At 48.2% G+C, this 122,033-nt stretch overlaps 3 protein-coding genes across 6 annotated transcripts; all 3 read right to left on the bottom strand.

The window, feature by feature from the left end:
• Positions 1 to 11,441: 11,441 nt before the first annotated feature.
• Positions 11,442 to 72,935, bottom strand: CLOCK (clock circadian regulator). Of its 4 annotated transcripts, none has more exons than XM_009899276.2 (23): positions 72,833 to 72,935; positions 67,703 to 67,794; positions 51,248 to 51,365; positions 49,403 to 49,493; positions 46,400 to 46,459; positions 43,713 to 43,861; positions 39,417 to 39,508; positions 36,701 to 36,790; positions 35,109 to 35,229; positions 34,087 to 34,200; positions 30,761 to 30,879; positions 26,826 to 26,908; positions 26,469 to 26,575; positions 25,714 to 25,861; positions 25,075 to 25,150; positions 23,754 to 23,895; positions 23,264 to 23,364; positions 21,210 to 21,299; positions 19,458 to 19,616; positions 17,758 to 17,967; positions 15,647 to 15,855; positions 14,512 to 14,791; positions 11,442 to 11,901 (listed from the first exon to the last, which is right to left on the bottom strand). In XM_009899276.2, exons 4-23 carry the CDS (start codon positions 49,447 to 49,449, stop codon positions 11,719 to 11,721), a joined length of 2,580 nt encoding a protein of 859 aa, XP_009897578.2. In that variant the 5' UTR covers positions 49,450 to 49,493; positions 51,248 to 51,365; positions 67,703 to 67,794; positions 72,833 to 72,935; the 3' UTR covers positions 11,442 to 11,718. The 4 variants fall into 4 exon arrangements, with proteins under 4 accessions (XP_009897578.2, XP_009897579.2, XP_054019350.1 ...); XM_009899277.2 differs by having other exon boundaries at positions 19,458 to 19,604; XM_054163375.1 differs by lacking the exon at positions 21,210 to 21,299 and having other exon boundaries at positions 19,458 to 19,604.
• Positions 72,936 to 88,781: 15,846 nt separating this feature from the next.
• On the bottom strand, positions 88,782 to 101,800 carry PDCL2 (phosducin like 2). Its single transcript, XM_054173420.1, has 7 exons — positions 101,768 to 101,800; positions 99,452 to 99,637; positions 97,652 to 97,772; positions 94,400 to 94,490; positions 92,545 to 92,688; positions 90,177 to 90,385; positions 88,782 to 88,945 (listed from the first exon to the last, which is right to left on the bottom strand). The coding sequence occupies exons 1-7, from the start codon at positions 101,798 to 101,800 to the stop codon at positions 88,782 to 88,784; spliced, it is 948 nt and encodes a 315-aa protein (XP_054029395.1).
• Positions 101,801 to 102,841: 1,041 nt separating this feature from the next.
• NMU (neuromedin U) lies at positions 102,842 to 120,649 on the bottom strand. The gene is made up of 9 exons (XM_054163662.1): positions 120,505 to 120,649; positions 116,326 to 116,384; positions 110,841 to 110,903; positions 110,696 to 110,755; positions 110,152 to 110,181; positions 109,998 to 110,048; positions 108,245 to 108,319; positions 103,857 to 103,910; positions 102,842 to 102,921 (listed from the first exon to the last, which is right to left on the bottom strand). Exons 1-9 carry the CDS (start codon positions 120,647 to 120,649, stop codon positions 102,886 to 102,888), a joined length of 573 nt encoding a protein of 190 aa, XP_054019637.1. The 3' UTR covers positions 102,842 to 102,885.
• Between the last annotated feature and the right edge of the window lie 1,384 nt (positions 120,650 to 122,033).

The following is a 122,033-nucleotide window of genomic DNA, read 5'->3' as shown; positions in this document are numbered from 1 at the left end:
TACACTCAGCTGCTCAAGGCCTCATCCAGCCTGGCCTGAAACACCCCCAGGCAGGAGGCAGCCACAGCCTTCCTGGGCAGCCTGGGCCAGAGTCTCACCAGCCTCCTACTGAAAGAACTGATAGCTTGGGGAGGGAGCTGGTTGGTTCATTAGCCAACCACACTCTAATGAGTGTGTCATTAGCACTAAGCACAGGTGCTCTTCCCCTTTCAAGAGGAGGCAGGCATGGGGCGTGCCTTGCGTTCTGGTTTGGGAAAGGGACACGGCGGTTTGATTGCCACCGTGCTGTGCCATTCCTTGCTCTCCTGTAGCTGGAGAGTGTGAAAGGCAGCAGGGAGTGCTCAGGTGGGGAAGGGAAGGCTCTGCAGCTCCTGGCAGCTGCAACACGGGGAAGGGGCAGCTGCCTGCCACAGGTTCCACTCCCATCCTGCAGCTGCTTTCAGTCACTGCCAAAGGAACCTCCAAAGCAGCACCTAAAGCAGGAAGGTGCATTGCTGAGTGCAGCCTTCAGCAGGAGGGTGGTGGAACACTGCAGCAGGTTGAGGCCTCCTCCCTGGAGATATTTATTCAAGGTGAGGCTCCACAGCTGAGGATGTCCCTGCTGGCTGCAGGGAGTCAGACTGGATGGCCTTTGGAGGTCCCTTCGGGCCTGGACTATTCTGTGTGCACACAGCAGAGCTTTAGAGGTGCAGATGCCTGCAGCTGCTCAGTTCCAGGCAACAGAACCCAACTGGAGATGATGGCCAGGCGGCCTGGGATGAAAAGCCTCTCACACCAGCTGTTGGAAATGAGAGAAGCTGCTGCTTCTTGTGGGTGAGGGTGCCTGTTCCCAAGCCACAGCTGAAGCCTGGCTCAAGGCACTGCCTGTGGCAAAGTGCAGTAAGAGACAGCTAAGGGAACCTCTAATCTTCTGGCCTGCCAGGACAAAGTTTCCAAAGGAAACCTATTGACCCAAAGTCCAGCTCTAGCTTACAGGCAAGCCTGCTCTGTCTCAGGTGATACTCAGGGCTGGGGCTTGGCTTTGCATGGCCCTTGACCAGTCTCTGGACACCCTTATGAGAAGTCTCTTTTCAGCCTTCTGCAGGATGCCTTCAGGTACAGCTCCAGGCTGTAGTTATGGCTCCAGGCTTTTTCACAGCATCACAGAAGGGTCTGGAAGGGACCTCCAAAGCTCGTCCAGCCTCACCTTGAATATCTCCAGGGATTGAGCCTCAGCCACCTCCCTGGGCAACCTGTTCCAGTGTTCCACCACCCTCATGGTGCAGAACTTGTTCCTCACATCCAATCTCAATCTGCTCTGCTCTAGTTTGAATCCATTGCCCCTGGTCCTGTGCCTGCAGGCCTTTGCAAACCCATAAAATAACCTCCAGCTCTGTGGCACGTCCTGTAGCTGTGCCTGTCCTCTGGATCAGTTAAATCCACTTCCCAACTGAAAACAGAATACAGAATTAACCAGGTTGGAAAAGACCTTTGAGACCATCAACTCTGACCTATTCCCCAGCCCCATCTAATCAACTAAACCATGGCACCAAGTCCCTCATCCAGCCTCCTTTTAAACACTGCCAGGGTTGGTGACTCCACCACCTCCCTGGGCAGCGCATTCCCATGGCCAATCTCTCTTGCTGGGAAGAATTTCTTCACAGAGCTGCCAGAGGGGCTGGCAGTGGTGAGAGACAGTGTGCTGTGAAGGCTGCTGGTAGGCCTGGGGCAGCTTTTGCTGCTGTGTCAGCCTGGAGCAGCTGCAGGCTGGCATTTCTAGCACTGCTGCCTGAGACTCGGAGCTGCAGCTAACCTTTGGCTTGCTGACCTTACAGGGTAAGCACGGGGGGCTGTGTGTGTGATGGTGGTGTTTCTAGGCTTGCAGAGCGGCAAAGTGCCACTGAGCAGCACTGCCTCAGGTGTGGCAGCAGCTGAACTTCCAGCTCCTCTTCTTGATAAGTCTAAGGGAAAAAAAAGGTTTTGATAATGCCAAAGTTCAGCTCGAAGCAAGCTGCTAACCCTTGCTTGCTGCCTGCTGTTCTGTTCCCAGGGCTGGGTGGTGACTGGCAGCACTGCCACAGCTAGTGATGGTTTGTGTGATGGACCACAGAGGAGCTGTGGCTGATGCTCAGCTTGCACAAGTGTTGGTTGGCTGCCAGGAGCCTCGCAGGGGCAGCTGTGGTGCCATGACAGAAGGACAAGGGCTGCAGCCTGCAGAACTGGCTGGGCAGCTTCAGCATCATCTCCAGCTTAGTTCCTGGATTTCTTTTCCTTCCCACCTGTGCTTGACCATTCAATTAACTTCAGCTTGTTGTTGACAGTTGATCAGTTCATAAAAGAGCAGGGAGAAATGCTCAGACCACCCAGACAGCTTCCAAGTTCTCACACAAGCTCTTCACAGCAAGGGCTGCATGCTCCCAGGAGTTGTGCTCTCAACTAAAGGTAAGCCTCTGCTTCCTCTCTCTGTGGCCCAGCTGGCACTTCAGCCACCACTTAAAACCAGTGTTTGACAAGTCAGCAGCAGCAGGAAAACCCAGGGAGGGGAGGTGGAAGAAGGGAAGAAGGGTGAGGGAAAGGCTGTGCTTGATAAACTCTCCTGTGTGCACCCAAACACTGCAGTGCTGCTCCATCTGGAGAACAGGGACTGGACACAGGAGATATGGAATCCTACAACAGCTCAGGTTGGAAGAGCTCAGAGCTCATCTCCTCCAACCTCCCCACCATGCCCAGGGACACCTCTCAACTAGACTCAGATGCTCAAGGCCTCATCCAGCCTGGCCTGAAACACCCCCAGGCAGGAGGCAGCCACAGAGCTGCCCTGGGCAGCCTGGGCCAGAGTCTCCCCAGCATCCTACTGAAGAACTTCTTCCTCAGCTCCACTCTAACCCTGCTCTGCCTCAGCTTCAAACCATTCCCCCTTGGCCTGTCTCCAGACACCCTGATGAGAAGTCCCTCTGCAGCCTTTCTGCAGGATCCCTTCAGGTCCTGGCAGGCAGCTCTGAGGTCCCCCCAGAGTCTTCTCTTCTCCAGGCTGAACACCCCCAGCTCCCTCAGGCTGTGCTCACAGCAGAGCTGCTCCAGCCCTTGGATCATCTCTGTGGCCCTCCCCTGGACTCATTCCAGCAGCTCTGTGTCCTTCTGCTGCTGGGGACACTGGAGCTGGCCCTAAGCAGATGTTTCTCTGCACAGCAGCAGTTCCAGGCTGTGCACACCTAAGAGGGGCTGCAGGAGTACACTGCAGGGCAGTGATGGGAATACACAAACCAGGGGGCTCTGGGCCTTTGGAGCAGTCATAGCATCAGTCAGGGTTGGAAGGGACCACAAGGATCAGCTAGTTCCAACCCCCCTGCCATGGGCAGGGACAGCCCACACTAGATCAGGCTGGCCAGAGCCTCATCCAGCCTGGCCTTAAACACCTCCAGGGATGGGGCCCCAAACACCTCCCTGGACAACCCATTCCAGGGCTTCACCACTCTCATGGGGAAGAACTTCCTCCTCACCTCCAGCCTGAATCTCCCCACCTCCAGCTTCATTCCATTCCCCCTAGTCCTGAGAGCCTGAGAAGTCCCTCCCCAGCCTTCTTGTAGCCCCCTTCAGACACTGGAAGGCCACAATTAGGTCACCTCTGAGCCTTCTCCAGACTGAACAGCCCCAACTCCTTCAGTCTGTCCTCATAGCAGAGCAGCTCCAGCCCTCTGCTCATCCTCATGGCCCTTCTCTGGACACCTTCCAGCACCTCCAGATCCCTCTTGTAATAGGGGCTCCAGAACTGGAGGCAGTACTCCAGGTGGGGTCTTACCAGAGCCGAGTAGAGGGGGAGAATCACCTCCCTTGCCCTGCTGGCCACACTTCTCTTGATGCAGCCCAGGATCTGATTGGCTTTCCAGGCTGCAAGTGCACACTGAGAGCTCCTGTTGAGCTTCTCCTCCACCAGCACCCCCAAGTCTCTCTCCTCAGGGCTGCTTTCCAGCCTGGATTTGTGCCTGGGATTGCCTCGACCCAGATGCAGGACCCTGCACTTGGTCTTGCTGAACCTCCTGAGGTTGGCTTGTGCCCACCTCTCCAGCCTGTCCAGGTCCCTCTGGATGGCATCCCTTCCCTCCAGCCTGTCTGCTGCACCACACAGCTTGGTGTCATCAGCAAACCTGCTGAGGCTGCACTCAATGCCACTGTCCATGGCACCCACAAAGATGTTGAACAAGCCTGGTCCCAGCACTGATCCCTGAGGGACTCTGCTTGTCCCTGGCCTCCCCTGGGACATGGACCCATGGACAGCCACTCTTTGGGTGTGGCCATCAAGCCAGTTCTGTATCCATCTAGTGGTCACCCATCAAACCCCTGTGTCACCAGCCTGGAGACCAGGCCGTGGTGCGGGACAGTGTCGAAGGCTTTGCTCAGGGCCAGGTGAACGACAGCAGTTGCTTGCCCCTCAGCTATGAATGTTGTCAGTTGATGCATAAAGAGAGAGCAAAGACAAGGAAAGGAAAATACAGCATTGTTTTTTACTGAAGTCTCACAAGTCATTGGCAGGGGAGGGAAGAGAAAATCGACACCAAGCAACTCATCAGGAGTGGGTTCTGGGGTTGGGGGTGGGGAGAGAGCCTTGACACAGTGTTGGGAAGGGTCAGAGGCTTCACGGTGGAACCTGGAGCAAAACTGACATCAAGCAGCTCGGGGAGGGAAAGAGAAAACCGAACCAAAACCAAACCTAAACCAACTTCCAGACCCTGAGAAGCTACCACCCATAAAGTAAAATAAAAAAAAAGCAAAAACTTTTCAATGAGTTACATTTATTCAGTTAAAAAAATTGACAGTTAGTAATGGTCACATGAACACCAGGGAGGTGGCTCCACAGCTCCTGACCTCCACACGAGCGGCACTAAAGGGCTCCTCCTGCCTCTCCCTTGGATACAAATCTAAATGCCAGATAAAAAAAGGAAAAAAGAAATACAAAAGAAAAGTGAAGCCCAAGACACTGTGAAACCAACACTGCTTGAAAAACCTCCAGCTGATACTCCGAAAGGAATCATTTCGTTGTTGTTTTAAACCTTTCTGGCTGGAAAAGAAAAGGTTAGAAAGAGACAACTTCCTGACCGCTCCCCCAGCAGTGAGAGCTTGAGAAGCCCCCGCCCAGAAGTGCCCGGAACAGAATTGCCATCGATTGATTGTCTGTTGGTGCAGCATCTCTCAGCCTCGGCTGGGGGAAAGGGGCTGGGGAGAGGGGAGGAGCCCCAGATTAGGCCACACAGCGAATTTTGTTCAGACACAGTGTTTCGCGTTCCCCCTTCCCTCCCCACCACCTCCCCCGTTTAGGTACGGCCTCCGAGCGTTATCATGCCGGCAAGAATTCATGCAGATGGCAACAGCGCGGAGCAAGAGGTTGAAAAGTAAAAACAACAATAAAACAAAATCCAATCAGCTGCTAAACAAAAACAACCAAACCCCAGAGCCAAGGAATGTAGTGTTCAGAACCAGGACACGGGGGGGGAAACCCACAGAGCAAACCAACCAGCAACCAGCCAGGGGCTGGCCGCACGAGTGACACGCAGGCAGACGCTCTCTCACCCACTAGCAGTTACTGAAATAGGGCTCTTCTGCACCCAAATCCGCTTCATTCTCGCCAACTTTTGTGGTTTGGCATGATTGTTTGTTTTTTTTTTAATTATTATTTCTTTTTAAAAAATTATTTCTATTTTTAAAAAATGTCTCTTTTCTTTAATTTTTTAAAAAAATTATTTCCTTTTGAATTATTTCCTTTCTTATTTCCTTTTTTAGATCATTTCCTTTTTTAGATTGTTTCCTTTCTTATTTCCTTTTTTTATTTCCTTTTTAAAGTTATATTTTTAAAATTCTTTCCTTTTAAAATTATTTCCTTTTAAAAACTATTTATTTTTAAAATTATTTCTTTTTTAAATTATTTCCTTTTAAAATTATTTCCTTTTTTAATTATTTCCTTTTAAAAATTATTTCCTTTTTTATTTCCTTTTTAAAATTATTTCTTTTTATTTCCTTTTTAAATTATTTCCTTTTAAAAATTATTTCTTTTTTTATTTCCTTTTTAAATTTTCTTTCTTAAAATTATTTTTTTAATTTAAAAACAATTTTCTAAAATTCTTTTTTACATTTTTTTTACATCATTTCTTCTTTTCACGTTATTTCTTCTTTTTACATCTTTTTTTTTTCATAATTTCTTTTTTCTTGCCACATTTCTTTTTTTATTATCACTATTACTTCTTTTTTCTTATTTTTTCTTTTTAATTTATTTTTTATTTTTTCTTATTATTTCTCATTTCTTTTTTATTTCTTATTTCTTTCTTATTTCTTTTTGTTCTTATTATTTCTCATTTCTTTTTTATTATTTCTCATTCCTTTCTTATTATTTCTCATTTCTTTCTTATTATTTCTCATTTCCTTTTTATTATTTCTCATTTCCTTTTTATTATTTCTCATTTCTTTTTTCTTCTTCCTTATTTATGTTTTATTATTTCTTATTTCTTTTTTCTTTTTTATTATTCCTTTTTTTTAATCACTTCTTTTTATTCATTTATCTATTGATTTAGTTTTTTTCCACCAGGGATAAGTACAAAAATAAAAGGCTGCTTATTAAAACTAGTCTCTCTCTTTTTTTTCCCTTTTAACCAAAATAACCGATTTTCCCCAGCCCCCTCCGACTGTACATCTCGCTTGGAGAATTGCTTTCAAACGCAGCAACTTCTGAAACCTGACAGCGTTTGGCAGCCCCTGACGCCAGGGCAGCCGACAGCAGGGAACAATACCTGGGGTAAATCTCTCTTGAATCCACTTCAAGCGTTTGCAAAAGGCCACATCTTTAAACCTCCACAACGATCTCCACCCAGATCAGAACCCTAAGGGACACTTGGGATTCAGCGAGCAGGCAAAGCAGCCCCGGGATGATTCTCTCTCATAGGCAAAGGTGCAGCTTAAAAGGTCTCCTTGAAGGAAGCCATCGGCATTGAGGCCCTTCCCCTGGCCACACAAAACACGAAGCCGTCTGCTTGAGGAAGCCTTTTTAATCCGGCACTCTGCAGCCTCCAAGGATCACCACAGCCAAGAAACATTTTCCAGAAATGTCTCCCTTGAGAGTTTTCTGCCTGTTTGTCCTCCCTGCCCCCTGCCCTTCCCCTCCCCCCTCCCCCCCCCCCCCCCCCCCCCCCCCCTTTGGAACAGTTTCACTGACTACAGAAATAGAGCATTTGTCAAAGAGTCTTTGCAGTAAAGTGCTTGTTGGTTCTCACAAAAATAACAATAAAAGAGAAAGTGCTACTGGAATCTGAATTTCTTTTTTTTTTTTCCCTCCTGTGAAGCCCTGCCTGCTAGAGCTTGCTTTCAGTCCTGTTTACATAAAGCTGAACTTAAACCTAGCTCCTCTAAGGATCCTGGCTTGCTACGTTTTGGTGTTTGGCAGTGGGCAAGCGGCCCACAGGGTGGTGGTGACGCTGGAACCGTAGTGCAGAAGGTGATGAAATGGAAGGCATATGGAGAGCTCCTACTAGAATCCTTTCCTATTTATATACAAATATAATATATATATTAAATATCATATAAAAATAGCTATATTCTTTTTCTCTGAAGTTATCCTAGAAGCCTTTCTTCAGATCCTCACCCACCGCAGGCAGGCAGCGTCTGTCTCCTAGGCTCCGTGCAGCCCTGCTGCCTTCTCCACCCTGTCCTGCACCACCGAGCTGCAATCCTCTCCTCCACAGGCTCCTTCCCCCCTGCCAGCTGCTCTCCCACAGCCTGCAGCATCACAGCACTCCTTGCCACGCTGTCTCTCAGCGTGTAGCACGTCTGGGACTGGGGGAACTGAACAGGGCAGAAGCAAAAGGCTGGTTGAGGAAGAGGGAGCAGCCTGCTCCTCCTCCCACGGAACAGCCAGGAGGGTTCAGCAGCAGGGAAAGCTGCAGCCCCCTCCCATACCCGCTCTGGAGTCACTAGCTGTGAACCAAGGCATCTGCAGGCTTGCAGACACGCTGCGCTCAAAGCTCTACCTGCTGGCTGCTCTCGGTGGCAGGAACCTCCCTACGTTTTTCCAGTTTCTTGGAATGTGCCCAGCTCCTGCACCTGCTCTCACCTGCTGGGAGTTCTGTGATCACAGGAGCTCTCTCTTCAGGTTACAAAAAGCTCCTTGATCAAAGCATTCCTCTCTGCAGCTGTCTTTCAGCAGCTATTTGCTATATTGGTAGCATCTACCTGGGGTCTCACCCAGTTGAGCCTTCTAACCCACAGCCCTATAGCAGCAGCAGCACAGCAGAGCAGCTGGCAAGGGGGAGGTGGGAAGAGAGGGTTCAACGAAGCTTTGTAAGAAAGCTGCATCATGAAGTGGCTGGCATCTCTACTTTCTGTCAGTCTAACAGCTTCATAAACCTGCCTTCCCCACAGCCAGTAGTTCTAACAGCACTATTAAAGCTCTCCCAGGTTTCTTTCTTTCTTAGTGCTAAATTATTCTGGTAATTGGTTAAAAAAAACCCAACCAAGCAAAAAAAACCCACAACAAAAATAATGATTTAAGCTCTCTTCCATTAAGCAAAAATCCTGACAGCACAGCCCTCCACTCAGTGCAGCTTCATTCAGGAGCAGGGGCGTGGGCAGGGCAGCAGGGCAAGGCAGGACCTCTGCACACAGAGCTTACAGAAGCAGGTCTCTGACAATTCTTGCAGCCCAGAGAGTGGTAGAAACCCCTTTGGAGGGGAAGCCTCCCTTGCTAAGTTTGGTATTGGCACCTGTTCCTCGCTCCAGGTTGCTGGAGGCTTCTTGCAGCAGAAAGCAACCTGCTTCTCTTTGGTACTGAGTTTCTCACCACTTTCCTTCCTCACCTGCTGCTGTGCTTTTTGGTGCCGAGCTCCTGCTCTGTAAGCGGGGTCCAGCAAAGCCCTGAGGGCAGGACAGGTGGGCAGGCAAAGGCCAGCCTCAAAACCTCACCTGGCTTCACTGGGCACCACCTTCCTGGGGTTTGGTTCATCCAGCAATACAATCAAACTGCTTCAGAGCACAACAGAGTCCATCACCACTGGGATACATTCATTCAGCATCTCCCCACTGTTCAAGATTAATCCAGCTTCCTCTCCCTAGTACTAGAGTTGAACTGGTTTGTAAGGATCAGGCTGATCAGCATTTACTCATTTTCCTCTTTAGTTCTGGTTGCCACAAACTAGTACCATGAAACCCTACTCCACGTTTACTCCTAACAGCACATCCCTACCTGTTGGAACTTTTGATTTTCTTTGCAAAGTGAAGTTGCCTTCTGAAGTCTTAGTTCAGTGATCTCTCTCTGAAATCAACAGCCTGGTAGTGTTCCATGCAATCATGATCTCCCCCAAAATACACTTCAAAAATGCTATGAAAATGACTTAAAACAAAAGAAAGACCCCAAACCCAACAACCCACCCCCCCAAGCTTAGGATTCCTCCTCCCTCCTGCAAAAGCAGGTCTTAGACTTTTAGATTTCTCTTTCTGCTGTTGTTTTGCTTTTTGATCTAAGAGTTTTTACCTTCAAGGTCTGAGATTTTAGAGACTCCTCCGTTTCTGGCTAGTGTTTGAGGAAGAGCACCACTCCAAAATGCTCCTGGCCTCAGCTCAGGCTCACAGGATGTCAGGGGTTGGAAGGGACCTCCAGAGATCATCCAGTCCAACCCCCTGCCAGAGCAGCACCATAGAATCCAGCACAGGTCACACAGGAACACATCCAGATGGGGCTGGAAAGGCTCCAGAGAAGGAGACTCCACAACCTCACTGGGCAGCCTGCTCCAGGGCTCTGGGACCCTCCAGGGGAAGAAGTTCCTCCTCCTGTTGAGGTGGAACCTCCTGTGCTGCAGCTTCCACCCCCTGCTCAGACCATCATTAAAAGCAACACAAGACAGAAAAGATTTCTGAAGGAGCTACAGAGGTTGAGCTGACAATGGACTAAGACTTCAAAACTGGAAAATGGTCACAGATTCAAGACATCCTAACTCCAGAGGCTCAACATTATCACCTGAATCAGAATCAAGGCACTGCGGGTTTGCTTTTGCTTTGTTGTTGTTGTTGTTCAAAACGACCCTGAATGAGCTCTGACTAATTAGACTTCCTTTGTTTGAAGGAGAATTAAAAAGGTTCCAACACATTGGTTTTTGTTTTTAAAACAAGTTAACAATTCTCCCCACGGAGAAAAGTGGTTTTAAAAAGTGCCCCCCCCCAAAAAAGGTTATTTCGATGTAAATATAGATTATTTTTTTCTTCTTTTTGTTTTTTTTCCTATTTTTTTTCCTCTCTTTTTTTTTTTTTGTGTGTGTGCAAATTATTCCTAGAACTGAAACATCCTGGAAAAATTCCTATTATTTATATGTATTTCTTTTGTTGCTATTTTTTTTTCCTGTCTGTTTTGTTTGTGTTGTTGTTGTTTTGCTTTATATACCATTTACATAAATATTTCTGACTATGAACTATATCAAAAGATAGCTTTGGAGGGGGAGGGGGAAGGGGGGAGGGGGAAGGAAATTCTGAGCCACCCACGAGAAAAGCAGTGCAAAAAAAAAAAATAAATCTCTTATTCATTCTTCTTCTCTTAATTTTTTTTTTTCCCTCTCTTTCTACTGACAAAAAAATTGAATCAATTCTGAAATGATGGAGGAGGATGAGGATGAGGATGATGAAGATAAATCTGAATGTCCTGAACCCTCGGATGCACAATCGAAAAAGAGCTTCGAGCAATCAATTTACAGGTTGGACTCGATGATCCTCGAGGTCTCTTCCAACCTTAGTGACACCGTGATAATTTAAACCTCAAGAAGTTCAAAGTGACTTTTTTGACACCAGGAGAAAAACCTCACCGGACAAACCCGAAGGAGAGGACTTCTGCCCGCGGCGGGCTGAGGGCGAGACCACGACGATGCAGTCCTGATGTAAACAAAGCAAGGGAACAAAAGGGGCAGGAACAGAGGAAGAAGAACATCAGTCTGAGCATGGGGTGAGAACTGAGGGGAAACAAGAGGCAAGCCTACAAGGAACAGATTTTGACGTTGGGGTTTCTGTGGGGGGTTTTTTTTCCCCCCCTCTTTTTCATGCATCATATAAAATGTTTTGCTCTTTCTCCCCTCTCTCTCGCAATCTCTCTCTCTCTCTTTTTGTTGTTGTTTTCTGCAGACATATACACAATATTTTACAGCATCTGTACAACAGAGAACTGGATTTCACACAACAGCTTCAAAATATTTACTGTCCCAGAATCATCTGAAAGGAAAAAAACCAAAAACAAAACAAAACCCCAAAAAGCAAACCAAAATTAGATTTGTTTTGGACTCTATTCCTGGCTATTTTTTTTCCCCCTGCTAATTCAAACAATTGGCTCTGTGTCCATTTTGTTGTTGTTGTTAACACTTTGAAAATGTAGAGGATTGATAAAAATGCCAAATATTTGCAGCACCCCTTCTCCTTTCAGTCACATTTTGAGATTTTTGGGGTTTTTTTTCACCTGGACAGGAAAAAAAAATCAAATCAAATCAAAGCTAGCAGGTGGCAGCAAATCCTTTAGAACACAGCACATGGGGCACCTCTCAGCCTTGGCTGCGTCCCCATCGTCACCTTGTGGCTTTTCTGAACAGATCCCAGCAGTTAGAAGCAGATCTCAGCGCCGTGGTGTTAGAAAGCCTTGGGACTGCTACCTCTGCAGCCTCAGTGCAACTTGGTAGTGAGTGGAGCAGCCCCCTCCTGGTAGTTTGCTTCACAGAGAGGCAGAGCCCCAGGCTATTGTGGCTGGACTTTGGAAGGATCACTCATCTTATCAGTTCTGTGTCGGGAAAGTTGCTGTTGCTGCTGCTGAGACTGGTGCTGCTGGTGGTGGGACTGAGTAAAAGTGCTTTGTTGTAGTGGGAAAGCAGCAGAGAGGATGAGCTGAGCTGACTGATTTCCATGAAGTAACCTGGATGTCTAAAACATGGAAACAGAAAAAGGTCATAGAATCACAGAGTGGTTTGGGTTGGAAGGGACCTCCAAAGCTCATCCAGTCCAAGCCCCCTGCACTCAGCAGGGACATCCTCCACTAGGGTCAGGTTGCCCAGAGCCCTGTCCAGCCTCACCTTCAGTATCTCCAGGGAAGGAGCCTCAACCACCTCCCCAGGCAACCTGCTGCAGTGTTCTACTACCCCCATGGCAAAGAACCTCTTCCAAACATCCAATCCAAATGCACTCTTCCCCAATTTCCAACCCCTGCCCCTCATCCCATCACTACAGGCCCCTGTAAACAGCCCTCATCATCCTCTCCTGCTGCACTGAGAAACACAGCCCTGAGCTATCCAAGAGGGTTCAATCCCAACAACCAACTGATAGGGTCACTTGAGCTGAGCAAACCATGCAAAGATCAGTTCATCCTACTGAAGTTAATTAGAGCATCTGACCAATTACTAAAGCAGCTGTAATTTGCCCTCATCATTTCCTGTGTAACAGGTAGGACCCCATGGCAATGTGTCTCCACTGCAAGCCACAAGAGCCTAGGAACCTGTCTGAACAAGTGCAGGAGGCTGTCACTGCATCCAGGGAAAAGCAGTGCACGACCTGGCACAGGTCACATCCATCCCCCACAGCCAAACTCAGCAGTCAGACAAACTGCCACATCTGCAGGCCAGACAACAGCCCCTTTGCAGGAGATTTATTGCTACTGGAACTACTGCTCAGCATTAGTAACAATCTTCTTAGAACCAAAGGATGGTGGTTGCTGAAGGAAAGCAACCAAGGATGGGTGCAAATGCACCTGGGCAACTCAACCCTTCAACATCCTGCAGCAGAAAGCAAACCACAGTGACTGCTGCACCTGCAGCATCAGACTGCCAGAAGTCTCAGCCAGCAGAGGCAGGCAAAGGACTTCCCTCTTTTTTTAACAAGCATTTCACAGGATCCATCTGGCTGGAAGAGACCTCCAAGATCATCCAGTCACAGTATCACAGTATAACCAAGGTTGGAAGAGACCCCAAGGATCAAGTCCAACCTGTCCCAACAGACCCCACAACTAGACCATGGCACCAAGCGCCACGTCCAATCTCCCCTTGAACACCTCCAGGGACGGTGACTCCACCACCAGTCCAACCTTCACCCTAGCACTGAAGGGTCAGCACTAAACCATGCCCCTGGTTTGATGCCTCACATCAAATTCGAACACTTTGAGAGCACCAAGCTTTTGCCTAGAGAGGAATCCTAGGTCAGCAACAGACCTTTGGGGATGTCCATCTTGCACAGGTCTCCTGTTGGACCAGAGTGGAGTCCCAATGGCACAAACTTTGACATTCACAAAGAGATACAGATGTTAGCACCCTGCTAAACAGCTCTGCTAGGACAGTACTGGTCTCAGGCATTCCAACCTGTGCTCTGCTTTGATGCAGTTCAAGAGGCTCCCACTCCAGGAGCGTGTGCTGAAATCCCAGCCACCTGCAGCTCCCTCTGTGCAGCTCAGCCAGCCTCTGCCACCTGCTGCACCACTGAAATTGCCTTTGTTTTTTTATTTTAAATTCTGTTCAACATGTCAATATTTTCTGTCAGGGAGCAGTGAAAGAAAATTTTTCTCAGCCCTGAAGAGATCTGCAACCATTCCTTGTGCGTACAAATGTAGGTCAAGCCTCTGAGTAGTTCCTCCCACACACAGCATCCCCAAACCAGGGGGAGCAGGAGGCCACAGAGAAGAAGAAATCCTTGCAAAATAAAGATCCTGAATTATGGATTCTCTCCAAGAGTTATGAAAAAGCCAAATCAATTGGCATTCCCAGCTGAAGAAGGTTCAGGATGTGCACAAACCCCATGCAGCCACTTGGACTTTAGCTGCCTTTGGAGAAAGCTATTTCAGAGGCCAAACAGAGATTTTTTTTTCCCCTTAACCCATGACTTCTTGGAGGCACTTCCTCTTTGGTGTCCTTCCCTACCACCAGCTCCCTCACCAGCATCACCTGCTGGCTGAGCTGTACGCCACTAATTAATTGGAATCAACGAATGGCAACAGATTTCCCCATCAATTCTTCCTCTCTACCTTCTGCTGCTTGTCTTTCTGAGGTTCCCTATCTGAAACCTCCTTGGTTTTCACCTTCCTTCTCTTGTGATCCACTCTCTCCTCTTTCTTCACCAAAGCAAGGGTCTCCTTACAAGGTCACTTGCTGCCCAACCTGCCCTGCAGCCTGGACAGATGTTCAAGCCTCATGTTACAGGGACATGGCTTGCTTTGGGCTGTAGGTGTTCTCCAGACCAACCAATTCTGTTTGAAGGCCAAGAAAACACCAGCTGTTCCACAGGAAAACAGCTGCTGCTTCAGCCCATGCTCAGTCCAGAGCAGCACTCCAAAGGGAAGAACACAGGAAATGGGACAAACCATGAAGTGAAACTGCAGGAAGGTCTACACCTCTCCTTCAATGGCTACAGGACAAACTTATCTCATGCATCAGACTTGTTCCTAGGCCACTCTAGGCCACACTGAAGCTGTTTTCAGACAAAGCCCCTCCAGGATAAGTTAGCAATGCTCCAAACACCTGGACTTCAAAACTGTAGAGAATGCTGCATTACCTGTAGGAACTGCTGGGGGTGCTGGGTCAGCTGTGGCTGAGCTGGTTGCTGAACTGTGGTGAGCTGCTGCTGATGGTCTTGCTGACTTTGCTGCTGCTGCTGCTGCTGCTGCTGCTGCTGTTGTGTTATTGACAAAGTCTGTGGCTGCTGCTGTTGGGCAGCAAAGGTGGGGTAAGCTGTCACCACCTGTCCCATGAACATGGTACTGGGCACCATCACTGCTCCACATGCCACTGGGGCTGTCACCAGCTTGGTTACAAGTTGCTGACCTTGAGAAAATCTGCCAACAGAAAGAGGCATTTGGAGTCACTTCAGGGGAATAAAAAATCCTAACTCAAGCATTGGCTGCACCTGAGAAATGCACATTTTTAGGCTCACTCTTTGCCTTAACCAGATGGGTTTTGACAGACCTGTGGGACAGGTTCTTTTGGGCACAGGATCACAGGCTCACAGGATGTCAGGGATTGGAAGAGACCCAAAGAGATCATTGAGTCCAAACCCCTCTTGTCAGAGCAGGAGCATAGAATCCAGCACAGGTCACACAGGAACACATCCAGATGGGGCTGGAAAGGCTCCAGAGAAGGAGAGTCCACAACCTCTCTGGGCAGCCTGCTCCAGGGCTCTGGGACCCTACAGCAAAGAAGTTCCTCCTTGTGTTGAGGTGGAAGCTCCTGTGCTGCAGCTTACATCCATTGCCCCTTGTCCTGCCACAGGGAGCAAGTGAGCAGAGCCTGTCCCCTCCCTCCTGACCCCCAGCACTCAGATACTGATAGACATTGATCAGATCCCTCTCAGTCTTCTCTTTTCCAGACTGAACACCCCCAGGTCCCTCAGCCTCTCCTCACCAGGCAGTGCTCCAGTCCCCTCATCATCCTCATAGGCCTCCACTGGACCTGCTCCAGCAGATCCCTGTCCCTCTTGAACTGGGGAGCCCAGAACTGGATGCAATATTCCAGGTGAGGTCTCAGCAAGGCAGAGCAGAGGAGGAGGAGAAGCAGCACAGTTGAGTTCAACAGCTGTAGCCCCAGCCAGTTAAAATAACCAACTACACCAGTCTGGAGTGCTGCTTTTGTGCTTGCTGCTGCAGTGTAAGCAGGCCAGCAGAGCGAGCCAGCGCTGGCCTGGGCACACTCACCTGATCTGTCTGTCCTGTGTGAAGGTGGTCACTGCAGCAGTGCTCTGGTTGTTGTTCTGTGGTAAGCTGGAAGGAACCTGGACCACATTTCCTGTTGCTGGCTGGGAGATCACCATAGTGTTATAGAGAGGTGCTGAGACTGTGTTCTGCGACGGCGAGGCCAGGGAAGCCTGCGCATTGTGCCCGCTCAGCACGTTCTGTTGGTTATGCTGGGAAGGAAAACAAGAGCTGATGAGCTGATGCTTTGAAAAATCACCAGGTGCTACAGCTCTCCTCACTGCCATCACTCACTGCTGCCAGCATTTCCCTATTGCTAATGAATTGCTACTGTGAAGCACAGAGGTATTTCTAGAGACAGATTTTGGAGGTGGAAGGAACTGGGGACGACTAAGAGCAGGCACCAGCACTAGTCAGGGCTTGTCCTGCTGGCAGGCAGCTCTATGGAAAAAGGCCTTAGAGTCCTGGTGGACAGCAAGTTCTGCAAGGGACAGCAATGTGCCCTTGTGCACAAGAGGGCTAATGGCACCCTGGGTGCATCAAAACCAGCCTGTCCAGCAGGGCAGGGGAGCTTCTCCTACCCCTCTGCTCTGCCCTGCTGAGTACACCTGCAATGCTGTGTCCAGTCTGGGGCTCCCCAGCCCAAGAGAGACAGAGACCTGCTGGAGAGTGTCCAACAGAGAGCTACAAGGACGGCTGGGGGATTGGAACATTTCTGCTGTGAAGAAAGGCTGAGAGCCCTGGGGCTGTTTAGTGTGGAGAAGAGAAGGCTGAGAGGCATCTGATCAATGTCTGTCAATAGCTGAGGGCTGGGGGTCAGGATGAAGTTGTCAGGCTCTTTTTGGTGGTGCCCAGTGATAGGACAAGGAACGATGGGTGCAAGCTGGGACACAGGAGGTTCCACCTCAACAGGAGGAGACACTTCTGTATGGTGAGGGTGGCAGAGCCCTGGAGCAGGCTGCCCAGAGAGGTTGTGGAGTCTCCTTCTCTGGAGCCTTTCCAAAACCACCTGGATGTGTTCCTGTGTGACCTGCCCTGGGTGACCCTGCTCTGGCAGGGGGGTTGGACTGGATGATCTCTGGAGGTCCCTTCCAACCCCAAACATTCTGTGACTCTTTGTGACTAGTCCCCAGATACCTGAAAAATCTCTTAATTAACCTCTTCTCCTGTTCAGGTTACTTTTTCTTTTCAGCTACTTGCACACAGTTTGCTCCAGCTCTTATTTTCCACTCCTTCAATACCTCTAACAGCAGGCTAAGACTGAGATGTGCACATCATGCCAAACAATTTATTACTTGAAAGCTTGGAACCAGCTTACTGCTGAGACAGTAACACTGTCCACCACTAGTCTGCCTCTTCACAAATCACAAAAACAAAGTATGGAATTTGGATAAGGTACAGAGGGTGATCTCTGGAGGTCCCTTCCACCCCCTAGCATTCTGTGATTCTGTGGCCACAGAGACTGGAGGTGTAAGGAGCCTCCACACACCAAATGGTCAAACCCACTAGAAGCTGAAAAGACCTCTGTAGAGAAACATGTGACAGAGGACTTTGAACTCCTGTATGACTGAGAAGATAAAAGTGAATAGCTGCTCAGTGTGCTTCCAGCAATATAAAGTGGGTGGCAGGTTTAAAACACAAACATAATGATGTTTTTCTACACCCCTGTGATACTGGCAGACCAGGAGATTCCTCTAGGGCAAAAGGAAATGGCCTCACGTTGCAGCAGGGGAGGTTCAGGTTGGAGATCAGAAGAAACTTGCTCCCTGAAAGGGCTCTCAACCACTGGTATGGGCTGCCCAGGAGGTGGTTGAATTCCTATCCCTGGAGGTGTTTAGAAGATGCAGAGATGTGGTGCTGAGGGCTATGGCTTAGCACCAGCCTTGGCAGAGCTGGAGAATGGTTGGACTCGATGATCTTCTATATCTTTCCCAACCAAAATGATTCTAAGAGCCTGTGATCATATTGGACAGAAAGCAGAGCTGCAGAACTCACTAGGAGGCATTGTGGATTTCAGAAGCTGGGGAGGGGGATGCCAGGGAAGCCACTGCTGTGTTTCACTCTAGCTTTGAGCACTATCTTCTATCCAGCAAAACCAGTAGCACAAATGTTACCTGTGTTGTAGTACTCTGCAGAGGCTGCTGCTGCTGTATCATGTGTGGAGTACTTATATGGCCTGTGCTCATCCCACTTTGAGCCTGATTAGTCTGAACAACTTGACCTTGCATGTTTATTGGTGTTAACTGCTGAACATTTGAAGAATTTCCAGAAGCAAGCTGTACAGAGCCAAAGTTGAGTCCAGAAGCTGACTGCTGCAAGAACATCTTTGAAAAGAAAATGTAAAACATCCCCAAGTTATCATTGAAGAAGCCTTTGTTAATTGTTCAAGAGGGTTTTACAGAAGCTGAACTTCATCACTTTAACTCAAGGTAAGATAAACTTCCATCTGAAGTTACTGGAGGTGCTGTGGGCACTGAGAGCAAAATGCCCAACTGCCACACAGGGTCAGGGCTCAGAGACCCTACTGTAACTAATAAGCCAAGGATCAGAATCCTGATTTCCAGAGCCCTAAACATTAAGGTTGAATATTTGTTCTTAACAAAACCAGAAGACTATTCAGAGACTGACTTGTAGTGTAGTAATGTAGTCTAGAGCCACCTAAGGAAAATGCATTTGAGATCAGATTTCTGTTTGTAGGCTCCCTAGCAGTGAAACTAATTCAAATGAAGAAAAACTCAGAACTAACAGACTCTGGCTTAGCACCAAGAACATCACCTTCCTTGGCCAGCAAGCAACCACAATGAGCACCTTGAACTTTCCAGCACCACTGCAACAAACTGAAGTCAGCACAAAACCACTTCAGGCTTTACAACAAGTTAGGCCCAAGGCAGGTGAATGAGGCAGGATGTGCAACACTTAGATATTTCCCCTGTCTTCCAGAGACCTGAACAAGGTCCCTCCACAGTGCAGGGGAAAAGAGCTGTGAATCTCTCCTTTGGAGGCATCTCCAAGGCAGTCTGCTGCTGGCAGGCTCACGGTAGATGTGCTAATCAACACTGAAAATAGCACATGCCAGAAACTCCTACTCCTCAGCAGCATTTAAGCAACACACTCAGTACTTCCCAGGAAGTATTGTTTTCCCCCTACTCTTTATTCACAATCCATACTGAAAACATTTGGATTGTTTCCTTTCAGCTGCATTTTCATTTTGGCTGGGGATTTTTGTTTGCTTTTGTTGTTGTTTTTTAACCAGAAAACTTCAACAGAGTCATTCCTTTATTGCAAAGAATGCTGGAAATGATCAAACCAGACTGCTTAAAAGCACAGAAATCAGGTAGTCAGTTGTTAGGCTGAGTAATGCATCCTCTAGCCTTGTCCTTCTGGCTCAGCAACTGCTTCGGCAGACCATGCCAAGCAGAACCACTTCACCAGGAGGGTGGTGCTGGAGGAGCACAGCCTGACAGGACAGGGCAAGACACAAAAGGTGTGAATTTGACACCCTTGAGCTACAAGAGGAAATGAATCTTTATCTTGCAGACTTTGGGTTAGTATTTCAATAGCTGCAAACTCTGCAAGATGTTAACAACCACTGCATCCTTCTGCAACCAGGTGTAGGCATAGGCTGGGCTTGAGTTGCTCAGCGTGGGAGAGAGACCTGGCAGTGCCCCAGCACACCTTCCGAAGCTGCAGGTGCTGTGGATTTCAGGCACACAGCTGATGGAGCAGGGAGGATCACCTTGCAGAATTAAGTTCCCAGGTCTCCTTTTAGACAAATTCTCTACAGATCAAACCTGTCAGGGTGACACCAACCCACCTGGAGTCCTTGACCATGGACAATTTGGAGCTGCTCTTGAATCTTGCGCAGCTCCTCCTGCTGCCGATGGATGTTTGCCTCTATCATGCGTGTCCTCTGCTCCAGCTGGTCCTTCAGGTGCTGCATGGCTCCTAGCTGAGCTGAAAACTGAAACACAGGCTGTAGTGCAATGAAGAAATTAAAAGCTGGGCAAAAATCATGGCATTTCCTTTAGAGGCAGTAAATAACCCTCCTCCACAGTAGGCACGAAAAGGAAATCAAGGGCCGCTTTTTGAGCCGCTTGCAACCACCACCCCAGGACCAATTCATTAGTGTGAAAATGTCACAGAATCAACATTTAATTGATGCATCAGAGCTGGTGAAATGAAAACAATACACAAGAAAATTAAATCCACAGCAAAAGCAGCTGACTGCTGTCCAAATCACCAAGCCTCTATGGAAAGCCTTGGTAATTCACATGGTACTGCGGATGGCAAAGCTCCCCGAGGTTAAAAGCCACAACTGCACCACTTAACAAAAATCATTCACTCAGAGCTAAACCATCAGCAGGTAACTTGGGAATAGCCCCAGGCACACACTGTTGGAGGCTGGACCCCCAGAGAAACTGCTTGTCTCTTCTGTTCTCCTCTAGGACAGGTTGGGGGCTGAGCTGCTAGAGAGCAGCTCTGGGGAAAAAGGACCTGGGGGTCCTGGTGGACAACAGGATGGCCATGAAGCAGCAATGTGCCCTTGTGGCCAAGAAGGCCAATGGCATCCTAGGGGGGACTAGAAGGGCTGGGGTGAGTAGGTCAAGAGAGGTTCTCATTCCCCTCTACTCTGCCCTGGTGAGGCTGCATCTAGAATACTGTGTCCAGATCTGGACCCCTCAGCTCAAGAAGGACCTCAGGGAACTGCTTGAGACAGTCCATCCCAGAGGCACAGAGCTGCTGCAGGCAGTGGAACATCTCCCTGTGAGCACAGGCTGAGGGACCTGGGGCTTGGAGCAGAGGAGCCTGAGGGCTGCCCTCAGTGCTGGGGATAAAGATGTGCAGGGCTGGAGCCAGGCTCTGCTCAGGGATGGCCAAGCACAGCACAAGGGGCACTGGGGGCAAGCTGGAGCAGAGGAGGTGCCAGGGGAACAGAAGGGAAAACTTTGTCCCTGTGAGGGTGGCAGAGTCCTGGAGCAGGCTGCCCAGAGAAGTTGTGGAATCTCCTGCCCTGGAGCCTTTCCAACCCCACTTGGTGTGTTCTGTGTGACCTGCCCTGGGTGATGCTGCTCTGGCAGGGGACTTGGACTGGGTGATCTCTGGAGGTCCCTTCCAACCCCTAACATCCTGTGATGCTACGATCTGCCGGGGGCCACAAGTCAGTACAAGTCTTTGATACTTGTATCCTATCTACAGGGCACAGATCCTGGGCTGGCCCTACCCCCGTGATTTACAGCCTGAGCTGCCCTGTGTTACAAGCATGTGTGTGGAAAGTTACCAGCAGAGCTGACGAATTGTTCAATTCATGTCCTAAAATATTTTACCTTAAACTGTGTTCCTGCCTGTGCTTCTAATGGCCATGGCTGAAAACTACATCCACACAAACAGCAGGAAGGAAAAAAAATCAAGAAAAAGAGTCAAACTGGGGAATTGGTTCATGGCAAGAGAACAAGGTTAAAGGTGACTTTGGCACCAAAGAACTCAGTTTCCAAAAAGAGAAGTTAACCTTCTCTTCAGAAGAAGACTGTTCAAAAAATAACAAACAATAAACCAACTTAATCCATACCTGGGACATGCCAGACTGGAGCTGAAGAGCTGCAGGCTGAGACATTGCTGGCTGTGCTACTGGCTGTCCAAGAGACTGGGAGCTTAGAGACTAGGATTGAAAAGAATGAAAAAGGTTCCATAAGTGTTAAGAGAATGAAATTCACACTTGACAGAGAATCACAGAATCACCACAGAATTGTTAGGGTTGGAAGGGACCTCAAGGATCAGCCAGTTCCAACCCCCCTGCCATGGGCAAGGACACCTCACACTACAGCAGGTTGCTCACAGCCACATCCAGCCTGGCTGCAAAAACCTCCAGGCATGAGGCTGCCACCACCTCCCTGGGCAACCTGTGCCAGTCTCTCACCACCCTCATGGGGAACAACTTCTTCCTAGCATCCAATCTCAATCTACCCATTTCTGGTTTTGCTCCATCTCCCCCAGTCCTCTCACTCCCTGACACCCTCAAAAGTCCCTCCCCAGCTTTCATGTAGCCCCCTGCAGATACTGGAAGGCCACAATCAGGTCTCCTTGGAACCTTCTCTTCTCCAGACTGAACAGCCCCAATTCCCTCAGTCTGTCCTCATAGCAGAGCAGCTCCAGCCCTCTGCTCATCCTCGTGGCCCTTCTCTGGACACCTTCCAGCACCTCCTGATCCTTCCTGGAACAGAGGCTCCAGAACTGGACACAGAGCTCAGCTGTGGTCTCAGCAGAGTGGAGCAGAGGGGGAGAATCACCTCCCTGGCCCTGCTGGCCACACTTCTCTTGCTGCAGCCCAGGCTCTGCTTGGCTCTCTGGGCTGCAAGTGCTCACTGCTGGCTCCTGTTGAGCTTCTCATCCACTAGCACCCCAAGGTGCTTTTCTTCAGGGCTGCTCTCAAGCCAGTCCCTGCCCAGCCTATATCAGTGCCTGGGATTGCCCCAACCCAGGTCCAGGACCTTGCCCTTGGTCTTGTTGAACCTCATGAGGCTGTACATGAAGTAGCTCTTTACAATATGTGTCAGTTCCAAAGTTCATATGCTGAAAGTAAACTTTTCTTGGCATTTCTAATCTGAAATATTAGAGAATTGAGAACACAAGAGCTGTTGATGATGTAGATGTCTGTATACAGAGAAAGCTTTTTATCCTCTCTTGTTAGTTGTCAATGTGTTAGTTCAGCTGGAGCACCAAGCATGACATTGCCTCATGTTCTCGAGACATCAGAAGCTGGATGGAAGTATTGACTACAAAACATGGCTATATAAATATTCATTTATAGGAATTCTCTGCAGGGTCACACAGAGCACTCTGTTGCCTATTGTTTTGTGTGTGTATCATTGGTTATATTCATCTAGATATTGAACAGAGTCACAGAAAGAAGCTGTGGGAGTGAAAGGAGACTCGTAGAGAATCTTGCAAACCCTGATGCCAAAACACCCCAAAAGTTCTGTGTTTAATTATTGTGTTCCTTTAAAATGTAGCACACTGATGATACACTGCTGACAGTCACATATTTATAGACTCCTAGAATGGCTGAGGTTGGAAGGGAGCTCAGAGCTCATCTCCTCCAACCTCCCCACTATGCCCAGGGACACCTCTCAACTACACTCAGCTGCTCAAGGCCTCATCCAGCCTGGCCTGAAACACCCCCAGGCAGGAGGCAGCCACAGCCTTCCTGGGCAGCCTGGGCCGGAGTCTCACCACCCTCCTACTGAACAACTTCTTCCTCAGCTCCACTCTAACCCTGCTCTGCCTCAGCTTCAAACCATTCCCCCTTGGCCTGTCTCCAGATACCCTGATGAGAAGTCCCTCTGCAGCCTTCTCGCAGGATCCCTTCAGATATGGAAGGCAGCAGCAAGGTCCCCCCAGGGTCTTGTCCATGCTGAACACCCCCAGCTCCCTCAGCCTGTTTTCATGGCAGAGGTGCTCCAGCCCTTGGATCATCTTTGTGGCTCTCCTCTAGACATGCTCCAGCAGTTCTATGAAACTGATTCCAAGTGAAAATGTTCAGAGTTTAAACCAGGTGTTTTCAGAATAACCAAACCAAAGGTGAGTTACACTGATCAGTACAGATTTGCTCCCTGAAGAGTTTACCTGGCTGCTCAGAGATGATCTTCTTTGTGCAGTCTTTTCATGACCAGATAAGCTTTGCCTTGGAGGAGTGCTAGTGTCCACTGTCATTTTAGTTGGTGTTGCTGACAATGTTCAGAGTAGCAATAGAGAGAGAGATGTTAACAGTAATCTCACTTCTGCAATGCAAGACTCAAATCACAGCAAGTTTTGCAGGGGAAAAAGAGAAATGAATCACCAAACCCCCAGAACCCCTCAAGACCTGGTCTCTTTTCCCCTGATTATCCAACAACCATGCAACCTGATGGACTGAACCAGCTATTGCACGTCCAGAAGCCACTACACAACCTCTGAAAATCTGAGTGGTCAGCAGAGCTGAACCCTCCAAAAGGAGCTTTTCATTTGCACATTTTTCATCTCATAATGATTACCTGTGAGCTATGCATTTAATTCACAGTAAGCAGAGAAAGCCTTCCCTAGGCAGAAAGTTGTATTTGCAACAGTGAGTGCTTACATGAATGATCTGAAACTGCAGTATGTGAAGATTTTCTTGAACTCCTGGAGGAAGCAGAAGGTGTGGGGCTGGTATCAAACCTTTCCAGTGCTTCTTTGAGACTCACTGTGTTGATGTGGTTGTCAGACCCAGAGTCCTGACTCTGAAGAGACACACAAACAACAATTATTTTACCGGTCCATTTCTGTTAGCAAATATCCAAGACCATGCTGTGTGTAACCAACCCCTTCCACAGGTGCCTGTGCAGCAGCAGTGGCCTGGTTTGAGATGTCTAAGCTCAGTCTCTCTTTGTGGCTTTTATCCTTGGAAAAGCAACCAACGCCAAGCTACGGAAGCCTAGAAACCAAAACCCAGGCAGACACAAGCTGAGTGCTGAGCTGACCACCTTCTCTAGCAACTCGAGTCCCTCTGAACACCAGTGTACTCAGTGAATTGCTTATTCTTTTGAGAAAGGATGACTGAATTCCACTGGCAGGAGCAGTGTCAGATGAAACTTGCTGCAGTCCCAAAGGAAAACGTCTCGGCACTGCCAAGGGAGCGGACGTCAGCGCATCTGCACCAGCTGGCTTATCTCACTGAGGTTTCCAAGGACATCACTTCAAAGCCAACTCTGTGCTTCTAAGAAATGGGATGGAGTGACAAAATGGAAGAGCTCCTGCTTTCCTCTTGTGGATTCTTTTCAGCCATCTTTGTGTGCTGGCCTTGGCTTTTCACCTCGTGGGTGCTACCAGTAAGGAAGAACATTCATTTCTCAATCACAACTCTGCAGGAATTAGATCTGAGTGAGGACCTGGGGGTGTTGTCATGTTATAACCACAGGAACTCATGAGAAAGGAGGCTAAGTGCTCAGGGCAGAATACAGTTGAACACCCTTCTTAGGCTTCTTCGAGCATTCTAAATAGCCATGTTATTTACAGATCAAAAATAATTACTTTATCTCTAACAGGACAAATCACTGCTTGCTGCTGCACAGATTCCCAGAATGGTTTAGGTTGGAAGAGACCTTGAAGATCAGAGTTCCAACCCCCCTGCCATTGGCCGGGACAGCTTCCACTAAACCAGGTTGCTCAAGGCCTCACCCAGCCTGGCCTTGAACACCTCCAGGGATGAGGCTTCCACCACCTCCCTGGGCAACCTGTGCCAGCCTCTCACCACCCTCCCTGGAAAAAATTTTATTCTAATATCCAGTCTAAATCTGCCCTCCTCAAACTTAAAGCCATTCCCTCTCATCTTACCACTACAAGCTCTTGTAAAAAGTCCCCAATTTGCTTACATGTTTTTAGCGTGAAAGAAAGAAGTAAAATGTATGCAAGACACTCACTTTATCTGCTGTTATCTCTGGAAGAGACTCCTCAATACCAAGCTCTCGTCGTCTTTCTGCTCTGACTTCTGCATAACTAGAAGAACAAACCAGGTATGACCACTGGGATGATTTAAAACACGTCTCAAAAAGCAAACTCCACAGGGCTACCTTGCTTATAAATGATCTCAAGACACTTTAAACTGCCATGATTTCTCTCTGCAGCCAAAGCAGATCTCATAGCATCACAGAATTGTTAGGGTTGGAAGGGACCTCAAGGATCAGCCCGTTCCAACCCCCCTGTCATGGCCAGGGACACCTCACACTACAGCAGGTTGCTCACAGCCACATCCAGCCTGGCTGCAAAAACCTCCAGGCATGAGGCTGCCACCACCTCCCTGGGCAACCTGTGCCAGTCTCTCACCACCCTCATGGGGAACAACTTCTTCCTCACATCCAATCTGAATCTACCCATTTCTAGTTTTGTTCCATCTCTCTAGTCCTATCACTCCCTGACACCCTCAGAAGTCCCTCCCCAGCTTTTTTGTAGCCCCCTGCAGATACTGGAAGGCCACAATAAGGTCTCCAGGGAGCCTTCTCTTCTCCAGTCTGAACACACCACTAGAATTTCTTTAATCCAGACGTTAAAGCACAACTCACCTGACAACAGTGTGCGTACAGACAATAAACTCTGGCCTGGAATTCCACTGGTGATAGGTGATATAGTAATGAGTTTGCAGCCAAATCCACTGCTGTCCCTTTGTGAGGAATCTGTAGTAACATGATTTCCCTTTCCCATATTGCATTACTATAAAAGTGAAGAATAAAGTTTACTGTCTTTCCAGCCTGGAGACATTCCAATGACATGACAAACATTACTGCCCAGCCTGACACAGCTGCCAAGCAGGTCAGCACTATGCCAGTGACTAAGAACATTTAAAATGGTAGCTTTCTGCAAGAATAAAATATTCACACTGTGGTTTTCATATTTATTTTGGTGTTGTTTTTTTCTTTTTAAACACTGTGAAAAACTGCTGTGCAAACAAACTAAATGCAGCTTTGTGAAGAAAAGCCTAGGTGAAGGGGAAGCTGATTCCAGGACGTGTTTAAACCCTTTTCCACATTTGTTAAGCACCATAAGAGTCTTTAAAATGCTATGGGAAGTGCTGGGGAAGCATTAGTCACTGTTGTGTGCACTGGAATTCATGATAATGTAAACTCTTAAATCAGAAGAGAAAGTTAAGCCTGGTTTTTAGTTCTGTATCAAAGGAACAGAGATGAGGATCAAATAAAGGGATTCAAAGAGGCCTCACTTAAGCCTAGTGCTTCACTACAGCAGTTTACAACTTAACAGGCTTTAAACCAAACATCTGTAAAGCAAACTGGGTTCATCTTATCAATTCAGCAGTACTCACAGTGCTCATGACATTTTGCCAGATTATCTAGATCATCCACATGATAATAATCATAGCCTGATGTTCCCAACACTTCAAATGGAAGATAACCTATTATCGGAGGGGCCCTAATTGATACAAAAAGCAATGTCAGTTTCTTTTCACACACACACACACACAGAGACACAAAAAAAAGCTCAAAACAGAACAATTTACTTAAGACATCTTTTCTTGTTTACAGTATGTGCTCTGAAAAAAAACCTTAAAAACTTAAACCCAACACAAGCTATGAGTAGTCAATGCTGATTAGTGAACTAAATATTATAGCCACCACTGTGATTCAGCTACTATTGCTGCTATACATAGAAGGAATTGCACCTGTGATCCAAGAATAGGAACTTCCATTCTAAGCTATGTCTAGATGTGAACTCTTCATTGGGTTCTTCAACAGTGCACATTTCCTAAAAAGTAAAAAAATAAAAAGCTCTCTCAAAACTGCTCTATTCTACAGCATCAGCTCTTTCGAAATGCAGACTTACCTAAGGTCAGCAGAGAACTCCACAACACTTAGAGCATGTTATTTTTGTTTTAGACCATTTTGCTTGTTTAGAGGCATGGCACTGAGGTAGAATCCAATCTCAGCTGTGTCAGGCTGACACTGGGTTGATTTAAACAGGGCAAGCCTGGTGTGAGATTGGACTCAGGCTCAGTACCCACACACGCAGCAGCACAGCAGAAATCAGCAGTTCCTGCAGTTATGCTTTTAAGGGGTAACAAGCAAAAGAAGAGATGAAACACTCCCACCAGACACTCTGATTACAGTGGATGCTTATAATGGCTAAAAACCAACATTAGCAAGATGGTCACAATATCTGGACTCTTCCTTTCAGTGACTAGAGAGTATTCTAAATCACTTTGGCTTGAGGGCACAGACATGTACCAATAACACAACTACTCTCAGGCTCAGAACTCAGGAACAGCAAATGACTGCACTGCCACTGTGACAACAAAGCCTCAAGGTATTCTCCACATCATTTTACATGTACTCTGCTCAGACAGAGGTGCAAGCAGTGCATGTCAGTCAGTCTCTGCTGTCCCCTTTCCAGAGAGGTAAAGATGCCCCACCAAGTATTGTGCCTCACACTGAGAGGAGCTAACTGAGCTCCTACCACAGCCAAGCACCTCAAGTTGTTTGCTCATTTGCAAACTCCTCTGGCACTGCCTTACAAGGAGAAAGGTGGGATGATAACATGCATGCACACATACAAACACAACCCTCCAAGAACTACAGTAAAACTAGAGATGTTTGTTTTGGAGACCTGTACACATTTGTCACACTTGTAGGAGCTTGCAGCAGCATCCCTGTTGCCAAGATCTCTTGCAACAACAGTTTCCTAAGGACTACAGCCCAGAAGCCACTGGTGAGCTGACTTCATGCTCATGACAGATGTAGACAGACAGGAACACTGCTGCTCTGCAACCATCTGAACTAAAATAGGCCTGTGGGAAAACACAGTAGAAGACTGAGTGTTGTTCCTACAAAGGGATCACCTTCCTTTGCACTCTTTTCAGGTTATACTAAGTTTAAGTGGAGTTTCATGAGTTCAAGTGGACATTTTGCACTTCTTTAAATAGCTATTTCCATTTTTCCTTTCTGTGCAAGAAAGAAGTGAACAGATCTAGGCAAGACTTTTTTTTTTTTCCCCTCACCTTCATCAGTGTAAAAACTAAAGACAATGACTGAACAGGGAGTTGCATGCTGGAGGTAATGAACAAAATCACTTCCAGTTAGCAAGACTGAACCTTTAAAAGTGAAACCCAGAGCTCATCTAACTTTCCTAAGATTACAGCATTAAACACAGCACCACTCATAGCAAAGTAAAAGAAATGACAGAGCAAGTGCATGCCCTTGAGCTATACTTCTGATTTGTCATTTCTTTTAACCTAATTATTTTGGCACAATTCAAAACAAAAGTGAAAAACATAACTGAAGTGCAGGCAGTAAAATTAAACTGCAGTTTACAGTTAACAGGCAGTTAAAACATCATTGTTAGTGAGGAGCTGGCAGCAGGTTAGTATCTGATGACTCAATGCATTTCTAGTCATGATTTGCAGATATTCCACTGTAAAACACCCCTGGGCAGAAGCTATCTTGTTCACCAGTTGAAGCTGTCAACAAGGCATCAAGGAAAGAAAAGGGCTTTCATTTGTCACAACAAGTATTCTGGTAGAAGCCTTTTGGCTGGATTAATCATGCCTTAATCTTCATCTTGAGAGGATTCAGTTATTTACCAGCCAAAGCACATGACAAATGCTTTCCAGAATGTGGAGAGCCAAATCTCCTCACTAAGGAGGCAAGTTTGGGGCACACTTGGTTACAAAAGTGGTGGGGTCACATGTAGCAAATAAAAGCATGAACTTGCAGAGGTTATTCTCATGAACACTGTGGCTTTATGTATATCCTTAAGAAATTATATTCCAGATAAAAAATCCTGACCTGCACACCATCTGAAATAACAAGTGGCAGCTGAGCAGGCAGTTTGTACCTAAATCAGGCAATCCAGCACTAAAAACCACAGCTCACTACTGGCTCCATCACACATCTGTTAGTAAAGTTACTGGGATGGTAAAGCTCCTACAGTAGAGTCTGCTCACTGCTAGCCTCAATAATAACAGAGTGGCTCAACAGAGTACACACAAGTACTGTCAGGGTAAAAGTCTTCACTCCAATGTTAGTCTTCTCCCCAAGAAGGTATTTCCCAGATGAAGAGCACCCTTGAGGAGGATATTAAAATGGTTGCAACGTGAAAGCTTCCTTGGGCACTAGGGGTTCAGAAACTCAGGAGGAGGAATGAAACTTAGTGCAGAGTATGATCTATAAAGCTTTTCCCCTCAGGACACTGAGAGACATGAAAGATCATGAATGATTTTTCCTCAGCTTCCATGTGTCCTGTTCCAGAAGTAGCAAAACCAGAAGTTTTCCTGCAGTACATCCTGAACTGGCAGACTTCAAAAGACAAAAATATTTACAAATCCTGCCAGGCTGGGGTCCCCCCCTCAAGTACTTTATGGAGCAAAACCCACACATTTAACTTCTCTACCCACTGCAGCCCTACCAGGAAGGACAGTGTTTAGACCCACATAGCAAGGAAGCTGTCAGATGAAAGATTTCCATGGCTTCAAGAAAAACAAACAACAAACTTTCTCTGGCTTGCTGTCTGGAGAGATCCACTTCCTATTCAGCCTGACAGGACTGAGGTTTGCATGATTTCTCCACTCCCTACTATGCTTTCAAAGTGCAAAGTATATAAACCATGTCTTCAGAGGCTACCACCACCAACCTTCACCTTAAGACACCAGTGCCTTCAAACTGCAGGCAAGCTATTAAATGTTTGAAGAGTTGTGCATGACAGACAGCAGCTTAACTGTGTGCCACAGCTATTTCGTGGCATTTCTCTACAGCTGCACTGCAAGGACAAATGCTACATAGCAGACTGTCCTGTACCTAGATTAAAAGATTTGTGTAAGACATGTAACCTGAATCCAAATCACAGACTATCCTGTACTGTATTTGTTTGGACTTTGGTGAGGAACAGGATTACCCTCAGCAAATCACAAGTTTCATACACATCCAATTCTGAACTTGGAAAGCTATCTGCATTCTACAGTTTGCTGGTGAAGCAAAATCTGCCCTCCAAACAGCCAAGTTATTGAACAACAGTAGTGGAACAAAAGAGTTCTGTTACCTCAAATGCAACTCTCTGTGGCTGACAGGTAATCCATTAAGCCCTACCAGGTTTGCTTCTGTGTCGAACTACAGCAAGACCACCACCAACAGAAAATTCATATCTAAGTTTCAGATAAAATTACAAATCCAGGTTTGCTTCTGCATCAAACTACAGCAAGCATCAAACTACAGCAAGCATCAAACTACAGCAAGACCAACAACAACATAAAATTCACATCCAAGTTTCAAGTAAGATTATTAATCTCTGCAGGGGCAGTGGAATCTCGACGTTACCTTTCATTTGGTTTAAGTTCAGCTTGCTAAATTGGATTCCTATGGGCTTCTAGTTTTGTCTTGCATACTACTATTGAAAATGACCACTTAGAAATGGCATTCACAAGACTTCATTGGATGCTTTGCATAACACTTAACCTCATTGTGTGTGAGGAAACACAGGCCCTGTCAGTTTCACATACGGACATTCCTTATGATTTCCATCAGTGACATCTGAAATACGTGCATTCTTTCTGAGGTGGTTCTCTTAGTACATCTAAAGCGCTACAAAAGTGGTTTCATTTGTACATACCTTGATAAATTGAGGTGTAGCTAATCTAACTGTGGCTACAAAGCAAACTTTGTCTTCATATGCAGGCCGGTGCGATCGCTGAATAGTTCCTTCGAAACCATTGTGCGCTGAGCTGGGAACTGAGGGACGACAGAGAAGAGGAACAGAGGTTGTGCAGCAGTCAAGGGAAAGCAGCCATCAAGTCACATTCTCAAAGAACTGAAGTTACACTCAGTGTGCTGTTTTCTGCCAAAGCAGTTTCAAGAAACTAGTAACAATTCTAACCCTTCTTGGGAACTACTGACAGGGAGCAGAACACACCTGCTTCATTTTGTACTCCCTCTGCTCTGCTCTGCCCTGCAGACACCACACCTGCAATTCTGTGTCCAGTTTGGGGCTCCCCAACCCAAGAGACACAGAGACCTGCTGGAGAGAGTCCAACAGAGAGCTACATGGATGGCTGGGGGACTGGAACATCGGTGCTGTGAATAAAGACTGAGAGCCCTAGGTCAGTTCAGTCTGGAGAGGAGAAGGCTGAGAGGGGATCTGATCAATGTCTATCAATCTCTGAGGGGTGGGTGTTAAGAGATAGAAAGGTGCCAGGCTCTTTTTGGTGGTGCCCAGTGATAGGACAAAGAACAAGAGGTTCAAGCTGGAACACAGGAGGTTCCACCTTAACATGAGGGGACACTTCTGTATGGTGAGGGTGTTGAAGCCCTGGAGCAGGCTGCCCAGAGAGATTGTGGAGTCTCCTTCTCTGGAGACCTTCAAAACCTGCCTGGATGCATTCCTGTGCAGCCTGCCCTGGGTGATCCTGCTCTGGCAGGCAGGTTGGACTAGATGATCTCTAACATTCTGTGATTCTGTATCAGATTTGGTAACTTTGTCTTTTGAACTCTAGGGTAAGCATTTCTGTTCCAGGCTTCCATCGCATTCAAACACAAGAAGGAGACAGAGTAACTGAGCCATCAAAGGCACAACAATTTCATACATGAAGGAACCAGAACACTGAGCTGAGAACAAATTCCACTTGCTGAACCAGAGATGGATGGAATCACAAGAAGGCAAAGAATGGACTAAACCTCAAAACAGATTGACCTTGCCTTTAATTTCCAGCGGCTATCAATTTAGTTTATCTTTACTAAGTTCTAATGATTGTGACTCCAAAATGCTTTCAGCTTCTTCCAAGCCTGTCTAGGTTTAGTTCAGCTCTGGATTCAAACTTCTACTGAAGTTTTTTCATGCAATTTAGGCTTTCACCAGAAAAAAACCCATGTCATTTCCTTCCTCTTTATCTTATCCCTTTTCTTTGCTCTCCAGATTTTATCTAGCCCTGTAAGTTAGCTGTAAATTTCTGGTTGCTTTCACTGCTCTGATCTGAACTCTGTCCAATTTGCTTCACTCACAACAAAGAGTGTCAAACACTCTGGATGAGGACACAAGGGTGCTATCAAGTGCAGTGGGATTATTTCACGTGGTTTAGACTCTCTTTTCACAGCCTGGTGATTGCTCATGGTGACTTGGCCATGCTCAGTTTACATTCCACAGTAGTTCCTTTTTCCAAGGACTGCTATCTAGCAGGCTCTAGCTTTTCCTGCTGTTCATACAGTTTATCATTCCTAAGTGCAGTAACTTGAATTTGTTGTTAGTCAGTTGGTCTGGGTTTCATTCCCCAGAACAATTTCTTTCCTAAATTTGGGGGTGAATTTTTGTCCTCTTTTAAGTGTCCTTGCATCATTTCAAGCCTGCAAACCACCTTTTGTCATTTGCAACATTAATGAAAATGCTGATCAAATCCAGAAATAGTCCATTAAAACTAATTTTGACAGTGACCACTGCTAACTGCTCCAAGCAGTTTCTGCAGCAACTCTCCAGCAAATGCTTTCTTTACAGAACCACAGAAACATTCAGACCCTGGGGAGTCTGCCAAACAGAGAGGGACCTGGGGGTGCTGATTGACAGCTGCTTAAACATGAGCCATCAGTGTGCCCAGGTGGCCAAGAAGGCCAACAGCATCCTGGCCTGCATTAGGAATAGTATGGCCAGCAGGAGCAGGGAGGTCATTCTGCCCCTGTACTCTGCATTGGTTAGGCCACACCTTGAGTCCTGTGTCCAGTTCTGGGCCCCTCAGTTTAGGAAGGACATTGAGACACTTGAAGGTGTCTAGAGAAGGGAAACAAGGCTGGGGAGAGGCCTTGAGCACAGCCCTGTGAGGAGAGGCTGAGTGAGCTGGGGTTGTTTAGCCTGGAGAAAAGGAGGCTCGGGGGAGACCTCATTGCTCTCTACAACTACCTGACAGGTGGTTGTAGACAGGAAGGTGTTGGTCTCTTCTCTCTAGCAACCAGCACCAGAACAAGAGGACACAGTCTCAAGCTGTGCCAGAGGAGGTTTAGGCTGGATGTTAGGAAGAAATTCTTCACAGAGAGAGATATTTGCCATTGGGATGTGCTGCCCAGGGAGGTGGTAGAATCACCATCCCTGGAGATCTTCAAGAAAAGTTGATTGGATAGGGCTGGGTGATAGGTTGGACTGGATGACCAATCCCTGCCTATTTTGTGTGAAGAATACACTGCATCACATAAACAAAACCAGGCTTGTTTACAAGATACTGCTTTTGATAAGATTTTTGTGGGTGATCTTCATGAAGGTCTACTACCAAGTACACTGCACACCCCTGGCTGAACAAATGAAGATGCCTCTCAAGGAAACAGCACGGGCAGGTTAGAGAGAGCAACAATATTACTACAGAACTTACAAAAATGAATGGAAGGAAGAAGGAAGTCACTGTGTAAAACAGTGTTAGTCCAGCCACTCATCTGAGTGCTAACTCCTGTCAGTGAAAGTACAGAATTGAAATGGGGAGGGTGGGTAAACCACCCTTTACTTCCCAGCTCAGAACTGCAGGCACTCAGGGCCACTGATCTTCAAGTTAGTTCTTCAGCTGCCTAAGTATGGATTATGTTTAACTAAGTCCAGGCATTATTCTAAAGCATTGTCTTAAATGTCTCTACATTAAAAAAAGAAATTTTACAAGATACTAGTTTCCTTCAACTGAAAGCATGAAACATACTGTCTGCATTTTGTGCTCAAAACACACAGACCTGGAAGACATGATAAGCAGGTTTTCTTCTTTTCATTAAAAGAATTAGGTAGTGTAGAAGTGATAGAGCTGCTTCAGGCTCAAGCCACAGAGCTGCTTCAGGCTCAAGCCACAGAGCTGCTTCAGGCTGTCCTTTTGAAACCCCTGGTTTTAGTTCATCATTAAGTTTTGCATAATGTTCCCAGGCCTGCTGAGCTGTGAAGCAGCCCAAGTATTCCAGCTCTAACAAATCACTGGAATTACTTACCACTATTCAAACACTTGAAATTTCCTATAAACTTTACATATTCATATGTAGGTTGCTCTTTTGGATCTATTGTTCCTCGGAGCATATGGCAACAGAATTCTAGTTGATTTTTTGCTGAGGAAAGAATAAACAAATTAATAGGGCTACATGCTTGATGAAGTGCACAGCCAACATGGAAAGGAAAGCAGGTGTAATTCAGCTGCGTATTTATCACGATACTCTTAAGTGTCGTGATTACAAATGGCCATAGCCTTTAACTAGCATGACATGAACTAAACTGAAGGAGATCTCTTCAGAGTATGTGCATGAATGGCCTGAATGCTAATGACATAGAAACCGTCCCTCCCCCCCCCCTAAAAAAAACCCACACCCACAGAGCTACTTTAACAAAGCAGCTGCCCCAGACTTCACTTCACTCAAGCATGCACTTCCAAAACCCACCAGGCTGCTATGTTTTCATTCTTGCCAACTGCTGCAACTGTCTAAGCAGAAGCTGTGTAAACAAGATGAACATTTCTAATATATGGGGAAGCCACAGAGTGAAATGCAATGCAATGCTGAAAAGGAGTCAAAGCCTTTTCTGCTTCTCACACCACTCCACCAGCAAGTAGGCTGGGGGTGCAGAAGCAGCTGAGAGGAGCCACAGCCAGGCCAATTAGCCTGAAGGATATCCCACACCATAAGACATTATGCTCAGCAATAAAAACTGGGGAAAGGAGGAAGGGGGAGATGTTTGTGCTTATGGAATTTGTTTCCCCAGGTAACCATTGCACATGATGGAGCCCTGCACTCCTGGCAATGGCTGAACACCTGCCTGCCGATAGGAATCAGCAGATTAATTCCTTATTTTGCTTGCCTTGTGCACACAGCTTTTGCCTTAGTTTTTAAACTGTCTCTATCTCAATCCACAAATTTTCTCACTTTCACCTTTCTGAGTCCTTTCCCATCCCAGTGAGGAGAATGAGTAGGCAGCTGTGTGGGGCTGAGCTGCCTGCCAGGGCTAACCCACAGCAACTACTTACATTTTAAGTATTCTGGTGTCAACGAATCACTTTCCAGCAGATGAGAAGACAGTATTTTATAAATTTCTGAATGTTCCCCCTCTGGGATAAAATTAAATACACTCTGATCCACAAGATCAGACTGAAAGAAAAGACACAAAACCAAGATTGAATAAGCATGAAGCTAATGCAAGATGCGCAACCTCACAAAGCCTACTATTTTAATGCAAAACGATGCCACGGTTGACAAGAACATGACTGACTCAAAGCCACCTTCTGAAACACACAAGTGTTTTACAAGGAAGGCAAAAAACAACTCATTTTGAGGTCTCAATTTTGATGCTGCAAGCCATTTCATGATAGCTACCATGAGCACAGCAGATACATGTACACCCTGAAGTACAATAGAGCTGGTGATAACCTCGCTGGGATGCCAAGGAAAGGGGCATTTGAATTAGCAAGTGCAGGTCGTTGTTGTTGTCCTGGGGCAGTGTAACCTGTTGGTGGCAACCAATACACTGAAGTGATACCCTGGAACAAAAGGCAGCCCCAGCCCTGGAGGTTATGATGTTAGCAATAACTATACTCAACTGCAGCTGGCTTTATAAATACATTTTATAATCAGCTCTGGAACTAAGCTCACAAAACTGGGAGCCACAGAGATGAATGCAATGAAACTGAACAACTGATTACAGGCATAAATGCATTTGATTTAGCATTCAGAAAAGGTAGGTCATGGACCATTATGTTTAGAACATATAAATCCCACCTAAAAGCAAAGAACAAAAACGTGCCCCTGAGAGCTTGGTCATTCCTGGGGTTTCAGCAAAATAAATCACAGTTTACCTGCATGGCTTTCAAAACTCCCAAACTGCTCTCAGGCAAAACTTAGGGGAACTTATGCTGTGCAGAATAATTTTCTGACTAGGCCACTCTAAGCTTGACAAAACATCTTTATCACAGTAAGACAAACAGCCTTCAACAAGAACTTGTCCTTCTCTTCTACAAAAGAACTCACTCTCTGGCTCCTGCTGTTTGGATTTCCAAGCAGTGCTTTGCCTCGTTTCAGAATGACATTATGCAAAGGTAACTTTAAAACCCAGAATGTTAATGTTACCACTGAGCAATGCCACCAAAATTAATGATGAATGGTTCTGACAAACCCCAAAGCACACACCCGGATTACAAAGCAGAACCAGCATTTCTGCAAAGAGTTCTTGGCCAAGAAAGGAGTAAATAAGTAGTTTTGAGAATTTCCAGGGCTAGAGCTCTTCAGCAATACTCTTATGACTCCTGTAGAGGCTGTGACAGGCATGAACTCTAAAGGGGCTCCTGCAGGTAGCTGCAGTTATGCTGAAGAGAAATTGATGCTGGTCTGGCACTTCGTAATCCTGGCCCAATACAGTGCCAACTGCATTCTGTATCTCCAAAGGAAATGTTTAATATAGGAGACAGAGCAGCAGGAAGGAGTTGTGTTGAAGGAAAACCAGAAGCATTAGGCCAAAGCATCTCTCTGTTCTGTACTGCAAAAAGGCCTATTGATTAATCAGTACTGATAGCACAACAGCAGCCACGGACAAACTGGTATGGTACTGAAAGCAACTGGTACTTACTGGCAAATGTTCAAGTAAGGGAGTTATACTCTCAGACACATATATTATATTTCCATCTGTCATAATTGCTAAAAAAAAACCATCAAGAGCCTGAAATTAAACATAATGGGCAGTTAAATAAAAAGAAACAAAGCAGATTAAATCTGTTAAGCTATTTTCAACATGGAAAATAATTCTGATCAATTTTACAGTAGTTTATCATGAGAAATGAAAATACCTTTCACTACTAGATTTTTTTTGTCTTGTTTTTACATGATGATCATAATTCCCATACTGATCTGTTCTTAAAGCATCTGTAGTTTCAGAAGCAAGCCCATACACAGCTAGGTGCTATTTGCCCATCTCCCACTCTGCCTCCCTCTTATTTTTAATTCCATCATTTTAAACATCAGAAAAAGGAGCTAAAGAAGAAAGGGGAGGTGGAAAAAAACTACATGAGATAGGAAGAGATGTGGTGAAATGAATGAATTTCAGTATTTAAGATCTCAACATTCTCAATCTCAATAAAAGAAACTTTGAGCAAGGTCTTATTGAGCCTTGGAAACTGTGAGATGCAGTTCTGCCTGCCTCATCTTCGACTGATTGCCACTGAACACAACATGGATGTCTTTTAGCTCAATGCTACCAAACATAAAAGCATGACAGAGCTGTGGTTGGAAATAGGAAATCTGAAAGCTCACATCTCTGAAATTGTTTCTGACATTTAATTTCTGCTATTAATTTCCAATATTTAACTTGTAATCTTTTCCATCTAGCTTCACAGTCGCTAGTTGTGGCCATGCATTTTGCAAGAGGACTTGAGAAACAGCAAACAAGAGCCACAAACAACCACTTCACTAACTTCTGGGGGGGGAAATAAAAAGATAATTCATCAGAGGATTAAAAAGAAATAAATACATAAATTACACCTGTGCCTTAAAGGAAATTGAATGACATGGAATGAAAAGAAAACCTGATTGTTCATTGACTTAAGTAATTTGCTGTTCATCTAATTGTTTCACTCACAAGATACAAACAACCTGCCCTCATTTCCCAGGGGTTGATAGCTTACACTGTAAGTTTATTTCTAGTAGTAATCCAACTGCTCATCTAAATCTTCTTTAGCACAGCAATGCTCACACAGCAGTTTTGGAGAGCAGAAGGCAAGAACTTGAACACTTTAATACCCATGGATGTGTTGAGCCTTTTTTGCAATTAATGTTTTAATTTATGTTAAAGATTGGTTCTACTGGGAGCTTCCTCATCTTGGGAAGTTTGAAAGATCCACTTTACTTTGAAAGAAAGTATGTTCATTTGTGGGCCACTACTTCCATTTCCAAAAATCAAACCAAAGGGGGAAAAAAACCCCAACCCAAACCAAAGGGGAAAATCATCAAACCAAAGGGAAATACCAAATCAAGCTAAGGGAAAAAATACCAAACTAAAGGGAAAAAAGCAAACTAAAGGAAAAACAAAATCAAACTAAAGGGAAAAAATTAAAGAGGAAAAAAAATCAAACTAAAGGGAAAACATGAAACTGAAGGGGAAAAACCAAACTAAAGGGAAAAGAAAAAATCAAACTAAAGGGGAAAAATACCAAACCAAAGGGAAAAAATACCAAACTAAAGGGGAAAAATCAAACTAAAGGGGAAAAATACCAAACTAAAGGGGAAAAATACCAAACCAAAGGGAAAAAATACCAAACTAAAGGGAAAAAATACCAAACTAAAGAGGGAAAAATCAAACTGAAGGGGAAAACCAAACTAAAGGCCAAACTAGAGAGAAAAGAAAACTCAAATTAAAGGGGAAAAATCAAATTAGAGGGAAAAAAAAAATCAAACTAAAGGGAACAAAAATCAAACTAAAGAAGAAAAAAATCAAACTAAAGGGAAAACATCAAACTGAAGGGAAAAACCAAACTAAAGGGGAAAAAACAAACTAAAGGGAAAAAAACAAACTAAAGGGAAAAAAAATCAAAGTAAAGGGGAAAAATCAAAGTAAAGGGGAAAAATCAAATTAAAGGGGAAAAATCAAAGGGAAAAAATCAAACTAAAGGGAACAAAAATCAAACTAAAGAGGAAAAAAATCAAACTAAAGGGAAAACATCAAACTGAAGGGAAAAACCAAACTAAAGGGGAAAAAACAAACTAAAGGGAATAAAACCAAAGGGAAAAAAAAATCAAAGTAAAGGGAAAAAAAATCAAACTAAAGGGGAAAAATCAAACTAAAGGGAACAAAAATGAAACTAAAGAGGAAGAAAAATCAAATTAGAAGTTAAAACATCAAACTGAAGGGGAAAACCAAATTAAAGGGGAAAAAAATCAAACTAAAGGGAAAAAATAAACTAAAGAGAAAAAAAAAACAAACTAAAGGGAAAAAAAAGCAAACTAAAGGGAAAAAAATCAACTAATGGGGGAACAAAAATGAAACTGAAGGGAAAAAATCAAACTGAAGGGGAAAACCAAACTAAAGGCAAAAAAATCAAAACGAAATAAAAGAAGAATTATTTATTTTTACCTATTCAACTTCTGTTTTCTACTTAAATATTTCCACTTCTGTAATTCAAACTGCATTTCAAAGCAAACCTGCTTTGCCTTGCACTGCATGCGCAGCAATGTTGAATCTTTAGATTTATGGAAATATAGTTGCAATTAAAATAAAATATGTCCAAGTGCAGGATTTCATCAAGTGAGGAAAGTAGTCTAGTCCCACACAAAAACCCCACCCAAAACCATACCTCTAACATTAACTGTGTGAACTCTTCATTACTAAGGAATGTGGGTTTCCAGTCCTGTCGAATCTCACTGGCATCTGATTGTGCAGTAATTTCTGTAACCAAACACAGACAAGGTAAGGATTCACCCTGCTAAAAGCCATCTTTCCCCCACAAAGCTACATTTGCACAGCAGGAGAGAGCTGAAGGGTCTCCAGCCTCCTTGAACTGCTCATTCATTGCATATAAATTTTCCTTAAAAAGAAATGTCTTGTCTCTTCAAATCCTGCCTCCAGCTCTGGTGCCCACAGCAGGAGAAGGATACAGCTGGTGCAATGAGTCCAGAGGAGGCCACAAAGATGATCCAAGGGTTGGAGCAGCTCTGCTGTGAGCACAGGCTGAGGGAGCTGGGGGTGTTCAGCATGGAGAGGAGAAGACTCGGGGGGAACCTCAGAGCTGCCTGCCAGGACCTGAAGGGATCCTGCAGGAAGGCTGCAGAGGGACTTCCCATCAGGGTGTCTGGAGACAGGCCAAGGGGGAATGGTCTGAAGCTGAGGCAGAGCAGGGTCAGAGTGGAGCTGAGGAAGAAGTTGTTCAGTAGGAGGCTGGTGAGACTCTGGCACAGGTTACCCAGGGAGGCTGTGGCTGCCTCCTGCCTGGGGGTGCTGAAGGCCAGGCTGGATGAGGCCCTGAGCAGCTGAGTCTAGTTGAGAGGTGTCCCTGGGCATGGTGGGGAGGTTGGAGGAGATGAGCTCTGAGCTCCCTTCCAGCCTGAGCCATTTCAGGATTCTATGATTCAGTCATAATGAAGTTTGACTTCTCTTTCCTTGTACCAATTTGTGCTACAATCCTGCCAGACTTCAAGGTAATGCTGAAGTTAATGATGGTAAGTAGTGGATTTTGACAACAGAAAATACTCCTTCCTCTGAGACTGGAAGATTGAGAGTGATTTATTGAGAGTGTTGCTGTTTTCAAACATTCAGGAAGCCAAAATTCCTGCTCAGTTTAGGTCATTAAAATGCTGAATCCTCAAAGTATTTTGGACAATTATGTCATGCTAACCTTTGCACTAAAAACGTTCACTACATCCTTTCTCCTCACTCTTCTCTGTAAGGAAAGGAGGTTACATTAAAAGAAATTGATTTTCAATACAGATAGCTGAGAGCTGCAAGACAAGAGTGCGCTGCAGAATGACTGACGTGCAGAGAGACAAGTTTTGAACAGATTCCTGCAGAAATACATAAATTAACTTCCCATAAATAGGGGAGAGAAGCAATAGCTGCTATGCAAAACCAGACCTCAGGGTTATAAATACTGATGCTTATCAACTAATAACTGAGAAACAAGAAGCAAGCTCATGTCCCACTGCAGGCTTGATGAGTAACAAGGGCATTACAGAAGCACTGACTGTAAGGACATCCCTGAACAAGTGGTCATGAACAAGAGGACACAGTCTCAAGCTGCACCAGGGGAAGTTTAGGATCAAGGTGAGGAGAAAGTTCTTCCCAGCAAGAGAGATTGGCCACTGGAATGTGCTGCCCAGGGAGGTGGTGGAGTCACCATCCCTGGAGGTGTTGAAAAAAGGCTTGGATGTGGCACTTGGAGCCATGGTTTAGTTGTCAGGAGGTGTTGGGTGACAGGTTGGATCTCTGAGGTCTTTTCCAACCTTATTGATTCTATGATTCTATGAATTCAGATTTAAAAGAATCAAAAGAACCAAAGCATGTGTTGAAGGTTTCTAAGGGACAAGCCTGCACAGAGGTGGAGAGCAGGTTTGTAAGTTCAGATGGCTCAAAGAGCACAGAAAACCTGGAGCTGAGTTAAATATGCAAAGGGCTGGAACAGTTCAGAATTTTGGTTCCCAGTTTGAAGAGGGAAAACTTTACAGAAGAGCTTTACACTTGATTAAGAGAGCAGTCAACAAGAGCCATGTCATGCAAGAAATGGAGAACCATAAGAAGGTGGGGGGGAAATGTAAAAAGGCCACAACTCAGACCAAAATTGCCAACAATTAACTGATCAGGCTTTTGCTGTCTGTTTTGAAATGCTATCACTAAGCTGTAAGAGTGGGCTGCAGAGACAGAATTACCTAAGTATAACCCCAAAATCTAAGTTTTCAGTCAGAGCAAGCATATTGAAAGCTAAGGGGCAAGTCAAAGGACACAGAAATTAAAAGCTCTGGCACCAAAATAGAAGCAGAATTCAAGGAACTAATGCACTCAGCCCACAGGACACAGACTATCTCCACTCTGAACTGGAAAAAGTCTGATTCATTGGCTGACTCTGGTCCATGCCATCACCCCACTTCAGAATTAAAAAGAAAGTCAGTCTGGCTCCAGCAGAAGGGATTTCTACTGAGTAAAAGCTGAGGTTCATGCCTTCACCATAGCACTCTGGATTATATTAGCACAAGTCATGTACCAAAGCACAGATGTTCTTCTCCATTTCCCATAATTGAAACAGGAAGTGTGATACTGGAAAACAGAGCCAAAGGAACAGGGGGAAAAATTGCTTCACTTGTAACTTCACAGAAAGGCCTGAAAATTCTGGCAGAAGGCTGCACTCCAAGAGAAATGGCCCTGAGGTCACGTTCGTCAGCTAGAGACCAGACAGGGGAACAGCACTGAACTTGTACATTCAGCTCCAGCCATCAGATGCTGGATTTGAAGCTGCTCTGCAACAGCACTGAAAAAAAGCCTGGCAGCTGGGCCAAGATCTGCAGCATTTCTCTGTGTGTTGTATACTGAATATCAGTCTCCTAGTTGTAATTGGAAGCAGTGAGCCTGCCCATGGCAGGGGTCCCTTCCAAGCCTGACAATTCTGTGACTCTTCAGCATTTCATCGTTTCCAACATTTTCCTGTGCTATTTTTTCCCCAATGAGAAACAGAATCAACACTGGCCAACAACCAGCTCAGATAGTTCATCTGGAGCTGCTGCCAGAGTACCAACCCTGGCCAACATGGAAATGGTCCAGGAAGAACCAGAAGCAACTCAGTTAATCAAAACCTAGTGGCTGAACCCAGCAGGACTTTCGACAACAAAGCAGCTAATCGGTGCTGAACGCTTTATTTATTGCTGGGGTCACTCTGCTGCATTGTGACAAATCCAACCACCTCAGGAGGCAAATTCTGCTTCAGGGCTTTGCCAACACTTTGTCCAAGACTTTTTAATGTAAACCACTGCACAGCAATGCTAGCAAGCACTGGCAGCCAGAGCTGTAGCAACCTTAATATGATACACAAATGATGAGGCCCTGAGCAGCTGAGTGTAGTTGAGAGGTGTCCCTGCCCATGGCAGGGAGCTTGGAGGAGATGAGCTCTGAGACAGCTCATGGGACCCCCCCAAAAACATAAAAAAAAGCATGGGATTTTATACAATATGAGCAAAAAAACAGTCATATCCCTGCTACTTAAATAACAATATCTTGACTCCTAACGGCACCATCTTGACTCCTAATAGCATCATAGCATCACAGAACTGCTAGGGTTGGAAGGGACCTCAAGACTCAGCCAGTTCCAAGCCCCCTGCCATGGCCAGGGACACCTCACACTACAGCAGGTTGCTCACAACCACATCCAGCCTGGCTGCAAAAACCTCCAGGGATGAGGTTACCACCACCTCCCTGGGCAACCTGTGCCAGTCTCTCACCACCCTCATGGGGAACAACTTCTTCCTCACATCCAATCTCAATCTCCCCATTTCTAGTTTTGCTCCATCCCCCCCAGTCCTATCACTCCCTGACACCCTCAAAAGTTCCTCCCCAGCTTTCTTGTAGCCCCCTTCAGATACTGGAAGGCCACAAGAAGGTCTCCTCAGAGCCTTCTCTTCTCTCAGCTCCCTCAATCTGTACTCATAGCAGAGCAGCTCCAGCCCTCTGCTCATCCTCGTGGCCCTTCTCTGGACAGCTTCCAGCACCTCCAGATCCTTCTTGTATGGCACCACCTATGGTATCATTATTCAGGAGCTCCTTACATTTTTAAAACAACCTCCTTAAAGGAGCTGCAAAATTGGTAATATTTTATGTGCTAAGTAAATATCGAGAGGGAGGGAGGGGGGAGGGAGGGGGGGAGGGAGGGGGGAGGGAGGGGGGAGGGAGGGGGGGAGGGAGGGGGGAGGAAGGGGGGAGGGAGGGGGGAGGGAGGGGGGAGGGAGGGGGGAGGGAGGGGGGAGGGAGGGGGAAGGGAGGGGGGAGGGAGGGGGGAGGGAGGGGGGAGGGAGGGGGGAGGGGGGGGGGAGGGAGGGGGGAGGGAGGGGGGAGGGAGGGGGGAGGGAGGGGGGAGCAGATGAGCTCCAGGGTGCTGAGGTGGGTGCAGCGGTACCTTTGTGCTTGCGCAGGAAGTCGATGCTCTTCTGCAGCACCGTGGACTTGTCCATCTTCCGAGCGTTGCCTGGGAGCATGGAGCCCAGCTCTTTGATGAGGACATTGAACTGATCTCGACGCTTCTTCTCAGACTTGTTTCTGGACACTCTGTAACACACAAACATCATTTTCTGCTGGAGAGCAGCCCTGTGGAGAGGAGCCTGGGAGTGCTGCTGGGCTCTGCATGGGACAATAATGTGCCCTGGGGGCCAAGAAGGCCAATGGGGTCCTGGGGTACATTCAGAGGAGTGTGTCCAGCAAAGCCAGGGAAGTTCTCCTCCCCCTCTGCTCTGCCCTGCTGAGACCTCAACAGGGATATTGCATCGAGCTCTGGGCTCCACAGTTTAAGAGGGTCAGGGATCTGCTGGAGAGAGTCCAGTAGAGGGCTATGAGGATGATTAGGGGACTGGAGCACTGCCTGGTGAGCAGAGGCTGAGGGACCTGGGGCTGTTTAGTCTGGAAAAGAGAAGACTGAGAGGGATCTGATCAATGTCTATCAATATCTGAGGGCTGGGGGTCAGGAAAGAGGGGACAGGCTCTGCTCAGTTGCACCCTGGGATAGGACAAGGGGCAATGGATGGAAACTCCAGCACAGGAGGTTCCACCTCAACATGAGAAGGAACTTCTTTACTGTGAGGGTCACAGAGCCCTGGAACAGGCTGCCCAGAGAGGTTGTGGAATCTCCTTCTCTGGAGCCCTTTAACATCTTTCTTGATGATCTGGATGAGGGCATTGAGTCCATCATCAGTAAATTTGCAGATGACACCAAGCTGGGGGCAGGAGTTGATCTGCTGGAGGGTAGAGAGGCTCTGCAGAGGGACCTCGACAGGCTGGACAGAATCCAAGTGCAGGAGATTGAACACATCCAAGTGCTGGGTTCTGCACATTGGCCACAGCAACCCCAGGCAGTGCTACAGGCTGGGGTCAGAGTGGCTGGAGAGCGGCCAGGCAGAGAGGGACCTGGGGGTACAAGTTGATGGTCAGCTGAACATGAGCCTGCAGTGTGCCCAGGCAGCCAAGAGGGCCAATGGCGTCCTGGCTTGCATCAGGAACAGTGTGGCCAGCAGGAGCAAGGAGGTCATTCTGCCCCTGTACACTGCACTGGTTAGGCCGCACCTCCAGTCCTGTGTCCAGTTCTGGGCTCCTCAGTTTAGGAAGGAGGTTGACTTGCTGTGTCCAGAGAAGGGCAACAAAGTTGGTGAGGGGTTTGGAGCACAGTCCTATGAGGAGAGGCTGAGGGAGCTGGGGTTGCTTAGCCTGGAGAAGAGGAGGCTCAGGGGTGACCTTCTTGCTCTCTACAACTACCTTAAGGGAGGTTGTAGACAGGCAGAGGTTGGTCTCTTTTCCCAGGCAGCCAGCACCAGAACAAGAGGACACAGTCTCAGGCTGCGCCAGGGGAGGTTTAGGCTGGATGTCAGGAAGAAGTTCTATACAGACAGAGTGATTGCCCAGGAATTGGACTGGAATGTGCTGCCCAGGGAGGTGGTAGAGTCACCATCACTGGAGGTGTTCAGAAGGTGACTTGATGGGGTGCTTGGTGCCATGGTTTAGTTATTAGGTGGGTTGGATTAGTTGATGGGTTGGATGTGATGATCTCGAAGGTCTCTTCCAACCTGGTTCATTCTATTCTATTCTGCTCTGGCAGGGGGCTTGGACTGGATGATCCCTATAGGTCCCTTCCTACCCCTGACATCCTGTGACCCTGTGAAAGGGTTTAGAACAACTGGAAACTTTATTACAGTAAGTTGTGTACTGCTGCCAGGGTCTTCATGCAAACAGACCATTCAGAAGTTCTGCTGTGAGAACTGCACAAAATTACCTACTCCATCACATCTCACACACCAGTTCTGAAGAGTGGCTTCCTCCTTCACCTGCAGTGGAGCAGCTAAGCCTTTGGAACAAAGCAGATCAACAGAGGGGATTCTGCCCCTTGGCCCTGCTCTGCTGAGACCTCACCTCCAATCTTGCCCCCAGTTCTAGTGTCCTCAGGAGGACTGAGCTGCTGGAGCGAGTCCAGAGGAAGCCACAAAGATGCTCCAAGGGCTGGAGCAGCTCTGCTATGAGCAGAGGCTGAGGGAGCTGGAGGTGTTCAGCCTGGAGAGGAGAAGACTCTGGGGGGACCTCAGAGCTGCCTTGCAACAGCTGAAGGGATCCTGCAGGAAGGCTGCAGAGGGACTTCTCATCAGGGTGTCTGGAGACAGGCCAAGGGGGAATGGTTTGAAGCTGAGGCAGAGCAGGGTTAGAGTGGAGCTGAGGAAGAAGTTGTTCAGTAGGAGGCTGGTGAGACTCTGGCCCAGGCTGCCCAGGGAGGCTGTGGCTGCCTCCTGCCTGGGGGTGTTTCAGGCCAGGCTGGATGAGGCCTTGAGCAGCTGAGTCTAGTTGAGAGGTGTCCCTGGGCATGGTGGGGAGGTTGGAGGAGATGAGCTCTGAGCTCCCTTCCAGCCTGAGCCATTCTGTGACTTTTTCTAGCACAAACTGCAAATGACTGAACCCTGGCTGTAGCTGCACCACATACCTGAAGAATATCAGGGAGGGGAAAATGCTGTTGAGTGAAGAATCAGATGCTTATTGCTTAGAAATCCCCCAGGTAAGTTCAAGTGTACAAGCAGAAGACAACTTGTAACTTCAAATAACTAAAAAAGTTACCTTTTTGCTTTATCTTTGTCATCTTCTTCCACCAGCCCATCAAAAATGCTTCCATCATTTCTGAAAGAAACAAAAGGAGCCAAATGTTGGAGTGCAAACCTTCTCTCTCTTGCAGAGTCCCACCACAAGGAAGGGGTGGAGGAAAAGAGATCATTGTTCATCATCTCCACTACACCAAGAAACCGAATCATTGCTTCACTGTGATGTCTCACAAGGATCATCATCAGTAAGCTGAAGCCAAGTCTGCTGCAAGTTCTCCTGGGGTTATTTACTAAGGAGAAAGCCAAACCCCTCACATTTCTGATGATTCTTAAGGGGGAACTTAGAACCCTCTGCAAACACTGAATTCAACACTACACTTCCTGATTGCTTTCATCACTTTACCCTTCTGAAAAACATGACAGTGAGCATGCAGAACTTATTTTAAGTTACAGGCAGCTTCTGTTCCAATTATTGGAAATATTTAGAGTAAGAAAATGCAATTTTCTTAAATGCTGAAATATTTATTAATGGAAGAGGGCTTCAAAAATGAAAACTGCCCTTTTGTTTTCCAAAGCTGCTATGTAAGGGACTTTTACCTTTCCTTTCTCTTCTGTGTCCTGGTCCGAGCTGGAACAGAACCAGTTCTGGTCAGTGATTTGACTTTTCAGCCAAGGCTGTTGCAAATGCCTGCACCTTCTGAAGTTAACAGCATAGTTTTGCAGACAGGGTCTGCTTCTGCAAGTGATGACAGCACTTCATGTTTATAGTTCTTACCAAGGATCACTCTGCAGAAAGGTTCTTGCTTATCACTTGCCCCTATGGAGACCAAAGTCACTGCTAAATCTTCTGTAGCTCATTGGAGCGCCTTAAGTAGAGTCATGAGTGAGTAGAAGCCACACTTATGGGAATCAGCAGAGAGGACAGGAGACCCAAACTTGACAGCAAAGGATTCCAGTCCAGATACATCACACTCAGGATAAAGCTAAAGGATCACAAGGGTTAAACCTTCTTCTTGTCTGAGAAGGATTCTGTCTTAGGCCCTAATCCAGGAAGTCCAGAATCCAGGAGATCCATTTTCCAGCATGCTGCTGAGCCCAGTCTGGACTCTGGGGGAGTTGGATACTGGATTTGCATATATTGCATATTTTTCATACTAGTTTTTATAATTTTTTTATTGTTACTATCTCAAAGTTGCTTTAGGAAGGTTTTTTTTTTTTCCCAACCTGTAAGTCACTCTCCCTTATTCCCTCTCCCTTCTTCTCCTGGGGAATCACAGATGCCCTCTATTAACCCCTCTCCCTTCCCCTTGGGGTGGAGGGCATCTGTCATTTGTTTAGTGGCCAGCCCAGCCTCAGCCTGTGACAGATTTACTGGCACCCAAGGCTGGGCAAACTGGGGCTCTGACAGATGGCCCAACCAGTTCAGATTCCATCCTGCTCAGTTGAGAGTGCATCAGGTTTTTTTCCCTTGAGAGTCCTGAAGGGCTGGGAACTCAAACCCTGTCTTTGCTGAGTGCAGTACTGTGTCCTGCTGTTGGTTATTTGTGGTTAGTGCTGAGTTGTGCTGCATCCCCTCAGGGCTCTGGGTGAAGGCTTTGCTGGGGTGGAGAGTACTGAGCCATGCCCTGCAACTTCGCCAGGGCACCTCAGGCACCACAAAGTGGATTTTGTTACTAATTGCACTTTCACTTGCAAATTCTGCTTCTCCCTTTCATGCCAAGCTGACTCTAGGAGATTCTGAGGATTTCAGACATGGCTGCCAAAATACCTTGGGTTTAGCAAACTGATTACTGATTCTTCTGCACATGTTGGTGTCAGACTATCAGGTGCTGGTGTTAGTGCAGCCACCCCAGCCCCTCCAGCATGTGCTGCTCCAGCAAGGGGCACTATCTTTCATTTCTATTGTTACTGTTTCATTAAAGTTAGGGTAGGTTTGGGTTTGTTGTTTTTTTCCCCTCCTAACCCAAGAGACTCTCTCCCTTATCTCCCTTCCCCTTCTGGGAAGGGATATTAGAGAGCATCTGTTATTTGTTTAGTGGCCAGCCCAGCCTTACCCATTCTGTCTGCTTGGTGCTGTTCACACCGACTCCTGTGTGCTCACCCTTGAATTATCTGTCCTAATGTTTCCTTCCCTTAAGGCAAGGAATTGCCTTTCTAAAAAGCTTACCTCATCTCTCTGATCTGTAACTGATAAATCACCAAGCAGCTGTAAGTTGTGACAAGCAGTGATGTCAGGAAGTTAATTATTTTGTGTGCTACTACAGAAACAAAGCTTCTGAAGGGAATTCCTATGTTTCAGTGAAATGTCACTGAAAGAACTCACAAAGCCAGAGGAGCATTTGTAAAGTGCTGCTCTTTGCTGTTACTGCTACCTGCTTCAACTGCATTTCACTTGATGCACATTTCATTCCCTGAAGTCTCCAAAATGGTAACACACAGAAAATCTGAAGGACAGATGTTCAACTAAGCTGCTAAGGCAGCCCAGGTCAAGGAATTGAGTCTAAAGTATGCCTCAGCTATTACTTTCCCCATGAAATAGGTTAGCAGGTCACTTTCCTATCACCTGCAGCATCACCAAGCATTTCAATGGATTTGTTTTCCTTCATCAAATACTGAACTACTAAAACATTCAAGTGCACATTAAGAAAAAAAACAACCTCAGCTCAACTTGCACAGCTGCTGTTCCCTGGCTGAAAACAGCAATTCTGAGATTCACCTCAAACAAGAAAAGTCACTCTTTCCAATGACTGCAAACACCACCACCACAGCTGAGAACTACTAAAACAACTTTGTCCAAAACTAGCCCAAACCTCACTCCTCTTGTTTGCTGCAGAAAGGAATATTGTTGTAGTATAGATGTTTTAATTACCCTGAGCAGTGCTTTCAAGACAAGATGGAACAATCCTTTTCCTACAGCATGTTCTCTGTGTATTAACCAGAAAGGGAAAAAAACAAAGCAGCAATGATTGAAGGAATCCCTGAACAGGAAATCTCTCCAATCTCTCAGCATCTATTAACATACCTGTCTGCAATGGAGCTCATTTTATGGGTGCTTATGGTAAAAAACATAACATAGCACACTTTAGTCTTGTGGTAGACATTTGTACGTTTGCCTGGAAGAAAAGAAAACCAAAGTAAAAGGTGACTGGAGGAACAAACAGCTTCTCACAGGCTCAACTCTTCATCTGCCCTACCAGCCTGTCTTCTTTCAACTCTTCTAACCTTCTGCTCTGCTATCCTACCTTCTCTCATGCAGTATCCCTTTACCATCATAACCTGAACTTTGAGATCTCCTTTTACAGCAGAGAATCATTAGGACACGAGGAAAAACTTCTTTAAGTGAGAGAGTGGTGAGGGGTTTGAACAGGCTGCCCAGGGAGGTGGTGGAGTCCCTATCCCTGGGAGTGTTCAAGAAGCTGTGTATCATAGTATCAGTCAGGGTTGGAAGGGACCACATGGATCAGCTAGTTCCAACCCCCCTGCCATGGGCAGGGACACCCCACACTAGATCAGCCTGGCCAGAGCCTCATCCAGCCTGGGCTTAAACACCTCCAGGGACAGGGCCCCAAACACCTCCCTGGACAACCCATGCCAGGGCTTCACCACTCTCATGGGGAAGAACTTCCTCCTCACCTCCAGCCTGAATCTCCCCACCTCCAGCTTCATTCCATTCCCCCTAGTCCTATCACTACCTGAGAGCCTGAGAAGTCCCTCCCCAGCCTTCTTGTAGCCCCCTTCAGATACTGGAAGGCCACAATTAGGTCACCTCTGAGCCTTCTCTTCTCCAGACTGAACAGCCCCAGCTCCTTCAGTCTGTCCTCATAGGAGAGATCTGGTGCTTCAGGACATGGTTTAGCTGGGTTACTGTTGGACTGGATGATCTTAAAGGCCTTTTTCAGCCTCAGTGATTCTCTGATGAATACAGGTATGCACTTATTGCCCTTTTAGCTCAGTGTTAATTTTTGAACAAATTTAGTGCCTGATAGAAATAGGGATCAATATGAAGATCTGTAGGAGAGATGATATAGTTCCTTTAGCCTGCCAAAGGAAACCAGAGGTACAGCTAAACACAGAAAACTTTCACCCCTGACAGAACTGACATCACCCAGAGTCAGAGCTTCCACTTCAGCAAAGCTCTCTATTTCCAGTGCTCAAGAAAGTCATTCATCACAGAATCACCACAGTGGAAGGGACCTCTAAGGTCATCCAGTCCAACCTCCTGCAGTCAGCAGGGACATCCTCAACCAGATCAGATCACCCAGAGCCCTGTCCAGCCTCACCTTGCGTATCTTCCAGGGATGGGGCCTCAACCACCTCCCTGGGCAACCTGTTCCAGTGTTCCACCACCCTCCTGGTGCAGAACTTGTTCCTCACATCCAATCTCAATCTGCTCTTCTCTAATTTCAAACCATTGCCCCTTTTCCTATTGCTGCAGGCCTTTGGAAACTCCTCCTGCAGCCTTCTTGTAGCCCTCTTCAGGTAATTTACTTGTTGCATCACACAAGTCCCATGCCACAACTGGCAGCTCAGAGATGGTATCCAAGACAAGGATCTAAAAGAACTTGGAGACCACAGCAAATGCAGCTGTAGTGCCATTTCCCCCCCTTTTTTCAAGGTCTGACCCTTCTGTCTCTGCATCCAAATTTGCAAGACACTGAATGTTCTCAGAGCTTAAACATCCCAATGGAAAAGACTCCTGAGATAACTCCAATGCAACCAGACAAGTTTAAAGCAAAACACTGCAAAAATCAGGGACTGTGCCCAATGATTCAAATCAAGTCACATTCTAGAGACTACTGAACGTTGCTGCTCATCTCCCCAGCACTGGTAACTGCAACCCCCTTAATTATAAGAACACAATTTGTACCTTTTACACTTTGGGACTTGTTGAAGTGTGAGGTTTAGGGATGAAACCTGGTTCCTTTGAAGAAGAACAACGTGGAGTCAGATGTGGCCTCTTCTGCTGCAAAGCATTAGATTCTGAACTGGAAAAAAGAATCAAAAAGGAGAGTTTTAGAATTAATGAGTTTTAAAATGATCACTTGAGGCTTTGTGGTTTTTTTTCCCCCCCTAATGAATCATTCCAACAGAGTACTCTATAAAGGCAATATTCTGCTTATTAAAAAGGCTCCAGGTATTTCACTAGCCAAATTCATCTGGCTGCAAAGCCCTTCTTGATAAGGAGTCTATCCTGACACAATTTCATCTCTGTTTGAAGTTATCACTTTTCATCTTGAGAGCATTTTTACTTTCCAATTTGGAATCACCCACACCATTTACACCTTCACTTTCAGCTGCTAAATATATACTTCAAAGTACCTTTATATCATTATTTAAACACCTTTACCACTGAAACACTTACTTGGGCCCCCTCCTGACATTCTCAGTCATGCCTTCTCCTCTCCAAGTCTCCAAAACTGGCACTCTCAGGGCTCCAGAACGTGTAGAAGGCTGCTGCAGGCAACTAGCAAAGTTGCTCAGCTGTGTTACTGCCACCCTCTCTGACAGGCATTAACCCTTCCTTTTAAAGCTCACTTTTAAGGCTGAATTCCAAACTGCCCTCACAAATGCACTTTCTCCACCAAAAAACCACACCCTAAACACCAGGGTAAGCAGTCACCAACTTCCAGCCTCCTTATCCCATCACACTTCCTTTTTACAGTTCCTTCCCTTCAACCATGCTACTTTCCACGTTTTTAAGTCACACAAACCCAGTTTTTTCTCTCAGCTTTATCCTGTTTCTATCTTGCTTACTGTCTTTAAACGGTATTCACTGTTCCATGTACCTGTACCACTAGCAAACAAACCAAAAAAGGAAGTATTTTAAACCCTATCACAGTCTAGAAAGCCAGCTGGGAGTTAAAAACTGAGCTTACACTGCTCAATGATGAGAAACACTACAATTATCTATGATTTGATTAGAAAAGGTAATTTTCTCCTTGCTCTGCACCTAACAGAGGCTCTCAGTGGTTAAAATACAGATGCAAATGTTAACATCCAAAGTTAAAGCAGAGCAGAACAATCTGCCAACAGGAGAAAAACAGCTCCAGCACGATTCAATGAAGCCACTCATTCTTGCCTGGCCAAATAACCTGCTGGCCCATTGACCTACTTTTTCAGGTGCTTACAGCCTCCTTTCCTGTTCTGTTCTGTTTGACAAGTGCAAACATTAAGAGTGACAAAGAGTCCCATGAAGTCTAGGTTACAGAGACTGCAACATGAAACCTGTGTTTTCAGATTGCTTGGAGTCAAACAACTCTGACAATTCTCAGCCAGCTCCCAACAAGAGTTCTAATGAGGAAAATTTTGCACCACCTAAAACTCACCTCTGCAGGATGGAAAAGAAACAACAAAATAATCACAACTAAACACCTAAACACCACAGGATTTAAGCACAGAACCATATTTCATAATGCCTAAACCAGATGTTTTTTAAAGGGAGTTTGCAAGGATAATTCATCACAGGATGGCTCAGGCTGGAAGGGAGCTCAGAGCTCATCTCCTCCAACCTCCCCACCATGCCCAGGGACACCTCTCAACGACACTCAGCTGCTCAAGGCCTCATCCAGCCTGGCCTTCAGCACCCCCAGACAGGAGGCAGCCACAGCCTCCCTGGGCAACCAATTCCAGAGTCTCCCCAGCCTCCTACTGAAGAACTTCTTCCTCAGCTCGACTCTAACCCTGCTCTGCCTCAGCTTCAAACCCTTCTTCTTTGTCCTACTGCTAGACACCCTGAGGAAAAGGGATTGTAAAACAAGGAGGGGGGGAATATGTTAATGTCATAAATGGCATAAAGCTCAAACCAGACCCAAAGGAAAGCTAATCACGATGGAAAAGCTTTAGCCACCAAAGCCAGCTCCATCTGTAAGTCAGTAGGAATGGCAGGGATGTGAAAGGCAGCAGAAGGTTTAGGACACCTACACGCCAGCACCGTCAGCCACAAGCGGCCAAAGGTCGTGGGGCTGTCCCTGCCGTTCATAAGGGTTTACTGTACAGAATGAACTGTGCCTAGATACTATGTCTCTTGCACACATCCAGGGCCTGTTGGAAACATTTTCTGCAACCAAGAAGGGTAGAAACTTTCTGTGCCTAAGAAAGCTGAGCTCCTGAACACTGCTGCCCTGGAAAGGCAAACTGCTCACACCCAGAAAGCAACAGCACTGCAGCTTCTGCAGCACGCTGGCTTCACACTCCTGGAGGGGCAAGAAGTTACTGAGTGCCAAGTTGAAGCTGCAAGGTTCTGAGTAAGTCACAGTGTAAAAAGCCATAGTCCAGCCTAAGGTAATGGTGAAAAGTTGACAGCAGCTGATACAACATCTCGTGCTTTGGACTGAAACAACTTCAGTAACTTCAGCCCAACTCCAGCACTGAACAACCTGAAATCACACTGCAGCCTTGCTCAGGACAGACATTCTGCCAGCACTGGCCTGAAAAAAGGAGCAGGCAACAGGCAGTGCATGGCCTGCATTTCATTTGGTATACAGCCAGGGACTGAAACTCCAGGGGGACCTCAGAGCTGCCTTCCAAGAGCTGAAGGGATCCTGCAGGAAGGCTACAGAGGGCCTTCTCATCAGGGTATGTGGAGACAGGCCAAAGGGGAATGGCTTCCTGACAGAGCCAGCTAGGGAAGGCACCTTGCTGGACCTGCTGTTTGTGGATAAGGACTTGTGGGTGATGTAATGATTGGAGGCTGCCTTGGGTATAGCAGTCACAAAATGATTGAGCTCTTGATTGTTGGAGAAGTAAAGAGAGGGTCAGCACAACAGCCACCTGGGACAGACTTTGGCCTGTTTCAGAGGCTGGTAGCTAGAGTCCCTTGCGAGGTAGTTGCAAAGGGCCACAGAGTCCAGGAAGGCTGGATGCTGCTCAAGGTGAAGCCTTAAAGGCGCAGGAACAGGCTGTCCCCATGTGCTGAAAGGCGACTTGGTGGGCAAGAAGGCCAGCCTGGCTGAGCAGAGACCCTGGCTGCAGCGTAGGGAGAAAAGCAGAGCCTGTGGTCATTGGAAGTAGGGGCAGGTCCCCCATGAGGACTACAGGGTTGTTGTGAGACTATCAGAGAGTAAACTAGAAGGGCTGAAGTCCAACTGGAAATTAATTTGGCTTCATCTGTTAAAGAGAACAGGAAATCCTTCTACAAATATATTGGCAGTGAAAGGAGGGCTAAGGAGAAACTCTGTCCTTTGTCAGACTCGGGCAGGAACACAGTGGTAAAGGCTGAGGAACTCAAAACCTGCCCTGCCTCAGTCTTTAGCAGTAAACCCAGCTTACTGGATACCCTGGAAAACTGGCTGGATGGCCAAGCCCAAAGAGTGGTGGTGAATGAAGTTAAGCCCAGCTGGCAGCCAGCCACGCTCAGTTCCGGGACCAGTCCTGTTTCATGTCTTTATCAATGATTTGGTTAAAGGGCTCAGGTGCACCCTCAGTAAATCTGCAGAGGACACCAAATTGGGCAGGAGTGTTGATCTGCTCAAAGGGAAGAAGGGATCCAGCGGGATCTGGACAGGCTGGATCTTGTATGAGGCTTAACTAGTCCAAGTGCTGGGTCCTGCACTCGAGTCACAACAAACCCATGCAATGCTACAGGCTTGGGATAGGCTCACTGGAAATATGCCCAGCAGAGAAGGGCCTGGGGGGGGGTGGTGGAAGACAACCAGCTGAACATGAGCCAGCAGTGGGTTCAGGTGGCCAAGACCAACAGCATCTCAGCCTGGATCAGGAACAGTGTGGCCAGCAGCAGCAGGGCAGTGATCGTGACCCTTTACTCAGCACTGGAGAGACCACACCTTGAACACTGCCTTCTGCTTTGTGGCCCTCACTACCAGAAGGACACTGAGGTGAGGGAGAAAGGCAGCAAAACTGGTGAAGGGTCTGGAGAACAGGTCTGGTGAGAAGCAGCTAAAAGAACTGGGATTGCTAGTCTGCAGAAGAGAAGGCCAAGGGGAGACCTCACTGCTCTCTCCAACTCCCCAACAGGAGGCTGGAATGAGTTGGGTGCTGATCTCTGGTCTCTTCTCCCCAGTACCAAGTGAAAGAACAATGGAAATGGCCTCAAGTTGCACCAAGGGAGGTTTAGATTGGATATTAGGAAGGACTTCTTTCCTGCTAGAGTGGTCAGGCACTGGAACAGGCTGCCCAGGGAGGTGCTGGTCTGTACCTGTGCAGCAGGGCTGAGCGTCCCAGAAATGCCACACTCTGTAGATGACCACACTGCAGCAGCAGGGGTACAGCTTCACCTGCTGCACAGGACACTGCAGGAGGAAAGGGCTGCTTCTAGCACAGACATCCACACAACTTGACCCCAATGGCCTTTTAATGGGAACATTTGTGAGTGGGCATGAGCAGCCTGCTCTGGCAGAGCAGTTTGCTTAGCTCCATTACCCTTGCCAGGAGCAGACAAGGACACATCTGTGTGCAATGCAGTGAAGAAAGGGCAGCAGGACAGATGGTTGGTGGTGTGGATTGCCATTATCAGAGTAACTCAGTCAGCCTCAGGTGTGCTCCTGAGGGGCTTTTGGAAAAGTGGGTAAGTCCAAGCAGCCTGTAGGAGAGGTGAACTGTCTGGTGGGAGGCCTGTTGTGGTCAGAGCTACCACAGACTGGCTCCAGTTAGAATGGCACTTGAAAAAGTCCATACTATTTGCCCACAAACCTATTTCTGCTGAGTCCAAACAAACAGCAGCAGTTGGAAGTGCCTCCAGATTGCCATGAGCAGGAGACAACAGAGCAAACACAGAGGTAAAAAGAGGTTAAGCTCTTGGAAATGGTTTGTCACACACATGTCCTTGACTGCTCCCTGCAAAGGCAATGGACCTAAGCAAGCTGCTCTGACAGGCCTGGCTAAAAGTCACTGTGAATGCTATCCTCACAGAAACATGGGTCATGAGGAACAGCAAACCCCAGCTCTCCCCTGCATTCCCCCTCTATCAGACTGTCCTGCCATCAGCAGAGAGCTTTGCTCTGCAGCTGGGCTCTGAATGCAGCTGGCAATTTCCACCTCTCTAACTCATGGTTAAGGGAAACACTGCTGCTCACTGCTTCACTGGTCCAGGTCATTTGCTCTGATCTCTGCTTGACCAGCTGCTCCTCCCTGGAGCCTGCATCTCTTTCCCCTTCCTCACCACAGAGATGGGACCGCAGCTCCTTCCCCAGTGCAGAGCAGCTCTCTAATCTCAGTTCAGACTGTGGTGGCTGTCTCTTCACCAGTGCTGCATTGGAGCTCAGTCCATGACTGGCCATGTATCCCAATGATCTTGTCTCTGGCTCACTGATTTGACTTCTCAACCCATCCTCTTAACCTGCCTCCTCAACAGGAGCTTCCTGGCAGTCTGGCTCTTGCCTGAGCCTGGCGACCCACCCCTGGGAACAGCCTGTCCCCACCCCTGCTTCTCAGGAGTGACCAGGAAAGCACTCACCAGGTTGCCAGGTCCTTGGCTGTGGGGTGCTGAAGCTCTTTCCATACCAGGCTTTTTTCCCCTGCATCCCTTTCACTGCCTGTATCATCACTGCCTTCTAAGGTTTGAATTAACTATGTCTGGGGATACTTGAGGTGTTCTTCAGGTGTCCCTTTCAAACTGTTAGCAAAGAGGTTAAAAGAGAGCCTCACCCCTGGAAGGTTTTTGCAGCCAGGCTGGATGTGGCTGTGAGCAACCTGCTGTAGTGTGAAGTGTCCCTGCCCATGGCAGGGGGGTTGGAACTGGCTGAGCCTTGAGGTCCCTTCCAACCCTGACAATTCTATGAAAGCTATTACAATGTTGATTTTCTGAGTTTGTCAGTGAGGACACTCAGGCTCAGGCTCAGGCTGGATGTTAGGAAAAAGTTCTATACAGAAAGAGTGATTGCCCATTGGAATGGGCTGCCTGGGGAGGTGGTAGAGTCGCCATCACTGGAGGTTTTCAGGAGAAGACTTGATGGGGTGCTTGGTGCCGTGGGTTAGTTGCTTGGGTGGTGTTGGATTGGTTGATGGGTTGGACGTGATGATCTTGAAGGTCTCTTCCAACCTGGTTTATTCTATGTATTCTATGACACTCTCTGGCTCAGAAAAGCATAGAGGATAACAACCACAGAATAGTACAAAGCTAAGTTTGTAAGATACATTCAAAAGGTGGCATTTAACCACCTGGCCATCAGAAACAGTCGCTACTCCTCTCATTGCAAACCTTTTCTCAGTCCTTTGTCTTCACAGATCCTTACTGCAGATGCCCTTCCTTCAAAAACAAAGCCATAAATGTGGCAGAACTGCTGCTTGTAAATCTTGTGCGAGAGCAAGACCAGGGCCACACGTCACAGCTCCACTTGGACCCGTTTCACAAGGCTCCACCCTCCACCTTGCCACCCTTCCCTGGCACACACTGGAGCTGCTCCCTCCTTCAGCTCTGGTTACACACACTGAAGCAGTTCCCTGAAATGAACTCACCCAGCACAGTTTTAAATGCAGTCTTTATCACTTTGTTACTATTCAGAAGTGTGGCTTCATGTACCTTTGAGAACGGGCACAGGTAAGGAACAGTGACCCTGCACAAAGAGGAACAGGAACCTCTTGACTACATCTGCCACTGCTGAATCTGTAACAGGGAGCCAGAGCAGGCATTGTGTTTGCACATCTAAACCACAATTTAGTTCATGATTAAGCCCAGCTTGAAAAAAACAAACCCAAAACACCTACTGCCTTCTTAAATGGTGCTTAACAGGACACCCCAGTGCCTCACAACGTGAGGCTAACCTGTTAGTGGGACAATTCCAAACCACTCACAGCTCTCTAAATCTCCGTTTCTTTTCATGGGCTTCTAGGCAGAAGCAACCTGCAGCCAGGCAGCTCAAGAGCAGGTCCCCAATTAATGCTCACCACGCTGCAGGGGGTGTGAAAGCTGGGAATCTGCTACCCAGAGTCTTCTGCAAGTCGTTTCTGCACCCGGTGCCTTCACAGCCTACCCATGACAAAGTTTAAGGACACAGCCACAGGTCTTTAAGCAGTTTTGCTTGATTTACAATTCACTTCACCTTTTAGGGGACAATCAACTACTTCATATCAGCAACTGCCTGCTTTAAGGTACCATTACCTAGCACATCCAGAGCCATCTCACTGCTTCTCTGCACACTGCAGAGGGGTGGAGAGGGCAGAGGGAAAGCAGGGTGCCATACCAGCCAGGGAAATTAACTCAAGCATTTATCCATTGGTTTTGAAGAGCACACACAGACTTACTTATTCCTAACTCATAGACTGGGTACTCAGCTAGGATGTGGGAGGAACAGACAAAGTACTTCCTCTGATCAGCCTGCTGCTGAAGCGTTACCAATACACACAGAGACCATGCAGGTAACTCCATGGCTACAGACACCAGCAGGCACTTCACACCTAGCAGTTACTTGTATTTCACAGAATCACAGAATGTTAGGGGTAGGAAGGGACCTCCAGGGATCATCCAGTCCAACCCCCTGCAAGAGCAGGACCACCTAGAGCAGGTTGTAGAGGAACACATCCAGGTGGGTTTGGAATGTCTGCAGAGGAGGAGACTTCACAACCTCTGTGAGCAGCCTGTAAACTCTAGACAAACTCCTTTGTCCAGCCAAAAGTCTTCATCATGTTAGCCTTGGATTACTTTGACTCCACTCATATTAAATTCCCTCTCTTCTGCCAGCATCAATATCTGTGATCACACAGTCAGCAGAGCCCAAGACTGGTTCTGCTAAAGCAGGACCCAAATATTGTTTCATTCAGCTAAATGAACTACATTTGTTTCACCATATGGCTGCTCTAAAGCTGTGCTGGCAGCAGGGGAAGGGGAAGCAGTGAATCACCAGGTTAGACATCTTTTGGCAACACCACCATTTCATGCTGACCTACACCATGTGTTCAATTACAACCAGAGAACACAAGCAGGAAAAATTAGCATTGTTGCTACTGCTGGAGGAGTCTGCTTCACATTGAACTGGAACATCTGTGCTCTCCCCTGCACTGCTGCATCTGGTGTGGCAACCTGTGACAAACGACACTTCTGGACAGAATGAGGTGATCCAGACTCAGGGATCCACAACTTAGCCTTAAGAGTCAGTGGGAAACTGAAGCAAAATAGGGAGCACAGGAAGATATAGACCCAATGTGTTGCTGAGGAGTTCCCAGCCTAACATGCTCATTAGCATGACCTGTGACTGCTTGAAGAGGAGCCTGACCATCTCTCCTATGAAGAAAGACTGAGAAAACAGGGCCTGTTTAGTCTTGAGAAGGCTGAAAGGGAATCTTAGCATCTATCAATATCTGAGGGGTGGGTGTCAACATGAAGGTGATGGTCTCTTTTTGGTGGTGCCCAGTGCCTGGTCAAGAAACAATGGGTACCAGCTAGAACACAAGAGGTTCCACCTCAACATGAGGAGACACTTCTTTGTGGTGAGGGTGCCAGAGCCCTGGAGCAGGCTGGCCAGAAAGGCTGTGGAGTCTCACTCTCTGGAGACTTTCAAAACCCACCTAGATGCATTCCTGTGCTGCCTTCCCTAGGTGATCCTGCTTTGGCAAGGGAGTTGGACTTGAAGATCTCTAGAGGTCCCTTCCAACCCCTAACATTCTGTGATTCTGTGATCTCCAGCACAGACTCTGCTCGGTTGCACCCTGGGATAGGACAAGGGGCAATGAATGGAAACTCCAGCACAGGAGGTTCCACCTCAACATGAGGAGGAACTTCTTCCCTGTGAAGGTCACAGAGCCCTGGAGCAGGCTGCCCAGAGAGGTTGTGGAGTCTCCTTCTCTGGAGCCTTTCCAGCCCCATCTGGATGTGTTCCTGTGTGACCTGTGCTGCTCTATGGTCCTGCTCAGGCACTGGATGATCTCTTTGGGTCCCTTCCAACCCCTGACACAAGGGTATGAAGAACATGAAACCAAGAAAATTGAATGTCAGCATTATTTAGACCAACAGCAGCTCCTTTGAATTGTTAGAATTGCCTAAATGTGCCACATGGACAGGGATTTCAATAGAGAGAAATAAGATTAGGAGAGTTGCTCACAGGAACACCTAAACACAAGGGACAGGTGTCTCAGAAAGCTAATATTTAATTTGAAATGTAATTATCCATATGGTGCAGAAATGTACACATGTAAATGAAACACTAACAATGTTTCAGTGATAGGCAGGATTTTTTTCCCCTCCAAGCTGATTACACAACCCTCAGTTTGTGCAGCTGTGGAAGTGCTTCTGATGCTTACGTTGCCCAGCGTGGGTGACTCACACACAGCTCCACCATTCTGCAAGGCTTCCATGAAGAGTGGACTGCCTGAAGAACAGAGCAGGCACTGCACCTCACCCGAAAGTGCCTTCAAAAAGGCAGAAGTGAGGCATCACATTCCCTTGTCCATAAAATGAGAGAGAAGGAACATTTCCAGCTCCAACACTGAAGCTTTGAGTCAAAAGTTACCAAACGAGCCTGGATATGAGAAGACTCTGAGGGGACCTCCGAGCTGCCTTGCAACAGCTGAAGGGATCCTGCAGGAAGGCTGCAGAGGGACTTCTCATCAGGGTGTCTGGAGACAGGCCAAGGGGGAATGGTTTGAAGCTGAGGGTGAGCAGGGTTGCAGTGGAGCTGAGGAAGAAGTTCTTCAGTAGGAGGCTGGTGAGATTCTGGCCCAGGCTGCCCAGGGAGGCTGTGGCTGCCTCCTGCCTGAGGGTGCTTCAGGCCAGGCTGGGTGAGGCCTTGAGCAGCTGAGTCTAGCTGAGAGGTGTCCCCGGGCATGGTGTGGAACTTGGAGGAGATGAGCTCTGAGCTCCCTTCCAACCTGAGCCATTCTAGGATTCTATGAAACAAGTAGCTCCTGCTCCCTGCCTCCTCTCATCCCTTTCCCCTAGAACTCTTGCACTTCATCCCGGAGACCAGATTAAAAAGGAAGAGGTTGTAAAAAACAGAACAAAGGAAGCACTAATGGCTGTTAGCTGCAGTGATATGGCCAAATACCCTTCTGTATTAGCACACTTCGTGCTCTGCTCAGAACACCAAAAACTTTTCTAAAACTCTGGTGTTTGCCAGTGTATTCTTCAGCTTTTCCAACACAACCACCTGGCACAGAAAGAGCAGGTTTACACAGCAAATAAAAACTCCAGACCCCTGCATTGCACCACTCCTCAATCCACTGAACAAAGCACCAGAGTTACTCTTCTGTCAGAATTTTCTCTGCAGCAATTCAGGCACACCTGGAGCTGTAGTGATTGCAGAACCTGGGACAGAGGACTAACTCTTCAGGTCACACAGGCAAGAAGAGGCTTAGCAGGAAATAGAAACAAACAAAAAACCCCAAACCAACAAACCACAGACACACAAACCCCCAACATCCCAACCAACCAACCAAAAGCAAAGGAAGTTTTGCAATTGGTACAGAGAGGAAATGTCCCAACTGTTTTCTTGGCTAAAGAGTGGACAAAACCAAGGCAGAAAAGCTCTACTTTTGTTGCCCTTGGAAACTCTTGGCACAACTTTTTGAGGACAGACATGAAGCCTCCTTTCACCACCTTGCTACGTGCAGGAATCCAAGGGAAATGGATCAGCCAGCACTGGGGACATGGTTCAATGGCCATGGTGGTGCTGGGGTGATGCTTGGACCTGATGAGCTTTGAGGTCTCCTCTGTGATTGAGTCCTCAAAGATATTTTGGTGGGGACTCTTAAGTCCTACCACCTACAACACTCAACACAAGATCCTATCGACTACATGGGACAACCCTCACTACATCACTGCTTTTGGATGACTTTAAACACTTTTCCTCAGGTGTTTTTTTCCTCCCCTTTCTTACCACTTTTCACAGTATCACCCAGGTTGGAAGAGACCTCAAAGATCATCAAGTCCAACCTGTCACCACAGACCTCATGACTAGACCATGGCACCAAGTGCCACATTCAATCCCCTCTTGAACACCTCCAGGGATGGTGACTCCACCACCTCCCTGGGCAGCACATTCCAATGACAAATGACTCTCTCAGTGAAGAACTTTCTCCTCACCTCAAGCCTAAACTTCCCCTGGTGCAGCTTGAGACTGTGTCCTCTTGTTCCGGTGCTGCTTGCCTGGGAGAAGAGACCAACCCCTTCCTGGCCACAACCACCCTTCAGGTAGTTGTAGACAGCAATGAGGTCTCCCCTGAGCCTCCTCTTCTCCAGGCTAAACAATCCCAGCTCCCTCAGCCTCTCCTCACAGGGCTGTGCTCAAGGCCTCTCCCCAGCCTTGTTGCCCTTCTCTGGACACCTTCAAGTGTCTCAATGTCCTTCTTAAACTGAGGGGCCCAGAACTGGACACAGGACTCAAGGTGTGGCCTAACCAATGCAGTGTACAGGGGCACAATGACTTCCCTGCTCCTGCTTGCCACACAATTCCTAATGCAGGACAGGATGCTGTTGGCCTTCTTGGCCACCTGGGCACACTGCTGGCTCATGTTTAGGCAGCTGTCAATCAGCACCCCCAGGTCCCTCTCTGTTTGGCAGCTCTCCAGCCACTCTGACCCCAGCCTGTAGCTCTGCGTGGGGTTGCTGTGGCCAAAGTGCAGCACCTGGCACTTGGACTTTTTGAATGCCATCCGGTTGGACTCTGTCCATCTGTCCAGTTGGTCGAGGTCCCTCTGCAGAGCCCTTCCATCCTCTGACCAACATCTGCTCCCACCTTGGTGTCATCTGCAAATTTGCTGATAACTGACTCAATCCCCTCATCCAGATGATCAATGAAGATATTAAAGAGGATGGGGCCCAGCACTGATCCCTGGGGGATGCCACTGGTGACTGGCTTTTCAAGCTTTCCTTTCACAGAATGATCAGACCACGCTCTACCTACCAAAACACCTCTCAGGATCCTTAGTTCTCAGCCCTCAAAGCCTTCTCTGTATTCTCCTGTTCTCAACACCTCCCAGATTAGTATCACTGTGTTTTGTTTGCAAACATTTAAAAGCTTTCCTTCCAGGTCATTACTGCAGATGTTGAAGTTAGCACTAATTACAAGATTGCCATCTGTTTTGGTGGTTTGGGTTTGTTTTTTTCCCTCCTTGCCTCTTTTTCAGACTGGAGCAGAAGCACTCACACTGGAAAAAGATCTTGAAGAGCATCAAGTCCAAGCGTGAAGCCAGCACTGCCAAGTCCACCAGTGAAGTGCCTCCCGAAGCACCACAGCGACGTCTTTGAGCATCATCTCCAGGGATGGTGACTCAATCCCTTCCCTGGGCTAAAGGGCAACCTCCACACATGGCTGTAATAACTGCTCTTTTAGAAAGGATTAGACAAATTGAATGGAGAGATGCTTAAGCCTAGGAGAACAATGTTCAGGCTAGTTACAACAGGAGAGAATAGACTGGAGAAAAACAGTTTCAGTCACGCTGCAAGTAACTTGCTTTGAGAAATAAACCACTGGCTTTAATAACAGGAAAGTTCTCCAAGCTGCTGCTGATAGTTCTGCTGCTACAATCTCAGATTTTATTTGGTAATGATTGCCTGAAAGGGCTTTGTTGCTTGAAGTGTCTCTTCCAAGTGAAATGTTACTTGACTCTGGAAAAAATACCGACAGCTAAGGCCTAGATTCTGCAAAGCTCTAATAAACAAGAGGTGTAACTGAGTGCAGTGCTCTTTGGCACAGGCATGCAGGGTATTACACCAGCAGGAATTGTGGAGAAATCTTGGGAATCTCTGAAATTAGAATTACACAAAGCATTCTTGCAACTCTTACTTCAAAATAAAATCATAGAGCAGCTCAGGCTGGAAGGGAGCTCAGAGCTCATCTCCTCCAAGCTCCCCACCATGCCCAGGGACACCTCTCAGCTACACTCAGCTGCTCAAGGCCTCATCCAGCCTGGCCTTCAGCACCCCCAGGCAGGAGGCAGCCACAGCCTCCCTGGGCAACCTGGGCCAGAGTCTCACTAGCCTCCTACTGAAGAACTTCTTCCTCAGCTCCACTGCAACCCTGCCCTCCCTCAGCTTCAAACCATTCCCCCTTGGCCTGTCTCCAGACACCCTGATGAGAAGTCCCTCTGCAGCCTTCCTGCAGGATCCCTTCTGCTGTTGCAAGGCAGCTCTGAGGTCCCCCCAGAGTCTTCTCCTCTCCAGGCTGAACACCTTCAGCTCCCTCAGCCTGTGCTCACAGCAGAGCTGCTTCAGCCCTTGGAGCATCTTTGTAGCTTCCTCTGGACTCTCTCCAGCAGCTCTGTGTCCTCCTTCTGCTGGGGACACCAGTCCTGGAGGCAGGATTGGAGGTGAGGTCTCAGCAGAGCAGAGCCAAGGGGCAGAATCCCCTCTCTTGCCCTGCTGCCCACACTCCTCTGGCTGCAGCCCAGCACACAGCTGCCTGCTGGGCTGCAGGAGGGCACTACTGGCTCCTGGGGAGCTGCTCAGCACCCAACACCCACATGTCTCTTTCTTCAGGGCTGCTCTCCACCCACTCTGCACCCAGCCTGGATTTGTGCCTGGGATTGGCCTAACCCAGCTGCAGGACCCTGTACTGTGACTTGCTGAACCTCCTGCAGTTGGCACTGGCCAATTCTCAAGGGAATCCAATGACTTAACCTTAGCAACTCAACATCAGTCACACATTCAAAACCTTAGCACCTGCCATCTACAACCTCAAATCAAGGAATGAAGCCCATGGGAAAACAACCCAAAGTGTATCACAGTATCATAGTATAACTAAGGTTGGAAGAGACCTCGAGGATCATCGAGTCCAACCTGTCACCACAGACCTCATGACTAGACCATGGCACCAAGTGCCACGTCCAATCTCCTCTTGAACACCTCCAGGGATGGTGACTCCACCACCTCCCTGGGCAGCACATTCCAATGACGAATGACTCTCTCAGTGAAGAACTTTCTCCTCACCTCAAGTCTAAACCTCCCCTGGCACAGCTTGAGACTGTGACCCCTTGTTCCGGTGCTGGTTGCCTGGGAGAAGAGACCAACCCCCTCCTGGCTACAACCACCTTTCAGGGAGTTGTAGAGGGCAATGAGGTCACCCCTGAGCCTCCTCTTCTCCAGGCTAAGCAACCCCAGCTCCCTCAGCCTCTCCTCACAGGGCTGTGCTCAAGGCCTCTCCCAAGCCTTGCTGCCCTTCTCTGGACACCTTCAAGTGTCTCAATGTCCTTCTTAAACTGAGGGGCCCAGAACTGGACACAGTTCTCAAGGTGTGGCCTAACCAATGCAGAGTACAGGGGCACAATGACCTCCCTGCTCCTGCTGGCCACACTATTCCTAATGCAGGCCAGGATGCCATTGGCCTTCTTGACCACCTGGGCACATTGCTGGCTCAATCCATGCCAGCTGAGTGCACAGAAAGGTGGCAATAACCACAAACACCTTCTTCCTTTCTTTCTCCTGCTCCTACTTAACCACTGCAATAACACTCTGGACTCATGAGGTGTGCTGGTGCAGATGAACAGCTCAGGAAAAACACTTGGGGTGGGGAATACACCAGTTTTAGAACTCACTATCAACATCAGGACATTAAAAAGGTCAGAAGCCTCTCATTTTGAACAAATTAAGAATATAAGCAAGGAAGAAAACAGACTGACTGATCAGCATGTCAGAAGGCAGCTGTGACTCAGTGACTTTGATTCACTGGGACTGGAGGACGTGGTTCCTTGACAGTCTCTACTGAGAAAAGTTGCAAGGAAGATTGGTGGCACTTTGAAAGCTGTCAGTATTAGCACCAAAACTCACAGATGGATTTGTAGGATAGGTAACACATCACAAATGTTCTCTGCTCTCATCTACTGACCTATAACCGAAGCTATGCCTCCATTAGCAAGTAATCTGGAACAGCAGAAATGGATCAGTGGATCAGAGCAGCTGGTGCTGACACTCTGTGCTAGAGGGTTGGTTCTGGATTAGATTTCACCTGATCTCCAGAAGCAAACATCACACAGCCCATGCACAGATTTCCAGGGATTTAATAACCAGGTCTGTGTGTCCTCAGCAGAGATAGAAGAGCACTTTGCACCTCCATCAGAACTTAGAAACTAGTTTTCTGGGCAAGGATGTGGAACACCCTGAGCAAGTATGTGGTAAGAGGAGATAACTGAGAGAGTGTCTCCACACCAGTATTAATCACCCAAATCAAATGGTGATGCATGTACCAGAACTGCATCCTACCTTTCCAAACCAGACTAAGCTCAGCAGGGGCATCTCACAAACCAGAATGCTCCAGGTCACTCACAGACTCTAGAAAATTCTGTAAGCTCTTCTTCATAACTCCTCACCACAACCAGGGATGTGACAATCTACTGCCTACCACAGGAATCATTCATTTACCTTGTTCCAGAATTCAGCAGAAGACAGAGTCTAGACATGCATATTACTCTGACTTCATGTCCCTTACTTTTTTTCACTCCATCTTTCAGATCCTTTGGGTTTTTTCCTGTTTAAATAACTTCCTTCTGTTCTTGTTCCCCCTTATTTCAGATTTGCCTCTCAATTATTTTGTCCTATCACCTGTGATATTAAATACAGCAAGAGGAAAAATGATGATTCTAGCATCTCTGAGCTTTCAGGCAGAGGTCTCAGCATTGGGTTTCATTTGGAAATTCTGGAGGCAGAGGTATGTAAGCATGAGCACCATGATTTAACTTGCCCCAACTCCACATTTATCAGGGCTAAAGAGGAACATGTGTTTGCTTTGGTCACTTGAAATTGATCTTTAAATCCAGAGCTAAGCAACTATGTGAACTGAGAAAAATCAGATTAATGACACAAGAATATTATTAGTCTACTGTAAGACTGAAATCCCAGGCTCACAGGATGTCAGGGGTTGGAAGGGACCAGATCATCCAGTCCAACCCCCCTGACAGAGCAGGACCATAGAATCCAGCTCAGGTCACAGAGGAATGCATCCAGACAGAGCGTGAAAGGAGAAGGGGACTCCAAAACCTCTGTGGGCAGCCTGTTCCAGTGCTCTGTGAGCCTCACTCACGGTGAAGAAGTTTCTCCTCATGCTGAGGTGGAACCTCCTGTGCTGTAGTAATTAGCCTTGCTCTAAACATCAACTCAGAGAACAGCCACAGCAACCCAGAAATGCTGCTAGGGGAACTTAGGAAGCAATTTATGTTGTGGAAGAACTTCATTAGAGAAACACCAAATGAAAACATCCTTGGTGTATACACAGCTTTTCACCTCAGGAGCAAAGCCAGGAATATGTTGCTTAATCTTTGCCTTTTTTTTTGCTTCCCCTCCCCTTTCTGAGCTGTGTCATTTGTTTGTATAATCATTCAGTCTCCTAGATTTGAGGTTAAATGCCAGAGTTTCTCTTAGCACTGTGAGTTACAAGCAGGATTCTGTCACATGCAGGATTAACTCATTAGTGGCTCAGAAGCAGCAGAATGTGCAGAGACTCACCTAGTTGCACTGACATTCAGCAGAAAGCAAGCAGCTGAGGAATTTTCCAGGAGAGTTTTGCAAACAGAAGGAGGAGCTTCACTCTGCATTTGCTAAAATTCAGAAGAAAAGAAAGGCAGATTTTTAATGCAGTTCCTAAAGAAACCAAACCAACCAACGAAACCCAACCAAGCAAAAACCACCCCCGGCAAACAGAGGCCAACCAAAACCACAAAGCAACACTCCACAGACTTTCACATGGAGGGAAATCGGCAGTGTTAGGTGCAATGACAACCCCTTCAATTTCAGTAGCTTCCTTCTATGTGAACCTAAGCTTCAAAGCAAAACTGAGGGTTTGTAAATCATTCTGGGTTTCAGCTGGCAGCACTTTTCAGCAGCGTTAAATGCAACCTGTTGCATGGATTCCTTTAAAGCCTGTGAAGCAGGTCTCAAATTGTGGTATCAATTTAATACTCCATTTTCAATCCATACAAATCTAAGCAGCAATAAATCATTCCAGTGAGTCCTACACTGAACACAAATTCCACCTTCCTGTAACTCACCAGCACCAGGCACCCTTGGGTCACTTAATATCACATTATAACTAAGGTTGGAAGAGACCCCAAGGATCATCGAGTCCAAAATAGAATCACAGAATCATAAAACAGAATCACAGAATTGTCAGGGTTGGAAGGGACCTCAAGGATCAGCCAGTTCCATCCTCCCCTGCCATGGGCAGGGACACCTCACACTACAGCAGGTTGCTCACAGCCACATCCAGCCTGGCTGCAAAAACCTCCAGGCATGAGGCTGCCACCACCTCCCTGGGCAACCTGTGCCAGTCTCTCACCACCCTCATGGGGAAGAACTTCTTCCTCACATCCAATCTCAATCCACCCATTTCTAGTTTTGCTCCATTCCCCCCAGTCCTATCACTCCCTGACACCCTGAACAGTCCCTCCCCAGCTTTCTGGTAGCCCCCTACAAGAATACAAAATAAATACAAAACCACCCAAAATATTTGAGAAGGAAGCTGAGTGCAGCCCTCTGCTAAACAAAAGGGAGGGGTGGAAACATGAAGGTCATCCTCAACACCAGAAATTGTAGCTGCAGAAAGAGAAAGTAAGACTACAAGTCTCCAGCCTGTCTCGGGAGGTTATCTTTATTTGTGTCATAATTTTAATCTCTAGACACACAGGGTGGTAGTCTCTCCCACGTTCCACCTTTCCCTTCTCTGCCTGGCCTAGGGCATAACTTGGCTTTGGTCAGCAGCTCCTCTGCTACACAGGCTCACAGGATGTCAGGGGTTGGAAGAGACCCAAAGAGATCGAGTCCAAACCCCTGCCAGAGCAGGACCATACAATCTAGCTCAGGTCACACAGGAACACATCCAGATGGACCTTGAAAGGCTCCAGAGAGGAGACTCCACAACCTTTCTGGGCAGCCTGTTCCAGGGCTCTGTGACCCTCACAGTAAAGTACTTCCCCCTTGTGTTGAGGTGGAACCTCCTTGTGCTGCAGCTTACATCTATTGCTTCTTGTCCTATCCCAGGGAGCAACTGAGCAGAGCCTGTCCCCTCCCTCCTGATCCCCAGCCCTCACATATTGAAAAACACTTATTAAATCCCCTCTCAGACTTCTCCACGCTAAAAAGCCCCAGGTCCCCCAGCCTCTCCTCATCAGGCAGTGCTCCAGTCCCCTAACCAGGACTTCATTTCATTGACTCCAGTCACCTCCTCTCATCCAAATGTAAAGCCCAGGACAATTTCTTAGCTTCCTCAGAAATGAGCTCTTTTCCCCCCTTAAATCTCAGTTAGGAACCAGAAGATCCTTTTCAGGCCATTAGCTCTCTACACCCTACAAACCAAATTTTGACTGAGCTGAGTTGCTGCTTTCCTTCACTGCGGCAGGCAGAGCACTACTGCAAGCAGTTACACATGCAATCTAGTCAGTGAGCAAGTACAACTCTCCAATCTCTCTTCTGCTGGATTTCTCTAGATCAGTGACAAAAATACTCTGTTGTTTTTTGCTTGTCATGCTTCTATGAAAAACATTGAGAAAAAGATGTATTAAAGTCTCTTTCATACAAGTAACTTCAAAGGCTCTATAACTTAAGAGTAGCTTTACATTGGAGGTTTTCAGCACAGGTTGAAAAATAAAAACCTCCAAGGAAGAAACAGAAGTCAAAGGACTAAGGACAATGTAAAGGAGAAGGAAAAGAGCCCATGGAGAGACAAGCAGCAAGTAAAGCTTAAATATGTCCTGGAAAACATCAATTCATAACAAAACACAGCAGGTCCCAGTGGTCTAAAAAGGCTACTTGAAAAGCAACACCAAAGATGCAGAGCATGCCTAAGGTGCCCCTGCTCATGGCAGGGGGGCTGGAACTGGATGATCTCTGAGGTCCCTCCCAACCCTGACAATTCTGTGATTATTCTGTTTTCAGGCTAAAGAAGTCTTCTGTAACTTTCAACCACAAACAGTTTGCATTGCTCAAAACAATCCATTTTTTCTTTATGATCTGTTCTGAAGACAAGAGCAGCAGTAAGAAAAGCCAAAGAATAGAGAACATGTGAATCCAAAGTGCACAAGAGTTATGGCAATACATAAGTGAAGCAGCATTTGAAGGACAGCATCAACAGAAGCTGGGAGCTGTGGATGAGGAGCACAGAAGGCAGTCTCCTTAGTCAGTGTTTGTAGCTGTCATTGCAATGCAATGGAAGAGATTAGCCCTGTTTACCTCTCAGTCCAGCTAGAACATGCTCAGGAGCTCTGTCTGGTCAAGACTAAAAGGATTTGGAATATATCTACCTCATCTGATTTGGACAGATGAAATGGATTGAGGCAAATCACTGAACTGGTACAAGCTGTATTTTCACCAGTCTACCATGCCCCCCAACGCAAGAGTTTGGGATGGCACCAAACCCAGCCAAACTAGCCTGATGCTGCAGCCTAACAGCTCAAGCTTTCTCCTAAAATCTCCCCCCAGGGCTTGCTCCACCATATGCAGGTGCTTCATCCTTCCAGTGGGAAGGCTTTCATTACATTTCTAATCAAGAAAACCTTCCCCCTCATCTCATAGAATGGTCTGGGTTGGAAGGGACCTCAAAGATCATCCAGTTCCTCCAAAGGTTATCCAATCCAACCCCCTCTGCTGTCAGCAGGGACATCCTCCACTAGATCAGGTTGCCCAGAGCCCTGTCCAGCCTCACCTTGACTATCTCCAGGGATGAGGGCCCAACCACCTCCCTGGGCAACCCGCTCCAGTGTTCCACTACCCTTATTCCTAACATCCAATCTCAATCTGCTCTGCTCTAGTTTGAAGCCATTGCTCCTCATCCTGTCCCTGCAGGCCTTTGCAAACAGTCTCTCTGCAGCCTCCTGTAGCCCCCTTCAGATACTGGCAGGCTGCTCTTAGGTCTCCCTGGAACCTCCTCTTCTCCAGGCTGAACATCCCCAGCAACTATTTTCATGTGTCCATTCTTGGACACAAGCTGACTTTTGGTAAAGTTTTAGCTGAAATCAGGTATCTAACAAAGTTCCTGCCCAGTGACTCAAGTCTTGCTGAATTACCAGCAACTAAACCCAGAATCTTAGAACAGAAAGCATCGAGCATCACTGAGTACAAGCACTGCTACCTGTAACTCCATTCACCCACACTCCATGCGTGACCAAACACCTTCAATGTCTGGTAAGCCATTAGGAATACAGGAAGGCTTTCTGCCAGCAAGATAACATCAGCCAGCTTCAGCAACACTGGGACAATGTCTGACCTACCTGAACAGATCATCCTTGGCTTTTTCCTGACCTAGCCAAGACCTTTTTCTGTTGTTTGTTAACAATAACAGCTACCTAGAAAGAAAAAGCATACAAACACCTGCGTGAAGGCTGCAGCGCACCACCGTCCTCATGACAGATCCCATGAAACCCTTTTGGTGCTCACAAGATGAGCTGAAACTCTGCTTGTTGGTGTGACCATGGACACACAGAGCAATCAGTAACCCTAATGCAAGATAAGACAAGAACAAGTCTTGCAAAGATGAACATCTGCACCTCGTGGCTTATCTTCAGCTGGATAGCACACAGTGAGCAAGCCAAGCAGCAGGGAGGAGATGGCAACCATTTCACAAGCGACATGTCAACAGAGACCTTGCTGCCTGAGCTTATTAAGATGCACTCTGCTCTCTAAAGTCCTTTCCAAGCTAAGGCAGCCTGTGATTCTATGATTTTTGATGTGATGAAATAAAAAGATGGAAGGAAAAGGAAAGTTAAAAAGTAAAAGGAAGATTTTGCTGAGATGAGCAGAAAAATGGAGTATTTTAGTTGTCTTATTTTCAGTCTGGAGGAAAGGAGGCTAAGGAGAGACCTTTTCCCTCTCCACAGCTCCCTGAAAGGAGGTTGTACTGAGGTGGGTATTGGTCTCTTCTCCCTAATAACAAGTGACAGGACAAGAGGAAATGGCCTCAAGCTGCACCAGAGGAGCTTTAGATTGGACGTGAGGAACAATTTCTTCCCTGAACCATTTGCTAAGCCCTGGAACAGGCTGCCCAGGGAGCCACCCTGGAGCCACCATCCACAGAAGGATTGAGCAGCCCTGTAGATATGGTGCTGAGGGACATGACCTAGCCATGAGCTGGCAGTGCCAGGGTAATGGTTGAACTTGATGACCCTTAAGGGTCTTTTCCAGCTAGAACAACTCCATGGGTTTCCTTCCTGTATGTTCTTACATTAACAAGGTATTAAGCTCATCTCCACTTAAAGCACCTGCAAAAGAAGCCCCCAGCCCACCCAAGAAAGCCGTGACCACAGTACTATGCTCATTCACTGCAACCCACTCCTGGGAGGGGCATTATTAACCGGGGCTCCAGCACCCCCAGGGCCACACTGGCATACTTCACTGGTAAGGACAGTGCCACCACGAGGTGCTAGGGGTTTTGCCTTCTAGTTTCCAAGGCAACTCAGCTACAGTGAGTTCAATTATTTCATTCTGAGCTCCAGCATGCAGGATGAAAGCTTATTTGAAGTTCAGTCTTGCTCCCACACAACATTCATTTCAAGCTAAACTGGAATGTCTACCTTGCCTGAGGTTGGAGAAGTGATGCTTCTGTTTAAAACATTACTGTTCTAGCAGCAATAAAATCTACATACTTACTTCAGTTACCTAGAAATGCATTGTGCCTTGCAGAGTGGGTGGATAGCATTAGTAGTCCAAATGTGATGTCATCTGAGCAGAAGCCTTCTTTGGCACAGTCTTCTGAAAAACAGCAACAACAGAACACCCCACAGCTCTGTAAAGATCAATCCACTCAAAACAGCTTCCAGAGGTGAGCCCTTGATTGCTGCTCTCCTGACATTTCAGTCACCTTATTTCCACGATTTCCCTTTCAATTCCTCTCCTCAACACAATGAATAGGTGAAGGAGAACCTCAGAACTGCACAGCACCCTGAAGACAGCTCTGTCATTGTCTGAAATCTACACATCTGTAAGACAACTGCTACAGGCTAGAGGCAACACTGAAGCTGCAGTTCTCACCCTGCCTACAAGACATCACTACTACACTGATTCCATTAGGGTGTACTAGGGCCTTGCAAAAAATCAGTAATACACCAGGCAAATTTTGGGGAAGCAAATCACATCAAGACAACTCTAACTCTGTGTGTTATGTTTCAAACAGGATGTGACCTACCTCAAGACACTGTTAAAACTCTCAGAGAACACAACTCAAACACCTCTCTCTCACTAATGGAAGACTGATGTCAGCAAGCTACATTGAGCAGAACTCTACAACACATTTCTGGACACACTCAGCTCACTCCACAAAGCCCCAGCTCTCTGTGTCCTACAGATCCCAAACTCTGTCTGCCTGCATACAGAGCTGTGTTTTAAATACACATGCAGGGATCTGGTAACACAATCTCACTGTTGGCAGTCCTGCTGGGTAAACCACTGCTGGTGATCACTATTGATGCTTTCTGCCCAGCACTCCCACGTGGAAAAGTAGGTCCTTTAAGGTACACATGAATCTATTTCCTTCCATTGTGTGCAAGGATGACAAAAGACAACAACAGGAGGAACTTCAAAGCCTCTAGCCTTTACCACTTTGTCCCCCAGTCCACACAACATAGAAAGAAGCAGCTGTCAAGCTGAGGAAGAATGTTGATGTTTGAAAGTGGTCTACCTTCTGTGGGATAAGAAGGGTAAAACATTACCATCTACTGATCTGCACAGTAAAATGTGACATTCTAATGTTAGAAATCAAGGGTTTGGATCAAACAGCAGTATGTAGATAAGAAATGGCAAGCTATACCCTATGGGGCAGGAAGAGTGTCCATGTGCCACCTAAGAAAGCAAGCCATACAGGTTTATCAGTTTTCATTTCTTATGCCAGTGTGTTGGGTTTGTCTGTGGCAGGGTTTTGGTAGTGGGGAAGGAGGCTTAGAGGGGTGGCTTCCACAAAAAGCTTCTAAAAGCTTCCCTGGGTCCAAGTGGAGCCTGCCTCCAGCCAAGGCTGAGCCAAGCACTGACAGTGGAAGCACCTTCACGACAGCTTAAGAGGAGAAAAACCTGCTGGGCAACTTCTGCCGTTTTGGAGAGGAGTGGGATGAGACAGAAACAGGCATGGGGACACTGAGGCCAGTGAGGAAGGAGGAGGAATTGTGGCTAGAGCAGAGATTGCCCTGCAGCTCATGGTGAGACAGCAGGTTGAAGCCCTGCAGCCCATGGACATGAATGGTGGAACAGACATCCACCCGTGGAGGACCCCATGCCAAAGCAGGCTGCTGTGCCTGATGGCAGCTGTGATGCTGAAGGAGGCCTGCACTGGCACAGTCCATCACCAACAGGACTGCACTCTGGGGAAGGGATTCACTCTGGAGCAGTGGGTGAAGAGATGTTATCCATGAGAAGGACTCCTGCTGGAGAAGATCATGGAGAACTGTCTCGTGTAGGAGGGACACACTGGAGCAGAGGATGAAGGGGAAGGAGCACCAGCAACAAAATGTGATGAACTGAGTGCAGCCCTCTGAGCTGCTGGGAAGGAGGAGGTAGAGAAATCAGAAGTTAAGCCTGCAAAGAGAGAAGTGGAAGGTGTTTTAAAGCTCTGGTGATACTTCTCATTGTCTTACTCTGAACCAATTGGTACATTTGTGGTGGTGTTTAAGTTAAATTGATGTTGTTTGCCCCAAGTCCAGTCAGGAATTTGCCTTTGACCGTAACTGGTGAGCATGCCCTCCCTTCCTTGGCTGTATTTTCTCCTCCCCATATCACCAGAAGGAGGTAGGAGTGAGCCAGCAGCAGTCTGGTGCTTTGCTGCTGGTTGGCTGGGCCTAAAATCACAACAGCCAGCAGCAACACAAAGATTAACACAGCCCAGGAGAAACCAGACGCAAATTCATTGCCTTTGCAAGGCAGCACACTGCAAAGTTCTTGGTGCCGTGGGTTAGTTGTTTGGGTGGTGTTGGATTGGTTGATGGGTTGGACACGATGATCTTGAAGGTCTCTTCCAACCTGGTTTTATTCTATGTATTCTATTCTATGTATATTCTACGTAAAATGATTCTGACAAGTCATTTAGAAGAAGGCTGGGGAGGGACTTCTCAGGACCTCAGATAGTGATAGGACTAGGGGGAATGGAATGAAGCTGGAGGTGGGGAGATTCAGGCTGAACATGAGAGTGGTGAAGCCCTGGAATGGGTTGTCCAGGGACGTGGTTGAGGCCCCATCCCTGGAGGTGTTTAAGCCCAGGCTGGATGAGGCTCTGGCCAGCCTGATCTAGTGTGGGGTGTCCCTGCCCATGGCAGGGGGGTTGGAACTAGCTGATCCTTGTGGTCCCTTCCAACCCTGACTGATACTATGATTCTATGACTCACAGTGACACTGCCTCACCTGCTTTTGCTATTAGAGGCTCCTAGGGCCCACCCTAAATCTGCTGAAACTCTTGAGAAGCCTTCTAACTTACACAAAAACTGGATGCAACAGGAGGCAGTGGCAGAGCAAGAGGGGTGCCCAAGATGGGAATTTTCAGGCACAGCTGCCTGCTGTTTTACTGCTCACTTCAAAAGCAAGTTAAACTGACAGCTAAGTTGGGGGGGGGGGGAAGGGGGGGAGCTAAAAAAAAAGTAATAATAATTCTTAGCATCAGAATTTGTGTCCTGACTTTCCTGCCAAACCAGCACTTTCCCAAATCCCTTTCAGGTCTCAGCTTTTTTCTTCATCAAAGCCAAAGCCATCAAGGTAATTTTTAAGTTGCTAACCTATCTTTTTCCTGCCCCATTTCCCAACAGCACCTGGTTGCTCTTCCTCTTGATTCAGACCTTTCCATTTCATTGTGCTTATCCTGGCAAAATAACACACTCTCCCTCTTTTCCTTCAATCCCTGTATCACTTGGACTTGCTTTATGCTGTTTTTTGCCTCTATATTCTCATCTCCCTCCTTGCTGATCTAACCTTATCCTGCTCTCAGAAACGACAACTTGTTTAATTCACTCACTGTGACTCACTCACTCATTTGAATCCTCGTCCCCCTTTCTGAGGTCATTCTCCTCATTTTCTATGTCAGTGAAATTCAGATCATAAGCTCTTCAAGGCTGGAACTGTATCTCATTATCTATGAAACATCATGCAAAGCCTCAGTGCAGCACACAACGTTTGACTAATGCTTCTGAGCTGGAGAGGAGGAAAGAAAAAGGCAAGCCAACAATTTGAAAGAAGTATTGTACCTTAACAACAAAATGATCTTCAGAAAGCATCCTTTGAGCACCACTGCTGAGGTGCTGAAGTCATCACTGCAACTACCATCCCAGCTCCAAACTAGTTTCATACTGAACCACACAGCTACTGGTAGTAGCTTGATTACATATAATGAATGTTGCTGCTGTGGATGGCAGGAAAAGCTTTGTTAAATCACATTACAGCATAAAAAAACATGACAGTGAGAAAAGGAGCTGGGGGAGGGGGGAAAGAGAATCTGCATTCCTATTTGGAGAGTTCTTGGAAGCTGTGATTCATGCTGCTACTTGCTTTTCTGCTCACAGCCAGAGGAAAATCCGGTTTCCTTCAGAGTATTTGTTGTTACTATGAAGAGTACTTTAAACTAAGGACAAGTCAAAGTCACCTAACTGTTTTGCAACCCATTCCATGGCATTTTAAAACTTGAGTATTTGAAGCTAATGAATAAAAATGAGTGAACACTCTAAAGCTTCTGAAGACTGCATCAGTTACAGAAGGCTTGAGAAGTGTATCTGGCATTATTGAGCAAGGGAATGCTCCAGAAAGGAAAGCAGCAAGCTGATAGAGTGTTCTTCCTTTTCACCACCCCTAAGATCATGACGTTCCTCTAAACCTCTCAGTAGGACACTGCAATTCTCCACAGAGACCTGATAAAATCTAATAAGCTGAGCATAATGAGGTGGATTTCAGTTTGCTGTTTATCATGATCAATAGGCAATGAGAATACAGGCAAGGCAGGAAAGAAGCAGAGAAACATTCTTCTCCTTTTCAACTAAACTCTGTGTTTCCAGACAGAGGAGTGGGCTTGCAGGGAACTCTGTTTAGGAGATGCTGTCATCTGTTCTTATGCTGAGAGAAAAATCTTGTTCTTTGGCTATCAAGGGACACATACCATACAGTGACAGGCATCTTCAGATGGCCTCTTTCAGGTTTTTCTCTCTCTCTCTTCTATTGAAAGCACTTATTTGCTATGGCCTTTACATGGAAAAGTCCTATTCCTGAAGCTCAAGTTACTTTCTTTTCCTCTTTAGTACTGACAGTGAGGTTTAAGATGCAGTCTTCCCATACAAACACACCAAACCATTTTTTTGCCCCCTCAAAACAATAAGAAAATATTTATCTGCGCTTAAAGCTATCCTTTTGATTTCATAAAGATTCGTTTTACATACTGAACCAAACCAAGAGTCAGGCAACCCTGCAGGCACTGAAACCTTCTATCATCTACCTCTGCTCAGGACAATGATTCCCTGGGTTAAGTGTCAAAACATCCTGTACCAGCTTATCATTGTGCGAGTTCAGCGGGCAGCAAAGCACAGCTTGGGCAGCTCTACCTTCCTGCCCCCTCAGCTTCTCCTGCAGCCATCCCTCTGGCACACCATGATATTCTCTCTCCCCATCTCCTTCCAAAGGAGCCCAATCTTCTGCCTGTCCTTCAGCCCCGTTGGCACACACAGCCATCTCCTGTTCCCCAGCACAGCCCAGCCCAGCGTGCGCTGAAAAGGCAGGTCAGTGCCAAACTGGCATTGCATTCCTGCTCTCCAGAGAGGGTAGTGACACATTTCTCTCTACCCACTTTGCCTATTCTCCCAAAACATGCAGAAACATTGCAGCCTTTGAGACTGCTGAGCCTCCTACAAGCACAGTTGCCGTTGGCCAATGGTTTCAAAAGCTACAAGAGAGAAACCAAGGGAAGAAAGCACAAATCGGGTTTGCTGAGGAAATCATCTTTAAAAAGAACAACTCCCTCCAACTTCTAATGGAGAAAATGTCTTGGCTGTTTGCTGAGCCAAGGGAAATCAGCAGATTTGGGTGAAGCATGTTCCCATCTCTCTTAACTGTTTACGACTACACGCTTAGGTTTCAAATACACCTTTAGGGGACTAGGAATTAGTTACTTCATGTAACAAATCAATTTTCCCCCTATTTATCTTGAAGCCTTTGGATGATTGATGAAAATGTAAGCCTTCAGCATTTCTCCAGCAAGATTCATCTGAAAAGTTGTGAACCTCCTACCTTAGCATTCCAGGAGCAGTTTAGCCTCTCTGAATTCACAGCCACGTTCATGCCAGTAGCCACCAGACTGATGGGACATTACTCTGCCAGGCTGTACATCACCAACAGCCACGATTCAAAGGAGCCAAGTCAGTCTCTGACATCACATTAAACATGCAGTGAACTAGCCCCCATCATATTAAATGCTACTGAATGGCAGAAACTATTTACTATAGTCACTATTTACTATACTAAACCTTTAGTCAAATGTAGAACTGACAGCTTGTGTTTTACCTACCACAGCAGCATTATTCTCAGAATGGGAAAGATGGAATTAGGTATGGTAACAACATTTATTTTGAAGTATCCTTTTCATAAGCAGCTTGGAATTTCTTATTTTCATTCTCTAAGAGCACAATGTAATATTGAAAACTAAAGATTTCCTCCAGATTCCTAACGTTCATGCTTGGAAACTTACACATTCCACTTTCCTGCCTTCACCAGGAGCCATTTGTTCCCTCCTCGTCTCCACAAATATTTGCCCTGGTGGTATTTAAAAGCGAGTGCTGGAACTTTCTGGTTATCTACCAGTTCAGCAGACGAGGAGACAGGATCTGAGATCACCCTTCTGCAAGCAACTAAGATACACTCACAAACTGTGGAGCTGCAAGCTAAAACCCCTTGTAGAGGATGTCAGCAATACTACACCCTAAAATAAAGCACTTAAAATTCAGACATCAAGCCAGATGACCAGCCCACTGCCAGGTACTCCACCAGAGTGGCCCACAGCAATACCACTACCATGTGATGAGTTAATTACTGGAGTTCTGCTGCCTGCTCTGGCTCTAACAGGCAATGCTACCCTGCAGCAGTCTTCACTAAATGAGAGGAAAAGGGCATTTCATACAGCAGGATCCACACTTCTAAAGTATGAAAGCCAGGGAGAGTTGCATCACTCAACAAGGCTTGAAAGAGCTAGTGGAGGTGGAAACCTTAAGGGTAGTCAGTGAACACAGTATTATGTCTTCGTCTTCACCTATTCCTCAAGGCCTAGGACACAGGCAGCTAGTCAGTATCCACAGTCCTGGTCCCTGAGCTTTATGTACACAGCTAAGCTTTCCCCATCAAAACAGGAGTCAGACCTTCTTTGAGCATGTCCTCAGGAGGCAGAAGATGTACCCTCACTGTCCAACAGCACAGAAAACTGCAACAGAGAATCTGAAAGCTCTCCCAGGAAGGGTTCAAATCACAATCTCTCAACCGGCTCCATGCTGCACTGGGAAGATGGATAAGATCCTAACTTCTCATCTCAGTGGCAATCTTCAGAATGTGGAAGGAAGAACATAAATGAAAGCTTTGCTGGACAGAGCAGAGGCAGCAGTGTGCACGCCTCTCTGGGCAGAAGGGCACCCAAGTGAGTGAGACAAGGCCCGGTTTCCAGGAAGAAAAGACAAAATAGTTTTTGGAACATAGGCACTCACCTCTTTTTTTTTTTCCTCCAAGAAAAAAAACTGGCCTAGTATCTTTGGCCCAATTAGACTTTAATCATCTGTTACACAAGGAAAAGTGGATTATTAGGGTTTGGGTTTCTGATGGTTTGTTGTATGGGCCTTTTTTTTTTTTAAAGGAGACATGAGTAAAACCTCTTCCTCCTCACCCCTTTGTGTTTCTGAACAAAAGGGAGAGTCACCACAGGGTTTTGGTCTGAGTCCAATCCCATAGGTGTGCCCAAGGTGTGGTTTGAACATGCCTTCAGACAAGTGGATGCCTAATTTACAGATTGCCTAATTGATGAACAGTAAACAGATCCAGATGCCAAGATGCTCAGCTGTGACAACATTATGTGAGTGTGAACAAAACTTGGAGGGGGTTGGAAAACTTTACCAGTGAAATCCTAGAGACCTGTAAGATTTAGTCAGCACATGGCCACACTTGCTTTCTAGGCTAGACACTCCACATCCACCTAAGCCAGAGTTTTGGCTCCTCTGTATTATGTTATGGATCTGGCCACATACAAAAAACCCCAACCCATACATCAACACTCTTCAGAGGTAGCTGCCAATGCCCTTGTTAATGGGTCTCTAAAAAGACTTCTATGGAAGAACAAGGCCACAGGTATTTATTTTAAAAGCCCACTTTAAACAGATCTCTCTCACTTCAGGAACTGTGTTCTTCTGCTTTCACATAAACATAATAGCCTAACACAAATTATCTTGTGGGCCCAGGCTCTCATGATGGGTAAAATGACAGCAGCCTCAGAAGCGAAGCTTTGTCATGTACTCCAAGATGAGGCTCATATCTTTAAAGACAAAGAATTTAAGCAGCCACTTAATCTGGCTACAGTTTTACCATGAAGAATGTCCACAGGATCTCCTAAGCTTCACAGGATCACAGAATGTTAGGGGTTGGAAGGGACCCTCGAAGATCATCGAGTCCAACCCCCAAGTGAAGCCTCATAAGCCTCACTCCCTATTAGTCTCTATCAGTTTTGATTCTCATGGGTATAACCAATTTTTGAGGGCCTGCATTTATCAAGATATTCATTCTGCTACTGCTGATTTTGTGATATACTTAGTAGTGCTCCTCAGAACATCAGCACAGAGCACGAGAACTAATTCAGCGATTTCAGTGACAAAATGCAACAGCTGGAAAGAGTCCAAAGTGCACAACATGAAACTGCTGAAAGGATCTGAGAAGCCTCGTGGCTTCCATGTAGTACTAAATACATGACAACCACAGAGCACTGAAACTTTTTACATGTATGATTATGTATTCTGAAAGCAGCCATAATTGGGCATTTATGCTATACATAAAAAGTACGTTAAGAGACTATTAAGACTATAAAATTAAACACTCAGGCATGAGGCATGCCAACATTAAAGTGGCTTTTGCATTACAAAGGAATTTTGTGGCAGCAGTAGGGGTTGAGAACTCAGTCCTTCAGGGCAGCACATGGCTGCACTAACCATGAGTCTCCTTCCTCTTCCACGGTTTTGCATTTCACAGAATCACAGAATCATTGAATTGTTAGGGTTGGAAGGGATCTTCCATCTCATCTACTTCCAACCTCCCTGGACCTTCCAACTCATCCAGTTCCAAACCCCCTGCCATGGGCAGGGACACCTCACACTACACAGAAGGTTGCCACATCCAGCCTGGCTTTAAAAACCTCCAGGGATGAGGCTTCCATCACCTCCCTGGGCAACCTGTGCCAGTTTCTCACCACCCTCATGGGGAAGACCTTCTTCCTAACATCCAATCTCAATCTACCCATTTCTAGTTTTGCGCCATCCCCCCCAGTCCTATCACTCCCTGACAGCCTCAAAAGTCCCTCCCCAGCTTTCTTGGAGCCCCCTTCAGATACTGGAAGGTCACAATAAGGTCTCCTGGGAGCCTTCTCTTCTCCAGACTGAACAGCCTCAACTCCTGGGAGAAAGGCACAGGGCAATGCCCCACAAGCAGCTTCAAACCATAACAGCCAGCCATTAACTGAGCTAGCAAAACAACCAACTGCAACAGTAAATTGTACTGCCCAGGTGGACCACCCACAGCAGTGCAGAACCTCCACGTGGATACAGCTGGATTTGCTGGTGCCAGAGTTACATTGAGGCACTGGGATCCTTCATTTGAGACTGCAGAGTGATCGAAGGTGTGCTTCCTGCACTTCCTTTTATTCTGAAAGGCCACTAAATTCAAAATACTAACACCAATATTAGCAACAATAGTTCAGTTATTAGTTGAAAATGAGAGAAAGGGATGAGAGGTTTGGCCACTGCCTGTCTGCAGCCTCACAGGTATTTCTTTTCCCCTACCTTAAAACACCGACTGCTCCCCCGGCAGCCTGGCAACTCTCTGCTGTTCTTGTGCCACCCCTTCAGTGGTGCCAGTACAGCTTCCTACCAGCCCAATTAACACAGAAACATTCAAAACACTTGGCAAAAATAAATCAATAGAAGGTAAGAATGGCAGGGATGACTACAACTGCCTTTGCTACGCCGATACGATCATCTCCCCTTGGAAACACTTCCAGGTCTGCTTAGCAGCTGGCCTTTACAACTACTAATTTATGCCTTCAACTTTCTGCGGAGATTTACAATAGGGCCAAAAACCCAGCAAAAGCTGCAAGTTCTTGAAAGCAGCAATTCCCTTGGCAAGAGCAATCCATCCAGGAAGATTCATGACTTGGGCAAAATGCTACACTAACAAGGTAATTAACCAACAGCACAAATTAAAAGCCATTACCGCCCAGTTTTTAAATTGCCGAGTACAAAAGGAGGGAAATTAACTACAGCAGAGAGTTTGTGGGGTCCTGGGAGCATTATAACACTCTCTGCTTTCCTCACCTTCTTTCCTTTCACCTCTGTGTGCTAAACTTTCCTGGGCAGGAACACGAAGTGGAAGAAATAAACAAGACATGGCGGAACGGCATCTTGAACTATTAAATATCAACCCAGGAGCTGTTTTTATTTCCTGTTTGGACTGCTGCTTAGGGAAGAGGTAACTCTTGCCTTACCAATAAAATTCCTAGAGCTGAAAAAAAGCCAGCTAGCACCCACTCTCCATCAGGAAACTCCAACTCCAAGCCAGCATTTGGCAATCTGAAAGCAGTTCTGTGAAAGGGTCTTAGAGGGGTATTTATTTTTACAACTAAAGGCTTGGGTTTCATGCAACTGCAGTTTTATTTCTCCTGTCAAGCTGAATCCCTCCATTAAAACTACCAAGTATTGTCTACTTTCATCTAACAGGCACAAAACTCACAGACAGAAATCCACTTTAATCCTTCAAGGTTGAACAGTGTGAAGCAACGGCAAGAGCTCACGCTGCGCTTTGCCAGGACTGCCACAGTTGAGGTGGATCTCCCTCAAGTGCTTCTTTCATTAGAGTATTTACCTAAACAATCCTCCTGCCTTCTGGCACACCTGTCACCCTGAGAAATTAACTATGTTAAATATAACCACATTAGAAAGGGGGGGAAAAAAAAAAAAAAGGTAGTTAATTTTAACCTGGATCCTTTCCTTAACCCAGTTACGTACGGGACAGGGTTCCACGAACTGCCGGGCTGGCAGAGGGGAGGGAGGGACAGGGGCAGCAAAGAGGTGAGAGCTGGGAGCAAGGTACTGCAGCAGGCCTGCTTAAGTCAACACCACCACCAAAAGCACTGCTTGTCAAACTCTGACATCCAAAAACCCAACTTACTTGAAGGACACGGAGGATCCGGATCTACCATCAGCCACCCCACCTCTCCCTGCCACTTCATCTCCCAGCTACAACTAGACCCGATTTTCCTCTTGCCTTTTAGTAGGTCAGCATTGAAAATGTACATTAAAAACGCTGCTCTGATAAAAGCCTCATTATAAATATGTTTGATTAGTTTACAAACGGGGGGGGGGGGGGAACCAACCACAAGCACCAACCCACACAACAAAAACCACATTGCAAATTTATATCCAGGCCTAAGGCAGCAGGAATCTGAAGGAGAAGCCAACCCCAAACCGGAATCCACCTCTAAAGAAACATAAACCCGAAGCACCAGGTCAGTCCTGCTCTGCACTGGGTCACACAGGCAGGCAGCGCCTGACACTGTGATTTTAAGGATGCCAGCCGTAAAAGAACTGGGGGCTACTCCTCAGGCTGGAGAGCATGGCCACGCTGTACGCACCGCAAAGTTATTAAGAGGGAAGGGAGGAAAGAAAATTAGCCCACGAAGTGCGTTCCTCAGCCCCGTGCCCCGCGGCTGCGCTCCACCTGCCGCAGGAAGCCTTCTCGCCGCAGGAGCGCCGGGCAGCCGCTCACCGCTGAGCGCCCGAGGCCCCGCGAAGCTGTCCCGCCGCGGGCAGGGCCCGGCTGCCCGCCACGGCCCCAGCTGCCGGGCAGGCCCCCGTCAAAGCGGCCCCCGCGCAGCCGCTACCCGCCCTGTCAACACCCTCCGCGCTGCGCGGAGCCGCCGTGGACCTCACTCCTGAGGCGGCCGGGCCGGGCGAGCCCCTCTGGCACCCGCGGGACGAGCCGCTCCACGGAGGGAAGCGGAGGTGAAGGCGGCCCTGGGGGAGGAAGGGGGAGGAGGCGCCGCCCGGGGCTTCGCCCGTCCCACTGCCGAGGGGCCGGCGGCGGCTCGGCGCGGTCCGGCAGGGCACGGCCCGCCGGCGGGGGATGCCGGGGAGTCCCGCGCCCGCCCCGGCTGCGCGCACCGCGGGCGGCGGGGGCGGGAGCGGCTCGGGCGGGCGGCGGGCCAGGCGGGCAGGGCTCCAAACGTGCCCGGGAGTTGTGACAGGAGCAAAGTGGGTCACCGGGCCTAGCGGGTGCCCCGCGAGCGCCCCCCGCCCCCGCCGGCGGCCGCCCCCGTCCGCGCCCTGCCCAAGGGCAGCCACTGCCCTCCCCTTGCGCCGCCGCTGACCGGGCGGCGGAACGCCCGTCGGCGCTGTCAAACTTTAACGGCTCCCCTCCCGCGGCGTCCCCCCAGCTTTCCCCCCCCCACCCCCGCCACCCTCCCGCCTCAGCTGGGCCAGGCGGAGACGCCTGCCCCACCCTGACAGCGCGCTCCTTACCCGGCCCCGTACGGCCGCTGCCCGCCCGACCCGTCCCGGCGAACGCCGCTTCCTGCGCGCAACCCCGAGCCCGCCGCCGGCACGCAGCCTCCTTCCAGCGGCAACAGCAGCAGCCGGGCCCGGGACTCCCCGGCCACTGCGCCTGCGCCGCCGAGCCCACCGCCGCCAGCCGCGGCGCCTCGCGCCACCGCGCGTGCGCCAGCGCGCACTGCAACCCGCAGCGCGCCCCGGGCCCTCGCGTGGGGCCGCCGCCGCGCGTGCGCCGCGAGCCGGCAGCGGCGATCCCTCAGCTCCCCGCGCGCCCTGCTGCGGCTGCGCCGCCCGCGAGCCGGCCGGGCCGCCAGGGGCTGGGCGCGGGGGCGCAGGAGCGGGGGGGGCCGCGGGCGCAGGAGCGGGGGGGGCCGCGGGCGCAGGAGCGGGGGGGGCCGCGCCGCCCTGACCTCGGCTCACCTCGCCTCACCTCACCCCGCGCCGCTCCGCGCCGGGAGGAGGAAATGGCGGCGGCCGCGCTATCGAGCGGGGCGTGGGCCGGCCGCCGCGGGGGGCGGCGCTCCCGCGGGGTCGTGTCCGGGCACCTCGGCACCGGGGAAGCCCAGACGCGGCGAGCCGCGGCGGCGTCATCTCTCCGGCTGGGAGCATCGGGGCCACCCGGGCCGACGGTAGCCGGGCTGCGGGTGGGGAAGCCGGGGAGCGGGGACGGTGCCCCGCCGCGCTCCTCCTTCGGACAGCGGCGCTGCAGCAGGCCGCAGGCGACGCCGCAGGGCGTCCCGGTGGCTGCGGCGCTGCCGGGCGCGGTGCTGCGGGGCTTGCCTTGCAGGCGGGCGCAGAGCACGGAGCCGAGCCCTCGGCAGAGGGCTCCGCGGGACGGAGGCACTGCCCTACCGCAACAGCCAGCCTGCCCCGAACCGCGGGGCCGGGCAGCGCCCGCAAGCCTGCCGCGCGTGCCCGCCGCATGCGGGAGCGAGCGGCGTCTGGGATGCTCTCGGCGACAGATGTGCCTCCCCACGCTATGCAGGGACGTGAGCAACCCGTCCTGGTGCTCCTCGCTGGTTTCTCTTGTCGATGTGCATAAACGGGTAAAACAGCGGCAGAGAAGAGACTCAGAGTTCTGCATGGGACAGCAATGTGCCCTGGGGGCCAAGAAGGCCAGTGGGGTCCTGGGCTGCACTCAGAGGAGTGTGTCCAGCAGATCCGGGGAGGTCCTCCTCCCTTTCTGCTCTGCCCTGCTGAGACCTCACCTGGAATATTGCATCCAGTTCTGGGCTCCCCAGTTCAGGAGGGACAGGGATCTGCTGGAGGGAGTCCAAGAGAGGGCTGTGAAAATGATTAGGGGACTGCAGCACTGCCTGGTGAGGAGAGGTTGAGAGCCCTGGGGCTGTTCGGTCTGGAGAGGAGAAGATTGAGAGGGGATCTGATCAATGTCTATCAATATCTGAGGGTCAGGAGGGAGGGGACAGGCTCTGCACATTTGCTCCCTGTGATGGGACAAGGAGCAATGGATGTAAGCTGCAGCACAGGAAGTTCTACCTCAACATGAGGAGGAACTTCTTCACTGTGAGGCTCACAGAGCCCTGGAACAGGCTGCCCAGAGAGGTTGTGGAGTCTCCTTCTCTGGAGCCTTTCAAGGCCTGTCTGGATGTGTTCCTGTGTGACCTGAGCTAGATTGTATGGTGCTGCTCTGGCCAGGGGGTTAGACTGGATGATCTGTTTGGGTCCCTTCCAACCCCTGACATCCTGTGAGCCTCTTGGGCTTCTGTCTGCGTGCAATGCTTTTAATACCAGCTTTACAAACCAGCCTTGCCTAACAGTAAAAGCAAGAAAGCTGTGTTTAATAACCTCCACCCCTAATCCTATAACCTCTGAGATAACTGTACTGGTACTGCACAGTCTGCACCCTTTGTTTTGCACAGCACCAATACCAGCTGGGGAGGTCTGGGAGAATTGTGGACCACAGCAAACAAGGATCATGCTTTCTGCCTGAAAAGCAGCAATTTCAGTCCATTCTTCTCATATGCTGATCCTTACAGCTTGAGGGCATTCTGTGTGTGAGGGGAAGGTAATTGTGAAGCTGATAAACTGTCTGGAGTTGAAGTAATTTTCTTAGGCAGTGCTGAGGGCTTAATTTGTTCAGCAAATGTTATTTTGGCACAGGAAGACGCAGTGGTTGGAGGAGTTTGCAGGAGCCTCTCTGATAATAAAAGTTAGCAGCAGTCTTGTGTGTTTGTGTGGCTTCTAAAACCTGTGAGATGTGTCTCTTACTGACTGCAGAGGAAGCTCATTTAGGAGCCCAGCTCCTAAATGCAAACAGCATGGAGTGTCAGAGTTGTTGACTGATACTGCACAGTGTCCATCTGTAATACATTGCAGCCCTGCTGCACAACTGCAGTGTGCCTGAATGTACAGGGATTGTGTTAGCATAAACCTGGGCTGTATGCAGCACAACACAAGGGAAAACTTCTGGAGTGACAGAGCCCTGGAGCAGGCTGCCCAGAGAGGTTGTGGAGTCTTCTCTGCAGACACTGAAAACATGCCTGGATGTCAGCCTGCTCTAGGTGAACCTGGTTGGAGAATAGAATAGAATAGAATAGGACCAGATTGGAAGAGACCTTCCAAGATCATCGCGTCCAACCTATCAACCAATCCAACACCACCTAATCAACTAAACCATGGCACCAAGCACCCCATCAAGTCTCCTCCTGAACACCTCCAATGATGGTGACTCTATCACCTCCCTGGGCAGCCTATTCCAATGGGCAATCACTCTCTCTGTATAGAACTTCTTCCTAACATCCAGCCTAAACCTCCCCTGGCTCAGCCTGAGACTGTGTCCTCTTGTTCTGGTACTGGCTGCCTGGGACAAGAGACCAACCTCTGCCTGTCTACAACCTCCCTTCAGGTAGCTGTAGAGAGCAATAAGGTCACCCCTGAGTCTCCTCTTCTCCAGGCTAAGCAACCCCATCTGCCTCAGTCCCTCCTCATAGGGCTTTGCTCCAAGCCCCTCACCAACTTCATTGCCCTTCTCTGGACTCGTTCCAGCAAGTCAACCTCCTTCCTAAACTGAGGGGCCCAGAACTGGACACAGTACTCAAGGTGTGGCCTAACCAGTGCAGTGTACAGGGGCAGAATGACCTCCCTGCTCCTGCTGGCCACACTGGTCCTGATGCAGGCCAGGATGCCATTGGCCCTCTTGGCTGCCTGGGCACACTGCAGACTCATGTTCAGCCTACCATCGACCAGCACCCCCAGGTCCCTCTCTGCCTGGCTGCTCTCCAGCCACTCTGACCCCAGCTTGTAGCTCTGCATGGGGTTGTTGTGGCCAATGTGCAGAACCTGGCACTTGGATATGTTCAATCTCATGCCCTTGGATTCTGTCCAGCCTGTCGAGGTCCCTCTGCAGAGCCTCTCTACCCTCCAGCAGATCAACTCCTGTCCCCAGCTTGGTGTCATCTGCAAATTTACTGATGATGGACTCAATGCCCTCATCCAGATCATCAGTAAAGATATTAAAGAGGATGGGCCCAGCACTGATCCCTGGGGCACACCACTGGTGCCTGGCTGCCAGCTGGATGTGGCACCATTCACCACCACTCTCTGGGCTCAGCCTCCAGCCAGTTCCTAACCCATCGCAGTGTGCTCCCATCCAAGCCATGGGCTGACAGCTTGGCCAGGAGTTTGCTGTGGGGGACGGTGTCAAAGGCCTTGCTGAGGTCCAGGTAGACTACATCCCCAGGCCTCCCCAAATGATGATCTTTCGGGTCCCTTCCAAGGTTACCAAAGGAGTCAAACACTGTATTGAAGCTAACTGCTCAGAAGAGATGATCTTCATTAAAGTTTCCTCAAGCAACACGTGGTTTCATCACATCACAGCGCTTTGCACTGGTGTCTTTGTGAGCAGAAATACTCTGCACTGATGAGGTCATCATATTCAGAATGTCCTTTTTGGGGTTTTCTTCTAAGTCAGTTTCTAGTGCTCCAACTTCTGCCAGTTTCCATTCAAGCTCTGTGAAAACAAATTACAGTTTGTTTTTTTTTCCTGACAACGGCAAAAGATTCCCAAATGAAAAGGAAGAGGCCTTGTGTTAAAGAGCAAGAGTCACCTCACCAACCACACACCCCAGGGCCTCCCTTGAGATGACCCAACTTGATCTCAGCAAAATTGTTTATGGTAACACTGCCAAGTGGCCACACTTGCACAGTATTCCTACCACAGGATTGCATCCATTAAGTCTTTGCTTTTTGTGGACCTTTTCTTCCCACAAAAACACAGAAAACCCTTTTTTGTACCTTGACAGAATCACAGAATGTTAGGGGTTGGAAGGGACCTCCAGAGATCACCCAGTCCAACCCCCTGCCAGAGCAGGGTCACCCAGGGCAGGGCACACAGGAACACATCCAGGTGGGGTTGGAAAGGCTCCAGAGCAGGAGACTCCACAACCTCTCTGGGCAGCCTGCTCCAGGGCTCTGCCACCCTCACAGGGACAAAGTTTTCCCTTCTGTTCCCCTGGCACCTCCTCTGCTCCAGCTTGCCCCCAGTGCCCCTTGTGCTGTGCTTGGACATCCCTGAGCAGAGCCTGGCTCCAGCCCTGCACATCTTTATCCCCAGCACTGAGGGCAGCCCTTAGGCTCCTCTGCTCGAAGCCCCAGGTCCCTCAGCCTGTGCTCACAGGGAGATGTTCCACTGCCTGCAGCAGCTCTGTGCCTCTGGGATGGACTGTCTCAAGCAGTTCCCTGAGGTCCTTCTTGAACTGAGGGGCCCAGAACTGGACATTATATTCCAGATGTGGCCTCAGCAGGGCAGAGTAGAGGGGCTAGAGAACCTCCCTTGACCTGCTCACCACAGTCTTTCCAATCCCCCCTAGGATGCTGTTGACCTTGGCCACAAGGGCACATTGCTGCCTCATGGCTATCCTGTTGTCCACCAGAACTCCCAGGTCCTTTTTCCCCAGAGCTGCTCTCCAGCAGCTCAGCCCCCAACCTGTACTGGTCCATGGAGTTCTTTCCCAGATGCCAGACTCCACCCTTGGCCTTGTTGGATTTCATTCATTTTCTCCCTGCCCAACTCTCCAGCCTCTCCAGGTCTCACTGAATGGCACCAGAGCCTGGGGGTGGGGGGGGGGTGTGTCAGCTACTGCTCTCAGTTGTGTTGGATTTTTTCCCCCCTGTAAGATCTTTAATGACTACAAACAACATAAAATTGGCTCTAATGTGAATTATTTAAACATTTCTCCTACCTTCCACTTGGAGATCTCTTCCCCCACATTCAGCTGCTCCAACGAGCCTGCCTCTCACTTGACCAGTTTTATATACAAGTATTGTGGGCAAGCATCTGTCCTGGTAATTCTGAACGCAGCTGTCTACAGTGGCTTGGAGGAACTTGGCTTCTGGAAACTTTCTGGCTAGCAGGCTGAGATGTTCATTCACCAGTAAGCACATTGGGACACTAGGGAAGTAAGGAAGTATTCTGACAGGGTGTAAATGATCTCTAGAAGAACTATGGGAAACAAAATCTTTGCAGAAGAAATTCACTTTCCCCCCTACAGCCTGCTTCTGCTTCCAGAATTGCACCACAACCTTTTATTTATCTTCCAAGATCAGTGTGATTCGAAGAGCTGTCCAAGTTAAAACAACAGGCACACTGGGAAATATGTCAGTAAGGTTTCAAGCATTGTGCCTCAGCTTTGTTCTCCAGTAAGGTCTGCAAGCTCACTTCATCCATTTTCTGTAGAATTTACGTGGGATGTAAGCTGGAATAGAAGTTTGCCTTTCATTTACCTGACCTGGCTTTTGGTTTAACATTGCATTGCTTCGTTCTTTAGTAATACTGGGGAAACCACACTACCACCAGAGTCATGGTCATTGCTTTCACAGCTACCATTTGCAATACAATCACTATGCCAACCTCAGTTAAAAAAAAAAAGAAGTATTTCTTGTTAACCTTTGAGGATCCTTGCCGGGACTGAAGTTAACGCAGCTGGATTTAGCCTATGGGCCCCGACCGGTTCCAGCGGCTCCCTCTAGTGGCCACGGCCAGGTGAAGCAGCCTTGGTAATAGCCACCAGAGACTTTGGAGGCCTCCTGTTCCTTCCGAAGTAGTGTCGAGTTTCCTCACAGACTCCGAAAGTGTGGAATCACAGCATCACTAAAGCTGGAAAAGACCTCTAGGATCATCCAGTCCAACTGTAACCCAACTCCCATGGCCATTAAACCATGTCCTGCAGCACCACATCTACAGCCTCTTGAGCACCTCCAGGGATGGGGACTACACCACCTCCCTGGGCAGCCTGTTCCAACCCCACACCACTCTCTTACTAAAGAAGCTTTTCCTCAGGTCCAACCTAAACCTGCCCTGGCACAACTCAAACCCATTTTCTCTCATCCTGTCTCTGGTTACTTGGGAGAAGAGACCAACCCCAGCCTCACTCCAACTGCTCTCAGGGAGCTGTAGAGAGCAATAAGATCTCTCCTCAGCCTTCTCTTCTCCAGACTGAACACCCCCAGCTCCCCCAGCTGCCCCTCAGGTGATGCTCTCCAAACCCAGCCTTGTTGCTTTTCTCTGGATACCCTCCAGCACCTCAATGTCTTTCCTATGCTGTGGTGCCCAGCACTGAACTCGGTGCTCAAGCTGTGGCCTCCCCAGGGCCAAGTACAGGGGCACCAGCAGTAGCCTGCTCCTGCTGGGCACACCTGCTGGGTTTGGTATAGAATTGGTTCTCTCAACAATCTGAAAGGGCTTTTCCAACCTAAATGCTTTTATGATTCTACGCATGGGAAGTGAGAAAAGCTGCTCTTTTCTTTCTTCAGACCTGCACATTTCAATTCTTGTAACCTAAACAACTTCATTTGATTCACCTGTTCCTATTGCTCCTGGAAATAATACTCAGTTCCTGACAATAATACTCAGAGGAAGTTTCCTCCCAACAGGCTTACAAAGAAGGAGAAGAGAAAGCTGGCCTGAATGGCAGAAATGCATTAAGCACTGCACACTAATTCTCAGTACTTCTGAAAAGCAGCTGATGAAGTTGCTAGCAGACGCTGAACTAATCCTGGGAGTCCTTTGACATTTCTGCTACCATTACAAACTGATTGGAGAGCCAATAAAGTAGCAAATTCCTCAGCTTCCCTCAGTTTCCATAATCAAGGCTTTTCCTCTTGGGCTTTTGAGGTGTTTGAGTCAAAGGGGGAAATAAAAGCAGAGCTGGAGCACTCCTGAGAACAGAACCTGCAAATGAGCTCCTCCTGACACACTGCACACCACTTCCTCAGGGAGCTGCAGGAATCTGTGAGGTCAAGCAGGTGGTGTGTGGTGGGTTGAAACTTCCTCCCCAGCATTAACTTTGCCAGATCAGCTCAGCTGGAAGCAAGTGACATGTTAAAGGCATAGCCTAAAACTACCACATGGGGAGAGGCACAAAAAGCAAACAAAATCTTTCATGTCGTTAAATACAAGTGATGAAGTCACAAGGTGAAGTGACAAATCAGAGAGGGTGGTTCCATGCTCTATGGTTCCACTGCCTCCACATGATCTCCTTAATCATAGGGGTTGATTTTTGGTTTTTGATTAGCAGTTCAATTATCTTTATCAAGCAGGAGTGTCCTTACCTTGGCCGATAGAGGTGAAGTATAACCCAAACATCCTCTGGTGCATTTGTGACTTCCTTTACATACTGCTCTCCACAAATTTCTCTCAGCTCCCCATACTTTTGCCTCCTCTGAAGACATTTCCATTCTTGCAAACGTTGCTGCCTGTTCAGAGAGTGAACCTCTTCAGAACATGTAAAATGCATTTCACAGTAACAACTGCTGCACTCCTCTCATTCCTTTGGAAAATGCTTTAGAACCATCACAGAGTGGCTCAGGCAGGAAGGGAGCTCAGAGCTCATCTCCTCCAAGCTCCCCACCATGCCCAGGGACACCTCTCAACTAGACTCATCTGCTCAAGGCCTCATCCAGCCTGGCCTTCAGCACCCCCAGGCAGGAGGCAGTCACAGCCTCCCTGGGGGCCAGAGTCTCACCAGCCTCCTGCTGAAGAACTTCTTCCTCAGCTCCACTCTAACCCTGCTCTGCCTCAGCTTCAAACCATTCCCCCTTGGCCTGTCTCCAGACACCCTGATGAGAAGTCCCTCTGCAGCCCTCCTGCAGGATCCCTTCAGGTCTTGGAAGGCTCATGATCTAATGTAATTTTAGAGCTAGAAAGGCTTTTGTGTTGATCTTTATTCACAGATAACATTAAAATACACTCCCTTAGTTCATTAGCATCAGCTTTGGGAAACTTGACCAACAAACCTGCTGCAGAGGCAAGAAAAAAATGAAAGCAGGTAGTTGTTCTTCTGAATCTGAAAACAAGATTAGTTTGAGGGAAAAAACTACCAACGCCTACAGACACTACACAGTTTAAAAATCATTGATGAAAACTGGAATGTAAAAACAGTAGGTGGCAGGCTTCGTCTATGAAAACACTTGCAAGGTAGAAAAAAGGAAAGGCCTCACTGAGATTTGTTGAGCTAAAAGCAGCTCTTCGTTTTGCTAACTGAAAGCCACCACAGAGGTGACTTTTCCTCCCCCCCAGAATTAAATCATCTATGTGCAATGTTCTTACACTCCAGCAACACTGCAGGATGACTTAGGTTCACAATTCACAGAGTGGCTCAGGTTGGAAGGGAACTCAGAGCTCATCTCCAACCTCCCCACCATGCCCAGGGACACCTCTCAACTAGACTCAGATGCTCAAGGCCTCATCCAGCCTGGCCTGAAACACCCCCAGGCAGGAGGCAGCCACAGCCTCCCTGGGCAGCCTGGGCCAGAGTCTCACCAGCCTCCTGCTGAACAACTTCTTCCTCAGCTCCACTCTGACCCTGCTCTGCCTCAGCTTCAAACCATTCCCCCTTGGCCTGTCTCCAGACACCCTGATGAGAAGTCCCTCTGCAGCCTTTCTGCAGGATGCCTTCAGGTCCTGGCAGGCAGCTCTGAGGTCCCCCCAGAGCCTTCTCTTCTCCAGGCTGAACACCCCCAGCTCTCTCAGCCTGTGCTCACAGCAGAGCTGCTCCAGCCCTTGGATCAGGCAAAGAGAATGAGCCCTGCTTGGGTAACTGAGGTAAACTTTGAGAATACAACATTTGAAATGCCTCCAATGCCTCCAAACTGTCTTCAGCTCAGCTGAGGATGTGCAGCAGTGGTTCCCACAGTGGCCCCTTCTGTTCTTTTAAGCATCCAGCTTTCAGACTAAATCGTTTTGTCCTAACAAAGTGTTGAAGGAAAACATGGTCTAAAGTGCTTCTCTGCACTGGCAACCAGGAAGAAACAGGGCAGGACTGGGAGTGCTGGCCATCTGCTGGCAAAGGATGAACCAAGGCAGTGGTGTCACTTGGAAAACATTCCTGAAAGGAGTCTGAATTCCTTTTTCAGGAGCCATAGTGACACCTGCACTGTTGATCTGGATGGAAATGTCTGACCCTACCTGTACATTTCAATAGCTTTCCTATCAGCCTCATCAAAGTCATCTTCAGCTTCCCTTAATTCTTCAAGTTTCATCCTTTCATATGGTTCCACTAGAAAGAGCAAACAAAAAATGAGTCACTTCTTGTTCTGCAGAGAAGAGACAGACATAGAACAAATGAGAGGGGGGGGGGGAAGTACTAATTTCACCAATTTAGCTAATTTGGGCATAAGTGCATAAGAGGGAGAGAAAAAATGACATTTATTTAGCTGTACTGGAAAATACAGAGTGAAGGAGGGAGTTACTGCCAGTTGCTCAAAGTGTGAATCTTGCTGACACTGTCTGGTTCCTCCATGAAATCATGCAAGTTAGTCACCTGTACCTGTTACAAACCTGTCAAGAAGCAGGGCTGGGCAGACCACTGAACAAGTGAGGGATGCTCTCTAGTAACACCTCTCCCTTCCCAACAGGGAAATGAAAGGGAATAATGGAGAGAGATTTTAGGATTGGAAAATGAAACCAGCCTTAATTAAAATAATAAGAATAAAACAAAATCCATAGAGATATATACAAAACCACAGCCAAACCTAACCCCTCTGAGAGCAGTTACACCAGCCTCAGCACTGATGCTGTGGGAAGACTGCACCAAGAGGCAGACAGGAGTCAGATCCAGGACTGGATTCTGGAACTGCATTCAGCAGCTCACAGATTGGGATCAAAGTCAGAACAGACAGCATCCTACTGGCCATTGAAGAAGAGAACTTCACCTTCCTGGTACCTCAGCTTCATACTGAACAAGGGCTCAGGCCCAGCCAACATGGATTTAGGAAGGGCAGGTCTTGCCTCTCCAACCTGATCTCCTTCCATGATCAGGTGACCCGTCTGGTGGATGTGGGGCAGGCTGTGGATGTGGTCTACCCGGACTTCAGCAAGGACTTTGACACCGTCCCCCCACAGCAAACTGCTGTCTAAGCTGTCAGCTCATGGCTTGGACAGCAACACTCTGTGCTGGGTTAGGAACTGGCTGGAGGCTGAGCCCAGAGAGTGGTGGTGAATGGTGCCACATCCAGCTGGTGGCCAGGCAATAGTGGTGTGCCCCAGGGATCAGTGCTGGGCCCCATCCTCTTTAATACCTTCATTGATGATCTGGACGAGGGGATTGAGTCAGTCATCAGCAAATTTGCAGATGACACCAAGTTGGGAGCAGATGTTGGTCAGTTAGAGGATGGAAGGGCTCTGCAGAGGGACTTCGACCGACTGGACAGATGGACAGAGTCCAATGGGATGGACTTCTGGACACAGGAAACACCCCTGTAGCAGAGGGCACCCAGCCCAAACTACGACAGGCATTCAACAAGTCCAAGTGCCAGGTGCTGCACTTTGGCCACAGCAACCCCATGCAGAGCTACAGGCTGGGGTCAGAGTGGCTGGAGAGCTGCCAAAGAGAGAGGGACCTGGGGGTGCTGATTGACAGCCACCTAAACATGAGCCAGCAGTGTGCCCAGGTGGTCAAGAAGGCCAAGGGCATTCTGGCCTGCATTAGGAACAGTGTGGCCAGCAGGAGCAGGGAGGTCATTGTGCCCCTGTACTCTGCATTGGTTAGGCCACACCTTGAGTCCTGTGTCCAGTTCTGGGCCCCTCAGTTTAGGAAGGACATTGAGACACTTGAACGTGTCCAGAGAAGGGCAACAAGGCTGGGGAGAGGCCTTGAGCACAGCCCTGTGAGGAGAGGCTGAGGGAGCTGGGATTGTTTAGCCTGGAGAAGAGGAGGCTCAGGGGTGACCTCATTGCTCTCTACAACTACCTGAAAGGTGGTAGCAGCCAGGAAGGGGTTGGTCTCTTCTCTCAAGCAACCAGCACCAGAACAAGGGGACACAGTCTCAAGCTGTGCCAGGGGAGGTTTAGACTCGAGGTGAGGAAAAAGTTCTTCACTGAGCGAGTTATTCGTCATTGGAATGTGCTGCCCAGGGAGGTGGTGGAGTCACCATCCCTGGAGGTCTTCAAGAGGGGATTGGACGTGGCACTTGGTGCCATGGTCTAGTCACGAGGTCTGTGGTGACAGGTTGGACTCAATCTTTGAGGTCTCTTCCAACCTTGGTGATACTGTGATACTCTATATGGAATGGAAGAGCTTGCTGGTCAGTTAGGTCATCTTGCCTGTCTGCTCCTCCCCACAGCTGCAGCCTTTTCCTCTGCATCCCCAAGGCAGCAGCACAGAAGATTTACAGTGGCCTTGGCCTGCACACCACCCCTTGGTACTAAGTAGACACATGGAGCATTCTCACTCCTGGAAGCAGACACTGTCAGTGCAGACATGCTGCTGATTCCATGCAGCTACTGAGAAGAGGCTGAGCTGAAAAGTAAAAATCACTAAACAGAGTTGGTTCTGGTTTAGCCCAAACCACGACAGTGCCATAATGTTTGTCACTAACTGTATTGATGTTTAATTCTGAATCCTTTCCACAGAATTGTCAGGGTTGGAAGGGACCTCAAGACTCAGCCAGTTCCAACCCCCCTGCCATGGCCAGGGACACCTCACACTACAGCAGGTTGCTCACAGCCACATCCAGCCTGGCTGCAAAATCCTCCAGGGATGAGGTTTCCACCAGCTCCCTGGGCAACCTGTTCACCCTCATCATGAAGAACTTTTTCCTAACATCCAATCTGTGTGTAGACATAGCAGGTTCCACCTCAACATGAGAAGAAATCTCTTTACTGTGAGGGTGCCAGAGCCCTGGAGCAGGCTGCCCAGAGCAACTGTGGAGTCTCCTCCGGAAGCTTTCAGAGCCAACCTGGATGTGTTCCTGTGTGACCTGCCCTGGCTGATGCTGCTCTGGCAGGGGGGTTGGACTGGATGATCTCTGTAGGTCCCTTTCAACTCCTAACATTCTGTGACTCTATGATCTCAATTGAACCACTTCCAGTTTTGCTCCATTCCCCCTGGTCCTATCACTACCTGACACTCTGAAAAGTCCCTCAAAATACCTAGGTGAACAATTTAAATATTATTGTACAATTTAAATATCATTATTGCACAATGTTTAAGTCACAAGAAGCACTACTGAAAACACTGCCCCTTAGAATCATAGAGTGACAGAATTGTCAGGGTTGGAAGGGACCTCAAGGCCCTGCCATGGGCAGAGACACCTCACACTACAGCAGGTTGCTCACAGCCACATCCAGCCTGGCTGCAAAAACCTCCAGGCATGAGGCTTCCACCGCCTCCCTTCTCATTGTGTTAAACAGCTGATGTGCATTTTTTATTTCACCTGCCTTCTGCTTCTCTCTGCAAGTGCAAAACCACTTCCTCGGTTTCATCTTCCAGCTTTTCTTTTGGAGGTAGAATCCCAAAGTGCCTCAGTAGGTCATTCCATTCAGTGTCTTCATTGGGATCCTGGTTCAGAATTAGGAAACAAATCAACAGCTCAGTCTTGTGTGTCCCCTTTTCAACTAACACCAGCCCTCTGTCACCTTAGTGTATACTAAGGAGGTGAGAAAAGGAAACCATTACTCAGAGGCTGCAATACCTTCATGGATCATTCCCTAGCATGACTTCCCCTTTGTAATTTCTCACTTCTGAATAGCAAACAGCAGGAAAATGAGAAAACTCCAAAGGTAAGCATGGATAAAACAATCAGCCTCCAAGAAGACAGCTAAAATATATATATAAAAGGTACATGGAAACCTGCTTCAGAAATCCAGAACTACCCTGCTTACTGAAAGAAACACAGCTTCATACAGACAAGGTATCAGTATTTTAATGTTAATGCAAAGAATAAGGTATTGAGACTGGGACTCAACAGGTAAGAACATGCCTAGAATCAGAAAAGGCCTTTTTCTTTTAGAAGAATCACAGAATACAGACCTTTGAGATCATCAAATCCAACCTCTCACCCAACACCATCTAATCAACTAAACCATGGTACCAAGGGCCTAATCCAGGCTCTTCCTAAACACCTCCAGGGATGCTGACTCCACCACCTTCTTGGGCAGCACATTCCAATGGTCAATCTCTCTTGCTGGGAAGAATTTCTTCCTCACATCCAGCCCAAACCTCCCCTGGTGCACCCTGCTCTCCTGCTCTCTCCACTCTGTTTTCCTGGCCTCCCCTCACCCTCCCTTCCTGGCCTCTCCACCCTGCCTTTCTGGCTTCCCTGCCCGTTTGCCTCAGGCAGTAGGACGCTGTCCTGGCAGCACCCAGCACCTCTCTCAGCTCCAGCCACCCCCATTGCCTTAGTGTCATAGTATCATAGTGTCAGTCAGGGTTGGAAGGGACCACAAGGATCAGCTAGTTCCAACCCCCCTGCCATGGGCAGGGACACCCCACACTAGAATCACACTGACCAGAGCCTCATCCAGCCTGGGCTTAAACACCTCCAGGGACAGGGCCCCAAACACCTCCCTGGACAACCCATTCCAGGGCTTCACCACTCTCATGGGGAAGAACTTCCTCCTCACATCCAGCCTGAATCTCCCCACCTCCAGCTTCATTCCATTCCCCCTAGTCCTATCACTACCTGAGAGCCTGAGAAGTCCCTCCCCAGCCTTCTTGTAGGCCCCCTTCAGATCCTGGAAAGCCACAATTAGGTCACTTTGGAGCCTTCTCTTCTCCAGACTGAACAGCCCCAACTCTCTCAGTCTGTCCACATAGGAGAGGTGCTCCAGCCCTCTGCTCATCCTCGTGGCCCTTCTCTGGACACCTTCCAGCACCTCCAGATCCCTCTTGTAACAGGGACTCCAGAACTGGAGGCAGTACTCCAGGTGGGGTCTCAGCAGAGCTGAGTAGAGGGGGAGAATCACCTCCCTTGACCTGCTGGCCACACTTCTCTTGATGCAGCCCAGGATCTGATTGGCTTTCTGGGCTGCGAGTGCACACTGAGAGCTCCTGTTGAGCTTCTCCTCCCCCAGCACCCCCAAGTCTCTCTCCTCAGGGCTGCTCTCCAGCCAGTCACTGCCCAGCCTGGATTTGTGCCTGGGATGGATGTCCCCGCTCCACCCCCCTCATCGCCCTCGGTAGTCTCAGCTGCTGCCTGACCAGGACAGCTCGGGGCTGGGGTGCCCATCCGTGCCCACCTGCATGGCTGCCCCCGGGGCGCTGCCTCTCGTCCCGGCGGCCGTTGCTCTAACCGGCGGCGGTCGGGGCAGAGCCGTTCCGCCGTCAGCCGCTCGGGCTGCGGCGGGGGCCGGCCGCTCGCCCGCGGAGCGCTGCTGCGAAGCTGTGCCGTACAGAAACGTTCCCGAAGGAAAAAAGCCAACAAACTGAAAACAAACGAAAGCCTCAAACAAGCAAACCGTTAAACACGGGGCACTGCCAGCCTAGGTGGCGGTTCGGTACTGGCTGCGGTCGCAGGAGGCAGCCCGGATCCCTGCCCTGCCCTGCCCATCCTGCTTCGGCTTCAGTGGAAGCTGTCGGTTCTGCGGTGTAAGGCAGACCTCGATTCCTTAGGTGTAATAAGTAGTTTGTGCCAGGCCACCTGTTAGTTCTGACCAGGAGGCACACCAACACCGGATCCTCAGCTGCCGTGGAATTGCAGCTGCTCAGCTGGAGGAGACACAGCAAGCTGCAAAGTGAGGAGGAGAGGAAAGGTTTCCACCTCCAAAGAAGAAATTCTTCCCCATGAGGGTGGTGAGACACTGGCATAGGTTGCCCAGGGAGGTGGTGGAAGCCTCATCCCTGGAGATATTTAAGGCCAGGCTGGATGTGGCTGTGAGCAACCTGCTGTAGTGTGAGGTGTCCCTGCCCGTGGGAGGGGGGTTGGAACTGGCTGATCCTTGAGGTCCCTTCCAACCCTGACAATTCTATGATTTAAACCACCTGCTTTCTGGAGTCAAGCTGCACATCCAGGCCTGCAGAAGCAGGAATAACACTGAGGTCAGTTCAAACCATGACCAGCCAGTATGGTGGTACAGCATCACAGAGTGGTTGGAAGGGACCCCTGGAGATCATTCAGTCCAGCCCTGCTGCCAGAGCAGGATCTCTTAGAGCTTAGTTACTTTTAATATCATTACAAACTCAACATCATGTTTTAACAAAACCCTTGTGTGGAAACAAACTCAGAGGTGAGAGAAGCTGGGAAGATTGTGGAGGGTAACTTGTTCTTTTGAGTGGAATTTCTTTAATTCCACATAAAAACCACTTGGGTTTTCCAGTGGATCTTTGTTCTGGAAGAGAGTAAATCACACACAGAATCCCAGAGCATCAGAGGTTGGAAGGGACCTCCAGAGAGCATCCAGAGTCCAACCTCCCCTGCCAAAAGCAACATAATGCAATTAAGCCTTCTTCTGAAGGAGAGTCACACTGGCATGCATTAGGAATAGTGTGGCCAGCAGGAGCACGAAAGTCATTGTGCCCCTGTACTCTGCATTGGTTAGGCCACACCTTGAGTCCTGTGTCCAGTTCTGGGCCCCTCAGTTTAGAAAGGACATTGAGACACTTGAACATGTCCAGAGAAGGGCAACAAGGCTGGGGAGAGGTCTTGAGCACAGCCCTGTGAGGAGAGGCTGAGGGAGCTGGGGTTGCTTAGCCTGGAGAAGAGGAGGCTCAGGGGTGACCTCATTGCTGCCTACAGCTACCTGAAAGGTGGTAGCAGCCAGGAAGGGGTTGGTCTCTTCTCCCAAGCAACCAGCACCAGAACAAGAGGACACAGTCTCAAGCTGCACCAGGGGAAGTTTAGGCTTGAGGTGAGGAGAAAGTTCTTCACAGAGAGAGTCATTCATCATTGGAATGTGCTGCCCAGGGAGGTGGTGGAGTCACTGTCCCTGGAGGTGTTCAAGAGGGGATTGGATGTGGCACTTGGAGACATGGTCTAGTCATGAGGTCTGTGGTGACAGGTTGGACTCAATGATCTTTGAGGTCTCTTCCAACATTGGTGATACTGTGATACCATGATACACACTGCATCTGTGATCTGAATAGCTACAAAAGGATGGCATTGTGGTTTAGGGAAGACAGTTCTTCTGAAAATGCAACTTCACTCAATTCCCTTTAGGTAAGGGAACAGAGATTCTGATGATTATTATTATTATTTCAGCCACTGAAATGCTCTTAACCTGAAGGCTTATTGAGAACTGTCAACTTTGCTGTCACCACCCTAGCTCAGTAAGCCACCTGCAGAGCACTTCTCTGGCCCCTGCAGAGGGGCAAAGAACATGGTCTTGAAAAGCAAGCCACACCTTTGGTTTAGCCTGCTTACATTAGATGTGCTTTTTAAAGACTGCACCAATTACCCACACTATATAATGGGGGAACAAATGCAATCATCTATGCTGCAAACTTCCTCATTAAAACCACTGAGGGTCTTTATTTACTGGGGGTGAGGGGTGGGGAGGTGGGGTGTAAATAAATGTACATCACAACTCTGGCAGAGGCCATGCCTGTTACATGCATACACTGGCTTTTTGACACACAGCAGCAAACACCATAACACCAGGGAACAAATCAGTTTAATGTAGCCAACAAAGTAAAGAAACATTTGAATCCTTAAGGAAATGGAAATTTAGGAACATGACCATTCTAATGGGTTTGATTCTACACAGTAACCAATGCTTCTTTTCTGTTGTTGTTATTTTTTGAAAGGAAAATAGTTGTGTCCAGGTACTCAGCACTCCTGCAGCATTAATTCTAGGTCAGGGATCTAAACCTGCAAAACAAGAAAAAGCTTCAGCTGTTGGTATGGTACAACACTAAATACTTTGAATATAGAGTCACAGAATTGTCAGGGTTGGAAGAGACCTCAAGGCTCAGTCAGTCCCAACTGCCCTGCCATGGGCAGGGACACCTCACACTACAGCAGGTTGCTCACAGCCACATCCAGCCTGGCTGCAAAAACCTCCAGGGATGGGGTAAGAGATGTAGGTTAGAAAACAGAGCATTAGAACATTGGCATAGGGAAAGGGGTTTTTTTATATCTCTCCAAAGAGATATTTGGAATTAAATCCTTAGTTTTAGTGTGAGGTTTTTCTTCCTGTATAAGACCAGGGAGAGGTCAATATGTATGTGGTAGGCAGTTGAATCAGGATCACAGGACCCAGGATGTTAGGGGGTTAGAACAGACCTCAGGAGATCATCCAGTCCAACCCCTCTGCCAGAGCAGCAGCACAGAATCCAGCACAGGTCACACAGGAAGAAGGGTCTTGAAAGTCTCCAGAGAAGGAGACTCCACAGCCTCCCTGGGCAGCCTGCTCCAGGGCTGTGTGAGCCTCACAGCTCTTCCTGACACATACTTATTGTTTATTTTCCAGAGTGGTTACAGCTTTGGGATATTTTGCACTTCTTGCTGCCTGAAACAGCTCCGTGCTCTCTCTTCCAGGATCTGAGCATCTTTGGTTCACTTCACCTGAAGGTAATATGAATTTAGCACATCTGGGAGAAGCTCATCTGCAGAAAACTTAAGCTGACAAAACAGCTTCCGAGGCTACTCCTAGCTAGAAATGCCGTGCTGCCTTTGCAGAGAAGTAAACCAATGTAACTGCAGAGGGTGATTCAAAGCAGCGCAGGAGATACCTCCTCAGCGGAAATCCGCCGACCGCCTCCCGTTGCGTGGCTGCAAGACAAACGCCCAGTTTAGAGCTCTGTAAGGCTGGCTGCTCCCAGTAACAAAGCCCCACCCAAACTGGTGTGTGCAGGAGCTGGGAAGCTTCTCAGTTCTGTCACTCTGAGCGCTCAATCATTAAAGACAAACTGGAGGCCAGTAATTGTTTAATGGATGTCCACCTTTGGAGCAGAATTACACAGCACTGAACTGTATGGCAAGCTACAGACTTGGGGAGGTGCAGCTGGAAAGCTGCAACATGGAGAGGGACCTGGGGGTGTGGGTTGATTAAATATGAGTCAGCAGTGTGCCCAGGTGGCCAAGAAAGCCAGTGGCATCCTGGCTTGGATTACAAACAGGGTGGCCAGCAGGGACAGGAAGGTGCTTCTTCCTCAGCTCCACTCTAACCCTGCTCTGCCTCAGCTTCAAACCATTCCCCCTTGGCCTGTCTCCAGACACCCTGATGAGAAGTCCCTCTTCAGCTACTGGAAAGCAGCTCTGAGGTCCCCCCAGAGCTTTCTCTTCTCCAGGCTGAACACCCCCAGCTCCCTCAGCCTGTGCTCACAGCAGTGCTGCTCCAGCCCTTGGATCATCTTTGTGGCCTCCTCTGGACTCTCTCTCTGTGTCACCCATAACTTTGGCCATTCAAAAGAACTGTAAACTATACAAAACTTCCTTCTGTTCATTAGCCAATTTATTATATAAATAGGAAAAAAAATAAAGATTAACCAAATTCAAGAGAATTGTTATTAAATTTGACTTGTCCTATTTAACTCACTCAACCTTGCAAACAAGGAGCAGATCTTTGTTACTCTGGTGGGCCGCTCTTGCTGAAACAAGTTTTCTCAGTCACAATAGTTCTTAGTGTAATTCATTCTTTTCTCTGCTTTTTGTTTTGTAACACTCAGCTCAAAATGAAAGGGACAAGAAAGTCAAACCAACCATACCCTGTAGAAGAAGTAGCCTCTGCTTTGAATCCCACTGGGTCCTTGAAGCTCTTCCTGAAACAAACACACAAAAAGAAGTGGTTTAAATCACAGAACCATAGAATTGTCAGGGTTGGAAGGGACCTCAAGGATCAGCAAGTTCCAACCCCCCTGCCATGGGCAGGGACACCTCACACTACACCAGGTTACTCACAGCCACATCCAGCCTGGCTGCAAAAACCTCCAGGGATGAGGCTGCCTCCACCTCCCTGGGCAACCTGTGCCAGTCTCTCACCACCCTCATGGGGAACAACTTCTTCTTAACATCCAATCTCAATCTACCCATGTCTAGGTTTGCTCCATTGCCCCCAGTCCTATCACTCCCTGACACCCTAACTCCCTCCCCAGCCTTCCTGTAGCCCCCTTCAGATCCTGGAAGGCCACAATTCGGTCTCCTCAGAGCCTTCTCTTCTCCAGACTGAACAACCCCAACACTCTCAGTCTCTGCCATGGGCATCTCAGGGGTAACCAAATCTCCTCTTGTAAGTGAATCCATATGGAGAGGTTGTTTATGAACATATTCAAAGTATTTCTTTAGTACTGCAGTAGTCTTGCCCCTTAAGGCATTCTCTCTCTCTCTCTCTCTCTCTCTCTGTATATATATATATATATATATATATATATATATATTTTCTCTGGGTCATTATCCACAAGTTCATGTTGTCAGGTAAAAATGTCAGAGAACACATGAAGGTCAGATTCCACCTCCTGTTCTGGCTCATTTCAGATGGATTTAGAACACCCCTGGTAATAGTGAGCAGCTTTGGGTTTTCAGATTTCATGACCCAGACACATCCAGAGCGTCTTCATGGTAGCAGGGTATCTATGGACAAAGCAGGGCTGATCTTTGCACCTTGCAGAAGAACAACAATGCAAAGCTTAAAAAACACAAATTCTTGGGCTCCAGCCCAGGGATGAGACCCCAGGCTGTTCCCAGGGCTGTATCACGATCCTCCCTCCCCAGACTAACTCCCAGTTCCTGTGATACTGTCTCCTGTCTGTGCTGCATGCTCTGAGAAACCCCTGTCTGCTAATCCACACAGCAAGGGAGGGGAAACTGATGATGAAGCAAACAGAAATTTGATGTAGATGTGACAAGTACAAAGCATTGCCCAGCCAGTGGCGCTAATGAGACCTTCCTGGTCAGAGGAGACATCAGCTTCATGGCAAGATTTTCACTGCTTGTCTGAACACCAACTGCGTGAGCCAGGTGTCAGCCCTGCAGCTCAGATCTTGTGCTCAGCAGAACACAACATTCAGATGGAATTTATGTAGCAGTGCTGCTGTTTCCTGGGCTATGGTGATAACCTGAGTAGTGACACAAGGCAAGCATCCCACGCTCCATGTTAATGCTGCTGCAACTGTGTAAGTCAGGATGGCTCCCACCAGGCACAGCTTCAACCCAAGGAAGCATTCCAATGGTGTGGAGTTTAAACTGGGCATTACATTTCGAGTCTTGCTTTTCATTTTGGCTTCAGTTCCTCAGGTACCCCATGACACCCAGTTCCTTTGCTGGAGGTGAAGCAGAGATGATTTTTATTCCTCTGGTCTGCCTTGTTCTAGGATTGCCTGGGTCTGAGATGCCCATCTCAGATCTATCATCCCTGCAGTACTACAGGGGGGAGTTTAATGAGCAAAGGCTAAACATTTGCTCCTTGGCAGAGTTCTGTACACTGCCATTGGAAGGTCCAACAGTGTTTGCATCTCATTATTTTACTTTTCCTATTCAATGTGTGAACAGACATAGCAACAGAAACAAAAGAGGCAGCCAGGAAATTGACCCTGAAACATTCCAGGATCCAAGAGGACAATTACCAATAGGGAATTCTGCTTTGGGTTATAGACTTTAAACATATGAATGTAATTTTCTGCTTAGACCCAGGCATCTCTTAGAGAAGACTACATGATTTCCTGGTTTGATGACATGTCAGGAGGGTGATATTCAAAACCAACTCAAGCTAGAATCTATCTTCACAGAATCACAGAAACAACCAGGTTGGAAGAGACCTCCAAGATCATCAAGTCCAACCAACCACCCAACCCTAACGAATCACCAAGTGCCTCATCCAGTCCTTTCTTAAACACTTCCAGGGACTGGGACTCTACCATCTCCCTGGGCAGCACATTCCAGTGGGCAGTCTCTCTTGCTGGGAAGAACATCCTTCTAAGATCAAGCCTAAATTTCAGCTGCGCCAACCTTTTCTTCTCTCACAATATGTTTATGCACAATCATTGTAGCACTTCCTCATAACTTCCAGGAATTGGGAGATACTCAACACCACCTAATGCATGCCTCCTGTTCACAAACCTGCCTGTCTGTGTCTATGCAGAAAGCTGTGCTCATCCACAAGGATGCTCATGTAGAGCTCAGTTACCTAGTTCAAGCCCTTAGATTAGCTTGCCAGCAAATCCCTCCTGTGCCTATAGATCATGACTGTATCAGCCAAGATGAGCTCAAGAGGAATCAAAACCAAACTGGGAAGAAAGAACACATTTAAGCATGTTTGGTCCCTCACCCAGTCACTGCTTGAAGCCTTTGTCTGACCAGGGAGAGAGGTGGGGGTGATTATGTGCAACAGGTTTTGGTTTTCTTCTCACCATGAGAAGAAAACAATCAGCATGAAGCTGAGGCTTCCTGAAGTCAGTGAACCACAGTCAGTGGGCCACCCACAGGAACGTTTGGGCCTCCTGCTCCATAGGGCATTACACATCTTAGCCAGAGCTGCTTTGATCTTCCACTGCCTTAAAGTTTACCTATGCCATTTCCTCATCAGCCTACCCGGTAGCCTCTTTGGGAAAGACTGATTCACAGCTTTCTCACAGGCAGGGACTGCTTGCACCTCTTTTATGATTGGTGGCAGACTGCTGCAGCGTTTTCTTCATGCTCTTATAAACTGCTCTGCCCCTCAGCAGTAACATTTAGAGAGGATCTGAAACTCTTCTATGAAACGCACCAAATCTGCCACAGAAACAGACATGGTAAAACATAATAGGGATGAATTAAAGAGTGTTATGATGACATTAAATCAGGTAAGGTGCATGGAAAATCAGCAAAAGCAAGAGTCTGCAAATGAAATTAATTCCAGCAGGCTGCTAGCACTTGGCAAATGCCTGAAGTGGATGCATTGAGCACCAGTAAGTAACACCTTTAAGGAAATGGCTGTTATTCACAGAAGGAATTGACAAGAGCAAATCAATTAAGTTGCTCTCTATGAAATAGAATTCAATTCAGAGCTGTTTCCATTGTTCCTTGAGATTTCCAACTGGATTTATGAGTATTTGTAAGCAGCTGGGCTCTGTAGGTGCTGGCCATGGCATTCCTTCTCTTGGCTTCAGCCCTACAGAAGAAAAATGTGTTCAAGTGCATGTTTAATATTGCACCTTTTCCTTGGGATTTGATGAGCTCTTCATTTTGCAGACCTCAGTGCCAAATGATGAAAGACTCTAACATAAATCATCGTTTCAGACATACAAGAGAAAATCAAAGGTGGTAAAATCCATTAATCATAGAATCACAGGATGGTTTGGGTTGGAAGGGACCTCCAAAGCTCATCCAGTCCAACCCCCTGCAGTCAGCAGGGACATCCTCCCGTAGAGCAGGTTGCTCACAGACTTGTCCAGCCTCACCTTGAGTATCTCCAGGGATGGGGACCTTAACCACCTCCCTGTGCAACATGTTCCAGTGCTCAACCACCCTCCTGGTGCAGAACCTGTTCTTAACATCCAATCTAAATCTCCTCTTCTCCAATTTCAAACCATTGTCCCTCATCCTGTCACGGCAGGCCTTTGCAAACAGACCCTCTGCTGCCGCCTTCTGCTCCCACGGCACCTCCTCTGCTCCAGCCTGCCCCCAGAGCCCCTTGTGCTGTGCTTGGACATCCCTGAGCAGAGCCTGGCTCCAGCCCTGCACATCTTTATCCCCAGCACTGAGGGCAGCCCTCAGGCTCCTCTGCTCCAAGCTCCAAGCCCCAGGTCCCTCAGCCTGTGCTGACAGGGAGACGTTCCACTGCCTGCAGCAGCTCTGTGGCTCTGGGATGGACTCTCTCAAGTAGTTCCCTGGTAAGTATAAATTTTTCTTCTCCTAAAAGAATCAACAAATCCATTTTGGACCCAGGCTCTGTGCTCTATCACTGTTCTGTGTCACAGGTTGGTTTGGTTTGTAATGTTAAATACCAGCAGGCTCATTCTTCATAGCATAAAGCATGGAAAACCCCTCTGTATTTTATAAATTACAGGCCTGTGATATTAAACCAGGAACAAAAAAATAAGTGTTATGAGCAGAAAGGTCTAGAAGGAGGTTTTTAGGAGAGGTGATGAGTCACAAGCATGCAGAGTTGAGGTTTACATACGTCCAGCTTGTATCTCTTCAGTCTTCTCTCATTAAGCTGGGGAACGAGTTGCAGCAAAGGATGCAGGACAGAGGACTGAGAGGACACGAACACAGACCCATGAGCAACAATGGAATTCAGACCTTATGAGGCAAAAAAAGTCTTTCCCCCACACTTCTGGTTTATGGACCAAAAAAAACCAAACAAGGACTGAAAATGTTACTTGAGGAACTTGGGAGGGGTAACATTTAAACATTTAAACGTGATACTGTGATACTGTGATACCAACATTTACAGTGACAGCATGGAGGGATGTGGCTCACAGAGAGCTGGAGGGGAAAGCTCTGCATCCTCACCTTGCCTCGTGGCAGCTTCAGAACTGTTTACAGACTTCTTGGCCAGGGAATTGCAATTATTCAGATTCACCACTCTGATCCACCTCTGGGAGTGGTACAGGGAATATTTCCATACAGTGCTTCTATCAATGTTTCTCTGATTAGCTACTATGGGAGGTAGCAACTTCAGTCTCTCTTGTACTGAGAAGTTCCTTTGCTCCAGCTTGCCCCCAGTGCCCCTTGTCCTGTCCTTGGACATCCCTGAGCAGAGCCTGGCTCCAGCCCTGCACATCTTGATCCCCAGCACTGAGGGCAGCCCTCAGGCTCCTCTGCTCCAAGATCCAAGCCCCAGCTCCCTCAGCCTGTGCTCACAGGGAGATGTTCCACTGCCTGCAGCAGCTCTGTGGCTCTGCACTGGACTCTTCCAAGCAGTTCCCTGAGGTCCTTCTTGAGCTGAGGGGCCCAGAACTGGACACAGTGTTCCAGACATGGCCTCACCAGGGTGGGCTAGAAAATCCTCACCTAAACAGCTAAAGCAGAAGTGGTAAAGCAGTGACCTCTGGGGGCAGGCAGGGGCAAGGGTGTTCAGGATGGGGATGGAATGGGGCACATTAATCTCCTAGGAGCAGCAACAGAAATAGTTCACTGATTGCCTCCAGAGCCACTCCCTCATGACCCCAATATCATCAACATTACTTATTAGAAAATACACCACTGATTTCCGAAGAAAGGTAAAGAGCAAGGCAGAAGTGGACATGGAAATAAAAGGATGAATGAATTAAGACATGAGGAGGGAAAAATGAATATGCATAACTTTCTCACAATCCCACTTTGCACAGAAGAAAAAAAGAACACAGAGATGCACAGACTGTGGTTAGGCTTCAAAAGCAAGAAAGGGTCACAGGTAGCTTGGCTCCTGAGAGTGGTTTTTTATGGCAACAAAATTGGGGCTGTTTGTACAATCATATTTTTCAGTTCAAATACAAATCCCAAGGTCTGAGTGAGACTTAGACACTATTTTGCCTGGCACATATTTGTGACATGTACAAAGAAATACACTTTAATGGCTAATTATCAAAGAGTCATTAAAGTTCTTCCTATTTATGGCCATGTGCTCAGTTTCTATAAATCTAATGTTCTGTGCCAGCAGCAGAAGCAAGCAGTTCATCTTAGCCTTAAATGATTTAACTACAAGGTTGAGATCCAGGTGGTTTAACTACAAGGTTAAGATCCAGGTGGCATTCTCTGAGTGTTTGGCACCCTTGGCCAGCACTGCTGAGCATCTTACATGTTATTCAAACACATCCTAGACCTCAAACACGAAGCTCCCAGGCCTGAGCTTGCTATTACAGTTGGGAGAGAGCACTGCAGACAGGTCCACTGCCATAGCTTTACGCACAAGCACAGAGGTACTCACAAGGAGCTGCTAGACCACTTACCATCATGTCTGAGTTGCCTGAGTCATGAGCCTTAGAATAATGAAATAAGAACTGTTCAAAAAGATTAAAAGTGAGGTTTTACTACAAAACAGGGCATGGGGGTTAGGATTTTTCTTGACAATCTGATCATAAAAAACATACAGAGAAATCTTACCCTTTTGGTGTTGTCTTTTGCATCTAAACCCTGCAGGGATAATAAATTGGTAGAGAAGCTGTTACTTGTTAAACAAACAAACAAGAGCATTTTTGATTACATTTCCAAACTTTTCAGTACTGGATGAGGATATCTTCCTTCCTTGGCAGATCACGTCCATGTCTTTGCTTATCAATGTAGCCACTCTTTTCCAGCTCTGGAGAGAGCACTGATTACTCTCCAGCAGAAGAGTTAATAGGTTTAACAGATGTTCCTCTGCATATGCCCAGATTCTCCTTGTCTTTCTCCACTGAGAGCTCATAACTTCTCCAGAGCAATAAAGAACCCTCAAGCTTTGTATCCAACCTGGAAATTCTTTTCCAAATGTTGGAGTCTCCCTGTTAGCTTCTAGCTGTTAGATTAGGACACAGAGCATCTCAGAGTAAGAATTGGTAGCATTACTTCCAGCACTGAGTGACACTTCAGATGCTGGGTCCCCAGAATGCATTGTAGGCACTGAGAGATGAGGCCTCAGAAAGGCTAAGCAGTGTTTTGTGTGTGTTACCTGTGGCTTCTGGAGAAATCCCATGATCAAAAAGCAAAGTTCTTCCACTGCACTGGATGCCTAATGCACAGAAAACATCAGCTCAGGTTTTCACTTCCAGTCCTACTGCATATAACAGAGAGTATCAAAACAATAACCAAGTGACCTCTGTCTGACTCACCTGAGGCTGAGCATCCCTGGACAGGTAGGCAGAGCATGCATCATCTATCTGTAAAGGGTTTAAGAAGTTAGGTGAATAAAACCAAGTGAATTACTTCTATTTGCAGGAACAGTTCAGTGCAGCTAAAGCATGGTAAGCTTGTCCACAGTGAGGAATCCTTATAGGTGCACTCCTAGAGTAGTTTGCATTCCAGGGGGGTGGAAAAAGCCATTAACCATATAAAAGAATTTATACTTGCTTGATCTGAACATCTACATATCTGTGTCCTTTATTCTCTTCTCCATCTCATGCCCCTCTTATTTGTAACCTTCTCTAAATCCTTATTTCAAATTATGATTTTAAGCATCTGTAGTATGGGCAATAAAGTTAAACCTCTGCTATGTTAACTTTGGGTTAAACATCTGGGTCCTGCATCTGGGTTGGGGCAGTCCCAGGTACCAATATAGGCTGGGCAGGGACTGGCTGGAGAGCAGCTCTGAAGAAAAGGACCTGGGGGTGCTGGTGGATGAGAAGCTCAACAGGAGCCAGCAGTGAGCACTTGCAGTCCAGAGAGGCAACCAGAGTGTGGGCTGCAGCAAGAGAAGTGTGGCCAGCAGGGCAAGGGAAGTGATTCTCCCCCTCTGCTCCTCTGTTCTGAGACCACACCTGGAGCACTGTGTCCAGTTCTGGAGCCTCTGTTCCAGGAAGGATCTGGAGGTGATAGAAGGTGTCCAGAGAAGGGCCACAAGGATGAGCAGAGGGCTGGAGCTGCTCTGCTATGAGGACAGACTGAGAGAGTTGGGGTTGTTCAGTCTGGAGAAGAGAAGGCTCAGAGGAGACCTAATTGTGGCATTCCGGTATCTGAAGGGGGCTACAAGACAGCTGGGGAGGGACTTCTGAGGGTGTCAGGGAGTGATAGGACTGGGGGTGGTGGAGCAAAACCAGAAATGGCTAGATTCAGATTGGATGTTAGGAAGAAGTTGTTCCCCATGAGGGTGGTGAGAGCCTGGCACAGGTTGCCCAGGGAGGTGGTGGCGGCCTCATGCCTGGAGGTTTTTGCAGCCAGGCTGGATGTGGCTGTGAGCAACCTGCTGTAGTGTGAGGTGTCCCTGCCCATGGCAGGGAGGTTGGAACTGGCTGATCCTTGAGGTCCCTTCCAACCCTGACAATTCTATAAACAAAGCTGAAGAAAAAGAAAATAACAAAACCAAAGCAAGGGATTCAATGAGCAGCCTTCAAACACAGCTCTTCCAACTGGATCCCAGCATCCCTACAGCTATGATGAGATTTACCAAGGACATCTTATGTGTGCCAGTCAATTTGTGCACCACTAAGCAGCCAACATCCAAAGCTTGCACTGATTTCTTTGGCAAAGATTTTGTTTAAAGGAGGTGGTTCCCAAATCCCAGTGCTAGTAAAAGATATGTTCAATGCATTTCAAAGCATCCAAACTCAAAGAGCACTGTGGGAGAAGTCATTGCCAGCATGTCAGCACAGACTGGAATTTACACACAGAGACACAGAACAAACAAACAGAAATCCACAAACCAGGCCAAGGAGTCCCAGCCCCCACCAGCCATTGAGTCTGGATCCAAATTAATGTCTGTTTAGCTCTGCAACTTGTCTCCAGATATGGCCATGCTTTGGCACCCAGGAACAAGCCTCGCAAGAGGACAGGGGAAAAAAGCAAGCTAAGTCTTCAGCCACAGTGGACTTGTGGGGTTGAATTTGACCAAACTCTCTGAAGCACTGTAAACTTCTAGCAGCTATCAGCTCCTCTGGCAAGGGTGTCCTAAACACTGTGTGAAATGCCACTTGGGTTTGTCTTGATCAGTCTTTTCAAAGCTAGCTCCACTCAGTGCTACCTCGGTCTTGTCTTGGAAGAAATAATCGATCAGTGACTCCCACCCATCATCCCCACACTGCCCATGACCTTGTGCAGACAGCTAATCACATCCTCCTCCTGTGGCCTCTTCTCCTGGATGAAAGGATCTCACATGACTGAGTCCTTTTCAGCAGGGTTATTAATCAAGGAGGGAGAAGAAATGGAATAAAGTTTTCTGTGCTTTTAAGGTTCTTCTGTGCTCTTTGGAAAGAGATGTGCCCAGCCAGTGTTGGACAGTTGGGCTCAGGAAAAGACAAAAAACTATCAGTGAGCCAACATTTGACAGTTGGAGTTTCTTTCAGGAGATCTTAATATGTTAATATGTTAATGTGATCTTAATATGTCCCTCTGAATAGTTTAAGAGGGACAGGGATCTGCTGGAGAGGGTCCAGCGAAGGGCTAGCAGGATGATTAAGGGACTGGAACACTGCCTGCTGAGGAGAGGCTGAGGGACCTGGGGCTGGTTAGTCTGGAAAAGAGAAGACTGAGAGAGTAATTAATCAATGTTTATAAATAGCTGAGGGCTGGGGGTCAGGAGGGAGGGGACAGGCTCTGCTCACTTGCTCCCTGGGATAGGACAAGAGCAACGGATATAAACTCCAGCACAGGAGGTTCCACCTCAACATGAGGAGGAACTTCTTCCCTGTGAGGGTCACAGAGCCCTGGAGCAGGCTGCCCAGAGAGGTTGTGGAGTCTCCTTCTCTGGAGCCTTTCCAGCACTGTGTGGATGTGTCCCTGTGTGACCTGTGCTGGATTCTGTGGTCCTCCTCTGGCAGGGGGGGTTGGACTGGATGATCTCTTTGGGTCTCTTCAACCCCTGATATCCTGTGAGCCTGTGAAAGGATCTGAATTCATGGAAGTAATATTACCAGTGCTGAGGGCTCAGAAGATGCTGCAAGAAGAAGAAAAAGCCTCCAGAACTCCAACTGAAGCTGCATGGTTTCATAATAATGAAATGAAAGTTTAAAAAAAGAGGAGAAAAAAGAGGCTTAAGTTTCATTCTCTGACTTTGAGGTTGTATCAATGGCAACCTGCATTGGTATGAAGAGCTTCTTCCATTGAGCATTTGATACTATCCGATGCCAAAAAGCTTTGCTGATTATCTAGAAAGTGGGGGTTTATAAATCAACAGCAGGCAATGCAATGAGTCCTCTGGTTTCATTAGAGGTGGAAAGCCCTGAACAACACTTTTCAGCTATAAAAAACACAAAATGAACAACAACAACAGGGAAGTAATAAACAAATAATGCTTAGCTGAGAAGGAGAGATGATTCATTTCTCTAGGGCCCGTCTAAGAGAAACCATTAGCTAAGGTGGTGGGGAAGCTAACCCCTCACAGAAGTCCCCTTTCAAACAGTTTCTGTGGGTAGCACTCCTTCCCCAGGCTCTTCTCCCTTCGTCTTGCAGACCTCTGGCTCTGGGTGTATTCATTCAGCTTTTCTACTTTGAGAGTAAGAATATGTCAAGGGAGAAATCAGCAGTGAGTGGCATCAAACAAGCTGAAGCCCTTTTGGTAGCCTAAATTAAAACTTTGCTCTTTCTTCTTGATTTCTTTGCTTGTTTTCTCTTTTGGTAACCACCATACTGCAGGAGGAGGACAAGCCAGAAATTGCTTCTGGTAGGGCACAATGGAAGGCAAGGTATGTCTCAGCTAAACTCTGCATGGGCAAATCCAGGGCTGCTGAGAGCCCCAGTTTCTGTTAATTCCTTTTAAAAACAATTAAAATAACATTTCAATGGTTTCTATCATCCTTGGTGAATCTTCTCAGCACTTTTTTCTCCTCTTTTAGAAAGGTAGCCTCAGGGTGGCAGCTTGGGAGTTCATACAATCCTGGAACAGCTCAGGTTGGAAGGGAGCTCAGAGCTCATCTCCTCCAACCTCCCCACCATGCCCAGGGACACCTCTCAACTACACTCAGCTGCTCAAGGCCTCATCCAGCCTGGCCTTCAGCACCCCCAGGCAGGAGGCAGCCACAGCCTCCCCAGGCAACCTGGGCCAGAGTCTCACCACCCTCACACTGAGAAACTTCTTCCTCAGCTCCACTCTAACCCTGCTCTGCCTCAGCTCCAAACCATTCCCCCTTGGCCTGTCTCCAGACACCCTGATGAGAATTCCCTCTGCAGCCTTCCTGCAGGATCCCTTCAGGTAGTGCAAGGCAGCTCTGAGGTCCCTCCCAGAGTCTTCTCCAGGCTGAACACCCCCAGCTCCCTCAGCCTATCCTCATAGGAGAGGTGTTCCAGCCCTTGGTTCATCTTTGTGTCCTCCTCTGGACTCTCTCCTGTGTCCTCCTGCTGGGGACACCAGAACTGGAGGCAGGATTGGAGGTGAGGTCTCAGCAGAGCAGGGCCAAGGGACAGAATCCCCTCTCTTGCCTTGCCCACAGTCCTCTGGCTGCAGCAGATGCTGCTATGATTCTGTCACCAGGCTGCTTTAGGTTTTGTATCTCTGCATCTAATTTTCTTTCCTGAGACCCTCTCCAGTCCTTGTTATTACACTCAGTTTTATATTGCTTATGTCACATAATTTTATGTGGAATTTAGTATCTCACTGCATACTTCTGTGTTCACTGAAATCCAGGGAAACTGTGCCTTTGCCCACAGGTGGCACAGGGACAAATCCTGTCTCACAACTGGCAAATCTTAGCAATAAATACAGACATCTATAAAGCAGCATTTTCAGTCCAGCAGGTAAATAACTCATTTTCATGAGCTCCTTGAAACTATCAGGACCTTGCTTCCCAAAAGACCACTATCCCCAGGAGATAAATATCACCAGGGCTTCTTCACCTGCTGGTCTAGCAATACATTGGTGTTTGAGTCAATGCTTCTACAATTAAGTAAGGGAAGTGTCTCTTGGAACATTCACAACAGGAAGAAGCTCACTCTGCATCTGTGCCCCTGCTGAGTCACCTCCTAATGGTACCAGAAGCTGCAGAATTAAATGTCAACAGAATACCTGAAGGTTACAGCAACACCAGGGCTAAACCCTCTCTGGGTGTTCTGTCCTGTTCCAGAAGATGGAACATATGTCACATCCTGGAGCCAAAGCAAATGTTCATGTCAAGGATGAGAGTGGAAGATCCATTGTGATCAGCAGCAGAATGCTGGAGGAGCTAACTGACACTGCACATTACTCTTCAGCTAGTAAACTGAGTGGCTAGGGCAGGAGGAAACAACACAGTGTCCCAGCCAAACACGGTGTCTGAGCCCTGTGTGCAGAACAGAAGCAGCAAGAGGAAAAACTGGATGAGTTGAAACAATTCCTGTGTGTTGTGTATGGACAATACAGACCCCAGAGGTTGCTTCCTGGGGCAGTGGCAGGCTGGGCATGCAGAGGGAAATGCCAACTGTGACAAAACTTGGCTCTCCACAGAGCCAAGACAGCCTTTTCCTGGAATGACCTCACAACATCCACTTGGGACACCAGTTCAGAATACCTTCAAAGGGAGATGGCTCACCTCACTTTGCTGCTGTCAAGACAGGAGATGTCCAGGAATGGCAAGAAGCAGCACCTGAAGTCCTTGCAAGAGAACTGCTGGAGAGTGAGGTGTGACACAGAAGGGCACAGAAGACAGGGGACTTTTTCATATGGCAGGTGCTGCTTACCTCTTTCCACAGCTGAAAATCCTCATCTGCCTCGAGTGCTTGGGATGGCATTGGTGCACCTGGAAGCACAAACATGCTCAGCAATGCTCTACAGCAAAGGTCATTTGTACAGGCACCCCATGCCAGTGAGTTAAAGTTAACCTCTGCCCACCATGTGATACCTGGCACACTTACTAATTCCAAATCCTGAGAGCCTGGTGCTCCAAGGAAGTCTGCTGCCCTGGGAGTTGTGCCCAGAGTTTCTGCCTGCCCTGTGTTGGCAACACATGACAAGCTGAGAATCTGGATCCTGCCTCTTGCTTTCTTCTGTGTTACAGTTAAAGAACTGGCCATGGGCTTTGGGGATGTCTGCTTGCATAGGAATGATGCCCATGCTATGAACATGGTGGTTTGGAGAAGGTCACAGTACACGAGGAGCTGGCTTTGCTTTCTCTGTTAGCTGTATGTGAAAAGCTCAGTCCCTGGGAAGATTAAATGCATTATTAACTGCTTAAAGCTACAGTGATACAGAAACATTCAGCTTGGAACAGACTCTCAAGATCAGCAAGTCCAGCGATTAACCCTGTTCTACAAGGCTCACCCCTAAACCATAGCCCCAGGCACCACATCCAAACCACCCTCAAACACATCCAGGCTTGGGGACTCCACCACCTCCCTGCCCAGCACATTCCAATCCCTGACCACTCTTGCTGGGAAAAAAATCTTTCTACTGTCCACTCTAAACCTACCCAGTCACAGCTTGAGGCCATTGCCTCTTGTTCTGTCACTAACTGGAATGTGCTGCCCAGAGAGGTGGTGGAGTCACCATCCCTGAAGGTGTTCAAGAGGGGATTGGATGTGGCACTTGGAGCCATGGTCTTGTCATGAGGTCTGTGGTGACAGGTTGGACTCGATGATCTTTGAGTTCTCTTCTAACCTTAGTAATACTGTAATACTGTACTTACCTGTGAGAAGAGACCAGCAGCAGCCTCTCTACAACTTCCTCTCATGTAGTTGTAGACAGCCAGGAGGTCTACACACATGCTCAGTTTTGGGGGCAGCTCTTTTCTCTCTCTCTGCCCACCCAGGCTGCAGCCCTGGAAGTCACTGCTGCTGGGTACCTCACAAGTCAGCACCCAGAAGATCTACCTCTCCACACTGTTATTTTGTCTGGCACTGTATTTCCAACAGCAAGGTTTTACTAGAGTCTGTCTGTAAAGAAGAGAGATGGGCACCAGTGAGCTGTGAGTGCACTGGGGACCAGGCAAGCATATGAGTTGTAACTCACCTGAGACAAGCTTGGTGCTAGAGAGGGTGGTGCTTTACCTGCACAGTCCTAGCACTGCCCAAAGCCCTCTGAAGTCATCTGATTCATGCCCCCTGCCCAACATTGTTGGCCATCAGCCATGCCTGACCAATTTAGATGCTGCTCTTAAAGACCTTGGATTAACAGAGGTTTCATAACCTCCCAAATAGTCTGGAATCGTCTCTGGTCTTCAGTTCTTCAAAGAACTGAGCCAAATTAAACACAAAAGGGGAGAAGGTGGACTTAGCTAGAATGGCCAGGTGAACAGGGTGTGAATGCCCACCATGAGGAGCAGCTGAGGGAACTGTGATCATGTAGTCTGGAGAAGAGGAGGCTGAGGAGGGGCCTCATTGCTTTCTACAACACACTGAAAGGAGGTTGCAGTGAGTGGGCTAAACAATCCCAGCTCCAGGCTAAGCAATCCAGGCTAAACAACCCCAGCTCCCTCAGCCTCTCCTTGTAGGGCTTGTGCTCGAGGCCTCTCACCAACCAGCCTTGAGTCACCATCACTGTGCCTGGAGGTGTTCAGAAAAGGCTTGGATGTGGCACTTGGAGCCATGGTTTAGTTGTCAGGAGGTGTTTGGTGATAGGTAATAGGTTGGACTTGATGATCTCTGAGGTCTTTTCCAGACTTACTGATTCTATGATTCTATGATTTTTCAACCTGGAATTCACTTCTCACATCTTCTCTTCCCTCCACTGCTCTCCCCGCATGAGCTCCTGGTGGTCCTTTCTCTAAGGACAATGATGAGATGCTGTGTGCCACTGACCTTCCTTGTCCTCCTTTTCCTTCCTTCCTTCCTTCCTTCCTTCCTTCCTTCCTTCCTTCCTTCCTTCCTTCCACTCTTCCATGTCTCCAAACTTTATCTTTAACAGAGCATTAAGTGCTGCTCCTGGATTTCTTTGATTCTTCAATGCTGAAACCCCACACAATCAAGCAACACAAAAACTCCTAATGAAGACAACTCCCACATAGAGAAGACAAAGAGGACAGAAGTATTCCTTGCACAGTGACTTGGTTTGGAATGTTACTTCACAAGGGGTAAGAAGTTAATCTGCCTGGAGTGGGATAGTAGAAACTCATTGAGTGTGTTTGGTTTAAAAGCCCATTTTTAGCAAGCACTCCTCACTACAAAAACAGCAACTTCCAGACAGAAGACAACATTTCGAGTTTCAGTCAAGCTAATCAACCTCTATGCCTAAAGCAGCTCAGCAGCTCTATCTTTCCCCACTTACCCCCATCCCTAGGGATTCCTCATGCAATCAATATTGCTTCATGGTGCACTAAGTGGTTTCCAGAGGCTCCTAGGATTTCCTGCTGGTTTGTTGTATGTCTTGTTTCTCTTTTCTTAGCTTTAGATTTTGAATGAAATTGCTTTCAACAAAAGCCACTTCCCAAAGCTGCTGGTGTGTCGTTTTGCCAGCACAGGAGAATGCTGCTGGGGTAGGCAAAGAAGCCCCCCCCCCCCCAAAAAAAAAACCACCACCACCACCCCAAAACTGTGCCCAGCAGCTACAACCTCCAGCACATCTCTGCCTCCTGACCAGCCCTGCCTCTAATCCCAGCCCCGCATCTGCTCCCAGCCCCGCTTCGGCTCCCGGCCCCGCATCTGCTCCCAGCCCTGCATCTGCTCCCATACCCGCATCTGCTCCCAGCCCTGCATCTGCTCCCATACCCGCATCTGCTCCCAGCCCTGCATCTGCTCCCAGCTCCGCATCTGCTCCCAGCCCCGCATCTGCTCCCAGCCCCGCTTCGGCTCCCGGCCCCGCATCTGCTCCCAGCCCCGCTTCGGCTCCCAGCCCCGCATCTGCTCCCAGCCCTGCATCTGCTCCCAGCCCCGCATCTGCTCCCAGCCCCGCTTCGGCTCCCAGCCCCGCTTCGGCTCCCAGCCCCGCATCTGCTCCCAGCCCCGCATCTGCTCCCAGCCCTGCATCTGCTCCCAGCTCCGCATCTGCTCCCAGCTCCGCATCTGCTCCCAGCCCTGCATCTGCTCCCAGCCCCGCATCTGCTCCCAGCCCCGCTTCGGCTCCCAGCCCCGCTTCGGCTCCCAGCCCCGCATCTGCTCCCAGCCCCGCATCTGCTCCCAGCCCTGCATCTGCTCCCAGCTCCGCATCTGCTCCCAGCTCCGCATCTGCTCCCAGCCCCGCATCTGCTCCCAGCCCCGCTTCGGCTCCCGGCCCCGCATCTGCTCCCAGCCCCGCTTCGGCTCCCAGCCCCGCATCTGCTCCCAGCCCCGCATCTGCTCCCAGCCCTGCATCTGCTCCCAGCCCCGCATCTGCTCCCAGCCCCGCTTCGGCTCCCAGCCCCGCTTCGGCTCCCAGCCCCGCATCTGCTCCCAGCCCCGCATCTGCTCCCAGCCCTGCATCTGCTCCCAGCTCCGCATCTGCTCCCAGCTCCGCATCTGCTTCCAGCCCTGCATCTGCTCCCAGCTCCACATCTGCTTCCAGCCCCGCATCTGCTCCCAGCTCCGCATCGGTTCCCAGCCCCGCATCGGCTCCCAGCCCTGCTTCTGCTCCCAGCCCTGCATCAGCTCCCAGCCCTGCATCAGCTCCCAGCCCTGCTTCTGCTCCCAGCCCCGCTTCTGCTCCCAGATCTGCTTCTGCTCCCATCCCCGCATCTGTTCCCAGATCTGCTTCTGCTCCCATCCCCGCTTCTGCTCCCAGCCCTGCATCTGCTCCCAGCCCTGCATCTGCTCCCAGCCCCTCATCGGCTCCCAGCCCCGCTTCTGCTCCCAGTCCCGCATCTGCTCCCATCCCAGCCTCTGCTCGCAGACCAGCCCGGATCCTCTCCCCCCTTCCGCCCCCGCCAAAAAACCCCCAAACAAATCACCACCCACCGCCCTATATTGCAGTGCTGACAGTGCAGGCAGGGCTGGGAGAGGGATGCTCCTCACCTTTGCAAGCAGACATCGAGTTTGCGAGGAGCAGGAGGAAGAGGAGGAGCAGCGGGGACCCCGGCAGCGCCGCGCCGTCCCCTGCCTTGTCCAGCGTGCGCCGGGGGGTGGCTGCGGGGCGCTGATGGTGGCAGAGGTTTCCCATGGCCGCGGCGTCCCGGCGCTGCCTGGCTGCCAGCCGCTCTCTGGACATGCCCTCGCTGCCTCCCCAAACTTTTTAACTCTCCGTGACACGTGGACGAGCAGCAGGCTGAGTCAGGCGGGGAGCGTCAGCCGCCCTGCCGCCTCCCCCCGGCCGCCTCGGGGCCGGAGCCGCCGCCGTCCGCCCGCTGACTCAGCCCCACGCCAGCCGGGGGGCAGATCCGCGCTGGAACCCTTGCAGGGGCGGTGGGTGCCCCTGCTTGGCAGGCTCCAGCCCCTCTTTGTAAGAAAACCCCGTGGGTTTAAGAGCACACGGGAAGCCTCCCCGAGCCCTGGCAGCTGGGGCAGACAGGAGGTGCTGCCTCTGAGTGATGAAATGAGGGTAGCAAAGAAGATCCAGACACGGCCCTAGCCCGGTGTGGGGGAGAGAAAAGGCATGATTTTAAACGGGAAAATCTCGCAGAGATTTCTACCTGAACCTGGGAGTTGAAGCTCATTGAAGTCGCACGGGGCAGAGGATGAGGGGCTGGGAGGCTGTGCGACATCTGCCCCAGGACCACTGAAGGAGCCCGCTGCAGGGGCTGACTGATTCCTGACTGTCTCTGTGCCTCAGCTCCACAAACACAATTCCACACCGTGAAGCAGAATTCAGCAGTATGGAGATATTTGGCGATTAAAATCCTCATACTGTGCTTAGTAAGGTATTTTGCTTACAATACAGCTGCAGATCTTGTCCCCAGGTGTTAATAATGCCTTAGATAGCCTAAGGAACTACACTTTAGGACACTCAAAAGCACACAGACCTTCAGATCTGTGAAGATACCCAGGCATCTTAGTGCAGCCACCTCAGAAACACAGCAATCCCTGGCTTAACAGACCTGCTGCCTGAGTCTGGCAGAGGCTCCCAGTGCCAACAGATCATGCCCAGCTCCAGCAGGGTGCTCAAGTTAGCCTTGACCTGCTCCTCACACTCAGCCTAGCAGCAGGGTCTGGCTTTCTCCCAAGGTATCTGTCTGACTGCCTCTGTTTCTGGAAAGTGCTGCCCAGCTGAGGTGCTGCTCCAATGCTGAGATGCTATGCAGAGTGTCTCAGGGCAGCACCTCCCAGTTTACAGTCTCTATGATTTGTTTCCCCTCCTTTCCCACCCGCCCCACCTCCCCCCCCCCGCCATTGACTCCTTGCTTTTTGCCGGGTTGCCTTTTTTTCCTGCCTTTCAGAGGAAGAATTAGATCCTGGCCCAGCAAAGAGACAACACTACAACATTAGAGATTGTTGTTTCCCCAGACAAGATGCAGTTCTTGCTGACTGTTACAGTGGGGTTTGGACTAGGGTGGGAGGATGGTGGTGGTGAAGTAAAGCTGCCTGACAAGAGCAGTGGCTGTGAAACA

Source organism: Dryobates pubescens, chromosome 1 (assembly GCF_014839835.1).
Source record: "Dryobates pubescens isolate bDryPub1 chromosome 1, bDryPub1.pri, whole genome shotgun sequence".
NCBI classification, from domain to species: domain Eukaryota; kingdom Metazoa; phylum Chordata; class Aves; order Piciformes; family Picidae; genus Dryobates; species Dryobates pubescens.
Note: the sequence above shows the minus strand (reverse complement) of the source record. Positions and strands in the feature narration are given on the sequence as shown.

Coding starts and splice junctions, on each gene's coding strand:
- CLOCK (XM_009899276.2), bottom strand. CDS start 49,449: ATGTTTTTTACCATAAGCACCCATAAAATGAGCTCCATTGCAGACAG. Junction 26,909..30,760: donor CTACACCTCAATTTATCAAG/GTATGTACAAAT, acceptor TTTACTTTTTAG/GAAATGTGCACTGTTGAAGA. Junction 14,792..15,646: donor ACACAGGACAGACAGATCAG/GTGAGTGTGCCC, acceptor TTCTGTTGGCAG/ATTTTCTCAAGGTCAGCAAC.
- PDCL2 (XM_054173420.1), bottom strand. CDS start 101,800: ATGGTGTTTGCTGCTGTGTGTCAAAAAGCCAGT. Junction 94,491..97,651: donor CTTGCAGAGAGAAGCAGAAG/GCAGGTGAAATA, acceptor TGCTCTTTCTAG/TGGAACCATATGAAAGGATG. Junction 92,689..94,399: donor AAAGCTATTGAAATGTACAG/GTAGGGTCAGAC, acceptor CTCTCTGAACAG/GCAGCAACGTTTGCAAGAAT.
- NMU (XM_054163662.1), bottom strand. CDS start 120,649: ATGGGAAACCTCTGCCACCATCAGCGCCCCGCAGCCACCCCCCGGCGC. Junction 110,182..110,695: donor GATTTCTCCAGAAGCCACAG/GTAACACACACA, acceptor TTATCCCTGCAG/GGTTTAGATGCAAAAGACAA. Junction 110,049..110,151: donor CAAAAGACAACACCAAAAGG/GTAAGATTTCTC, acceptor CTTTTTGAACAG/TTCTTATTTCATTATTCTAA.